At 50.5% G+C, this 119,805-nt stretch overlaps 5 protein-coding genes across 5 annotated transcripts; 2 read left to right on the plus strand and 3 right to left on the minus strand.

The window, feature by feature from the left end:
* Positions 1–6,006: 6,006 nt before the first annotated feature.
* On the plus strand, positions 6,007–18,731 carry SELENON (selenoprotein N; the record flags this gene model as incomplete). Its single annotated transcript, XM_084241524.1, has 12 exons — positions 6,007–6,186; positions 6,761–6,878; positions 10,059–10,195; positions 11,820–12,032; positions 12,194–12,318; positions 12,786–12,923; positions 14,428–14,509; positions 14,948–15,136; positions 15,636–15,741; positions 17,034–17,146; positions 17,234–17,335; positions 18,561–18,731. The coding sequence occupies 12 exons, from the start codon at positions 6,007–6,009 to the stop codon at positions 18,729–18,731; spliced, it is 1,674 nt and encodes a 557-aa protein (XP_084097650.1).
* A 7,276-nt stretch (positions 18,732–26,007) lies between these two features.
* MTFR1L (mitochondrial fission regulator 1 like) lies at positions 26,008–34,078 on the plus strand (the record flags this gene model as incomplete). The annotated part of the gene is made up of 6 exons (XM_084243134.1): positions 26,008–26,031; positions 26,306–26,410; positions 29,327–29,436; positions 29,655–29,866; positions 30,908–31,229; positions 33,973–34,078. The coding sequence occupies 6 exons, from the start codon at positions 26,008–26,010 to the stop codon at positions 34,076–34,078; spliced, it is 879 nt and encodes a 292-aa protein (XP_084099260.1).
* A 1,880-nt stretch (positions 34,079–35,958) lies between these two features.
* AUNIP (aurora kinase A and ninein interacting protein) lies at positions 35,959–50,067 on the minus strand (the record flags this gene model as incomplete). Its single annotated transcript, XM_084243306.1, has 3 exons — positions 35,959–36,794; positions 38,523–38,664; positions 49,987–50,067. 3 exons carry the CDS (start codon positions 50,065–50,067, stop codon positions 35,959–35,961), a joined length of 1,059 nt encoding a protein of 352 aa, XP_084099432.1.
* A 3,776-nt stretch (positions 50,068–53,843) lies between these two features.
* On the minus strand, positions 53,844–54,893 carry PAQR7 (progestin and adipoQ receptor family member 7; the record flags this gene model as incomplete). The annotated part of the gene is made up of 1 exon (XM_084241672.1): positions 53,844–54,893. Exon 1 carries the CDS (start codon positions 54,879–54,881, stop codon positions 53,844–53,846), a length of 1,038 nt encoding a protein of 345 aa, XP_084097798.1. The 5' UTR covers positions 54,882–54,893.
* A 27,656-nt stretch (positions 54,894–82,549) lies between these two features.
* Positions 82,550–85,667, minus strand: STMN1 (stathmin 1; the record flags this gene model as incomplete). Its single annotated transcript, XM_084243719.1, has 4 exons — positions 85,592–85,667; positions 84,937–85,109; positions 82,967–83,158; positions 82,550–82,621 (listed from the first exon to the last, which is right to left on the minus strand). The coding sequence occupies exons 1-4, from the start codon at positions 85,602–85,604 to the stop codon at positions 82,550–82,552; spliced, it is 450 nt and encodes a 149-aa protein (XP_084099845.1). The 5' UTR covers positions 85,605–85,667.
* Positions 85,668–119,805: the final 34,138 nt, after the last annotated feature.

The raw sequence follows: 119,805 nt of genomic DNA on the forward strand, positions 1-119,805 counted from the left end.
GTCATCCCCCTATAATGTTCTCACCACAGGCTCTGCTCAATCAGCGCGTATTCCGCCATGTTACTTTTCTTTTTCCAGGGCTCCAGTGTTTTCAATTAGTCCTTGAGTTTTTTAATGAACCTTTTAAAAACAAAAACAAACTTTTTGATTGGGATATAATATAAACACAGTGCTCGTGTTTTCAAGCGTGTAGCTGAGAAGTGTTGGCCGGCACCTGCCCTGTGGCCACCGCCCGGTCATTCCCAGCACCCAGACAGCTGGGGGGCTGCTCGGGACTCCCCTCCCCGCCCAGGCCCCCTGCTGACCCCGTCCTCCATTCCTCCCCACCCCCCAGACTAAGGGCAGACACAAAACTGTTTCCTCTCTTTGGGTGGTAGCGATTTCACGAAGTTTTCTGTCTCACTTTACAACAGACAACTTGTAACAACGAATGTCCTGTATCATAAGGGACTTTGTGTTTTTTGCCCTTTTCTACCCACTCGTGGCTAAAACCTGCACGTATGCAAGTCGTTATCCCCAGTGCATCTCTCTGCCTGCTGAGTACCCACATCCTCTGGGGCAAATAGGGAGTGGGCCGCCCTACCCTGCCAGCTCTCTCCTTGGCCAAGACCACAGTTCAAAACAGGCAGGTGGATCAGAAGGGGGCTGTTGATTCCGCGCCCCACTAACCCTCGCGGATCCCCAAGTGGCAAAGCCCCTTTCGGTAGCTTGCTAGAGCTCAGCTGTCTTTGCGTCCTAAAATCTTAGCCTCTGATCCTAAACGACCCACAGGATTTGGGGACGGGTGATCTTATAAATAGGAAGAATTCTCCTGGAGTTGGCATTCAGTGCTTAGTGCCCCAAAAATCTACACAGGAAACCAGTGAGTCCTGCTCCAGCCCAGTGATTCTCAACCTGAGCACATGGGGTCACTGGGGGACTTCCCCAGACCAGTGGGGCCTGGGACTGGTCTGCTCCAAGACCCAGGTGACAGGTGGCAGCAGCCTGGATAATCCGGGCCTGGGGTTCAGAGGATAAAGTTGTCCATCTGGGCAGAATCCCAGGGACTTTCCTGACCCCAGGAAACAAATTTCTCTCCCTGCTGGACAACGTGAGGGCCTAGCCAGTGGGCTGTCACAACCCCCAGAATCAATCTATTTTCTGGCTAATCACAGCCCCAGCCTGTGCCGGTGAATCCAGCCAAAGTCACATCTGCGGCCACGTCTCTGCATGGTCACGCAGGCCAAAAGCCGCTTCTCTCTCCTTCAATGATCTCATTGAATCCTGCAGCTTTAAATGTCATTATAAACTGGCAATTTCCAGGCTTACACCCTCAGAGAGCTTGCCCTGGACTCCCACGCACACCGCTCCCTGATACAAGCACAGCCCTCGATGGGCAGACCCCACGGGGGCCCAGCTGGCCTTCCCTAGTGCCTCAGAAATGGCACCACCATCTGCCCCTGCTCAGGACCCTCTCACCACTCCCTCTCACCCATCAGCGCTCCAGTTCTGTCTCCACAACATTCCCCGGGCTTCTAACCTCCCTCCAGCCCACCAGGCATCTGACATTTTGGGGGAGGAGGTAGATGGAACCAGCTTTCTGTCTCCCTCCATCCACTCTTGTTCCTTGCAGTCGATTCCCTACACAAAAATCAGAAAGGCCTTAAAAATTTATTTAAACTTCATTGGGATATAATCTATATGCCATAAAATCCACTCATATAGAGCATGCAATTCATATTTTGTAGTTTATTCACAGACCTCTACAACCCAATGATAGGTCATTCCAAGACAAGCCTGGTTCCCCATCCTCTCTCCACCCCTCTCTCACTCCAGTTCCAGGAACTCACAATCTGTTTCCTGTCTCTAGATTCAACCATTCTGGACTTTTCATAGAAATGGAATTATACAGTATGTCCTCTACAGAGCTGGCTTTTTTTCATTTAGTATGGTGTTTATGAAGGTTATTCATGCTGTCCAACTTCATTCCTTTTTATGCTGAATAATATCCATCGTATGGATATACCACATTTTCTTTATTCATTCATCAATGGAAATTTGGTTATTTCTGCATTTTGGCTATGAAAAGGGGCCTTTTAAAGAGTCTTGATACCCTGGCCCAATCTCTGTCGCCAGTCTTTTCTGCTGTTACTCTCCCCTCAGCTCATTCTGCTGTCTTCGTTTTTCTTGAACACACCAAGCTGGTGTCGACCTCAGGGCCTTTGCACTTGCTGTTTCCACTTCCCCTTCTTTCTGGGATGCACTTTCTTCCACCCCTCATGCATCTGGCCCCGCCTTTCCCCTGGGTTGTGGAGTAAGTGGTACCTCCTGGCTGGGAGTGCCTGCCACCTTGCCTGCTCACTCTGTCCGACCTTGTCTTACCTCTTCATGCTCATCATTATCCAAAATTATCTTCTCTGTGTGTTTATCAACTCTCTATCTTCCTACTCAAATATTTAACTCCCACAGAGGAAGTGCCTTGTCTTCTTTACTGCTATGTTTCTGGGGCCTACATTAGCTCCTGGCAATTGGTAGGCACTTAGGTTGTGGGGGAGGCCCACAAGGTCCTGCAGTGGTACCTGAAGCCTCAGTTTACCCCAGTAACACTATGCCCAAACAGCAGTCCTATTATTGGCTGCCAAGGTATCAGGGGTTGGGTTTGAGGTAGGTCAACCCTCCGCCTCTCTAGGTCCCCGACAACACACACACACACACACACACACACAAAGTCAATGGCTCTCAGTCCCTCAGCCTATTATCCCTGTAGAGCTGAAGTTTTAAAAACCCTAATTTGATCTTACTCCCAGGAGAGCAGAGGCCTTTCCCTGGCGAGTTCACTGGGCAATCAAAGCAGGGACGAGGTGACTCTGGAGGGAGGGAGCCCTGACATGTCTGCAGCAAGGCCAGGTCCTCCCTCCTCTTCTAGCAGGAGGACAGAGACTTGGGGTGCTTGGTGGCTGTGCAGGGAGGTAAGTGTGCACCCCCAGCAGAGGAGGGGCAGCAGGAAGGGAGGGACCCTTCCATGGGAAGGGCGCCTCATGACTGAGTGAGTGTCCCCATCTTCTGATGACTCTGCTTTGTCTCCAGGATGACGTCCCAGTTTTTCACAAGTTAGTCAGACACCCTCCTACCCCCTACTCCCCCTCCCCCCAAACTCTGCTCAAATCCGTTGGACCGCGTCCTCGCACAGCACTGAGCCTTGGACGTCTGCCCCCGACTGGTGACCCTCTGAATTCAGGCCAGGCTGGACTTCCCTCTGTGAAGCCACTTCAGACCCCAGTGATGGTCCTGGGTACCCTCCTCTGGGTGCAGCCCTCTCTGGGAGTGCTTCCTCCAGGATGGGGGTGGGGCGGAGGTCAGAGCACCCTTTGTCTAAAAGGAGTTTTCTTTCCTGATGGACCCCTACCCAAAGCCCAGGACAGACCCCCCCCAATAAATACTTGTGAACAGATGATTTCCCTGCTAACCCACAAGCTATGACTCAACCAAACACTCCAGTATCTCAGCGCAGTTTCCATGGGCCCCTATTACCAGGTACCAAATGCCTGGCCCACTCCGGGCCAGGGACAAGCTGCCAAAGAGCTGCAGGGCCGCCCTGACACAACCGCCCCATCCCCGACCTGGTTCCTGCTTAGGAGGCAAATCTTCCTGGGTGCCTCCAGGACACCCCGCCCAGAGCTGCCATCTCCCCAGAATTGGGTGCCAACCTGGGTCCTTTTCCCAGAGGCTTGCAGACCTGGGTCAGGCCCTAGAAACCCACCGGCTCCCCCAGTGCCCTCCTGACCTTCGAGGAACCTGCCCGGCCCAAGGTCCCCTACAGTGAGGCTCTCCAGCCCTGGGCCACAGAGACCAGTGGCATGTCTGTGTCTTTAAAAAAAAACGAACAACACTTTAATAAATAAAAGTAACTGGCATAGAAAAGCTCCCTCGTTTAATATCCAGGGACCTTGGCTCATCAGTCTTCCCCATAACCTGCTTTGTGCTCTGTTAGCTTTGCCTCCTGATAGAAAGGAATTTGGTTTTCTAAGAACATCTGTCATATGCAGGGTGTCCCCAAACATTAGCAGTAATGAGTTGGAAGTGGCAGAGCTGGCGCCAACACCAGATGTCAGGCCCTGGGTGGGTGGCTCTGAGGAGGTGGGGCCAGAGGGCCCGCCAGAGGCTGGCTCCAGGGCCCACAACTCGTGATCCCTGGGAGTCATTCATCCGGAAGACATTGTGGTGTGCCCCCCATGTGCCGTGTCTGGCGTGGGCGCTGGGAAGACCCTGCCCACCGGGATTGTCATGGCAAGTTACCAGAGAAAGACAGAAGGGGCATAGAGGACAACCCCACCGCCTACCTGGACAGGGGGCAGGGGGAGGAGGGTCCCCTGGGAAGTAAGGGATTTGGATTCGCACAGACATGCTGCCAGAGCTCAGCCTCCTTCATTTACAAACGAGGCAAAGAAGCCTCTCCTCACTAGAGGCCTGAGAACAAAAGGAGAGTGTAAAGCACCCCAACACCAAATCCAGCACATGGTGGGTGCTCCGTGAAGTCCTCGTGTTATAGGGCAGCCCCGATATTGAACAGGTTCATGGCTGTGGGTCCTCACCCGCGCGCTTACAAGGGACTTATGAATACTCCACTGCAGGCACACACAAAAGGTTAATAAAAGGTTTATTTACAAGGGAAAAGGAAATAAGGAAAATGTACAACTCAGGGAGAAAATAGGGAAATAAAGTCTTTAATGCGTCCTACCCGATCCGCCGACCTGGAAACCCAAAGTCACTCTCAGAGCTGACCGGACGCTGCGAGCTGGTGGAGAGCCCAAAATGGGGTCCCCCCAAAGCCCACGTGTCTGCCTTTTATATCCACCTGGCTGCTTAACCCCACCCTCAGGTCCCAGCCACCTTCCCTTGGGTGGTGATGGGATTTGGAGTTCCCAGTGTCTTTGGCTTTGGCCTGGGGTGGGGGTGGAGTCCACAAAGCCTGTATGGAATTAGCTTTAGGACATCCTTTCCCCCTAACACTCCTACACCAATGGCACACAGGCCCGGGGCAGCACCGCTGCTCCCCTGGGCTCACAGAGGTTCCAGCAGCGGCTGCCTTCTCCTGGGGAAGGGCAGACAGAGCTGCCCAAGGCTCCCCGGCTTTGGTGGAAAGGGAACCGCCGGAGGAGCCCAGGCCCTGGGCACTTGGCAGACAGGAAAGCATCCTCCTGCCGCCGCTGCTGCTGTTCCCAAGGCCCTCCTCCAAGCACCCCCAGTGTTGCTCCCCAGAAAAGCCCAGCTCCGCCCTTGTCAGGTCCAGCTGAGGACTCGCCACCACCACATCCCCAGGGAGGCCGCACTCCCTGTAGGTGAGGGAGCTTTGGCCCGCGCAGGCTGCAGGCTCGGGATGCCCAGGTGGGGGTGGCCTTGAAGGGCCGGAGCAGCCCCGAGTCCGCCGCCAGCTGGGCCGCGCGCGCCCGGAGCGCAGGGGCTGGACTGTCTTTGTCGCGTTTCTTCTGGAACGCTGGAGAGTCGTAGACAGCAGGCGGGGGAAGGGTGGGGCGCCCTCCTTTGGCCTCCCTCACATCTGCCAAGAGACACAGACCCCAGACCCGGGGCGCACCGGCCACCCCCGAGCCTGCGCCCCAGGGCTCACGTGCGCCCTCCCCCCACCCGAGGCCCAGCCTCGTCTTTCTCGGGTCCCAGCAAGGGTCCCCGCTCCCCGGCCAGGCGGGACGGAGGCCTGGCTCAGCCTGGGGCGAGGACACGGAGGAGGGAAGGGCCCGGGGGCCCCGTGGTGGGGCGGCCGCGCACCCCGCTGCTGCCCCGTTCAGCACCTAAGAACCCCCGGCGGCTGCGGACCCACCCGGCGCCCGCGGGGGGAGGGGGAGGAGAGGGGCCCGCGGCCTCGCCAGACGTGCGCCCCCTCCCGCGCCCCAGCCCAGAGGCCGCCCCGGCCCGGCCCGCGCCGACCTCCGGGCCCGCCCCCGCCCCGCCCCGCCCGCCCGCCCGCCCGCCCGAGTCCCGGGCCGCCCGGAGCCGCCGCCAGCCGCCGCCATGGGCCGGGCCCCGCCGGGCGAGCGCCGGCCGCCCAGCCCCGGCCCCGCCGCGCCGCCCGCGCCCTCGCCGCGCCGCGCCCGCGCCCTGGCCCTGCTCGGGGCCCTGCTGGCCGCGGCCGCGGCCGCCGCCGCCCGCGCCTACGCCCGCCACGCCGAGGCCCAGGCGGCCGCGCTGCAGGTCGGCCCGCGCCCCCCGCCCAGCCGGCGCCCCAGACCGGCGCCCGCGGGGGTCCCGGGGCGGGAGGGGCGGGCCGGGCGTCCGACCCGAGGGTCCTGCGGCGCGGGGGGGCGCGGGGGGGGCGGTGCCGGGCGGAGGCCGGGCCGGAGGGGCCCGTGGCCGGAGACCGTGTGGAGGCCGGGCCCGGCCGGCTCGGGGAGATCCGGGGGGACGGGGCGGGGACCGCACGCCCAGAGGGTGGCCTGGCGGCGGCCGCAAGGGCGCAGCATCGCCGAGACGGGGCAGGGCTGGCAGGGGCTGGGGGCCCGGGACGTGGGGAGCCGGTAGAAGAGAGGGCGCAGCGGGGTGGGCCAGATGGGGGGACTGGCACGGGGGAGGGGCCGAGGGGACAGTGCGGGCGGCACAGAGGGCAGCAGGGGCCTGGCAGGGCGGAGGGGGCCGGGACTCTGCGGAGGACACGAGGGGTGACATCTGGACAGACGGACGCGGTGCTGAGAGACCTCGGGAGATGTGGCCCGCGCGGCCCCTCCACCTGCTTGGGGTCCCCGACAGCCCAGCCCTCCCTCCCACGCAGGAGTCAGCCCTGAAGGCCCTGGGGACTGAAGGCCTCTTTCTCTTCTCCTCCTTGGATGCCGACCGGGACATGCACCTCAGCCCGGAGGAGTTCAAGCCCATCGCTGAGAAGCTGACAGGTACCGGCGAGGGGTTGGGGAGAAGGGCCCCCCGAGGCACCGCAGCAGCCTCCTGGCCTCCAGGTCCGCACCTGGGAGAGCCCCCCAGAGTGGAGGGTCCAGGCGCTGGCACTTTCTAGCTGGCGCTACCCGAGTGAGTGTGTGTGCGCACGCGTGCCCGCCTGTTTTCCGAGCGTGGTGCTGGTTCACGTGCCCTGACCTCTTAGAGCCAGACTTCACTTTGGGCACCTCATGTGAGCCGTCTTTAATCTCCACAGTGCTTTGTGAGAGGGACACGGTCACGCTCCTCCTGTTTATAGCTGGGGAGACTGCGGCACGGGAAGCCTCACCAGCGTGTCCAGGCGCCAAGGTGCTGTCAGGATGCAGACACTATGCGCAGAGTGACCCGCGTGCAGTAGACAGTCGACGCACAGGAGCTGTTACTATTACACTAAACTCTCTGCTTAGGTGCTGTCAGACTCCTGCATTCTTGCACAGTGGTTTGTTGTGTTGTTTTTTTTTTTTTTAAGATTTATTTATTCGTGTATACAAGAACCAGGGTACAGGCCAGATGTACAGGAGGTGAGAGGATTCACCAGAGACAGAGTGGGGAGCAGAACAGGCAGATTAACCAAAATACACTGCTGAGGGGAGCAGCGGGTGAGACAGGAGAGGTCTGTGGCGCCGGCCAGCTCTCTGGCCAGCCGGGGATCGAACCTGAGCTGCAGAGGCTGCGGACAGGTTCACAGAGCTGCGCTCAACCCACTGCGCCACCAGGGGAGGCCCTGTTTTTTTTTTCTTTCTTTTTTTTTGGGTAAAGATGAGGAGCTAAAACATTCTAATGGATGACGTGCTTCTCTCACCACCCCCACCCCCCACTGCCACCCAGTACACATTTCCCCTCCACTTCTTGTGACAGTTCTTGAACTTATGCTCTTGGGCACCTGCTAGTTACCCAGATTACCCACCTAAGTAGGTCAATAGACACAAAAGGTGAGGAGGCACCACCCCTGCTCCCCGGGAGTGTGGCCAGGCACCGTGATGGGCTCCCGTGTCTCCAGAGGTGATGTGAGGGTCGCCACTCGCTGGCCTGGCGACCTGTGGTCACTGCCAGGAGAGGAGGGTTAGCTGAAAAGTGCTAATTTGCTGGAGCGCGTGCACCAGGGTCTCCCAGCGCAAGTTGGTTTTGTCGCACAGATGGGCCAGTAAACAGGTCACCTGGTGGCTTTGCTCTGGCCTCTTACTCAGCACAGGCTTCTCAGAGTCAGCGCCCTGAGCTTTCCATGGCCAGAGAGCGAGATTTCCCTCATGCTGACATGTCGGCTAAGCTTAGGGACGCCACAATTTTTTTTTTTTTCCACATAAATCTTTTTCTCCATCAGGGGAAAATAATCCCTCCCTCCATCAGCTCCGACGCCACCGTGAGTGCAAAATTTTAGAACAAAACACGAAACAAAACCAACAAACACCAAGTCGAAGCAGACAGTCTCTAGTTGGTACAATTATGAGTGTTTAAAGGTTCTTAGGAATTGTCTCTAATGAGCAAACATTACTTTTAAGTCAGGAAATAAAACATTTTATGAAAAAACTAACAAGACATAAAGTAATATATACTGTAATTATATGCACTATTTAAGTATATAGTATGTACGATAGAATGGTGGGCGCTATTATTAGTAATTATCTGAGATAACAGTAAAATAACCGGATAAGCAAGCGGACTAAAAAGCCGCACACCCCCGGCCTCTGAGCTTCCTGGCTCAGGCGCTGACTTACAAATGCAGAAATGACAGAGACTCTTTAGAACCGGCTTTGCACCCGGAGTCCCTGGGGAGTGCGAATTGAAAGGGCCACTTCCTGATCTGCCCCTTGGGGCTCTGAGCTGGGAACGTGGGTTCCTGAGCCAGGATTTTAAAAGGCCTCCTGGATACCTCTTATGACCCCTGTGAAGACCTGCTTCCTGCGCACCTATTTGGTCTGTCCACCTGTCCATCCGTCCACAAACACATCCGTCTGTAACTAAATGCCAGAGTGGGGAAAGCAGACGTGACAGACCTGCCCCTCTATTCCATGACCCGCGTCTGGGGCACAGTCTCCCATTAGTCACCCCTTTGCAAATTGGCTTCATTATGGCCTCAGCAGATACCTGAGCGGGAAGAGATGGATGGAGAGAGTGTGTTCAGCCACTGCTGGGCCAGCGCCTCCTCAGACGGATGGGGAAACAGCGTCACCCAGAAAATCAGGGAGAAGCAGGCCCCCTCACTCCTGACCCAGCGAGGTCTTGCTTTTGTCCACGGCTCTGAATCTTGTGACGGAACGTTTCTTGGACCCACGTTTGTTTTTCACAAGACGAACCCCACCCCACCCCCCGCCCAACTCCCGTGACGGGACATGCGTGGTGGCACGGTCTCCATTTCTCACATAGGAAACCGAGAGGCCGAGCCATTTTTCCCCAGTTGTCCAGGAAATGGCGCCGACCTCCATCCGGAGCTGGGCAGACAGCGCCTCACCCCACTCTCTCCTCTCCATGCCCGGAAGGCAGTCCTGTCTCTGGTGCTGGCAGAGACGGCCACTTGCCCAGAGGGCGCCTGGGCTCAGGAGAACAGAGGGAAGGAGGTGGTGAGAAGGGCCTGCCTGCAGCCAGCCTGGCCTGGAAGAGAGCCCAGGTTGGAGTCCGAAGGACTAGGTTTGAGCCCCAGCTCTGTGGCTCCACCTCTGGTAACAGGGAGGCAGCTGAAGTGTATTATGGGGTACTCCGTACCAGGCTTGGTGTTAGCCAGGATGATCTCATTGAACCCTCAGAACAAGCTGCCAGGCACAGCTGGTGAGGATGGGGCTGGGATGTGAACCCAGGTCATCTGAGTCTTTGAGGAAATTAAGATCTTAGATTCAAACAAGCCTGGGTTCGAAGCCTGGGTTCGAAGACTCCCCTGCTGCCTAGCTGTGTGTCCTGGGGAAGTGACTTCACCTCTCTGAGCCTCCACTCTCTCCCTCATAGAAGGGCGTTGGTGATAATGGTGTTATCTGCTTCACAGGACTGCTGTGAAGCTACCGTGAGGCACGTGTTGGCGGCCACTCTGGTGCTTAACTTACATCCCTCCAGGCTGGCTCCTGGTCACAGGCCAGCGGCCAGCTCGAAGTCCTGAGCTCAGTGAGGCCCTGCAGCCTGTGGGCAGCCCCGCTCAGCTTTTGGTCTCACAGGGTCCACGCCTGTGGGCAGCTACGAGGAGGAGGAGGAGCTGCCCCCTGACCCCAGCGAGGAGACACTCACCGTAGAAGCCCGATTCCAGCCTCTGCTCCTGGAGTCCATGACCAAGAGCAAAAATGGGTTCCTTGGGGTGAGTTGGGGTAGAGAAGGCAGGGCCCCACCTGCAGGGCCACAGACACGAGGAGCAGCTGTGCTATTTATCTTCCTCGGCCACCCCTGTACACCCAAAATGCTGGCACTGAGGGCCCAGAGGGGGTGCAACAGTGTCCCGATGCCCCTGCACAGTCTGGTGGGGGAGGCAGGAAGATATGTGTGAGCCTCTAACCCAGATAGGGGACCTGGGAGGGCTTCCTGGAGGAAGTGACATCTCACAGTGACTGAGGAAGGAGGGGCTGTGGGCCAGGTGGTGGCAGGGGAGGGAGGATCTGGCTGGAAGTGCACAGGGACGTGTTGATGCCACTGCCTGATTACCACCCTCTGTCCTCTGTGCTTTGTGCCAGTCAGTCTCTCCCACTCAGGCTTCAAGTTTCTTGAGAGCAAGGCTGGTGACTCATGCATCTGTGCATCGTGGGCCCCTGGGCAACCCTGGCACTTGCTAGGTGCTCTGTTGAACTCTGTGAACCAGACTTGAGGTGCACCCTCGCAGGGGCATTAGGTGGAGAGGGCCCCCATCTGAGGCCCAATGGAAAGGTCTTGAGCCCATGGCTGGACCTAGGCCCCTAGCCCGGCCACCTTCCCACCCTCTCCTCCTGGCTTTCTCCACTCCATCCGCGCCTGGTCTCTCCCTGCTGTAACTTTCTCGTCTGCTGTTCCCGCACCCAGAAACAACTCTTCCACCTTGCCCGGCCCATCTCCACTCAGCCTGACGTCTCAGCTGATGCGCGGTGCGCAGAGAGGGAGGGGTGAAGAGCCAGCCAGTCCCCTGGCCAGTCCCGGGAGGACTAGTGGCATGTGTGGCTGGCACAGGGTACCCAGGCAGGGGCTTCCTGTCAGCAGGGCTGGAAGAGAAGACTCCAGAGCCTGAGGGACCTTGGTGTCCTGCAGCAGCAAAACAACAGGACAGATTTGGAACTGGGGGCGCTCCCTTTTCCACTCTGCTTTCCAGCCCGACACAGTGTGGAGAGCTGGGAGGGAAGACCCATTCGGGGGGATGGGCGGCAGGGGTATCCCGAGGATGCCTGAAAAGGAAGAAGGGCGGTGTGGCCGCTGCGGGGAGGGTGGGGAGAGCAGGGGTGACTCAGGCTTCAGGCTGGTGATGGGCGTGTGGTGGGCGATTGCCCCATGGGGACTGGAGGAAGGCAGCTGGGCTGGCGAGGAGGAAGTGAGGTTAGTTTGGATGAAGTTGAGAGAACATTCAGGGCAGAGCTCAGGGAGGGACTGGGAGCTGTGGCTCCAGGTCAGCCCCCTCGAGGCCATCAGCCAAGGTTCCAGAGAAGGACCTGCAGGGCGGGCAATGACCAGAGGTTCTTAGGACCCTCTCCTGGCCCTCACACGTCCCTTCCTCCCTGCCCGCCCTCTCCCCAAGGGGTGCCAGTATGGCGCTGCCCCTCAGGCCGGGTCTGGGAAGGGGAGATAAGCTTTGGCTCTGGCAGAACAGTGCCAGGCCTGGCCAGCACCCGGCAGGGGACTCCCCCGCCTTCTGCCTCCTTGACTTATACACTGGCTCTGGGCTGGAGGCCCCCACCCAGGCATAAGACAAGGGACCCCAAATTCGTGGTCTGTGTGCCCAGAGCTTCCCCTTTCCCCTGCTCCAGGTCTCCCACCTGGCCCTCTCCGGCCTCCATAACTGGACAACCGCAGCCTTGCCAAGTGCAGTGTTTGCCGCCCGCCACTTCCGACCCTTCCTTCCTCCCCGGGGCCAGGTGGAGCTGGGCCGGCCCTGGTGGATCATCCCCAGCGAGCTCAGCATCTTCACCGGCTACCTGTCCAACAACCGCTTCTACCCGCCGCCACCCAAGGGCAAGGAGGTGAGCAGCCGGGCCCCCCAGCTGGCACCTGGACCAAGCGCCAGGCCTGCTCCCCTGCTCCTGTCTCCCTCGGCAGCCCCCCTGCCTGGGCCCTGGGCGTGCAGGCACAGTGATCCTCACCCAGGGGATTCGGCAGCCCGGAATCCCACTTCCTTCCCCAGGTCATCATCCACCGACTCCTGAGTATGTTCCACCCTCGGCCCTTCGTGAAGACGCGCTTTGCCCCTCAAGGGGCCGTTGCCTGCCTGACTGCCATCAGCGACTTCTACTACACTGTGATGTTCCGGTGAGCCTCACAGCCTGGCCCGGGACTCGGCAGCACGGAGGGCACAGCCCCCAGGGGGCAGGGCCTGGCTCCCCACTTACCCCCTGGGTCTGGGGCAAGCAGCTTTGGCCCTCCAGGCCTCAGTTTCCTCATCAATAGGTCCGGTGGCGGTGACCTCCTAGGAGGAAGAGGAAAGGCGTGGGATGTGCTCAGCAGGGGGCTGGTGGCCGTGACTGTGTCATCTGCCCAGAGGGGGTGTGTCAGAGCAGTGACACCAGTCACACACCCCCTCAGCTGTCGGCCGGGCTTCCAGAGGAGGGCCTGAGGGTGGGCAGCGCCTGGAGCGCCTCAGGCCTTCTCCCTGCCCACATGTAATCGCTTCCGCCCTTTCAGCCTCCTTCCCCACACAAGTCTAGCCAAGGGTTCCCAGGCTTTGGGGGCTCTGGGTCAGAGGGGACCTGCTCCCAGACAGACCCTTTCCCCCCAAGGATCCATGCAGAGTTCCAGCTCAGCGAGCCCCCCAACTTCCCCTTCTGGTTCTCACCTGGCCAGTTCACGGGTCACATCATCCTCTCCAAAGACGCCACCCATGTTCGTGACTTCCGGCTCTTCGTGCCCAATCACAGGTGGGAGCCTTGGTCCAGCCCAGCCTGAACCCTACTACAATTTGCCTCTTCTGCCCACGTCCAGGAGCTCTGAAACAAGGGCCCAGAGACCCCCTCAGTCTCTGCCCCTGCCTTTGCCAACTTAGGAGGGGCCAGAACTGACCAGGAGGAGGCAGCTTGAAGTAGGCTGTGGGGGGCGGGGGGAAGCTGTGGGGGTGAGAAGGGAGGCTGTGGGCGGTAGCGGGGAGGCTGTGGCGGGGAGTCATTCCATCACCTGACAGAATTGTCCCAGTGCAGTGTGGGCCTGGCCTGCCAACTCCGCACCCGGGGCCCAGGGCAATAGCCAGCAGATCCTGAAGCTGCAGCCTCCCTGCCCCCACATTGTTGCTCTCCCACAGGCCCTGCTACAGCCTGCTCGGGCCCAGGGGACGGCTAGCAGGTGGGCAGACCCTGGCTGGCCAGGGCCCAGGAAGATTTCCCCAAGGAAGGACTGGCTGAGCTGAGACCCGGGGGTGAGGAGTCCCAGCCAGGCAGCGTGGACAGCACATGGGAAGCCCTGCGGGCAGCTGTGGCCGGGCACTGCGAAGCCTGGGGTGGGGCGGGAGACGGTTCAGGCACAGCTCCGCGCGCTCCAGGTTGCCCCAAGGGCTGGGCCTCGGGTCCTAGGAGAGTCCTCCCTGACAGCAAGTGGCCACTTGGCGGGCCCTGGTGCCTGAGGAACAGGACCTGGGCTGGGAGCCAGGAGGTCTATTTAGGTCTCAGCTGTGGTGCCAGGGGCTGGACAGCCCTGGCCCCCTTGGGGCCTCAGTTTCCTTATCTGCTAAGTGGGAGATTGCTCCTGGGCAGGGAGGAGGTATGGCGGGAGGAGAAGGTTGCCTAGAAGCAGGTGAAGCTTTCTCTGGGAGCGAGGGAGCACCCCTAGCCACTGGGAAAAGGAAGCAGGACTGCGCTGTTCCCCCTCCTCCCCGCAGCAAGCAAGCCTGTGCTGCGCATGCTCAGCTGGGCGCCTGTGCCTCCACCCCGGGGGTAGGGGGTCCTGGACTAGATGGAACAGGAGATGACCAGGACCAGGCCACAGGGCTGCTGACCCCCTGTGAGGACCCCAGCTCGCCCTGCCCCTTCACCTGGTTGGGTGTCAGTCCTGGGGCACCCCCATGTGATGGATCTGCAGGTGGCACCTGATGGGCCCACACTGCCTTCTGGGAGGGAGCAGAGGCTTTTCATTCCTGCCCTCGCGCTCTCCCTGGCAGCCCGACCATCTCTGCCTTGGTGGTGGTGCTCGGTGAGCGAGACAGACTCGAACGCCCTGTTTAAGCTGTACAGGGCAGGGCCAGTAGAGGGGGTGGCTGCAGCGCCTCAGGAAGTAGCAGCCCGGGGAGACAGGGGTTCTGAGACCAGCCGCCCTGAGACCTGGGGTCCACCTTGCCAGTCCTCCTTGTCCACATCCAATGGGGCCAGTTGTGCCCTTTCAGAGAAAGCCTGGTTTCCGGGCCTTGATGATTGTGGTGTCCTGACCCATCCCCAGGTCTCTGAACGTGGACATGGAGTGGCTGTACGGAGCCAGTGAGAGCAGCAACATGGAGGTGGACATTGGCTACGTGCCCCAGGTAAGTGAGCGCACAGGTGCTCCTAGCTGGGCAGAAAGGCGGGACTTAGCTGCAGGCCCGACCACTTACCTGCAGTCTCTCAGCCTGGCTGCAGGGCGAGTCCTGCTGGCATCCAGGGCCAAGGCCAATTCCTGTCAGGCTGAGGCCAGATGTCCCCAAAGCAGGATTCTGGGATGCTCCCTGCTCCTGTACACACTGCTCAGCACCCGTCGTGGGCCCGCAGATGCCCGTGCAGCGGAAGGACTGGGTCTGGATGCTGGGTCTGTCCTGCACAGCCTTGATGATGCCCTGCCTCCTTCTCTGGGTCTCCACCCACCATACACCCCCCCACACACACACACCGATGGGTGTCTCTGAGGCTCCCTCAGGACCCTGGGGGATCTTGCCCTCTCAGAGACTTCCCTCACCAGTGTCATCCTTCACTGACCTCTGGCCCAGATGGAGCTGGAGGCCACGGGCCCCTCAGTGCCCTCTGTGATCCGGGACGAGGACGGCAACACAATCGACAGCCGCCTGCCTTCGGGGGAGCCCCTCCAGTTTGTGTTTGAAGAGATCAAGTGGCAGCAGGAGCTGAGCTGGGAGGAGGCTGCCCGGCGCCTGGAGGTGGCCATGTACCCTTTCAAGAAGGTGAGGCTGGGCAGGGATGAGGGCCAAAGTCAGGCCCTGTGGTGCTGGGGCCGGCAGCTGTGGGAGCAGGTGGCATGGGGACGCTGGGCTCTGTGTGGGGCTTGCTGCCGAGGCTGCTTCCTACAGGACCCAGCCTGCAATACCTACACACATGTGCACGCACACACACACACACACACTCTCTACATGCATGCACACACTACGTAGTTACACAGTGTGCTGCAGACATATGCTCCACGTGCACACAGGTACCATAAACGTGTGCACACTGCACGCATGCACATTACAGTCACATATATAGTATGCCCGTGTGCACCACCCTGCACATACATGCCTGCTGTGCAAACACATGCAGCTGCACCTGCACACACTACATGCATACATGCGCGCACTACACACCCACATACGCTCTGCTGCGTGAACACACAGAGTACACTCAGCTCCAGAAAGCCACCCTGGTCATGTACAGTAGCTTCTTTCTGTCTCTGCTTGGCCCCAGGTCACATACCTGCCGTTTACCGAGGCCTTTGACCAAGCCAAGGCCAAGAACAAGCTGGTACACTCGATTCTGCTGTGGGGGGCCCTGGACGACCAGTCCTGCTGAGGTGAGGGAGACCTTTTGGTCCCTGGGGAGAAGGGGGGAGACTTTATACCTTGTGGGATGCAGGAGGCTCCATGAGCAACCGGACTGTCCTGCCTGGGCAGACCTGGGCAGGGCCGGGTGAGGGCACAGGGATTTGTGCTGAGCCCAGAGGAAGCTGCTAGATATAGCAGGAGCCCCGCCCAGCCCCTTTCAGTGTGGAGACCTCCGCCAAGTGACCCCCAGGTCAGTTTTCTCAGCAGTCATGGAGGGGTAACACCTTGAGGGAGGGGTACCACCTGGACTGTAAAAATGCATGTGAAAGCGCCTCATGCTCTGTAAAGTGTTGCACACAAGTAAGGGAAAAAATAGTGCTCGAGGGTGGGCTGACGTTCACTTATTCAGAAAATTCACTACAGACCGGCCAGGGTAGTACTCTGGGTGCCCAGCAGCAAGTCCAAAGATAAGCAAAACAGTGCCCCTGCCCTCACCGAGTCAATCAACAAACATCCTGCCATGCTGTGCGGCTATGTGCGGCATTTCTGTGATCCATTAGTCAGGGTGGTTCCTGTCCTCTGGGGGGTGCATAATGTGTGCAGAAGTACAAGTGTGAGTGAGTAAGTGTAAGTGTGGAGCATTACACAAGGCACAGGCCAGAGTGGCATGAAGACTTTTGAGAAAGAGTGACATGGGCCTCCCCGGTGGAGCAGCGGATTGAGCATAGCGCTGTGAAGCTTTCTGCAGTCTCTGCAGTGCGGGTTCAATTCCCGGCTGGCCAGGGAGATTCCCACATGGCGTGGCAGACCTCTCCTGTCTCGCCTGCTGCTCCCCTCACCAGTGTGTTTCAGTCCATCTGCCTGTTCTGCTCCCCACTCTGTGTCTGGTGAGTCCTCTCACCCTCCTGCGCCTCTGATCTGTATCCCAGTTCTTGTATTAAAAAAAAAAAAAAAATCTTAAAAAAAAACAAAACAGTGACATTTAAGCTGAGACTTTAAAGGATGAGGAAGAGTTGTGTTAAGAGGAAGAGAGTACCAGATAGAAGAACAATCTGTGCAAAGGCCCTGGGGCATGGTGGATTCAAGAAACTGTCACCATCTGCAAGTCCCTGAGCCAGGTAGACCCTGCAATCCAGTCTCATCCCGGATGCCACCGTGTCCTTGGTGATAGTTACAGCTGCCGTTAGTTCCGCACCTACTCTGGCTGCTTTTGAATCTGGCGCTCAGTTGGGTGCACAGACCTCGTGTTTACTGATGGTTGAAACCTCAGGGAGACATGTGGGGGTGCCTCACTCTTCTGGTCTTGCCTCTCCCTGAACAGGTTCAGGGCGAACTCTCCGGGAGACAGTCCTGGAAAGTTCGCCCATCCTCGCCCTCCTCAACGAGAGCTTCATTAGCACTTGGTCCCTGGTAAAGGAGCTGGAAGACCTGCAGGTGAGTGGCAGGTAGGTGGGAGCAGCCCCCACAGCCCCCTGGGGCGGTGCTGGGGGCCAGAGCGTCAGGTTTGTTCTGTCCCCACAGAACAACCAGGAGAACCCAGCCCACCGGGAGCTGGCCAGCCTGCACCTGGAGAAGTACAGCTTCCCCGTGGAGATGATGATCTGCCTGCCCAATGGCACCGTGGTAGGCAGCCCTAGTGCTGGACAGGGCAGAAGAAGCAGGAGGCGCGGGCCGCAGCCCCCATCAGGCTGCGGGCCTGGCTCTGCCCTTTCTGGCTGCTCTCTCGGCCATGCCAAGCCTCCACTCTCCATCTGTCAAGCAGGACCCTGCCTCATGCAGGTGCCGGATGCTTCCCATGAGAAGGGGGCCTTCTCGTGGGAACCAGGCAGCAGGGGCACGGTCTGGCAGCAGAGTAGAGAGGAACATGGCCTGGAAGGGGGAGGCTCCCCTCAGATATTGTGGCCAGACCTGGGATGGTGGTGGTGGGGGGCAGCTTTATGACAGAGAGGACCAGGCTGAGCCCCATGCTGAGCCAGGCTTCTGGACCCCACCTCTAAGGCCCTGGCCGGCAGCACGCATGCGCTCTCAGTGCACTCTCGCCGCTGCTTTGGGAGATGCTGCTCACGAACGCCCACTTTTCCAAACAAAGACACTCAGGCGCAGAAGGCTTACCACTAAGACGTGTGGCTAGCTCTGAAGCAGGCTGCCTGGGCCCCCAGCATCTCCTGCTCTTTTGATCGAAGCTGCCTCTCGCCCTTTAAGTCCCAAGGGGTGGTTGATTCCATGGGACTTGGGCTGTAGGAGGGTGGGCAGCTTCCCCAGGCTCTTGGGTGGGAGCCGCACAGGAGAAGGGGCTGGCCCAAAAGAGGGGTCTGGGGAGGGCCGGGGCCAAGGATGAAGATACCAGCCAGAGAGGAAAGCCTGGGGGAGAGCCAGCCAACTCGCATACCTCCACTGAGCACCCACCATGGGGGGACCAGGCCCAGCAGGGCCCCAGATTACCGAGCTGGGCAGATGGGACTCTGCTGGGGGCAGGGAGAGGCGCTGAGTCTGGCATGTGGTCTCCCATTCACTGATTTGCTTGTTGGTTTCCTGGGCACCGCCCTGAAGGAGCACCCTAGTTGGAGCAAAGGCCCATCGAGTGCATGGGTGTCTTGACAGAGGGTCAGGGTAGAGGTGAGAGTAGAGCGATGTTTACAGGCATTAGGCGTGGAGGAGCTGATAGTCGGAGGGCCCTGTGTGAGCAGAGGCAGGTGGGGCCTGGCCTGGCCCTGGGCTCGGGTCTGGCGATGCGCCACCTGCCCTGCCTGGCCCACACCTGCTTCGGCCCATCTCCCAGGAGCGGTTGGGAGCAAAGGATGCCCTGAGCTGAGTGTGCCCCACGTTCCTCACCCAACCCTCCTCCCAGGTCCACCACATCAACGCCAACTACTTCTTGGATATCACCTCCATGAAGCCCGAGGACGTCGAGAACAACGTCTTCAGCTTCTCGTCCACCTTTGAAGACCCGTCCACGGCCACCTACCTGCAGTTTCTGAGGGAGGGTCTTCGGCGCGGCCTGCCCCTCCTCCAGCCCTAGAGTCCTCCAGTGAGGATCCAGGCCGGTAGGGAGCCAGAAAGATGGGCCTTCGCCTCAGAGCCAGTGTCCTCACACATTCAGACTTCAGCCCCCGCTGCCCCAGGCTGTCTGTGGGGTCACACCTAGCTTTGCCCAGGTGCTGGGGGGTAGGCCAGGGCCTGCCTGGGCCAACGGGGTGGGTGGCACTCTGGCACTGGCTGCTACCATCCACCTTTTACTTCCCACCTGGCTCCAGAAGCTGCCTAGGATCCCCCAAACAGGGCCTGGGTCATCTCCCTGGACCTCACCCACTCAGGCACATAGTCCAGGTCCTTCTGGGATGACCAGTAGAGAGAAAGGGCACTAGGAAGTCACAGGCACCCCTCTCTCCTTACTGGGCCAAAGAAAACATCAAGAATCTGTCCCTTGGTGCAGAGGTCAAGGGTCAGGGTTATGGGAGGGGGGGCTGCCAGCAAAACACTCGTTTATCTGGAACCTTCCTGGCCACAGTTCTGGCTGCCCTGCTGCACTGGTGTCCCCTGCCGGTCAGTCTCAGCTGAGGGCAGCCTCCTGGAGGCTCTGGGCAGAACCCTCCTTCAGGAGAGTGTGTACCACTACCCCTGGGGCTCCCCAGACCACTCAACCTGACCCACTGATAGGACCCCAGAATCTGTCTCGCGACTGCTGTAGGCCAGCTATCTGGGGAGCTGTGTGGTATAGAAGGGATCTGTCCTTAGTGGAGTCCACTGAGTGACCCCTGAGGCCCAAGGCCAAGGCCCCCTACCACCTATCCCAGCTTGGATGCACAGTAGGACTGCTGAATCCAGGCCCATGACACCTGCCCTGACCTCAGTACCACAGCAGTGTAGCCCAGCTCAGGGTCGGAGCCTCCCAGAGCCAGCACCATCCTGGCCGCCAGGGCAGCCCAGACCAGCTCGTCCACCTCTGGGTGGCCGCTGACTCTCATTGGCCCCTCATGGACCTTGGCCCATGTCCCAGGCATGGACGGTGGTCAGTCTCTTTTTTTATATGTGCAGAAAATTGTTTTTATGTGAACTTTCTCACAGTTTGTAGGTATTTTTGATAATCCCAGTACCGAGGAGAAATAAGGGGCACTGGTTTCCCCCGGCAGCTGCCTCGTGATGGCTGGATCTGAAATCCTAGGTGGGTCCGGCTTGATGTCTTGCAGTTGCACCTGTGGGAAGAAACCGTCCTCTCTTCTTTCTCCTCTTCCAGGTTTTCTAAAAGTCCTCAGAGCAATAGCGTTCCCCATGTCTATCCTTGTCCTCCGCTCAGGCCCACAAGGGCCGTCAGGCTTTCATTAAAGTCTTGATGCCAGGCCTGCCCTCCTGCCCCACACTCACCGATGCCCCCCACACCTCCCAGAAGCTCACTCTTGAACTGGAAAAGGGGGGAAGGCAGACAGATCTTCACATTCCCCGGCCTCCCATGCTGGCCCCTGCCTGCCACCAGGGCCTGCTCACAGCCGACCTTGTTCTCGCCTCTGTGTGAGGTAGAGCAACAGTGGCCAGTGACCACGAGACTGGCCATCAAGGCCCTTCGTAAAAAATGACACTTGTTTTTTCATTTAATCCTTACAACCAAGCTGTGAGGCGACTAGTAACGGTTCCCGTTTTGTAAGTGAGGAAGCTGAGCCTCAGGGAAGTGACGCTGAGGCTTAGCCTGTATCTTGACTTTGAAGTGCTTGATGTTGCACTGCAGCCCGACCCTTCCCCCCTGTCTGTAGCCACAGAGATGAAAAACCTTCAAACCAGAATGTCTCTCGTTGTCCTCCAGCCTTCAGATCAGGTGAGGTGGGAGCCAGCGAGCTAGGCTGCACTTCCATGCCCCTTACGGGGGAGGGCGCCTAAGCCTACTGGGTGCTTCCAGACACGAGCGGGTGGAGGGCAGTAGCAACCAAATGGCCCTGCTGTGCTGGGCCAGGAAGGCTGGCTCCACTTGCATAATCTTGGCCCTATGGAAGGCGCTGGCTGGAGGGGGGTTTCCTGTATCTTCATCCAAGGCCTCTGCCTGACCCCCCCACTGTGCCCCCAGCTGTCCTTGTCACCTCTTTGCCACTTTCCGCCCATCCCCAACATGTTCTATAATAAAACTGGAGGAATGAGGGTGGTTCTAAGTGCCTTGCCTTTGAGCGGGGTGTTGTTCAGTTGTGTCCTCCTTGGCTGGACTGCTGGGATGGGCCTGGTGGATGGTCAAGGAAGCTTGGCTGGAACGCCCCTGGGGACTATCTTACCCATCCCTACAGGGCTGCAGTGATTTACTTAAAGGCGTGACAGACCAGTAGAAGTTACTATTCTTAGAAGGGGGAGGAGAAAAATCTGGCACTCTGTATTGAGAAAGATTTTCTGAAGTTAAATCTGTTGTCTTAGAATCAGAGCCTGAGATAGGCATTAGGTCATTCTAAGGTGTGCACTTCAGGGAAGCCTGTGCAGGAGCTGAGGCAGAACTGAAACGGGAATACTGAGCAGGGATATAGTCTTAAAGCTTAGCCCTGCCCTGGACCCAGGGGAACGACCCGGGGGCCATAAACCACACCCCAGAGCTCAACTGGCCTCTGGCCTCCCCCTTGGTCCTTGCCTTGGGGGTCTGGGGCTGTGGAGTGCATCCCAAGTTGGGGCCTCCATGCTCCCTCCTGCAAGAGCAATTTTCAGGAGAAGGGGATAGCTGCGAGCAGCCAACAGTGGCCAGGGATGGATATACTGGCAGGCCAGAGGGACAGCCTGGGTGCAGGCACAGCATCTAGCAGCCACACAGAGGGAGGAAAGCTAGAGCTGCCTGCAAAGCCCACCCTTGCCAGGAAGGTGCAAGCAACGATTAAAGCCACGCTTTGCCCTCCTGGAAAGGGCTAGACCTGGAAGTCAGCCTTCATCATGTGGAAATAGGGTGGGATCAGGCTGGAAAACTGAGGTCTCCTGCCAGGACCAGCTACATAATTTCCCCCAGCCAGTGCAAAATGAAAATGCAGAGCTCCTGGCTTAAAAAAGATGAATTTCATGAGGGCAAGAGCAGAATATTTAAAACAAGAGCACAGAGTTCTGAATGTGAGGGCCTGTGCATCCGCGTAGGTTGTCGCCCAGGAAGCCAGCCTGCCCCTAGCAGCTACAACTTGAAGGCTTGGAAACCAGCACCCTTCAGCCTGGGAGCCAGGCGCGGCATCCTGAGGGTAGAAGCAGGAATGTGACCCAGGCCTGATGCCATGGAGACCAGGGCCTTGAGGCAGAGCGAGGGTGCGTGTGGAATGATGTGGTCTCCCTCAGTGTCTTTGGGGTCTTGCCCAGTAATCCACCCACCTGACCAACTCAGATACCATGGGGGCTAAAATGAGAGGAAGCCACAGAGTGCGGGAGGAAAACGGACCCATTCTTGCTGGGGAGACTGCTGAGGGGACCAAGGAGCCGCTAGGTGGGGCGGGCCCGGGGCGCGGGGTGAGGATTCTGAGGTCCGCAGTAGGGTGGGTACGGCGGGCGCCGCGCGTTGCCGGGGCCGAGCATCGACACAGCCAGCCCTCGGTTTCCAGATCGTCAGACCCGGCCCAAGACACAAGAGCAGCAAGCCGGGGAGAGCGGCTGCGGGCCAGCAGGACTACGGGGTCTCCAGGCGGAGGCCACGGCGCTCTCCCCTGACCACGCCGGCGGGGCGTGGCCTCGAGGGTGGGCGTGTCCGCTCCCGGCTCGCGGCCCCGCCCTCCCGCCGAGGCCCCGCCCCCGGCCCGGAGCCGGCGGCGCTCCCAGGCGTGCGGGGGCGTGGCCCGGCGCGCAGCGGCAGGAACTGCTTCCGGGGGCGGGGCGGAAGTGAAGGCGGTGGAGGCTGGGCTGCCCGCGGCGGTAGGAGGGGCCGTGAGGTGAGTGAGTCCGGGGCCCGAGTCTGAGGTGAGGCGGGTTCGCGAGCCGACCGGGAGGCTGGGCGCTGCCTCCCAGCCCGAGGAGACGCGTCCCAGCGCCGGGCGCTGCGCGGAGCCCGCGGCTGCTGCGCCGCGCCAGTTCTCGCGGGAGCTGCGGTTGTCCGGGTCGTGTGGCGGGGACGTCCCGAGGGGCCGCGCCGGAGCCCGCCGGAGCCCGCCGGCCGCGGTGACAGGGCTGCCCCGGCGGCTTCTGGGCTCGGCCGCGCGTCTGCCGCCCCTTCGCTCTGTCCGGGGCCCATCCCCGGGCCTGTGGGTCCAAAGGCCGCCCGGGCCGGCGGCGAGAACTCGGCCGACCTTGGCCGGCCGCTCCGGGCCGCGGCGGGGGAGGGGAGGCGTGTCCCGGCCGGGCTCCGGCGCAGCTGCCGGGGCCGCGCGGGCCGACGCCCCCGCCGGTCGGCGAAGTTCCGCTGAGCGCGGCGGCTCCGCGGGGCGCCTGGGGCGATGGGACGGGCCTGCTCTGGAGGAGCCGCCCGCGGGAGACCGTGTGGACGGGTCGTGACAGCAGTTTCGAAAGGGGCGCTGGGAGCGCAGGGGGGTGACCAGCCGGGGTTGCGGGTGACCCTGGGGGGAGGGGAGGAGGCCAAGTCGGTGTTCTCGTGCGTTCATTTAACAGTCGTGTGAGCGCGTTCTGTGTCAGGCGGGCCCTGGCGTGCCCGCGGTGGGCCCGGCACACTGCACCCTCCCCCCTGCGGGGACTCCGACGGAAAGGCAGGCTGCTGGGGGCGAGCAGTAGAGCACCTGACAGTCAGGGGAGTGATGCTTTAGAAAATAGGTTGAGCCTGGTGAGGGTGCTGGCGTTCGGAGCAGAGGAGACGATGTGGAAAGTGCTGAGGGTGTGCTCGGGACTCCAGCGTGGCCGGAAGGCAAGAGGAAAGCAGGGGTGATGGAGGTACACAGGGGCCAAACTGGACAGGCCTTGTGGGCGGCGTGAGTTTGGTCTAGGGGGTAGAGGACAGTTTGGGCCTGATTGTGGAGGGCCTTAGTCCATCTGAGGAGTCTAGATTTGATCCTGTTTGCTCTAGCTGGCAGTGTTCTAAACATGGGGACACTATGACAAGCAGTGTGTTCCAGAAAGAGCCCTCTTTTGAGTGAGGATGAGGCCCAATTGAGTCTTTGGAGGTAAATGCAAAGAGGCAGTGACTGAAGTGACTTGGGAAAGCCCGGTTATGTGCACTCGTGGCACACTGGCATTCAGCAGAGCCTGGCACGGAGGGACTTCAGGAAAGGGTTTGGACTGTGCTGTGGTTGCAGCCCAAGCAGGAGGCAGCAGGATCTGGACCATACTTAGGTACTTTCTCCAAGCATAACCACTGAGTGGCCTCAGACAAGTTCCTTCCTTTCTCCAGCTTCCTTTCCTGGTGTGTATCATAGAGCCGGTGGTACCTCCTCTCCCAGAGGTAGGCGACCCTCCAGGTTATCAGAAGGAACTGCTGTGGCCACTCATGCCCATCCCCTGTCCAAAGCCCGTCCGTGGCTTTCCAGTGACTTCTGAACCCGTGTTCCCAGCCCTCGTGACAAGCAGCCCCAGTCTACCTTTGCCGTTTGTCATACTATGCTCTTCTTTGCCCATCTCGTAGCCTCCTGCCCTGGACTTGTGCTATTGCTGTTTTCCTTACCTTACCCTCTGAACTCACTATGGGACCTTGGAGCCAGTGGACTGAACTCACTTGGCCACCTCCCTAGTATGCTTCTCTAGAGCAGTGATTATCAGCCTCTGCTAGAATTCGATTCAGGTCCTATCTCTTCTAGATTGTGAGTTCTCTGAGTTCATAGCTGTCTCGCTCCTGTAGACCCTGCAGTGCCCAGCTCAGGGCCTGGCACAGAGTGGGTATTGGTTTTTTGTTTTTTAAAGATTAATTTATTTTTATACAAGAGCTGGGGTATAGGCCGGAGACGCAGGAGGGTGAGAGGCTTCACCAGAGGCAGAGCAGGGAGCAGAACAGGCAGACGACAGAGATACACTGCTGAGGGGAGCAGCGGGGGAGACAGGAGAGGTCTGCCTCTCCTGTGGGATTTTCGCCCGCAGGGACTGAACCCGCACAGCGCATGGCTGCAGACAGCTTCAGAGCGCAGCGATCAACCCGCTGCACTCAACCCGCTGCACCACCGGGGAGGCCCCAGACTGGGTATTGTTATGTTTGATGAACAAGGAATGGTGATCTCACCACGCAGGGCAGCTGTGAAAAATCAAGTCAGGAGCAACCCCACCCATCTGTGTCAAGTTTTAACAGTGCATTAAGCACTTTAAAATCCCATTTCACTGATTGACCCTTAAAGTTACCTAGAGAGGCAGCTCTTCACCTTTTTTAGAGAAACCAGCTTTCGGAAAGGTTGGGTGGCTTGCCTTAGGCTACAGAGCCAGTAGGGAGCAAAACTTTGGCTCTTTTCCCGGCACCAGTAGACAGAGACTAAAGCTGGCTGCTCACTGTTCTTGCAGAGGCTCAGCAGTGCCCGACTGGGGAGCATGTGGTAGGGTAGATGAAGATGCTCAGGCTTTTACGCCGCTGGCCACTCTGGCTCTCACCTGCGGCCTGGATTGTGCTAATGTGGGAAGCGCTTGGGTGCGCGGCGGGCCGTGAGGCATGCACGCGTGATGGTGGACCCTGAGTATGGCGTGGGCATGCTTAGGAGAGCACACCTGGGCCTGCAGGGTGAGGCTATACGAGCAGCATCACTCAGGGGCAGCAAGATGACGGCAAAGAATGGCTACGAAAGGCAGCGACCGCGCCAGAGAATGCTCAGGGAGAGCAGAGATGGGGGGGGCAGGGCGCTGGGAGGTCTTGCCAGCCCATGGGCTTGCCCCACAGTTGGTGTAGAAAGAGCAGCAAAGCCACTGAGGGCTCTGGACTCTCCTTTGCCCGTCTGCTCAAACCGATGGAGAACCTGCCCTGTGCTTGCTGGCGCTACACGCATGCTGGGCTTCTGCGTCTCTTCTCCAAGTATGAATCCTGGGCGCAGGGGCGGGTACCTGTGATTCCGCCTTCCTGAGTGCTTTTTAACTATCAAAGGATCCTACTTACATCTTTAGAAGTTTTACCTCAAGAAACCTAAAGTCCCAGGAAGGCTCCAGGGCCCGCCAAGCTCACACAGCAAGCCTGACAGAACCTTAAGGGTCTCAATTTGGGTGAGGGCAGCCTCTTGAGCCGCTTTTCTCACTTTGGAACAGAAAAATCTTGGTATTAGTCATGGTTCAGCAGGGCCTGGTCTGGGAGGGCTTGTGTAGTGGCCACTGAGCCCCCATGTGGGGTTGTTCCACAGGAAGAGAAGTCTGATGCCCCTTGAGATGGCCTGATATGAAGGAGCCACGCCTCCCGCCTCAAGCCCCCAGAGCTGCCCTGTGGCTGCCGTGTCCTTCAAGTGCAGGAGCTGGTTGAGATGTCGGGAATGGAAGCCAATGTGGTGAGAGGCGTACTGGGGCTGCAGGGGGGCGGGGGAGACAAGTGCTGAACCTGCCGAAGTTCTGGGGAAGTTCTGGGGCACGGGCTGTGTGCCCTGAGGCTGCTGGTCAAAGTGCAGGCTGCTGACTGAGAAGGTGCTCTCAGAACTGAGCCTGACTTGCACCGCAGGTGCTTCCTGGGCTGAGGGACTAGGCTCCCTGAGAGAGGGAGAAGGATGGGGGCCAGGAGCTGGACCGCAGTCTCTGAGGTTGCAGCTGTCCCTGTCTCTGCTTTAGACCATCCCAATCTGGCAAAACAAGCCTCATGGGGCTGCTCGAAGTGTAGTGAGGAGAATCGGGACCAACCTACCGCTGAAGCCGTGCCCCCGGGCATCCTTTGAGGTGAGTGTGCTGAAAGAGTGGCGTCGGAATAAGGGAGAACGGTGCCACTTTTTCCTTTTGTCCAGAATTAGTAAATGCTTGTATCGGGTCTGGTCATGCTAGGGGGAAAAGGATGTCCTAAAGCTAATTCCATAGACGCTTCTGACAAACCTGTGACCACACTCCCAGTCTGCCCATAATAATCTTGCATCTTTGATGCTTCTGCGAAGTGGCTCAGATTTCAGCAGGCTCCAGCAATCCAGCTTACTAGAGTAGCCATAGTCCAAAGGCCCTTGATGAACCGGATGCCCTGACTAGCCATCTTCTTTGCTGAGGTGTTTGCCTGCAACCCTGGCCAGCCTTTCAGGTGCAAACGGTGCTGAGCGAGACTGAGTTGAACTCTGCTTTTCCCCACCAGCTCTACAACTTGGTCACTCAGCCACCTATTTTTAGTGTCTGAACATACTTTGGACTACTTCTGTCTCCGGCGTAGGGGCCATCCCTACCTACTGTGCAGTGCAGATTCTTGTCTGACCTTGGTCTCTGAGACCTTCTGCAGTGGGAAGTTAAGTAGCATTTACTAGCCCCAGCTGCCTCCCTCTAAGAATAATGAAGTATCAGTTTTAGTCTAGATACTTGAGGTGTGTTTGGGGAGGAGAGAAAAGAGATACTTCAGCTTTCTGCCTACACAGAGGAGACAAATACATGCCTGAAAAGATGTGGGCCCAGGAAGACAAAGAATGAAGGAGCTGAGTTTGTGTATCAGATGCTGAGTTGTAGAGGAGTTGGATGTATCAAGGTATTAGTTAAAAATGGGACTGGAAGTAAGGAGGGCTGCTGTCCCATGACCCACACTGCCAGTTTTCCAGCATTGCCTAAAGGATCTGTACAGGATGAGGCCCTGCTGCCTCAGGTGCTGGAAATAAAGGACAGCATAGGCGGGGAAGGTAGGGGGTGAGCAGGACTCAGTGGAGGTTGACCCTGCATTTGGCTATAACACTGCCAGTCCTTTGGCCAGACTGCTACTGGCTAGGCAGCCGCGGGCAGAGGGCAGAGGCTTCCATAGAGCGGCACCATGGTGTGACGCGTGTTAGTAATAATTGTTAGTAGGTAGCACATCTTCAGATGTGTTGACTCATTTGATTGACAGGAACACTGGCTAGTGAGGCAAGCCTCATGGAGGCGTCCCTAAACGGCCATCCTAGCAGAAGCTCCTGGGGCAGTGGAGTGTCACTTCATGCCTGTGCCACCCAGGCTCCCCATCCAAAATTCAGAGCTATCAATTCCTGATCTACCCACCGATCTGTGCGGGAACTTCTGATGGTAATTCATGTATAGGTGATTTTGAGAAATTATTCCTGGGTAATTATAAACAAAGCGCCTTTATTTAAAGAGCTCTTAACTGATTTGTTTTTAAAATTTACCCATACAAAAATATTAATGAAAGTAAAAAATAAAGGGAAATAAATTGCTTGTAATCAGTCATAACTGTTAATGTTTTAGTGTAGTTCTTTTCCATCTTTTTCCAGATGCATGTTTTTGTAATTATAACAAATATATGACTGAATCCTAATTTTTCATTTAACAGTGTCACTCAGCCTCTGTTCCTTGGTGGTTCATTTTGGTCAAGGAGCTATTTTAAAGAATCCTATTATGATTCCTTTTGTATAATTATCTTTTTATCTAAATATAAATATTAAAATAGCCAAGTTTATTAAAATGTTGCTTAACAATTTAAATCCCAGTTAACTACAAAGATGTAAGAGCTAGCTAGAAATCTCCTGAGGCTCTAACAGATTCTTGATGTCCTTGCACGTGTATTTTTTTTTTAAGATTTATTTTATTTATACAAGAATTGGGGTACAGGCCAGATGCGCGGGAGGGTGAGAGCATTCACCAGACAGAGCAGGGAACAGAATAGGCAGACTGACGAGATACACTGCTGAGGGGACCAGAGGGCGACAGGAGAGGTCTGCCCGCCATGTGGGTTGCTCTGAGGCCGGCAGGGATCAAACCAGCACTGCAGAGGCTGTGGACAGCTTCACAGCGCTGCACTCAACCGCCCTGCGCCACCAGGGAGGCCCTGCACATGTATTCTTGCAACCAGAGGATGAGAGGCTCTTAGACGGCGGCCACGTCTAATAAAAGGAAACTCTGGCTGTTGCCTCTGGAAACTCCTTTCCTCTAGCCAGTGGTCAGTAAGCTGTTTCTTTAAAGGCCAGATAGTATTTTAGACTGTGGGCTGCCATAGTCCCCACCCTTGCTGCAAGTCCCTGTTTTGCTTGGATATAGCAGCCTCTTAATTGATCTTTTCACCCTCCCATGTTCTACACAGCAGCCAGAGTGTAATCTTTTGAAACTTAAAATCTCCTAGTGACTCAGTACACATCTTAGAATTAAAGCTCCTAATTCATTTTCCAACCTCTCTCAATCCCTGCTCATCCTCTGTTCCACCTATGCTGAACTATTTGTAATCCTACCAACTCTTTTGCTTCTGATCAGTTACTCATGCTGTTTCCAACCAGGACTTTTTTTTGTTTGTTTTTTTTGAAGGTTTATTTTATTTATGCATACAAGAGCTGGAGTGTAGGCCAGAGGTGTGAGAGGTGAGAGGATTCACCAGAGACAGAGTGGGGAGCAGAACAGCAGATTGACTGAAACACACTGCTGAGGGGAGCAGCAGGCGAGACAGGAAAGGTCTACTGCACCATGTAGGTAGCTCCCTGGCCAGGAATCGAACTCATGCTGCGGTGACTGCGGATAGCTTCATAGTGCTGACACCTAATCCCTTGTGCCACCAGGGAGGCCCAAGGACCCTCTTCTCCCTGCTCTGAGAGGCCTTCCTGACACTGTGCTGGACTAGGTGCCCTCTGTAGATATTTTGCAGTCATTGCCTCATGATGTCATCACTTGTTGATAAATTCTGCTTCCCCGTAGACCTTGCCCAACATCTCTGACCTGTGTCTGAGGGATGTGCCCCAAGTCCCTACTCTGGCTGACATCGCCTGGATTGCTGCAGATGAAGAGGAGACATATGCCCGGGTCAGGTAGCTGAGGCAGTACTGGTCTGAGGAATGGAGAACTACTTCCCAGAGCAAGTGGCAAGCAACAGGGAGTGTGCTTGTGAAAGGCTGAAGGCATTATGGGGAGCTTTGGGCTCAGACTGGGAGCAGAACCTGGCTGTGATAACTCTTAGGAGATGAAGGGATTGTAGACGGGATGCAGCAGCCAGCTGTCTGTGACATACATGCTTTCCCTGATCCAGGAGTGATACACGGCCCCTGAGGCAAACGTGGAAGCCCAGCCCTCTGATTGTCATGCAGCGCAATGCCTCGGTGCCCAACCTGCGCGGGTCCGAAGAGAGGCTCCTGGCTTTGAAGAAACCAGCCCTGCCAGCCCTGACCCGTACCACAGAGCTTCAGGATGAGCTGAGCCACCTGAGAAGCCAGATCGCTAAGATAGTGGCAGCTGATACAGGTAGGATCCCGAGCCAGGGCCAGAATACAGCAGGCTGTTCTTTTTCCTCTGGCTCTTACACAGGATAGGGGCAAGGAAAATGATGGTCCCTGGTAATTGAGGTAATTCAGGCCCAAAAGTTTTGGACAGGCGCTGAAGTCTAGCTATCCTATAGCATTCCTTGGATTACTTCCACCAGCCCTTTTGGGCTCACTAGTTTGGTTAGAACAAAATCTTCATGTAGCCTGAAGCCCCAGGCGGATTCCCTACCTAGGCCACAAAAACCAACATCCGCCTTTAAGTGTCTTTAAGATTTTGTCTTCCATTAGCCCTCAGTGGCTTTCCTTTTCAGTGAGAAATAAGCATGCCCCACCACTGAGTCCCCTTTAAGCCCCTTTTCCCATTTCCTTATCCTTTCTACCGCAGACCACCTCTGTCCCTCCACCTTCACTGTCTGCAGTTAAGGCAGAACCACTGGAAATGGGTGGGAGTATGCCTTCACATATTTAATTCCCTTATACGGTAGTTTTATAGAGGAATTGCACAAATTTCTAATTTAAATTCGTCAGTTATCCGACAATTTTGTTGTTATCCAAGAGGCAGCTGTAGTTTATGTGAAATCAGTGTTTCTTAGAAACTGAGGAAAATCCACTAAAGTTTGGGAAACTAAAAGGACTGTTGCCATTCTATTTTTGTTGCAGAGTATTTCTTCCAGTCACCTGTAGGAGCATTCAGAGGAGCATAGTCAGAAGCACTACCCCAGTTAAGAGAAAAGGACATTGTTGCCCACTGAGGAATGGGGGCTTTCAGAAGCCAAAGTCTCAATGGAGTGGGTTTTTCTGTCCTCCTAGACCACCACTAAGAGCCGGGTACTTCTCCACCTCTTTGAGGTCCTGAGGGGAAGGCTAGTGCAAGAGCCTCTACGGGCTTACTGGTACCATCCTGGGCTCTCCCAGGATGTCAGTGTGTCAGCCCAGGAGATAACTGATAGGCGGTAGGGAGAAGATTTTACTGCTGGATTTAGTCCCAATCTCCATCCATGCCTATTGTTTTCTCTTTCAGCTTCGGCTTCATTAACGCCAGATTTCTTATCTCCAGGAAGTTCAAATGTCTCTTCTCCCTTACCTTGTTTTGGATCCTCATTCCACTCTACAACTTCCTTTGTCATTAGTGACATCACCGAGGAGACCGAGGTAGAGGTCCCTGATCTTCCATCAGTCCCCCTGCTTTGTTCTGCCAGCCCTGAATGTTGCAAACCAGAACACAAAGCTACCTGCAGCTCGTCTGAAGAGGATGACTGCGTGTCTCTGTCCAAGGCCAGCAGCTTTGCAGATATGATGGGGATCCTGAAGGACTTTCACCGGATGAAACAGAGCCAAGATCTGTAAGTACCTTGAGAAGGCGCTCTGGTGCTCTATACTCTCTTAAGTTGCCTGTGGCCAGTGATCTAATAGAAGGTACCTAGACCTTAGGAGTAGCCATGTGTTATTTCATTCACAGAGCTTGTTACCTGGCTTGCTACTGCCTGAGGTCCCAGTCTGAGAGAAGAGAGCCTTACATTTGATTGGGGTGATCTAATTGGGAGTGTTAAGCTAGAGCAGGGATTTTATAACTCATCTAATCCAACTCTGAACCACCAGGGGGGACCATCATCATTTCTCATACTGCTAGTTATAATAACCCTGTACCTCACCCTTCAAAATGTGGGGTTACATAACAATTTAGCTCAAATTGGTACTTTCTGGTGAAAGGAGAATTTCATGAAGTTGGAGGTTTCTACTTTAAAATATAGTGGGGTTCGTTATGCACATCACCCTTATAAATTTAGAGATTTGAGAACAAGGCTTTTGAAACTTAGTGGTTCAAAAGCCAGGCTGCCCATCAAAATTACTCATATTCTTAAAAATATACTAAGGGTGTCCGCTGGTGGGCGCAGGTGGTTGAGCGCAGCGCTGTGAAGCTGTCCGCACCCTCTGCGGCTCCGGTTCGATTCTGGCCGGCCAGCGAGGATCCCACATGGCGCAACAGACCTCTCCTGTCACTCCTGCTGCTCCCCTCAGCAGTGTATTTCGTCAGTCTGCCTGTTCTGTTCCCTGCTCTGTCTCTGGTGAATCCTCTGACCCTCCCGCGAATCTGGCCTGTGCCCCAGTTCTTGTATGGATAAACAAATCTTAAATTAAAAAAAAAAATACACACACCCCCACCCCCCTCCCCCACCACAAACAAGGAATGGCATTCTAGGTGTCTCTGATGGCATTCTGAGGGAATTTGGGAAATACTTACCTTGAGAAATTCATGTGTAAGAGGAGCCACAGAGCTCCAGCCAGAGGGGGTCACCCCACCTTGCAGTGTTTCTCCAGGTGGGCTGCAGCAGCCCAGAAGCCTGCCAAACTCAGGTTCCTGAGTAATGAAGCATTTGACACCCAGACTCCAAAGGCCAGGTTATGCAGCTCTGTTAATGCAGATTAATGCTATTTGGGGATCATGGGGATGCGGTCTCTCTCACAAGTGAGGTCTTAGGGAAGGAATCCCGTTGTATTGCAGGCCCCATTCACCTCTGAAAACCAGCCAAGACTAAATGACTCACTGCTTCTTGGTCATATGTTTATTAGGGAAGTCACTTTCACCTTCCTCTCTGCCCCTTGCCAGGTTGGTTCTACTGCCCCTTGTTCAGGGCTGCCCTTAGACCTTTTCTTCAAGTCAGTGTTTTACGGATTAACTCTCAATTTTTTTTTACTTATATTTTGTACCACCTTAAATCTAAGACCCTCTTCCCAGTCTTGCACTAAGATCTCTTCTCCCTTAATAGCAGCTGGGTTGAGCTGAGAATGGAAGCATAGCCCCATTAGTTTCTCTTAGTTTTGCTTCCAAAGTTTAGTAATCATTTTTTAATAAAGATATATTTATTTATGCATACAAGAACTGGGGTGTAGGCCAGAGGTGTGTGTGGGGCGGGTAAGACGATTCACCAGAGACAGAGTGGGGGCAGAACAGGTGGATCTACGAGATACACTGCTGAGGGGAGCAACAGGCGAGGCAGGAGAGGTCTGCTGCGCCATCTGAGTTGCTCCCTGGCTGGAGATAGAACTTCTGCAGTGGCTGGCGATAGCACTGAGACTTTAACTCCTGTGCCACCAGGGAGGCCCCAAAGTTTAGTCATCATTCTTGGACTCATCTAGCCTAATGACCAGTAAAATGCCTTTGTGAAGCTATATGTAAGTTCACAAGAATTTCAAGCAACTGTTTTCCAGATACCTAGGCTGCTCTTCTATGATGCACCAGGTATTTTGGAACCTACCCCAATCTGGATTTGATTTTGTACCCACAGGTACCTTATGACATGAATGTTTAAAGTGTAGATTTCCTATTAAAATCTCATAGCGCCCTGAAGTAGAGGATTTCTTACTAACTTATCTTTTCCCCAGAACTGAAAAAGGTCAGAATAGCCAGGAGTCATTAGTCACTTGCGCTGCTGACCTGGGTAAATGCTACTAAGAGGTCTCAGCAGAAGGTGGACACGGAAGTCTAGTCATCCCAGGCCAGCTCTTAACTGGGTGATGATCTTTACTTTGTTCATTTTTTTCTAACCATTTCAGGAAATAGCAAAACATTCTATCACCAGTTAGATGGGATTTTGACTCTGGAGTCACCACTTACTGGTTGACTAGTGACTTCAGACAAATTGTATAACCTTTCTGTGCTTCAGTTTCCTCATGTGTGAAAAGAGAATTGTAACCACTCACTTTACAGGATTGGTGTTAGGATAAAGTAGTGCATTCAAAGCCACAGAACAGGGCCTCCCTGGTGGCACAAGGGGTTAAGACGCAGCCCTATGAAGCAATCTGCAGCCACTGCAACAAGAGTTTGAGCCCCAGCCAGGGAGCAAACCACATGGCGCAGCAGACCTCTCCTGTCTTGCCCACTGCTCCCCTCAGCAGTGTATTTCAGTCAATCTGCCTGTTCTCCTCCCTACTCTGGTGAATCCTCTCAATCCGCCCACACACATACACCTCTGGCCTGTACCCCAGCTCTTGTATGCACAAATAAAATCTTTTTTTAAAAGACACAGAACACTGCTCAGAACAGAATAAATACGTAATAAACATAAGCTATTATTTTGTCTCCAGGAATCGGAGTTTACTGAAGGAGGAAGACCCTGCCATTCTTATCTCTGAGGTCCTCAGGAAGAAGTTTGCTTTGAAGGAAGAAGATATCAGTAGAAAAGGAAACTGACAACACTCAGCTCTGCAAACTCAAGTCTCATGCTCCTGGAATTCCTTCAATAGCTGCCTTCCTCACCGCAGATGTTTCTGCCTCTCTATTAGAAATCTTCTGCAACAGTCTTGCTGAAAACTAGAGCTTGGACTGAAAAAGATGAGCTGGATTAAGTTTCCCACACGTGAGACTTTAGCAGAAGCTAAGGCCTGTTTTGAGTTGAGACATTTGTTACAGATAAATGTGTTGGTTGGAATGTTTCAGTCTAAAGGGTGAGATAGAAATTTCTGGTTTTTCCTTACCCCTGTGTGAAAATAGGTCCTAAATGAATGACTTCACTGCATTATATCCCGTAACTGGTCTCACCGGACACTTTGTGCTCAGCTATCACTCTCAGTGGCTTCCTTGCAGCAGGGCTGAAGGGAAGGGGCTATAACTGTTTTATGTACTTGTTCATAGGGCAGGGGAAATCTTACGCTGCTCCATCATAAGTTGACACCAATACCCAGCAATCACCCTCTTCCCCATCGACACCTAGGTGTAGAGGTCAGGCCACTGGACCAGCCGACACTAGGGCTGCTGGGAGGCCTGGCTATTTTTTTCTTAAATGTATTTTGTAATACTGTACAACCAAATCTACCCTCCAAGGCCCTGGGGCCTTATCAGTTCCACTCATTGAAAAAACTTTCTCTTTCATGGACTTTAGCTTAAGCCCAGCAGGAAAGAGAAACAGGGAGGGAAAGAGCATACCATCCTCCGGCCCTTGACTGCTGCTTTGGTTTTGGGCCAAGGTTTGTACCGACCACACCATGCATGACTCAGATGCCCTCAGGTCCCTTTCTCTACAGTATGTATCCTGTGTGTGTGGGTTGAAGCACTACCTGACATTAAAGAAAGCATTTGGAGAGATATGCATCTGCTGTGTCCATCTCTGAGTTGTCATCACCCAGTATATTCCGCCCCCAGGTATAAGACTGCTGTTAATTTAAAGTATACTAACTTCTACAAACAAGCTCCTGGTTTCCCTTTTCTTACAAGATCCTACCTTCAGAAGTGAAAACTTACCTAGGGAGCCTCTTGTCCATTTATGTAAAGATTTTGCCCTATGCTCTTAAAGCAGCTCCATCTTGTAACTTGAAAGCTTGTGTAATTACAGCCTCTTCCATACCACACCTGCACATGGGAAACTGCCACCTAGTGGTAGCCTATCCAGTAGAACAGGTCAAATTAGATTCATTTTCAGATTGGGTCCAAGACAATGATAAAGCATAGACTATTAAAATGCTTTTTCAAAAATAAAATTGGTAATGTTTTAATTACCATCAGAGCCAGCTTTGTAAACAGTCATTTATTTGGAGTCAGTTTGACAAAGGGAGTTCTCTCCAGCCTTGTAGAAGAGTGATCTATCTAGTCACACCTGGAGTGTCCATAGTTTTAGAGATGTTTAAACAGTATGACTTTAAAATAAAATCACCACCAAACCTCCCATCATCCTAACCTACCTCTCTGTGCTCTCTGCCCCCATGTATCAGGAGATTTGCTGCCTCACCCACAGCCACCAGGAGTGAGGCCCCCAGTTTACGTTGTGGGACTAAGATTCCAGTGTGAGATTAAAAACACATCCTTAAGAAACAATGCCCCAGTCTTTTTTTTTTTGCCCAATCTAAAGGGCAAAGAGGTGGCTCTGTGGAAACCGAGTAGTGGGCTCATTAGTGGAGAGGTAAGTACCTGTCCTGCCTCATTGCTCACCACCTACTTTGTTTCCGTGAAGAAAACACTCAACAATGACAGCTTCATCCCATGCCTCCCTCACCCACACTCTCCTACCCCAAGATACTTTCTTACGTCTGTCATTCCAAGGTGCTTTTAGAATCAAACCTTCATAAATACATTCCAACTTAGTGCCTAATGACTTGATTACCTTCAGAATCCTGGGTAAAGAGCAAATCCGGATGCAGATTTAACTGAGTGGACATATCCTGGCGTTGAGCCTGAAGTTTGTTAGGAAACTGTCCAAGGCCCTGATTCTGGATGTTAGTTACATCTTGGAAAGGAGCTCTAGAATTGTGAGCAATGACCCGCTGGCCCTGAGAATCCTCGGTGAAAAGCTGGCTCCAGCAGTCCTTATTGGTTTCACCGTCCCAGGTAAACACAGGGATGGGAGAAGGGCTTTGTTTCACCGAGTCTGTGTTTTTTCCACTCCAGGAATCCCTGTATGTTGGAAGAACAGGGGCCTGTCTGTTTTCTTTGATTGACACGTTTTCCAATTTAGTCCTGTCCAGAAGTTGATAGTCCTTGCACCCAAGAGGTTTAATATGTCTCTCCACACCCTGACAGTTCTTATTCTCATATCCATGAAGCCATTCCCTTTTCTGAGAAGAATGCTCTCCCTCATTTTGGTCCAGAGTACAAGAACTTTCCAAATCTTGGGTGATGGAACTAGCCAGTGAATCTTTACTTTCCCCAGCACAGACTGAGGTGTCAGACTGTAACAAAGACAGCACAGTCAAAAATGGGGTTCCCATTCTGTGGTGACCAGAAGCCTGGAGGGACTGAAGAGAAAGCCCAGCTTCCTGGATGTCTGCAGGGGTTGAAGTGGCTAAAGGGGGCGCCATGCAATCATCCCCTGTGCCCTTGATTGGATGAATTAGCGGATTTACAGCTTTCGAGCCTTCGTTGGTCTGACTCTCTATAAGAGATGAAATAGTCCTCTTGTCACCACCATTTGTTTTTCCTAGTAAAATAGACATAAACAAGTTATATTGTGCAGGACGACTGCCCTGAGCAGGATTTAGTTGGCTCTGAATTCAGTATCAGTACTATCACTACCTCCTGCAGGGGTCTCGGACTCTACACTCAGCTTATAGTTGATCTTTCCTGCTTTCAAGTTCTGTTTTTTCCTGAATGACCTTTCTAAAACAGATCTTATATTCCCTCCTCAAATATATGTACACTTTCTGTGATGTACCTAATAAAATCAAACGTGGTGTGCAATCAGACTGAGATCTATTTTCCCAGCTGAATTTTCTTATGTGGGGTTTGTTTTAATAAAGGGCACATAAGTTTTGCTTTTGTTGTTTGTTTATTATGGTTTCTGCTAAACAGTGACCCTGGCCAAATAGATACTCCTGAACATTACCTTTGAGAAACATGCTCAAAACAGTATTTCTGTAAGATCTCAAAGATGACATTAGCCACTCAACTCCAAGAAATCTTCTGGTAACAGTGTTAAGTTCCTACTCCCCAAACATTTCATGGGAAAAGGAGTAATGTCAGTCAGGATGCTATTATCCGACAATAACAGCAATAATAATTGTAATTTTTTTTAATTACTAGTGTTAGCCTGTTCATTTTATCAGGCATGAAATGGGTCCTATTCTGCCTGAAGGACAAACGACATGGAACTCCCACTCCCCTCTCCGTTACCACAAGCACCAATTATAAAGCTGAATGATTTCCTCTTTCCTTCTCCAACAAGAATTACATGACAGAACTGTTTTGTAAGAGTTCTCAACTTCGGATTCAAAGATAACAGCATATCCAGAATTTCTAAATAAAAGATGTGTCCATGTTCCCACAAGCAAAAGTCTTAAGTTTGTGTTTGGGGTGGGGTGGGTGCATTCTGAAGGTGTAAGCAAAGCAATCCTGGATATTGCACCAAGAGTTAAGAACTCTCCTGTCAGCACCCTCTAAGTAGCAGGAACGCTGCTCTGAGCAGGCAAGCCAAGAATTGCCAAAGTATGAGACACAAGCCAACTTTATGCCAACCTTTCAAGAATAAAGCATCTTTGAATCTTGATTAATCTGAGAAGTGTCATGGAGAAATATCAATTGTCAATCTTCATAGACTAGTCACTATAGCCAGGCCAAGACATATACCTAATTAATGGCAGGTCGGCTTCCCTACGCATCTCAATTTCCCAAGAATACCTTTTCTCACTGCTCAGGGAATACAGATAATATTAGACTGAGCAAAACAGACTGAGAAAATTATTGTAAAAGCACACACACACACACACACACACCCCTTGTCAAAAGGAATGATTTCTTGGGGCCCCGCTGGTGGTGCATGCAGTTAAGCAGCAGCACTATGAAGCTATCCACAGCCACCGCAGCAAGGCTTCAATTCCCCAGCCAGCCAGAGAGGTGACCCACATGGCGCAGCAGACCTCTCCTGACTCGCCCGCTGCTCCCCTCAGCAGTGTACTTCGGTGGATCTGCCTGTTCTGTTCCCCAATCTATCTCTGGTGAATCCTCTTACTCCCCACACCTCTGGCCTGTACCCCAGTTCCTGTATGGATAAACAAACCTTTAAAAAGGGAGGGGAATGACTTCTTGTATAATCTCTTCTAATAAGATAGCTAAGTTTAACACAACATACTAGTGTCACTTCTCATGTTCCACATTGAAAAAAAGGGCACTCCTTTTCGCTCCACAGAAGCTCCCAGAATGGTCACCATACCTGACTGCAAGGTGAAGAAGGAAGTAATGTTGGTCTGCCGAATGCCTGCAGATGGAGTTGTTCTTTGAGTAAAAGGAATCTTAGACTTTCTCTCTCCAGGAAACAGTGTTAGCATTTTGGTGCTTGGCTTGATTAAATGTGTCTGAGAGTGGGAGAGAAAAAGAATTAACAGAATCTCTTACTATCCAAACAGCTGCCAAACAGGAGCAATTCAATAAACACCAGTGACCCTCTCGGAGCCGCACTGGATCCTTTGGATTCCACACATACCCTGTTCTCTAGGGAGTGTGCTGTACACCATCTTTCACCATCTCCTTCCATAACAATGGCGCTTATTTTTCTCAGGCATCATGTATTCCAACTATAGCCCAATCTTTCTGCTGCCAGTGGAACGCAGTAAGACTGGCTAAACTACCAGGATTGTTGAGGAGCTTCAGGGATGGTGTTCCCGCACTCATACTGAAAGATAATGATTCTACACTAGCAGCAGTTGATATATTTTCAATAGTTTTCAAATAGCCATGTAGTGGCTAAGAGTAAGGCTCCAGCAGCACAGTCACACAACCTGATTCAAGCCCATCACAATTCTGCCACTGCCACGTATGTTTTAGCTGTGTGACCCTCTGCAAGGTGCTTGATCTGTGTCTCTCACATAGGGGACATTAACAGTATCCCATAGGGCATCTGCTGAAGATTTGGTGAGTTAATTCACATAAAAGGTTTGTTCAGTTCCTGGCACATGGACAGCATCAGTAACAGCTGGCTATTATTAAGAGAAGGAGCGATGAAATAGAACCAGTCTCACCACACTTTCCTTTCAGATCCTGTATACTTCAGACTGCGAACTGAAGACAGAGAAGTGTGGAAAGAGTCAGAGAAGTGTGGAAAGTGATTTTCGTCAACTAACTATAAATATAACCTCCTCCTTATTTAATGTGAATTGTTTTTATTTCCATTTGCTTGACTGGAATGCCTGAGAAGTAGGGAGAATAGGGTCACATTCAGTTCAATTTGGCTGTGAAAGCCAAAGAAATGAGATTTGCCAATATCATGCTGTAAGTTGGATACAGGCCTGACACTGAATCCTGATTACCAATTCTGGCCTAAATATGTGACTTCATTTTTACATTTAAAAGCTAAAATGTACTTTTAAATGGTTAAAAGAAAGAAACTATCTTGAATTCATATCATGACATGTAGCATTGGTATAGATTTTTCCCTTCCGTCATACAAAACTAGAAAACTGGTTAAGATACGTAAGAACTGACTTCAGACAGTAGACAAAGGTATTGCTTGGACTTTGATCCCTGAGAATAGGAAAACAAATGTGGTGACCAGCTGTCAGACCACATTGTATGGAGAGCATGCAGGGAGATCACTGCATTCTTGGTGACTGAGCAGAGGAAGAAGAGAATTTGGGGAAGCTGGGGTGGGCGGGAGTTACAGCACAGAGAACTACATCCAGAAATCTACATAGGGTTTCCTGCAGGATATTAGCGAATACTGGGCTACATATGTGTTAGGAGACACCAGGTGAAATCAGAAAAAGAAATCCCAGGAACTGTAAACAATTTCCAGAGCTCATACAAGAGAGACCTCTCAAATACCAACAGCATTCAGCAGAGTTCTCAGGCAGATCACTCCTGAGCAGTAGCGCTAAATCAGCTCTAGCGGGAAAGTTATTCCAAACCTGTCCTAACAAAGTTTAAAAGGAAGCACAGAAAGCAGCAAGCTGATTAGCAAGTAACTACATGCCAAAGCAAATTTCAATATTTTTTAAAGTTAAGAAAAAAATCCTAATACCCAACAATGTAGCACACATTCTGTTTTGTATGCTGTGAAAAATGACTATGTGAAGAAAGCAAGTAAACAGTCATAACTGGGGGGGCGGGGGCTGTCAGTTAATAGAACAGACCCAAAAGTGTCAGGGAGGACATAAATAGACAAAACTATAAAACTGTTACCATAAATATGCTCAAGGGATTAAAGGAAAATAATGACAGAAATGTGAGGTATGAAAAAATTCACTGGATGAACTTAATGTAAGATTAGACCCAGAAAAAATATATAGCCATAAACCTGAAGACAGAGCAACATAAACTATCCAAAATGATTTGTGGGATATCAAGTATACATATAATCACAATTCCAAAAAATAATGTGGAAGAGGACACAAATTATATTTGAAGAAATAATGACCAAAATTTTTCCAAATTTGATGAAAACTACAAACTAAGTCCTTTTTAAAAATGGTCAGTACAAGGTCTACCATTTCACTTCTTACAGTGTGACAATACCACTCCCCTCCCACTGCCTCCCATCAAGTGATGAGGTCTCTATTCCCTCTCCTTGAACTTGGGACGTGCACTGTGACTGCCTGATCATAAAGTACGAGGGAAGTAATACTACATGATTTCCAAAGCTAGGCCATAAAAATGCCATGCACTTCTGCTCTCCGGTACTCCTGCTAGTTGGTCACCATTGCTAAGAAGCTGTGGGGGCAGGATGGCCACAGTGCAGGTTTTCTGTGATCTGAGCAGACCAGGTAAAGGAGAGTTCTGGAGCCCTCGGTGGCTTTCTCAGGCTTTTATCGCGCTCTTACAGATAGTGCAGAGCAACCAGGTACAGGGCAGGTGGGGCGGGGCGGGGGGGGACACGCATGCAAGTGTTTACTCTGCTTTCTCTGGCATTCTTTCTCCCCTCTCTCTCCTGCCTCTGCTTCCCTTGGCAAATATCTCAATACTGAGCCATGGCCCACAGAAATAAAAACACAACTTATAACAATGTAACAAATGCAAGTGCCCCATCAGGCAGGGCAATCCTAGGCTGAGGGCAGAAAAGCCTGAAAATCACTTACCCTACAAAGCCAAGCAGGAACATGGCTCTCTAAATTTTACAGGAGACACATCCTAGATATGTGATATAATGTGAGCTGGTGTGTCCTGGAGGCAACTTCCAACAGGGATGCGGGTGCTAAGGCTTCCTCACACCAACAAGCAATTCTCAGGCTCTAAAAATTCAACTCAATTCTCACACTACTATCAGATTGCACAGGTTAAGGATTCAGTCTGACATGGCCCTCCACTTCAGAGAGGTCACAACTCCCAGGAAGTCCATGCTGATGACCAACCAGCAATAGATCAAAGGCTGCCTCCACTCCCTCCTCAGACTTCAGATGTTTGTACAAGCCCCAGATTACCATCTGTGCTTCTGACAGACTGGCTAGAAAGTCACTCAGAACTCAGGAAATCCATTTACTCACTAGATCACAATTTTTTTTTTTTTAACAAAGAATACAAATTAACAGCAGGATGGAAGAAATGCATAGAGGAAGGGGTAGGGGGGAGGTGAAGCGAGTCTGTGCCCTTTCCAGGTATGCCAATCTCCCCATATCGCCATGTGTTCAACAGGGTATCTCTCCAAAGTCCCTGCCTCTTGGGCTCTGACCACTGGCAGCTGAACTCCACCTCTTATCCTTTCCCATTCCAGGAACCAGAAGTGAGAATAACAGTCCCCTACTCTATTCCTATTGGTTTCCCTGGTAACCACCAAAAGTTACCTTCACTATCATAACAAAACAAATCTTTATCACTCACAAAGCTTAGGAAACACCAAAGAGAGCTGTGAGCCAAGAACTGTGGATGAAGACCAAACATGTGAGAAATATATTCTGGTCTTCTCGCTGATGACATGTATGTGTATGTTATCATTTCCTATAAATCAAATATGACAGTAGATGTGCTAACAATATTTGAGCAACTATATGCTAGCTAACTAAGAAATACAGTGATAAATAAAATAACTGTTTCTGCCCTGGTAAAGCTTACAGCTAAAGGAAAAAAAAAAAGAAAATTAATAAATAGCATTTAAATAAACACCATTATGCTAAAGTCCTATAAAGGTTTATTGGAAACTACAGATTATTAGTAATAGTAAGACTTTTATTAGCAAACATCTGGGAATAAAGATGAGGTATAGAATGAGGGCTAAGCATCCCAAAGGTCGGAGCTATGTCAAGAATGCTACTGTCCTAATTACAGCTAGCTCTCTTAGAAGAACCATGCTTCAAAATGAGTGTTCATCTCAGTGGAATGCAAAGACTCTACGTGAGAACAGGTCATCATACAAAGTCCTCTAGGTGATTACTGCTACCTCAAAATAAAAGCAGTTTCTGTGAGTACATTACACAGTGTAAGAAAGCTTGTTGAGTAGGCATAGGGGTTCCTACAGGACAAACTCCTTTGTAAGCCACACAGCATAGGTATTAACAATCCTTACCCTGAAATAATATCCCAAAGAATCTAACTTCAAGAACCTTAAAACGACTTTTTTTTTTAAAGATTTATTTATTGGGCCTCCCTGGTGGCGCAGCAGTTGAGCGCTGGGTTGCGAAGCTGCCCTCAGCCGGTTCGAGCCCTGGCTGCTCCCCGGCCACCGGGCGAGGGTCCCACATGATGCGCAGACCTCTCCTGCTGCCCGCTGCTCCCCTCAGCAGTGTACTTCGGTCCTTCTGCTTGCTCTGCTCTCCCCTCTGGCTCGGTGAATTCTCTCACCCTCCCGCGCTTCTGACTGTACCCAGTGCTTGTATAAATAAATAAATAAATCTTTAAAAAAAAAAAAAAAGATGTATTTATTTATACAAGCACTGGGTACAGTCAGAAGCGTGGGAGGGTGAGAGAATTCACCAGAGCCAGAGCGGGGAGCAGAGCAGGCAGAAGGACCGAAGTACACTGCTGAGGGGAGCAGCGGGCAGCAGGAGAGGTCTGCGCGCCATGTGGGACCCTCCTCGGGTGGCCGGGGAGCATGTGGGGATCGAAGCAGCGCTGCAGAGGCTGCGGGCAGCTTCGCAACCCAGCGCTCAACTACAGTGCCACTGGGGAGGTCTGAGAACCTTAAAACGACTTTAAGGTGACAAGTGAAGAAGTCACACTGGCTTCTCAGTTTTGGACTTGCACCAGGGACTTGGGGAACTATGGAACGAGGCACATGGAGTTGAAACATAGAAACACGTGAATAACTGTGGGTGAGAGACCTGTGGGGAGGCTGTCAATGACAGTCTTTACCTTGATTTGTACTTTGACTTTGCTCCTCTTGTCCCAGATTTGCCTCTTCTGCCTCTTCCTATGGTTCACTCCCAGAAGGTGCCTCAGACTTGCAGCAAGCTTTTAGGCCTCAGTGGCCCTGGTTTGAGCCAACCCTATTTGGCTGGGCATCTTCCCATGAATGGGGGATGGGTAACTTTGGGTGCTTAACAGGAAAACTATTATTCACTCTTTTCTTCTCTTTTTATGCACATTATCCTATTAAAGTTCTTTCACACTTAAAAAAAAAAAAAAACAAACCCTAAAAACCCTCAAAACCAAAGAATCTCTAGTCCTTTGCTATACCACATTCATGGTCCCACCACATTTTCTTCTTTCAGAAAGTGGAAGGAGGAATTGGCTTCCTACAACTATGGAGTTCCTACTATTCTTACTATCACTAGGATCCCCTGTGACATGTCCAACTTTTTTTCTGCTGCAAGTTACTCCAAATGTGTAACTCTTTCATATACTCCACAACTCTACCATCAAAGCAGATCTGGGATCATATATGTCACCTGCTTACTACTGGAAAATGTTTTCGTGCTTCCATGGCATTTAAATTCCTCCCTGGTGGTTAAGTCTCAGCACTATGAAGCTATTCACAGCCACTGCAGCACAAGTTAGATCCCCTTTGATCCCCGGCCAGGGAGCTAACCCATATGGCGCAGAAGACCTCTCCTGTCTCACCTGCTGCTCCCCTCAGCAGTGTATTTCAGTAGATCCGCCTGTTCTGCTCCCCACTGTCTCTAGTGAGTCCTCTCACCCTCTCGCACCTCTGGCCTATACCCAAGCTCTTGTATGCATCTATAAATAAATCTTAAAAAAATAAATTCTGCTTAGCCCTCATTCCATACCTCTTCTGATAATTTATCTATAAATTTGTCTTAAACTCCTGCTTTCAAAACAATTTAATTCCCTCTATGATTAGTATGGTCTTCAAGTCTAGTACATAATTTGACCCAACTTCTTTTTTTCATAATGGTCATTCTGGCCTTGTGTATGAAGTTTCATTTTCCATATATACTGGCACAGCACAGAAAAACATGATTGTGAGTATGTAACTATTTTGCCATACTATCTCTTTCTTTATGCTTCCCAGGGCCCATACTCATCAACTCCCATTTCTAGAGTCACTCACAGCATCTTCACCAAGTCACCACTTATTCCTTAGTCTCTCACGGCATCGATAACACTTTGGACAAACACCATTTCTAATCGTCACTATCATGCTTCACTGAGTGAGACTGAAAAGAGGATGATACCTAAAAAAGGAGGCATTTGAGAACAGTTTAAGGAGTCTAACCAAAAGATGTCATCATCATCTCCAACAAGTCAGCTCTGTTGAGCTAGTAACAAAGTATTTTCATTGAAAACTTGCTTCAAACTCTCTAAACCAGCAAAACAAGCAATACACTATCTTAGTTAGTTTAGAATGTCATAAACTCTTGCCTAGTCTTAGATTACTGTAATAGTCTCTTAACTAGTCAAGCACCCTTTGCTACACCCAACATCTAGATTAATCTTAAAGCACAGCTGTGATCACACCATCTTGCACAAAACCTGTCAACAGTTTCTGTTACCTATCGCATAAAGTGTAGACTCTCGATTATATCTCATTGATATAATTCCAGTTTACCTTTTCGTTCATTGCCCAAAAAACCCTTCACATAACATAATACTTAGCTACATGCTGTATTATGGCTACCACCATTCTCTCCTCTGCCTCACACAGAAGGGTCTTTAATCACACCCAATCCTCAAATGCTACATATACTTCAGCTTAGTTCTAAGACCTTCTGATTCCCAGTCAGATGTGACTTTTTTCTAAATTGAATGTTGATTACTCGGCATTTCAAGGCTTAACCTACAAAATCCTGAGATCAACATTTGATTTACATACTTTATTTTCTATCCTCCACAAAACTAGCTTAATACATGTAGTAGATCCTCAATTCAACAAATATTTTAGGAAGGTGGACAGACAGAAAGGATACATTGTTTGTTTTATACTTATTCTGTTTTATACTATACTTAAGAGGCTAGGATCCAACCTGTGCTACAGAGGCTGCAGACAGCTTCACAGCGCTGCACTCAACTGCCTGCGCCACCAGGGAGGCCCAAAATGCAAATAACTTTAAAAGAGGAAAAACTCTAACTAGACCAAAGCCTTGGCTTAAAAAAAGTATTTACTGGGGCCTCCCTGGTGGCACAGGCAGTTGAGCGCAGCGTTGTGAAGCTGTCCACAGCCTCTGCAGTGCCAGTTCAATCCCCATCTGCCTCGGAGCAACCTACATGGTGAGCAGACCTCTCCTGTCTCGCCCGCTGCTCCCCTCAGCAGTGTATTTCATCAGTCCACCTGTTCTGTTCCCCATTCTGTCTCTGGTGAATCCTGTCACCCTCCTGCACATCTGGCCTGTACCCTAGTTCTTGTATAAATAAATCTTTAAAAACGTATTTACTGAGTGCCTACTATGTTTTTTTTTTTTTTTTAAGATTTATTTATTTATTCATACAAGCACTGGGTACAGTCAGAAGCACGGGAGGGTGAGAGAATTCACCAGAGCCAGAGCGGAGAGCAGAACAGGCAGAGTGACGAAATATACTGCTGAGGGGAGCAGCGGGTGGCAGGAGAGGTCTGCGGAGTGCCTACTATGTTTAAGACACTGTTTAAAGGACTGCCTGATGGAACTTTCATGCTAATAGGGGAAGATGATAACAAGTAAATATACAGTATATATAGTATATCACTAAGAATAGGTGGTTAGAGAGTATTGGAAATAGGGGATAAAGGGAAGGTGTTTTAATGTAACTATGCCAAGGACTCAATGACAAGCTGATATTTGACCAAATGAAGGAACAGACCCATGTGGCCATCTAACCACTATGTATTTCAGCACAGAGGTACAAAAGTTCCAAGTAGAAGTGTACTTGGCTTGAAGGCCAGAATGGTGGAGGCAGAGTGGGACAGAGAAAAAAGGAGTAAGTGAAGTCTAAAATGTGTGAGGGTATTCTTGGCCAGATCACACCTTGGGCCTTAATAGGATCTTGTTCTTACCGGAATATAGGAAAACCAGATGGCTTTAAACTTAATACTGAATGAGGGCCCCTCTAGCTCAGGTAGCAGTGATAAAAAATGAGTTCTGAATACATGTGAAGGCAGGGTCCAGAAGATTTGTTGATGGGATGTTAGTAAAAATGCAGAATGTCAGAGCTGACATCCAGTAGTCTGCCAAGGCTGGCTCAGAAACCACCGACGACTCAGTCAGAATTGCTGGTATCTTTGCATTCCCATCTCCCTATCAGTTATTACATCTACTTCTCCTTTTCTCTACATATTTCAAAGTTAAGGGACTAAAGAAAATACTCAGGGAACCACAGTTTTAAACAAGTATCTTTGGGAACAAAAATGAGGAGGAAACTGTGGTTGACTATGGTCACAAGATTCAGGCTTCCAGAAATCAAGAGAAAGGCAAGGATCTGGAGAGAACGCTGGAGGATCCTGGAGAGAGGATTCCTGCCACTCTAGATCAACAGGACAAATGTTTTCATCTTAACCCCATTAAAGAAAATCGTGTCATCTGGGGTGCCAGAGTTACACACACAGAGGCAAGTACTGGCTCTCCTCTTCCCCACAGGACATCATTCCCTTTCTTTCTCCTGAACTCTTCCTAGCTCTCGTTCACTCCTCTTCTTTTTTTAAATTAAGCTGGTACACAGGTTTCCCACCTACCCCCATACCATTCAAGAATGTATACTAAAGGTATAAAAGGGTTATACCCAATTCAGGGAGTAATAAATTAGCCATTGCACATTTTGGTCATTGTTGATAAATACGTATATTTCCCTAAGCCAAATAAATTAACCTTGCTCCGTATATTAAAAGCCACCATTCTGAAAGTGCTACGATAAAATTCATACTTTTTGTACACTAATTCACAAACTAGAGAACAAAGACATCCCAAGGAAGCAAGATAACTTTAAATTGTTGATTTAGCAGTTCACTTAACACAAAATACTAAGGCTGACTCAGATCCTCTCTCAAAATTCCTGCTTTGTAGAAAACAAGTTTGATTCCTCAAGTGCCCCAAATTTTAATTTGCTAAACAATGTTATGTTTCATGGTCTTAATTTTAAAAACAAACACATTCTTTGAACTGATTCCCTGTGGAATCAGATGAATTAGAAATTCATCCCACAGATGATACATTTGCACATGTGCAAAATGATGTGTATAAAATTCTTCATTGTAGAGTGCTTTTTGATAGCAAAAGACTAGGGACAATTGTTCAAGAAAGAACTTCACACACATACATAAACATGTGCACACACACCAAGGAAAGGCCATGTGAGCACACAAGAAGGCATCTCTCTGCAAGCCAGAAAGACAACCTTCATCAGAACCCAACTACACTGGCTCTCTAGTCTTGGACTTCCAGTCTCCAGAACTGTAAGAAAATTAATTCTATTGTTTAAGCCTCTGTTGATGGTACTTTGTTACAGCAGCCCACAGAGTAAAACACTATTTCATGTAGTAGAATACAATATATCTTTTAAAAGAACAAATCAGCTCTATGTGATGCAAGTTGCAGAACAGTGTATCTAGGAATATGCTACTGTTCATAAGAAAGAACAGATATACAAATTTGCTTACAGATGAGTAGAATCTCTCCAAGGATACAGGAGAAAGTTGTGGCCTCTGAAATGGGGAAGGGTGGGGTCAGAAATACCATGGAGATATTTCACTGGGTAGCCTACACATTTAAAATCATGTACCACATGAATGCATTACATACACCAAAATATGTTCACATTAAAAAAAATATTTATTTTAAGGCTAAAACTGTTTAATGTGTACAGGTTTTACTCTAGAGTGATAGAAATATTTTGAAACCAGACAGAGGTAATAGCTCCACAATACTGTAAATGTATTAAATACCACTGAATTGTTCACTTAAAATGGTTAATTTTGTTAACTTCATCTCAAATTAAAAAAAAAAATTTAAAGGAGTGGGTTTTTTTTCCCCCAAAAAAATGACTTTACTTACAAGATGCTTTTTGAGTCAATTGTTCTGTTCAACATCTTGTAGCTTCTACAGAAAAGATTCTCACTCATGGTTTAGATTAGATTAACCATATTATCTTTAGACTATTGTGCTAACTGTTCAAGTTCACCACACCCTTCCAATCTCAAATTCTTTTCTACCTGCTCAGTTAAATCTTCCTTAGTAACCCTGAGTCATAAGCATCTCTCTAGCCTCTCATATCACATTTCCCTTGGGAACTCTCACCTGGTCACATTCTACCTTATAATAGTTAAAAGCATCAGCCTCTAGTTAATGTCTTAATCTAAGGCTCACTTTTATCACCTATAAAAGAGATAATGAAACACTACCTACTTTGCTGCATTTCTGTAAGGACCTGCCATTGATAAGCCATATGATGCCTCAGCAAAGTACCTGACACATGGCAAACACTCAACAAATGTTACTTATTGTCATTATTATCTAGTATACATGTCTTTTTTCTTCCAAAAGATTGTAAGCAACTTGAGAGCAAGAATCTTGCCCTTATATGTTTTGGGCCTCAGTTCTTATTCGGAAATTGTGTATTACCATACCCATTGTGCCCATCTGCCATACAGAGTTGAACCAAAAAACCAATCTGAAACAGCACAATGCATGGCATAAAATGCCCACTGAAACATTAAGGACTATCACCCCATGCTTTTGTTCCCTTGTACTAACTAACAGAGAAGCTTGCATATGGGACACACATGGGTGCGATTTCCAGCCCTTCCTAATTGGGTGAACCTGGGCTACTTCTTAAAATTTCCGCATCCCGCGTGAGGGTGCTGCAGCGAGGCACGCTGCTAAATACTTAATAAAGGATCCGCCTCCCGGCGGGTGCTCCTTTAAGGATTAGGCCAGTTCGCCCTCCCAGCTCTTCTATTTCCCCGCTCAAGTTACAGGCTCCAGGCAGGTCAACAGCCGCAGGCTCAGGATGAGAATTTCCCACAAGACTGCACACGCGCCCCTCTCCTAAAAGCTTCAGCCTCTTCCCCGACGTCTTGCAAGGACGCCGAGCTCCGGAGCGGTCGGCTTGACTGAACTTCTCGGAGCTCATTTTCTCCCACCGTCGCCCCCATACCTGGAAACCCAGGTGTCCCAGTCTCCCCGCGTCCCTCCACAGCCTGCCTGCCGCCCCCGTTTTCTCTCCACCCGTCCCAAGCCTCATTTTTCATCCTTCTTCAGACACCAATTCCCAACGCTGTTGCCTTCTCGGCCCCCGACTTCACCTCCACCACCCCGGGTCCCCTCAAGCTCCTCCCTTCTCCCGCCGCCCGCGCCCTCCCTCGCCCCTCACGCGTTCCAACGCCCCACCTGTACTTTCCGCCTCTTCAGCGCCGCTGCGTCCAGCCACACGCCGCACGCCTCCTCCTCCTCCTGGCCTGTGCGCCTCATGTCCCCCGAGGTGACCGAGCCACCCGGGGCGCGACACCCAGCTCCTCAGAGACGCGCCCCAGTCGCCTTCGCCGACGTTCGAACCGCGCGCCAGCGCTGGGGGCGGAGCTGCGCCTTAGCGCGCAGGCGCAGACCCCGCCCCTAGCGTCACCGCCGCGCCGGCCCAAGCCCCGCCCCTTTCCCTAAGCCCCGCCCGCGGCGTTGGGGACCGGGGTCCGGCTGCCAGGTGCGCGGAGCACCTTTCCCGCGCGTTCTTCCTGATCTCCTGGTTCCAGCGTTGTAGTTCGGAATCGGCGCCGTGTGGACGCGTTCGTGACACGACACAAGGAATGTGCACCTTCTTTCTGAATGTATAATGACTCCGGAGCGTCGGGTTTCCTGGTCCCGTCGCCGAATCCCCACCATCACCCCCAAAGTAGGGCTGGGGCCCCGGCTCCTCTGCGCCGGCGGGCCGGGGGGGTCGTCTGCGCACTAAATAGTTAAAGTGCAGACCCGACTTCATTAGTTTCGTGAATCACTGTGAAATTGCAACAGGGTGGTCCAAAAATAGTTTAAAAGTAGATTTAGTTTGCAAACTTTTGCTATGCTGTTAAAAGTTTGGGATCAAGGTTGAGAAAATTTGTGTTTTACATCAGTTGAACCATTTTAACGTTTTTTCCCTGTGATTTTGATATATTTGCTATCTTGTTTAGCCAATTCTCCAGATTTTTTTTTTTCTTTTGGCTTGGATAATGGACTATTTTTAAGTAATGAAACTGTCATACTGGACATTCATGGACAATGCTGCTGACTAATTGTTGCTTCTCTTACACACATTGTAACCCTAAAAAAAAGACTGTCTCCTAAGACTACACCCTGAGATTGTGCCACCATAGATATGGTGGAATAAAAATTAAAAGAGGGTATTGCAACAGGGTGGTCCCCAGGAAAGGGGGAGGTTCCCTGCCCCACCCAAGGGAGGGTGGAGCTGAGCAGGAAGAGGAGAAGCTGCAGAAGAGACGGAGGAAAGAAGCAGGATGGAGCCAGAAGGAGACCTGAGGAGGCGCATGGAGCCTAGAGACACGTGAAGAAACTGCGCTTGTCTTTTGGTCGTGGACTGGGTGACACAGATGTGGGTGAGACCCATGGGGAGGTGACAATGGCAGCTTTTATCTTGATGTTGATTTTGCTCTTTTCCTTCCAGGCTTGTCCGGTTGTTTGTGACCCTTTTCTGTGGGTCCCCACTGGAAGATGCTTTAGACTTGTGGCAGGCCTTGGGGCCTTGCTCTGGGCCAATCCCATTTGGATGGACTTTTACCCACGAGGGGATGGGTAAATTTGGGTGCTTGATTTAGAAACTAGATCCTTTGCCTTACCTGTATTGTTTCCTAGTTTTATTAAAGTTCCTTTTCATTAAAGTCTCCTATGTTTTGTGTTGATGCAGCGGATGGCAGAACCCATTTAGAATAGGCAGGTTTGCAGGGTTTGGGCTGCCCCTCTCCCTGTCCTATAACAAAACCACATGGGAGAGGATTAAGAAAATGTTTAATAAAAAGAAAGCTAAAAATTTGGAGTCCAGACGCTGGAAGGGATCATGCTCAGCGAAATAAGCCAAAAAGAAAAAGAAAAATACCGGATGGTCTCATTCATAGCAGGAATCTAGAAAACTTAAATAAGGAAAATGAATAACTATGAGAAAGTGAAAATCAAAATCAACAAAAAACTATGAACCAGAGATACTTTTTGGGGGGCGGGGGCGGGAGGGGAGGGATTGGGGTCAGAATGGGGGGGCTGCAATTGTATGGGGAATATAAAAATAAAATTTATTATTTAAAAAAAAAAATTTGGAGTCCAGAACCAGCTTTCAGTCCTGCCTTAACTGCTTATGTGTGAACTTGGATTTTAAAGAGGATCAAGTGAGAAACTTTCGTGAATGTACTTTGCAAATTCTGAAAGCCCCTCAAAAACACACCGACCATCCATTCCTAATCAAAATCTCCATAGATGGTAACTTTACATACACACACACACACACACACACACAGAGTATACTTTAAAATTTTTAAACTACATTAAAAAAAAAGTTTAAAAGAAATTTAAAAAATCTTATACAGTATAGGAGTAAAGTGTTATTTCTTATTTGGAGTTTTTTCTTATTTGTACTTCTTAATTTCCCTTCACTGTACATATATTCTCACGTGTACTGTGGGAAAGCAATCTTATAAAAGGGGCAGATCTTGTCCTTCAAGATCAACAGTCTGTTCTATGCAGATGTCTCTTTTTCCCTTTTTTTCTTAACAAACTTGCAGTAAAAATAAAAGCTAACATAACAATTTGATAAAAGTTAACATAAAATCCTCCTTAATTGAAGGAAAGACCAAAATACAAAATCTTTGTCAAATTAGGTGGAATTGAGCATATTTTAAACATTCTTTTAACTTCTAAAACTTAGTAATAAAACTGTTCCCCTGCTCCCCTACCCCCCACAAGAGTTCACATACATAGTGTATATATATAGTATATGTGTATATATATATATATATATATATATATATATATATATATAGCCCCAGCCCCCCCAAAATTAGGCACTATCTCCCTTCTCCCTGTGCCCAACCCCAGGGACTCCAGCTTCCCCCAGAGGACTTCCTCCTGTCTGCCAACATCTGAGCAATCCCTGGGGGAGCCAGCACCACCTCCCTGGGACTGGAGACAAAAAGCAAAGAGCAGCTGTTATCACAGTCACTTTATTGCATCCAGGACTTATCAGTGTCCAGATCATCCCTGGCTCCAGCCCCAGACAACTTCTATCTCTGGGCCTTTGCATAGGCTTGTTTCCTCTGCCTGGAATGCTCTTTCTCCTCTCATCTGCACACTCCATTGTTCCCAGCCCAAGACCCTGAGGGTCCCAGGCAGCATTGATTATTCCCTCCTCAGTGCTTCTCTCCCAACAGTCCATTTCTATACAAAAACCTTTATGGTCCTGCATTGATCCACATGGCTCACCCAGTGGCCCGCCTCCGAGCAGAGACCCAGGATACAGCATGGACAACTGAATCCTGAACAAGGGGCAAGGAGACAGGTTGGGAACAGGTGGGAAGACAGAAACCACAGCTGGGAACACAGAAACCAGAACTGGGAGGCTTGGGGCTCACTATCTGGGACCGTGACTGAAGAGGTACGGTGTGGGGTACTGGATGAGAGCCATCCCCACCTGGCACAATCTTCTACCTTTGGGGACTCTCTGGAGCTCCAAAATTCCAGACTGGGGTTCAAGGTAAGATCCTACACACATTCGGGGCCTGTCCTTATCCTATCCACCAGTGAAATCTGGATAGAGGAAAGTTGCTGAGGTCTCCCCTCTGACTCTTCAAATCTGACTCTGGGCCTACCTTCACTTTCTGGGCCTACCTTCACAGTCCAAGTCCTACCTGCTCTTTCACCCCCTTTCAGATAACCTGGAAACCCCAAACCAGGTTCCTGGTCCAAGCTGATCCCACATCCTCACCCCAAGTGAGTGGCAATGGGAGGAGGCAAACCAGGGTGGCCCACATCTTGATCTCTGTCCCTCTCCCAGGGCAGGGAATCAAGGCAGGCCCAGAAGTGGACTCCAGCAGCTCCTTTGGGGCCAATCCCCAAATCCTAGGTCTGACCAGCGCCAACCTTGGCAGCTGAGGCGTGCGCAGAGAGTCACCGCGGCCAGACACAAACAACTTTACCAGGCCTTGTTCCCATCTGGAGCCAAGCCCGGACCCTGGGCCCCCACTAAACCTCCCTCCCTGCCACTGCCACCCTCTTCACTGGGTCTTCTGGTCAAGTTTACGTCGTACCAGCTGGCTCAGGAGGAAAGCGGTGAGGACACTGCTGCCCACAGTGAGGAGGAAGAGGCCAGAGAAGTTTTGAGGCCAGCGGGTGTGCAGAGGCTCGTAGATGGGCCGGCGGGTCTCATAGTCCAGTGCAACAGCCTCCAGCTGAGCCAATGTGCACAGCACCAAAAAGACATGGAAGATTTGGTGGCCCTGCCCGAAGACGTGGCAGCTGCCAGGGAACCAGCGCTCAGGCATGAAAGCTGAGAAAAAAGCAGCAGCCAGCAGGAAGAAGACCACCTGGCACTTGTGGTAGAGAAGAGCCGGGTCGTCCGTGGCAGGGGACACCAGGATGCGGTGGGCCACGGGGCTGATGTCCAGTGCGTAGGCCAGTGCCGAGGGCACCTCCTGGCAAGTGCGGCCCAGTAGGCCGGGCTTCTGGATGTACTTGTTGTAGCAGGATCCAGTGCAGGAGAGCCAGGCAAGAAAGGCGGCCATGGGCAGGAAGATGGCATGCACCTGAGCGTGCCAGGCGGGCTCAATGGCATAGTAGAAGTGCGCCAGGGCACTGCCAAACTGGTACACAGCCACCCCCACATAGTCCAGGAAGAAGAAGCTATAATGCCAGAACTCAGACTTGGCCTGCAGGAGGTGAGCCAAGGCACTGAGGGAGAGGTAGGTGAAGGAGGCGAAGACAATGATGAAGAGGGGCAGAGCATGTGGATCTCCCAAGTCCACGGTCCCCAAGAAGATGACCAGCCGCAGCAGCAGCACCAGGGCCGCCAGCAGGTGGGTCCAGACATTCACAGCCTCGTTGTGCTGCTGGAACAGCGTGCGGAAGTAGAAGCGCCAGGTCTGATGCAACGGCCGGTAGCCCACATAGATGTAGGGCTTCCAGAAAAGCGGGGGCACCTTGGCTCGGTCCACTGTGAAGACAGGCTCTGGCTGCACAGATGGCTGAGGAGATTGGTGAAGCTGCCGCAAACTGGGCAGGAAGTGGCTGAGTTTCTGGGCCACCATGGTGGCCATAGCTGTGGGCCTGGCAGGGAGCTGGGAGAGAAGCCAGAGCAAAGTCAGGGGGCTGGTTCTCTCAACCCTTTAACCCCCCACGAGCAGCAACTGGGAGGCTGGGAATGCCCAGTGCTTCCTCTCCCCTCCCTCTTTCTCCCCTCTCTCCCCCCTTAATCCTACACCGAGTTTAGGAGGAGAGCAGTCAAACTAAGGCAGACTTCACGATCTACTCCCTGATGTATCCAGTGCCTAGAACAGTGCCTGACACACAGGAGGCACTGGAATGTTTGAGGACTGCGTTAATGAATGAGGATCACCAGCTCTGCTATTTCCTCTCTGGGTCAGACACCTCATAGCAGCCCCCATGGTTTCTTCCTGTGTTTGTGTCACCATTAGTGTTTACCTGTTGGCGACAATGACCTTGCCAACAGGCCCACTCCCTCTACCTGTAGACCCTGCAGAGGGTTTTAGACCCTGCAGACTGACCCACCATCACCCTACATGATCTGGTCCCTGCTACCTTTTCCAGCCTTCCTGATCAACCACAACACACTTCAAAAACAGCCACAGCCTCACCAAACCCCTGCCCTGTTGTTTCATGTGAGTATAGCTTTGCACAAGCTATTTCCTCCACCTGAGATGTTTTTCCCTATCTTGCCCACTTAGGAAACTCTTATTCATCTCTCAAAGCCCATTTTTCTGTGATACTTTCCCTGGCCCCCTTAATTTCCAATGATGACCCTTCTACTTGAGTACCTGCCCATACTTTGACCATCAACACTTCTCATGAGCATTAAAACTGTTAATGTGGCCTCGAGTAGGCAAACAGTCTCATTATTTTGTGATCCCCTGGTGCCTAGCAGGTAGCTGGTTCTCAAGTACAATCCTTTCCCAGTAATACTTTCATCACATAACCAGCTGAAATTTAATGTTAAGAATAGGGAAATTCAGAGAGATTAGAGGTATTTACCCAAGGGGTGTGTGTGTGTTTGAGAGAGAGAGAGAGAGAGAGAGAGAGAGAGAGAGAGAGAGAGAGTGAGAGAGAGAGAGAGCAAGCATATATGTGCCAGGATTTGGACCCAGTTCACCGAGACTGTTCGCCACCAATCTGCACGCCACAGAAAACACTGATCTAAAGCAGGCAACAAAGCCCCTTCTTGTAAATTATGTCCTTAGGTTTCTAGTCATTGACTTGCATTCAGGGACTCAGTCTCCCCCCAGTATCAAATACCCATTTGCTCTACACCAGTGAAGCCCTGACTCACAGTTACCTTCTCAGGTGGTAACTCATTCCCAATCAACTCTCTCCCCAACACAGTGCGCCCTAAATATGGAAACCAGGGATATCACACAGAGGTCCTGCGACCCTATTTCCTTTAAACCTCAGCCAGAAGCCCCATTCCACCTGAACAGATCTATTTTCAAATTAGTTCCTATCTTCTGATCCCACAGGAAGGGGGAAGGGGCCTGAATCCAGAAGAAAGGAGCAGGGCCAGGAGCCAAGCATGAAGTGGAAGGATGAGATGGCACCAGAGGGCACCTTCAGGACATCCCCCAAGAAGTCTGGCCATCTGGCTGCCAGGACCCACACCCCACCCCAGGTCTATGACCCCCTCTAGGTCTCCCAAATTGCACTCGTTACCTAGGGGTTTCTCTTGAGCCGGGAGGAGGGCTGATGACTTCTGCTGTGGGACTGGACAAATTCTCCAGATGCCAAGCACTGGGGGACACTTCCACCAGGAGAGGGTCACTAGGGGCGGGGCTTCCAGGGACTGGAGGTGTCTTGTGTGATGTCACTGGAGGGTGGGGCTAAAGACTACAGCTATACCTCTCCCCTCCCCCATCAATTCAAGCTAAACTGTCCTCCTGGCCAGGCCTCAGCAGCAGAAAGAAGCTCACTAAGCTGGACATGAAACATCTGGGGAAAAGGAGGAAGAAGTGGGTGGCTGGCTGAAAAATCATGACTTACCCAAGATCACACAGCCGGCCGGCAAAGCTGGCCTGAACCAGGTATCCAGGCTGATGGATATCAGGCAAACTTGAATGGCTTCTGTTCCCTGGTCAGTGGGAAGCAGAAGGAAGTTAGGAGTTGGGGAGAAAGCAGGCACTATAAAGGCTGGTGAAGGAGATGGACTGCAGATTCAGACAAACAAGGTTTGCCTCCCAATTACATGTCCTAAGACATGTGACTTGCCTTCGCTAATCCTTAGCTCCGAGGGAATAAATAATAGCATCTACCTTATGGATTGATGCAAAGATTACATTTATTAGAATAAAGTTTGGGCACCGTTTAGGACCTCAATAAATGACCGCTACTCTAACAAGAGTGGTAATATTCGAAATCCCCTCAGTCTGAGAGATTTGCTCAGTGTTCTCTAAAAACCTCATCCGCCTTTAGCCCTCATTAGCTAGTTCCCCTGGATTTGGGGGGGCCTTAGCTTGCTAACTCTGTCTCTTTAAACATTCACCCTTCTCTGAAGGTACATTTGGGGACCAGAGGAATTTGGCTTGAATTTGGATTTTTGGGATCAATGACCTTATTTAATAATCAAATTGTTCTCAGCAAAGACCACGCAGAGTAACCGTCTGGATTCACAGAACCCAGAAGACCTGTACTTGCTCACAGACCCAGAAGAGGGGTTGAGAGTGAAATCCCCAGGGAAAGGGGCCTCAATCCCAGCGCCCCAGTGAACCAAAGTTACTCTAGACAGCACGTCACAGCCAGACATGTCATGCAGGTTCAGGAGGTTTGGCTGAGACACAGACTTGAGATCCCCAGTTCCCCAGTGGGACTCCTCCATCAGTCTGAGCCGCTCCGTCCTTGTCCCCAGGCCTCCACATTCACATTCCCCTTTTCCTAAACTCAGGGTCAACCTTGTTACCTCACTCCTCCGCATCCAAGGCCTGTCATCCCTAGTTCCTCCTGGTCCTATGTGAAGTACACTGTCAGAGCCCCTCCAAACTCCTAGGGACAAAACAGAAGACCAGGTTGTAGGGAAGGGGCAGAGAATGTGCTTTGGAGAGGGAAAGCCCTGGGTGGCACCCATTCCCCGGGTTTTACTCCGCCTGACCATGTGCCAGGCACAGTTATAAGGCTGGTGCAGGTGAATGAAACAAACAGGCTTGCTGCCCTGCCAGGACTCACCCACACAAAACCCACCCCAGAGGGAAGCCACCCAGGTGGTGTCAGCACAGAGTGGAGAGAGCTGCTGCCCCTGGGAAGGGCATTTGCCACTCTCTCAAGAGAAGCCAGGATCCCCCCTTTTTTTTAAGATTTATTTAACTTTATACAAGAACTGGGGTACAGGCCAGAGGTGCGGGAGGGTGAGAGGATTCACCAGAGACAGAGCTGGGAACAGAATAGGCCAACAGACTGAAAGCACTGCCGAGGGGAGAAGTGGGTGCAACAGGAGAGGTCTGTCGCCCCATGTGGGAATCTCGCTGGCCAGCCGGGTATGGAACCTGCGCTGCAGAGGCTGCGGACAGCTTCATGGTGCTGTGCTCAACCTGCTACACCGCAGGGGAAGCCCCAGAACCCCATTTTTCTATGATAGAATTTCAGGTCTGGAATTTTAACAGCTGTGTGACTGCTCAAGTCCCTTAACTTTCTGAGCCTGTTACACATTTAAATAATATTATTGTTTATTATTATTATTATTGTAACAATAATAACCCTGAGATTGTCTCAATCTCCCGCCACTGCTGGGCTGGTCCGCGGCAATAATACTGTTACCTCTTAGACTCTCGTGAAAGCAAATGCTGGGTGTTGGCTCTGGCACAGCACTGGCTCCACTATTTCTTTTTGTTCCAGTCCTGGCTCAGCCACTTAATCCCTGCATGACCTTGGACAAGTCCCTTCCCCTCTTGGCCCCTGTTTCTCCAAATGTCCAAGGAGAGTGAATTCACCAATGATTTCAAAGGGCCTCTCCAGCTCTGTGACATTCCAACAACATTCTTTTTAGACCTACTATGTGCAGGGCACTAGAGCTCAAACCAGTGAAAACACCACCCTCACAGAACTGAAAGCCCCACTGACGCTAAAGATAACACCAAGGGGATTTAATAACCTGCATTCTTGGAAGTTAATTAACTAATACTTAACTATTGTATTACTTGCTTATAATTCTACTTCCTCTTTTGCCTCCTTCCTGTCATGCAAAATATTCATTGTTGCTTTTCTGGGCTTGGATTGTTCAGCATACTCCCTTAACAACAACTTTATCTTCCAGGGAAGGCAACTAACCTCTTCAGATAAAAAGAATAAGCCCAGTGAAGTGTTAACACTGGGGCTGTCAGAGATAAACCCTCCTGAGGGGTCTTGACAAGGATGACACAACAGGACAGAGCCTGAAATATTATTAATAAGACTAGGCATTGACATTAATAATTTACAGTAAGATACTGTTCACAAACAACTTCCTCACACATTTTATTTCTCCCTCACAGCAGCACTAAGCCTGGTCTCAACTGGAGTCATTGCCCCTTTGACATCATCTCAGCTGGGGTCACAGCTCCAGCCAGGATGGCAGAGTAAGTCTGTCTGACTCTCAAACCCGTGCTCTTGTCATTCATCTGCTGAGGTCAGCTTCCAGGCACCCTGCGCGTTGCCAAAGGTTATGCAAGCAAAGTTTTCATCCTTGGCTGGCCTCCTGATCTCCTGGCAACTGGGTAACCCACCTCAATGCAAACCACCCCCCTCAAACACACACACACTGCCCAGTGTGTTTTCAAAAAAGTCCCTCCAAGTCTTTCAACACTGAACAGGAATTGTTCTTTTGTTTTTGTAACTGCACGTATACTGAAAAGTGTGATCGGCATGAACTAAATAACTCTTAAAGGAATTTTTCCCTGTTGCTCAGATTCACAACTGCTCCGAGGACAGAGAAGAACATGGAGGACGGCAGGCCCAGCGAGGCTCAGTGAGCTGGCTACAGTCGCCCAGCACAGGGAGCAGAAAAGCAAGGGGAAGACAAGGGTTCCTCCAGACAGGGGAAATGAGGCTGGAGAGGGGCAGCCTCTCCCCAGCCCCCCCCCCCCCCAGGTGCACAGGCCCCTGTGCCATGGCAGCTAAAACCTGAGGTTCTGGCCCATCTTCCTGGCAAGGCTTTAAGAATACATGAAATTCTCAATTTCCCTGGCTCCTCCCTTCTACCAGGCCTGCGGAGCCTGCCCTAAGGAAACTGCCCTCCTGGGGTCCTCAAAGCCTGCAGCCTCCACCCCTTCCCTTTTCTAACACCAAGGGGACTTCCCCACCCCTGCGGCCTGTTCTTCTTGGGAGTCCAAGCTCCCTCTGTCCAGCAGGGCTGCTTCCAGCTCTGTTTTCCAACTCCGACCCTCTCCAGGCGGTCGCCCAGTTCCAGCGCTCACACCCCTTTTTGCCTTCTGAGTCCCCCTAGAATCCGCCTCCAGTGGCTCCTGGGAGCTGCCGGCCTGTCCCCCGGGGTCAGCTCTGCCCGCTGCCCACTCCCTCCCGGCCGGCTCCCCTCTGGCTCTGCTTCTCCAACTCTTCGCGAGACGCGCCCCTCCCGCCCGACTCCCGTTCGCGGCTCCTGCTCCCTCCAGAGCGGCGCCCCCTCCAGGGATTCCCAGACGCCCCCCGCTCCGAGCAGGAGGTGCTCCCCGCGACCTTCGTCACCCCCTCCCACGGAACCCCCCGCCCCAACACACGCAGCCCCGAGCCTGCCGCGGCACCGGCACCCGCGCCCCGCGGCGTCCCGCCAGGGCACCCCGCCCGCCCCCCGCGCCCCTCTAGGCGCTCGCTCCCGCCCGGGTACCTGCGGCCCAGCTCTGCGGGGCGCGGCGGCGGCGGGCGGCGGGCGCGCGGGGGCTGATAAAGGGGCTTCCGCGCGAGGCCCCGCCCCGAGCCGGGGGAGGACCCGCGGCGGGCGGGAGCGGCGCTCCGGGGCCCCGCGCGCGGGCGAGCCCCAGCGCCCCGCCACGCCCACGGGGCGCTGCCCGCCGCGCTGCCCCGCGTGTGGCCGGCGGAGCCGGGGCGGTCGCCGCGGGGGCGACCACGGAGCCCGGGGGGGCCTGCGGTCGCGGCGCGGGTGGGGACGCGAGCGCGCAGAGCCCCGCGGGGGCCCCGGACCCGTGGCTGGGCGGGGGCGCTGCCGAGGCCCGGCGGGGCCGCACCCACCTCCAGGGACTGGAGCCCCGTCTCCCCAGCCCCGCGGGGCCTGGCTGGCCCGCAAGGGTGGGCGCAAGTGGGGAGCCGCGCGCGGACCCGATTCCCAGCTAGAGCCTGAGCCCCAATCCCAGGCCACTTACACCCACACACCCCACCCCTCACGAGCTGCTTCTGGGTGCCTGAGCTTCCCAGCCGCCATCGGTGGGCCTGGAAGCCCCACCCCAGCGTTGCCTCTGACACACTGAGTTCCCGCCCAAAGGCCGCTGCTTGGGCAACTGTCCCTCACCTGTCTGGCCCAAGGTATGACGTTTGAACCTCTATTAAAACACTCCTTTTCCACAAGGCCGGGAGGGAGTGCACTATGGTCGTGGGCTACGGGTGCTTCGGTGGTGGGGACACTGTGGTAACACCACCTGAAGGAGGGGGAGCCTACCCTTCTAAAATATGAATAACAATGTAAACCAACATTACCTCAATAAAAAAAATAATTTAAAAAAAGTAAATAAAACACCTGTTTTCTATTCCTTGGGGTAACATCTCCACCGCAGGAGTGGGAGCACCTGAAGAAGAAGGAATACCTGCACACAGTAGGTCTGCTGTAATGACAATGATACCGGTTGACTGCTCCCCCTGTGTGCAAAGGCCTGCACAGGTAGAGTGGGGTGGGCCAGGCAAAGTGGGGAGACCCCCTTGGGAGGGAGCACACAGCCTAGTGGATAGAGCGCTAAGGGGAGTAGTTCTAGGAAGGAGATTCTGCTGTGCCCTCCAGGAGCTTAGAGGTCTTTAAGAGAAACAGTTGTGGGCTTGGCCTAAAGACAGGACCCAAGTCCTGGCACTACCACTACCCCTAACACACCTTGTGACCTTGGGTGGGTCTCCTTGTTCTCTCTGGGCCTCAGTTTTATTGCCTATAAAATGGCCGTAATGAAACCAACCTGACTTGGTTATTAGGAGAAGTAAATAACACAACAGAGATGAAGGCTCTTTGTGAAATGCAAGGTACTAGAAAACACATTTCTTTATTATAACAAATCTACGTAACCATGATGTGACAGGACGAAACAGGCCTACCTCCACGGTTCAGACAAACCTATTTAGGAAGGACAGGAAGAGTGGTACAAAAACTCCAACCATTTCAGAAATGGGCAAATGAAGGCATTGTGGAAATTATTTTCTCTATGCTGGGATACCATCTATCACAGGGAAGAAAATTTAAAACTTGGAAAGTGACTTGGATTCAGTTTCTGTTTATGGAATGCCTGCTCTGTGTGGGCTTGTCTTTACTTTTTTTTTTCTTTCTTTTTCCCTCTGGGCTTGCTTTTAAAGCTACAGTTTATGAACTGCCATATGCAGAACCAGACACTAAACAGCTGACAACCTCTTTTGATCCAAAAAACCCTATTAACCCATTTCACAAATTGGGGAACTGAGGTTCAGAAAGGGAACTGTTACATTAATCTCATTCAGGCCTATGCATTCCTGTGAGGCAACTGTGATGGCCCCCATTTTATGGCTAGAAAAACTGAGGCCCAGAGCGGAGAAGTGATGTGGCCCAGGTCACACAGGCGCTAGGGAACAAACTGGGATATATGCTTAGGGGAGAAAACTCATAATCATGAAAGCTGGCTGTGGATATTTGAGAGCTGAATGATAAAAATAAGCCTAATGGTTGGTTCTGGAGCACCAGCCATATGCCAGTCTCCATGCAAAGCTCCTTATATGCCCCGCAGGCCCATGAGCTGGTTGAGTGGATGAGAAAACAGGCCCAGGAGGGTGCTGCTTAACCAGGACCACCCACTGGTGGTAGGCCTGGATCCCTGCCCAGCTCTTATCTGTTCCACGGTACTGGCAACAAAGAGTGAAGCTGTAGGGCCAGGAAGTGTCTTGCCCTGTCCTGCTCTGCCTTGGCTCTTTTACCAGCCTATGCAAAATGAGAGCAACCCCAAGGGGCAGCTGAGGCAACCTGCCTTATCTGCCCAGCCCTATCCCGGGCCATCTGGGTGAGGTCCAGTAACTCCACAGCTCCAAAGCCTACAACCCTGGAAACCTTTGAACCTGGAACCCTGGCAGTGGACCTATCCATCATCCAGCTGCCCTCCTGGGTGACAGGCTCAGCCCTTAGAGGAACAAGGTCTCCACGGAGACAGGATCCTTGGCAGCCCTCAGTCAATTATCTGAAGTCGGAAGGCCTCAGAAGTTAGCCTCTGACCTGGGAGACCATCAGGAAGGGTTTCTTTTTTTTTTTTTTTAATTTTTTTTTAATTTTTTTTTTAATAGAGGCATGCTTTTTTTATTTATTTATTTGTTTGTTTGTTTTTTTGTTTATACATGCACTGGGTACAGTCAGAAGCACGGGAGGGTGGGAGAAGTCACCAGAGCCAGAGCGGGGAGCAGAGCAGGCAGAAGGACCGAAGTACACTGCTGAGGGGAGCAGGGGGCGGCAGGAGAGGTCTGCACGCCATGTGGGACCCTCCTCTGGTGGCCGGGGAGCAGCCGGGGATCGAACCGGCGCTGCAGAGGCCGCGGGCAGCTTCGCAACCCAGCGCTCAACCGCTGCGCCACCGGGGAGGCCCAGGAAGGGTTTCAATGGACCCAAAGAAAGAGGAAGAAAGCACATGTGGTGCCCTGAGCTGTCCTGAACACCTTCTACTCTTTTCCCCAAAGCAAGGATATATATATTGGAGGCAGCAAGGCAGGAAAGCACACAGAAATATTCCACTGGAGCTTACATCTTAGTTCTACTCCTCACCAGCTGTGTTCCCCAGGCCAAGTTATGTAACCTCTCTGGGCATCTATCTCCCCAATTCCAAAACAGGTTAATTATACCTTCTATACGGGGTTGGTGAGAGGGGTAAATGAAATAATACATGGGAGGTGCTCACAGTGCCTGGCATATAGTAACTGCTCAGCACCTCCGCACTGTTGCTCCATTTCAATGCTGGTCTCTCTTCCTCTGCCAATAAATGGAAAAATAAAGGCTTGTTGCAATTTCCAACGTATTCACATAGCAGAGCCAGGATTCAAACCCAGGGTGCCTGTGCCAAGACCACTATTCCAAGCAGGCATGGTGCAGGGATAGCCCATGTGGAGGCTGGAGTTAGAGGCCGGGGTGGGGGGGTTTCTTTGGCGAGTTGGACGGGATGAGATGGCTTTCCTCTAGCTTTAAGCCTAGTGAAGGGGTTTCAAGGAGACCTGTCAGAGAGGTGTTGGGTGGCTGTACCCACGTATCTGACTCTTGCCCAAGAACCCCAAAGGGGGAGGGCTGTCTGAAGCAGCAGAGTCCAGGGCAACAGCAAGAGGAACTGCCCGTTCAGGCAGGTCAGGTGTGTGCTGCCCCCAGACCCAAATTGGGCCACAGGAGCAGGTCAGCCTGAGGCACCCTTAGATCCAGATGCGGAGAGTTCCCTGAAGGGGCCACAAAGCCTCAGTGAAAAGAGGCTGGAGTGTCCTGGGATGTCTTGGGAATGGGGGTGGGAGGAAGGCAAAAGCAACTGGATAGTGGAAACTTCTGCCTTCTCAAAGGATCTGCAGATGGGGGACCCTGCAGCCACTTTCCCCAGTGCAGCAAACTCAAGAGTGGTCCAGGTCACACCTTCTTGGTCCACCTCAGCAGTGGTGGATGGTTCCATGCCTGGTGACCCAGCTCACCCCAAATGCCCACCAGGCAGGCAGTTAACACCTGGAACAGCCCTCCCCTGATGATGTCTACAAAACAACTCTGCGGGCATTCTGTCCACATTCGGGCCAGAACTCAGGCTGCGCTACCTAAAACAGCAACCTGGAAGACAACCGCTTACCCCCCCCCACCTTTGTGCTTTGCCTTCCTCCTTTTCTCACTCTCCCCACCCCTTCACCCCCTCTTCTGCCTTCTGGGATCACCTCCTACACAAACTACTTGCACCTAAGTCTGTCTCAGTCTCCTCTTTGTGGGGAAACCAGAGGAAAATTTCCAGGAAAGTGTCCCCCCAACAAGAAAAAGAGTCAGCCCCCCCTCTCCCTCTGGTGGTTTAGTAGTTAAGTCTCAGCACTATCAAGCTACCACTGCTGAGACCTGAGTTCGATCCCCAGCCAGGGAGATGACCCACATGACTCACCCACTGCTCCCCTCAGCAGCATATTTCAGTAGATCCGCCTGTTCTGCTCCCCACTCTGTCTCTGGTGAATCCTCTCACTCTCTGCACCTCTGGCCTACACCCCATATATATGCATAAATAAATAAATCTTAAAAAAAAAAAGTCTGCTTTAAAGCCCTGCCAAGCAGGAAAAGCACTTTCTAAGTCAAGAACTTGTGAGGCTGTCCCTGACCCAGGACCAGGGCAGCCCCTCCCTGAAGGGGTAAGAACCACAGTGAGCAGTGGGCATGAGGGCAGAGGCTCAAAGGGCAGAAATAGGGGTGCCCACCATGAGACCCTGTCCCACTCCAGGCTCCAGCCGCCAACACAGTCCCACCTTTTGACCTCTGCCCCTAATGTTCCTCTGTCTCCAACTTCATGTCTCCTCTGTCTCCAACTTCAGGCAGGACTGGCCACAATATTCCTGGGGTCCTTCACAAAATGAAAATGCTGGTCTTTGCTGGAAAATTAAGATTTTTGAGATAGTGACAGCAGAACATGAGCCCAGTGCAGGACCCTTCTATGCACAGGGCCTCTGGGACTGCACCTGCCACAAGGCATGAAGCTGGGCCTGGCACAAAGGGCCCAAGGGCTGGCAGTCCTGCTTCCTTCAGATCCCTCCTTAAATGTCCCCTCATCAGAGACGCTTTCCCTGATCAGCTGTCTAAACAGGGCCCCCTACCCCTACCCATTCCCATCCTAGAGTTACCTCTAATCATCCTTCCCGCCTTCCAGCCTCCCGCTCAGCACCCCCGCCATATTGACTGTTTCTTCCTTCCAGCACATCTGCCTGGAGGATGGAGCAGTGCCCATCCTGCCTGTGTCCTGCTGCATCCCCAGATCTAGAATGGCTCCTGACACACAGCACATGAGCACCAAAGACTAAGGCAGGAAGGGACAGAGGGAGGAGGAAGGAAAGAAGTCTCCCCAGGTGGAGCAGGCTGGGCTGGGGGAGAAGAAATCTTTGAATAGTCTGAAGTTGTGACTCTCACTGTCTTCCATTACCGAACTGAAACTGTTTCAGGATTTACAGTGATTGGAAACTTTCTTTTAACCAGTGTGTCCCGTGAAGTCACACTAGCTGCTGTAGGTTTCAAGCAAGTGACAAGGAGACCCTGTAAGCAGAAAGTCCAAAAAGGCAGGGGGGACAGAAGGCAGCTGTTTTCTTTGCTACAATGATCACGAGGCCCACCTAATTCCAGGTGCTACCCTCAGATGCGCCCCCGCCTCCTTTATACAGATGTATACCCTTCAGTTTTGCTACCTTTATTTTCCACAAACAGTCCTTTGAGCTCATTCCTTGTGTGCACATAAAAGGCTTCCTTGTTCCTATTTATGACTGAAGTTTCCGCTGTGGGTCTGGGCCATAATTTACTTAACTTACTGAAGGACATTTAAGTTGTTTCCAGTCTTTTGCTTATAAACAGTGCTGGAATGAATGACCTTTTCACCTATGTGCAAGGCTATTTGCAAAACGAAGTCCGATCCTTATTGCTAAATCGCTCGTCTGCACTGGGCTAATGTACACACATCCCTGAGTGATGTATACAAGTGTCTCTTTCCCCTCGATCACTGACTAGTATTAACATTTTGGTCTTTGCTAATCTGCCAGGTGAAAAATGGAATCTCAGTTTTCTTTTACTTCACATTTCTCCTATTATGTTGTGAGATAATAACAGTGCCACGAGGTAAACTAGTCATTTGTATGAAAAACTAGTGATCAGGAAAAGCTCTTTAATTTACTGACATGGAAAGAAAACACACAAATCAAGGTGTGTTATACTGATTTTTTAATTCTGTAAATAGATTATGAATGAACATCAAGTTCATGTTTCAATGTAATCATGTCCAAGTGCCCTACTGTCACAGCAAGAGCTTCCCAGACCTGTTTCTACTTTAAATTAGGGATATATATGAAGCTAAGTGTTTTTTTTTTTTTTTTTTAAGATTTATGTATTTTATTTATACCAGCACTGGGTATAGTCAGAAGCGCAGGAGGGTGAGAGAATTCACCAGAGCCAGAGCGGGGAACAGAACAGGCAGACCTATGAAATACACTGTTGAGGGGAGCAGCAGGTGGCAGGAGAGGTCTGCACGCCATGTGGGACCCTCGCCCAGCGGCCGGGGATCGAACTGGCGCTGCAGAAGCTGCGGGCAGCTTTGCAACCCAGCGCTCAACCGCTGCACCACCAGGGAGGCCCTGAAGCTAAGTGTTTTTAATGGAGAATTTTGGTTTTCTTTTAACCAGCCTTATAATCAAATTGTTCTGAATAAATCTTTTCCCATTGAAAAAAATAGATCAATATAAGATCAAAAATCAAAAATAGATCAAAATAATATCAAAATAGGATAAAAAGTAAGATCAATTGCATATAAACATATCAAAAAGCAGTAAAAACTGAGGAATAGAAATAATGCAATATCAATACAAGGAAATATAAAAATATTGCTAAAATTAAAAATATATACAATAAATACATGCAGAGACAGACTATGTTCATAGATTGGATGACTCAATTTGTTAAAACAGCAATTTTCTCCAAATTGATCTCTATAGTCAACTCAATCCCCATCCCACTCCTGCAGATATTTATGCAGAAATTGACAAGCTGATCCTAAAATTTCTGTGGAAATGCAAGGAACCCAAAATAGGCAAAACAACTCTGAGAAAGGAGAACAAAGTGGAGGGCTTATACTTCCTGATGTCAAAATACACATAGCTAAAGCAGTGTGGTAACTGACGTACAAATTGACATACATCTTCTCCTCTGAGTGTCAGGGAGGAGAAGCTTTAGATGCAATAGAAGATGAAATTTTTAATAGCAAACAGGACTGGACTTTTTAATACCAAGAAGATGACATGATGTTTGAAGAGGGAAAAGCTACAGGAAGAGGAACACTTCAAGAGGGACCAAGAGTCTTCAGAAAAGCTGAAGAGGCTCTGCAAGAAACAAGGAAGGGGCTCTGGGTCATGCACAGTCCCACGTGGTCAATGATTGCTCCCCTGGTGTTTCTATTATGAAACCAGCCCATGCTAGGCGTTAATGGAACTGGAGCTCAATGCCCTTGCAGCCTTGGGGAAGCCCTTCATTCCTCTGTGCCTCAGTTTCTCTAGTGCTGAAGTACCTCTATCTTGAAAGGGCCCTACCAGACTTTGCCAGTCTGTAAAAAGACCTGAGATCTCTCAGCTCCAAGCAGGAAAATTCAAATGTGTCTGAAACAAACTTTGATAGACTTCAGAAAGTCAGGGAGCAGGTCTGAAATCAGGCAGCAACCTAAAAAATGATCTCCTGGGCATAGTAAAGAGACAAAAAAATTTTAAATTTGTTGTTTAAAAGATGTTAACGCCAATGTTATTTTAACATCATTAGTAAGCCGTTACTTACATACCATAAAATTCACATCTTTTATGTGTATGAGTCAGTGACTTTTAGTAAGTTTACAGAGTTGTGCAATCACAACCGCAATCGAACTTTAGAACACGCATCCGTCACAAATAGATTCCTCGTGCCTATTCCCATCCCTGCCCCCACAACTGCTAGTCTCTTTTCTGCCTTAAGATTTTGACTTTTCTAGACATTTTTAATAAGTGGAATCATGCAGAATGTTTTGCTTCTGCCTTCTTTCACTTGCAGCTCTGAGTCCAAAGTCATCAGCCATCCAGAGCCAGACTGGACTCAACATGGAGGATCCCAAGGTCAAACAGCTGGCTGGACTCACACTTCGGGCCTTGCCGCTCCAAGTGGGAAGTTGGCCAGCCAGCCACACTGATCCTAGACTCAGACAGTCTGTTTCTGACATTCATCCCTGTTGTAGCATATATCAGGACCACATTCCTTTTTTTTTTTTAAGATTTATTTTATTTATATATTCATACAAGAACTGGGGTATAGGGCAAGGTGCAATGGGAGGTGAGAGGATTTACCAGAGACAGAGTGGGGAGCAGAACAGGTAGGTCTACTGAAATACACTGCTGAGGGGAGCAGCAGTCAAGGCAGGAGAGGTCTGTTTCTCCCTATGTGGGTCAGCTCCCTGGCTGGGGATTGAACTCATGCTGCAGTGACTGCTTACAGCTTCATAGTGCTGAGACTTAACCCCTTGCACCACCAGGGAGGCCCAGGACCACATTCTTTTTAATGGCCAAACAATATTCCACTGTATGGATAGATCACATTTTATTTACCTAATTAACCATTAGTAGACATTTGGGTTGTTTCCACTTAGGTGAAAAGATCATCTTTGACTGGAGTGGTTGTAATAGGAATTGGTGCCTGTAGGCATAGTGGGTACCCAAATACCAATTCTGTCCTCGGGTGACCAAAAAAGGGAGTGTCTTGCCCAGGTCCCTCTAAACATGAGTGCTGAGTGAGGAGTGTCACCTGCTGGGAGTCCAGGAGACCTGGTCTGGGTTGAATGTCCAGAGGCACCTGGACAAACTGCTGCTCTGTTCCCCAAAAGAAGCCCGAGCCTTTGAGTACCTTGAGACTAAGATTAGAATGAAGAACTCGAGACACTGGTGAAAGGAAAGATTTATTGAAATATGACAGAGCAAGAAACAGAACTCCAGGGAGACCCCTTAAACAAAGTCTCCTTCAACAAAGGCTGGTTTCAACTTATATAACATTAAGATAGTGACAGGAAATGGGGGGCTGCTGCATCCCATCAAGAGGCGGAGGCCATTCAGGACGGCACATGCGTAGCTGCAGATCATGCTTCATCATAAGCCAAGTGTTGAGAAAATGGAGGGCAAATCCCACACAGAGGCAGAGATCTTCTCATTATGAGTAGGGGGACCCTACTCAGCTCCCTCTGCACATGTTCCATGGCCTGGTTTATGCGTAGTCAAAGTCGAGCTTCCTTGCTTCTTCAGGTCACAGGAATTCAGTGGGTTGTAAATATAAATATAACTTGGCATATAGTGTCACAGGCACTTTATGGCATGGGACACCTTGAAACTTCTATATGTGCCTTAATGAGGGCTACTTGAATTAATTATTTTGGGATTCCAATGGTCAGCTCCTTGTTCCCATTCTCCCTCAGCTAAGTTGTGGGTTTCCAAGAAAATGCCCATGTGAGACAGCACCCTGACCCCAGGCTGGGAGGTGGCACTCTCTGGCTGATCCCTTATGAGCCCCACCCCCCGCTTGTGCACCCCCATTCAACTCTCTGCTGTGGTTGCCCCTGGAGCAGAGTGCTTTTCTTTTCTTTCTTTTTTTTTAAGATTTATTTATTTATATAAGAACTGGGGTACAGACCAGAGGTGCTGGATGGTGAGAGAATTCACCAGAGACAGAGCGGGGAGCAGAACAGGCAGACTGACTGAAGTACACTGCTGAGGGGAGCAGTGGGTGAGTCAGGAGAGGTCTGCCGCACCATGTGGGTTGCTCCCTGGCCGGTTGGGAATTGAACCTGTGCTGCAGACACTGCGGACAGCTTCTAGTGCTGCGCTCAACCCGCTACGCCACCGGGGAGGTCCCAGAGTGCTTTTCAAAAAGCTCACAGCCACCTTCCTTCCCACCAAAGGAAACAGTCACCATTCCCCTCCATCAGGGGGAGAGTAGCCTGTGCCCACAGCAACCGGCTGGTGAGGGGCTGGGCCCTCCACATGTGTCTTAGCATCTTTGAATCTTAGTATCAAGGTAGTAACTTTGATCTTTCCGACAAACCACAAAGCAGGCATTTTCACATACACACACACACACACACACACACACACGTGCACACACGCACACACATGCACATTCTCCTTCACAGAGCAATAAACTAAGGCCCAGACACAAAAAACAAGTGACCGGGATTAGAATCCAAGTTTGTCTGACCCCAAAACCATTTTCTTTCTTCCACGTCAAGGGCCCTCTGGACCAGACTGAAATTGTGTTATCATTAACAGTAAATATTTGGAGAGCACCTGTGATGACTAGGTGGGTCAGGCTGCGCAATCTGGGCAGACAGGAGCCCAGGACTGAGCAAAGAGCAGGAAAAGGAGGGAGACAGGATTGCTCAGCTGTGGTCTGTTCTGTCCAAGTAGCCAGAAAACACAACTCAGGTGGGGTGGAGGGAAAGCATCAGGTGATCTGGAGCTAAGGGACCAAGGACAGGAAGTGGAGGCACCATAAATCCAGGCTGAAATGGTAGTTTCCAAATTTACAGCAAATGCAATCCCTCACTGGGATGCACTGGTGCCTGGACTACACCCCTGACATCTGATCTAATTGGTACGGGGAGCAGCTGGGTGTTTTAAAAAGTGTAACAGGCCCTGGAGGTCTGACAGGAAGAAGTGGCCATGACCTGGCTTCAGGAAGCCTGAGGTTCCAGGGAAAGGAGCCCAAGGCCGAGGGCTTTGGGCTGGCCCAAAATGGCACTGGGGGGTGGGGAAGATTAGTTGAAGGACTGTGAGAGGGGAGGCCAGGAGGGAAGGAGGGAATGAAAAAGCAGAGAAGCAAAAACCCAGGCAGTGCAGTGAGTTTGAGATCAATTCCTATCACTAATTTTCTGTATGACCTGGGACAAACTGCTTCCCCCCTCTGGGGCTCAGTTTCTCCTTCTGGAGAAAGGGATTGGCCTTGATGACAGCTGAAGATCCTTCTGGCTCCAGGGCTGGAGGTTGCCCTGGGCCCCAGCAGGCCAGGCCTCCTACTGCGTGAGACAGGCCCAGATGGAGGTCTGGATCTGCAATCAGGGCAGGGGGCAGGCACAGAGAGAGCACCCCGGCCCCACCCTGGATTTCCCAGACACACAGTCACTGCCAGACACGGTTTGTGGAAATTTCCTCTCGGCCCCTCCAGGCCAACGTGCCTGTCCTTCCAACTTCCGAGTGGAAATTTCCACTCTCCCCTGACAGCCTGTAGGAGTTGTGCCTCAGAGCTGGAGTCTGGGAGGGATGGGGTAGGGAAACCATCCAGGGTAAGGCCACGAGGGTCCAGGCATCTCCCTTCAACAAGCATCTATGGATCACCTCACCTGCTGGGGCTGGGCATCCGGGATGCTGGGCAGGACAGGTCAGGGCAGTCTCCAGCCTCAGGAAGCATACCCCTTCCTGGAGGGAGAGAAGAGACACAAATGCTGAGAATAAAACGAGTGAGGAAATAGGAGTGGGGCTGCAGGCGGGAGTCCATACTTCGGAGAGAGGATAAGCATCTGTGTGATTATGTCAGGGAAGCCCTGCAGCAGGGTCCTGGGAGGAGTTGAGGTGATGACATCAGTTTCCTGTGGGCTCTTCCTGTGGTCAGGACTTCGGATGTTATTCTCAGTGTTCCAGGGAGCCCACAGGAGGTTGGTGAGTAGTTGAGGACAGGGTCTGACTTATACTTTATTCACTTGCTTACTTATTTTGTAAGGCAGGGCCGATACAGTCACCTGCCTCCGCCTCTCTGCAGGGCATGCGTTCCAAGCCCCAGTCAGTGCCTGAAGCTGATCCCTAGATACAGTTTTCCCCTGACATACACACTTATGATACATTTTAATTTCTAAATTAAGCACCATAAGAGATGAACAACAATGACTAACAATCATGCTAATGATAAAATAGAGGTCCTCCCTAGTGGCCTAAGAACCCCCCAGTCTCAGAATTATCACCACTACAGCATGAGTTCCATCCCCAGCCAGGGAGAAACCCACATGGCGCAGCAGACCTCTCCTGCCTCGACCGCTGCTCCCCTCAGTAGTGTATTTCAATAGATCCTCCTGTTCTGCTCCCCACTCTGTCTCTGATGAATCCTCTCACTCACACCCCCACACACACCTCTGGCCTACACCCCAGCTCTTCCATGCAAAAAAAAAAAATCTTTAAACTAATAATAATAATAACAATATAGAACAATGATACCAACACTGTCATAAAAGTTATGTGAATGTGGTCTCTCGTTCCCTCTCAAAATATCTGATATTTTCAGATCTTGGCTGACCATGAGTAGCTGAAACCACAGAAAGTGAAGCACTAAGGGCGGAACTTGGATTTGTCTCAGTATCAGGGACAGGCGCTTCCCCAGGCTTGCTCTAGTTCCGTGAAGCTGGCCTATATGCACCTATTTTACTGCAGAATGAGCTTCCACAACAAATACTACACAGTTGTATAATTTAGAGGCATCTGCAGTGGAAGGTGGGGGGCCGGGGAGGGAGAGAGGGGAGAGGGAGGCAGGGATGGGGAGGGTAGGCCCCACTCCTCCTCCTGCGGCTCCCTGATGGACTTCTGCTGGAGGGAAGGGACGCGAGCATGGAAGCCACCAGCCTGGGTGGAAACTGAAGAGCCCACAGGAAATTGATGTCACCTAGAGTTCTAACCCTCTAGGGGCATCACCCCCACAAAGCCAGCATTGCACATGCCAGACCGAGGTGGGTGAGGGCACCAGGATCTCTTCTCCTGCTTTCAAGTAGTTGACATGGCAAAAGCACTAGGCAGGGCAGTGGGGTGGAGAAGCTGACGTTAGAAGGTCTCTGGGGCTGCTGTGGAGTGGCCAGAAGAGTGTAGAGGGGCCAGGACAGGAGTAGGTGGGCTAGAGCTGAGGCTCCTATAAACATCCCAGCAAGTGATGCTGGTGGCCCAGGAAGAGAGTAGTGGAGGAGGTGGTGCAAGCATCCAGGAGTCTGCCTGCTTGTCCCTCCACTGTCAGATCATTTAGTAACCCCCTCCCTGCAGGACACATACATGGAACCCCACACTGACCATTCTTGCATTTCTTCCATCAACAAACATTAATGGAGTGCTCAGACATATCTGACCAGGACCCACCCTGCTCAGCAGCCATCAGGGGCGCCTCAGCATACCCCATCAAGTCCAAAAGCCTAGTCCTGGCTGACAAAAACTTACATGACCTCCCAGACTCCTGCCTTTCTATACCCCCTCCCATTCATAGACCAGCCACCCCCACATGCTGCCACCTCACCTCTCTCAGCCCTCCACATGCTGCTCCCTTTCTTTAAAACATCTGCTGCTGCTTTTTCAGTTGTTCAACCCCTGTTTACTCAGCTCAGGTGCTGACTCCTCCAGGGAGCCTTCGCTGACTATCTTCCCATCCTGTTCCTACTTGATTGTCCTCTGTGCTTCTGTTGGCTCCTCAGATACCTAACTAGCACCCATCACACTGTGATAGCTTGTCAATGCCCCTTCCTCATGCCTGCTGTTTCTTTGGACCTTTGCAGCTGTTCCCTTTGCCAAGAACACACAGCCCCTGCCTACCTTATTATGGACATCCTCATCTGCTGAAACAGTCACTATTACATCCCCTCTTTCATTTTCTCCATAGCACTCTTCATAATCTTTTTTGCTGTCTGACTTCTATACTGGAATCAAGTTCATAAGGGCAGGGACCGTATTGTCTGTCTTGTGCAAAGCAGATCCAGGGCCCAAAACTGTGCCTGGCATATAGGAGGACTCAGGATGCATTTGCTCAGTGAATGAATGGAGAGGCTGATTTTGAGTAGTGCCTTATGGGACCTTCCAGTTCTTAGACATCTAAAGAGAAAGGGGAGGAAGGAGAGTGGGGGTAAGGGACGTGATGCCTGATCCAAATCAGAAACGGAGCCAATGGGTGATCATCTTCCCACCAATATCCAAACCCTCCTCCCTTACTGCTCAGTGAGTCAGCCAGCAGGAATGTCTTTGAGCCTATTTGGGAAAACAAGAGCGAGGAGGTTATTGCAGGCCCCTATCTTATTGAACGCCTGGAATTCCAACCAGAATGGGATCTGACCTACTGGGAGCTGGTGTTGAGAGCGCCTCCTGCTGGCTCTGCCATGGGTGAGCTACGGGTCAGTGACAACCTCTCAGAACCTGTTTTCTCCTCTGAAAATGGGCTAAGAATCGTAAAGACACTTGGAAGATTCAAGATGGGATATGTAAAGTGCTTATAAAGTGTATCAAGTAGTAAGACTCGCTGTAAAACAAAGACAAGACATGCAGAAAGGAACAAGAAAGAACAGAGAGGCAACATCAGAGAGAGGCAGGCGGTGAGTAACCCAGTGGGAGAGCCCAGTCTGACTGGTGGGAGTTTGTTTCTCCCAGAAGAGAAAGAGAAATTTAAAACATCCAAACTTTAGTGCCCACTCCCTATTCAAAATGAACTTCTGAGTTCTGAGTCCAGAACGGGCAAACATTTCTCTGCGATGTCCAGAGAGTCGACAGAAGTCGAGCACAGAGCGGGGGGGCACTCAGATGGGCAGGTGTGGTAGATTATGATCCCCTTTCTCAGCGGTCTGCTGGGAGAGGGTCTGCTTTCTCTATCCCTTAGTCGCAGGGAGGGAAAACAGCAGACTGGAAAGACTGCTGTCAGAAGGGGGTGCTGGGAGGGACAGCGAGCAGTGGTGGGAGATTGACTTGTCCTGCTCTCCCCCAAGCGCCAGGCCCAGTACTAGGTGCTTCATTAAACCCAGGACAGAGTAGATCCCTTTCTGGGAGGGATTATTCCCATTCTACAGATGAAAGTGTGGAAGCCCAAGGCCAGTAAAAGTTATGAGAATTAGAAACTGAATCCCATTCAAAGTGACTCCAGAAAGTTCTGCGCTGCTTTTGCCTGGGAATTGAAAGGCCTGCACTTGGGAGCACAACGGGCTGTGATCCTAGACCAAGTCCTTTCTCTCTGGTCCAGGTTCTTCCTCTAGACAAGGAGGGTGGACCCTGAGCTGCTGACGCTGACATTCTCAGAATTCTGGACAAATGCCTCCCCCAGCTGAGTCAGGAGGGAAGCTGCCAGATCACCCTGCTGCCTCTCATCCACCTCCTTGCCCCAGGCCATGGGTCAGCGGCCCAGGGAGAGCACCTCTCCCACCCCAGCCCCAGACTGTGTGGTGCCTCATCACTGTGTGGAGGGGGGGTGTCCACCCCTCCACTCCTCTAGCCCAGGGATCCTGCAGCTTAGCCCAAGCCACTCAGTCTGGAGCAAATCTCAACAGTTTTGGGAAAAGAAACCAAGTAGCAGGTCCTTAGGCACCTAAGCCCCCTCCCCCAAACAAAACAAAACAACAACAACAACGTTGAGCCTTCTGGAAGCCCCACAGGTCAGATTCAGGCTAGTGTTTCTCAAACTAAATTAAAAAAAATAATTACTTCAGCCTCCCAAGAACTTAAACTTTTGTAAAATTAAAGAGAGATGCTTGACAGTGGTGATGGCTACAGAACACTGAGTCTACTTAATGTCGCTGGTCTATATACTTAAAAATGGTAAAGTGGTATGTTTTATTTTGCAATAACAACTTTTAATGGATACCATTTTTTTTAAATGATGCACATACTAGCCTCAACTTTTAATAGTATGCAACAGGCTTTGTAAGATTGTTATAAAAGTTTCTAAATGCTTACTTTCCATTTCTGTGCTTATCTCCTTGCAGACTAGTAACCATCTGTGGCCTGGCAGTGATCCCAGAAATGCCCTTGATGGCAGGTATCCAGGCTGAGAGGTGGGCACTGGCTTTGCAGAGCCTCTCAAGAGATTTGCCAGAAGGAAGAAGACTCCTGCACCCCTGCCCCCTAGCAGGCCTTTCTGGTTCCCAGCCAGTCAATCCCCAGCAGTTCCCACCAGGCACACGGGTCTGATTTGTGATTGGACCCCACCTTCCACCCCATCTGCCTCCCCAGGCCTTCTTGATGGACACTTTTATTGAAGTGTCCCAGTCAGTGGCCGTGGTAAGCATCAGGGGCTGTGGGATGGGAGATGGAGTGGCTTGAGTTGGGGAGGGAAGTTCAGGGTAGAGACACGCTTTCTTTGCTCTAGTCACTATATCAAACTTGGTCCAAGCATCAGCTCCTATAGGAAGTCACCCCGGGCCGGCAGCCAAACCAAGAGCCTCCATCTGTGCCTCCACATCATAGAACAGTCCCCCCACACTTGCATAGAATGGCTGACATGGTAAGTTCAAAAGCGGTGCCTATTCCTGGGGCCAGGGTCAGGGCGCAGGGCTGGCCTTGGTGGAAGGTGTGGGCAGGGTTCAGGCCTTGCTGGATGTCCCAGTGCAGGGTACTGTATGCACAACTCTGAGCAGCAGCCTGGTGCTTGGAGCCCCAGACTCATCTCTGCCAGACTGTGTGTGGGTGGGGTGGGGGGTCATTAGAGTATGGCAACTGTGTCTGGGATGTCACACCTGGAGCACAGTGGCTTCTGTCTCTCTGAGCAATGGTCATCATCAAGGGTTTTGAAAAAATCTAGACACCTGGCCTCCAGTTTTAGGAATTCTACCACCAAAGATCTGATGAGGGTGCTGGGTCTCTGTATTCTCTGTAATTTGAAAAAGTGCCATGTGACTCTGATGTCCAGCTGGTGTCTGACCCATGAGGCTCGAATGTTTGGTGACCATGGCTGTAGAGGTGCAGCGTGCTTCTGGGGAGAGATATAGGGTCTCCTGTGGCCTCTGGGGAGGGGACCTGAGGGACATCAGAGCAGGGAGAGTCACTTTTTATTATATACCTTTTGTACTGGACTTTGGCGCTCAGACAGTGGGACTGACTGTAGTTGCTGTCATCTGTCAGGGACTGCAGGTCTGGGCCTGCGGTTGGAGGGGCAGTGGGTGAAGGGCAGAAGTGGGTGGACAGAGGAATGGGGAACTGCAGAGCACATGTCCCAACTCAAGGGGGCAGCAGCTACCAGAGCCTGCAGATTCTGTTTGTCTGGGTGGAATGAAAGCCGAGTTAACCAGATCAGGTTTTTTCAAGATAAGCTTGAAATCAGATTTTCAAGTGGAATTAATTGTCGACTAATTTAAAAATTTCAAACACAGCATGGGCCAAAGACAACATGCAGACGAACTCTGGCTACAGGCCACCAGTTTGTACCTTGGGATCGAGCAAGATGGACCCAGCCTGAAAAGCCAAGGGAGAGCTATCCTTTCTTCTAGAAAATTTGGTTCATGCCCCTTGGGGGTGAAGACAAAGACGGTGCCCCCAGCAGACCACGGGAGTCACCTGCCCAGAAATAATGATTTAATTCAACCTTTCACTGTGTGCCAAGCTCTGTGCTGATACTGGGATCCTGTGGTTAATGTGACAGGTGCAGTCTCTGCTTTGGGGGCCCTTTATTCTAGCTGGGGAGACATATTTGAAAATAACTTCTTATGAATAGAGCTGTGATACATGAGGAACTACAGCATTTAAAGCATTTAGACTCCTGACTCTACCACTCCTAGTATGTCACTAATCGAAGCCTCAGTTGCCTCATTTCTTGCCTATGAAATGGGCATAATGTTATGGGGTTGTTCTGGGGATTGAGATAATTCAAATTATTAGCTCCTGCTGTGGAGTCGAGATCTGTGAAAACACTCGCGAGCCTGAGCAGAAGACCCCTACTGACACCCTCCCCCACCCTAGGCCATATCGGGCTTCTTGCCAGAGAGGGGAGCCAGCGGCCTGTACCACCGTTCTGCTGGGGTGGGGCAGCAGTGGGCATCTGGCTAGCCTTGCCTTTTTCTTCTTCCCTTGGGCCCCTTTCACAGCCCACTTGTCTTCAAAAGGACTTGTCCAAGGGCAGGGAAGGTACTTCTCTTGACCACACAGGGTGAGAACCCCTCCACTGAGACTGCTGCATCTCGGAACTCATCAAACCCTACAACTAAGTTTTTTTAAATCCGGGTGCCTGTATAAAACAAGTCAACAAAACTTCCTGGGAGCCCTTATGTGCAGAACACCAACTTCCACTGCCAGAGGCCTCCGACACTGGGACACTTTGGACCTTTTATTTGACGTGGACAAAGAGGGAGGAGGAAAACAGCCAGACTTAAGTGCTGACACTGTTTCTGGGGCCTGGAAGTTCAGCTCAGTGGGGGAAACATCAGTGGCCAAGACTACTCCCTGGTTCCAGGGGTCCACAATCTGATCAGGTAGAGAAGACCCAGAACCACAGCTTTAGATTTGGAAGGGAACTCCAGGGCATGTGATCCAACCTCCGGCACAAGGGGGAAGCTTCTCTAAGGGAGCAGGGCCTTCATCTTCCAATTGTTCCTGAATTAAATGTTCAGAGAACTGAATTAACAGTAAAGCCACCAAACCCTGCTCTGGAGGACAGATTTGCCCAGGGTGCTGAGACACCCACCACTGGAAATCAGAACTCTCCACTGGGGGAATAACACTGATGGTAGAAAGGAGTATCTTTCTGAAGGGCTGGTGGGTGGGGATGAGACCTCGTCCCCAGAAATAACAAGAGAAGGTCAGTCTTTTTAAGGAGGGTGGCATTGGATGGATCTGGGCAGAGTTGAGTTTTTCAGCAAGAGAGGGGGCCCCCAAGCTGCCAGAGCAGCCCCCCACCCCTCCGCTCTTGCAGGGCTGAAGTCAGTGGGCCTAGATTATACTCTTACCAGCTGACGATCTGGGGCAAGTTACATAACCTTCCCTCCCAGCTTACATCTACCTCACAGGGCTGGGATTGAGAATTTACATAACAGTGACTGAAAGTAACTGCTCATTAAGTAGGTTTGTTTGTTAAGGTCTCACCATTTCCCTGTCAACAGTGGAATTTGCCCACCTCCGGTTCCCAGGTTCCTCAGTGTGGTGCAGGTCACATCTAGGGCTCCAGGGGAACCCTCCTCCCCAGCTCAGACCCTCACCACCTCATCTCTGCCCTGCCTCCACAGCCTCTGGCTGAGGTCTCCATGGCATCCTCCTGCCAATTCATCCTGCCCCATTCTCTCGCCCTCAAAATGACCTTTCAGTGCACACCACCAACCTGTGATCTACAGCCTTCAAAGGGTCACCGCCGCTTAGGATAAAAGAAATGGAGTCGGGCCCCTTCTCTGAGGTCCTGTGGTAACTACGGCGGGTTCTGAGCATGCTGCAAGTACCAGCTTGCCAAGGCTTTAATAATTGCTTGGGTCCATATTTGACTTCTCTAAGGACTTGCTCAACTTTTTCCTCCTTTAAGCATCTCTGACCACTGAAGCCCGTGGTTATTCCCTCCATCAAACCACTATAGTACAGACATCTGGTTGAGAACAACATTCTCACATGTCCTGCAGCTCTCCTCCTCCCCTCGTGCCAAGCACACAGCAGCTGGAATACCATTGCATCTTTTCATCTTTAGTGTACAGGTATAGCCCAATGGGTAGAACACTCTAGAGGTTTGTTAAATATGGGGCTGGGGCCTTCTTTACATCCTTCAGACCTCTTTTGTACTGAGGCCAATCGCCATGTCCAAGTACAAAAGCCTCAGGAAGAAGGGATGGCCTCTTTTCTCCCTCAAGCCAAAGGAAACAGAGCATGCGTCGCAGCGATAGCCCCAGGCTGCTGTCACAAGACCAGGGCCTTACGAGACTAGCTGATGACAGAAGTGCTGCCAGGAGAGGCCGGAGATGCCCACTGGGGTCAGGACTGAGGACACCCAGGCCAGGGGAGTCACAGACTGACACTTCAGAAGCTATACCTGCCCCCGCCCCCCAAAACCCTTTTCCTCCAAGTTATAGGCAAAGAGCTTTGGAGTGGTGGGTACTTAATTAAACCTAGCTCAGCCATCTTGTTTTATCTAGGAGAAAATTGAGGGCTAGGACTAAACGCTTCTGTAAAGGGCAGAGGTGAAACAGAAAAGCCAGGGGTTCTGATTTTGCCGATAAGATGTACTGCCTTCAGTTCCCTGCTACACTGCTGTCACGAGGTGGGCACTCAGGACCACCGTCTGACACCAAGCCGCAGCCACCGTGGCGTTGTAACTGGGGAATCCTCTCCACTCATCTTGATCCTTTGCCTTTCCCTGAGCTGTTCCCATGCCCACATCCTTTATGAACAAATCTGCTGCCATCTGTAGGACACCTAGTATCATTACTCCTAATTTCTATCTTCAGATATTTACATGCCCAATTCTAAGGACGATTTCCGAGGCACCACCTCACCCACGCAAACAAACACCTACCATGTGCCAGAAACCAAGGAACTCAGGATGGACGATGCCAAGTCCCTGCACACAAGCCTCACTGTGTCCTCTTTGTTGTCTGAACCTATTACACTCAACTACACTTGAGCTTGCTCTTGTGTGCCCTGCAAAGTCCTAACTTTCAATTCAGATTTTTTTCCCCAGAATTCTAACAAGTGATCATTTAGTCTAATTTGTAAATGAATTCAAGGCACATAAAAGCTGCATAATCACTCCCAATTCAAGAGTATAACTTGGCTCACTCCCTGGTCTCTAACTGAAATTCTAAATACGTATTTGAAAGAGTTCTAAGTACTCTCAACTTAATCCTAACTTAGGAGGTTAAGGGTAGGAGTCTATCATCCTTATAAATTTGGTAAAACCCAAATCAAGAGGAAGCCAGAGCTGTGGGGCACACGCACGGTGACACCAGAGCCCTGAGCCGGCCGCAGGACCAGCTTCGCTGTCCAAGCTCTCATCAGAGGTGGGAGCTTCCAAGAGGTTTGATACAGATGCCGGAAAGCAAATAATCCTATGTAATTAAGGCTATTTCACACAGGAAAGTTGCCAAAGGCTTTCCCTGAATTGAGAGGTAATGCTCTAACGACAGTGATGGCTTCTGGGTACAAGATGATGTAATTGCCAACCTGAACCACACAAGTCAAACGCTACTCTGGAAAATAAAAGTTCCCTTTATCAACTCAAGGAGTTGCTACAGTGGCACAGAAAGTTTTAATCTTCCAATTCCTGAATCATAGCTTCTACCACAGAAAATACTAGGGCACAGCCGCACCCCCCCCCCAATTGAAACGTGAAGCTAGCGAACTGTCGAATATCTAATTTATCTTATGATTTCCATTAAAATGTCCTCTAAAAACACAATTTGTATTTAATCTGCCTTTTTAGTAGGGACTCAGGCACAAAAAAATTGCTTGTTTGCAAATAAACATCTGAAAGACTATCATAACAGCTGATCTGGGCCCAGGCTTCACAACAAAGTGACGATTGTGGAAGAAGACAATGAGAACGCCTGCAGAGCTAGAAACTCAAAGGGCAGAGAACTTGCAGGGATGTGTGTGCTGGGTGATTTCTACCAGCCAGAGCCCCCGCTGGAACACACAGAAACCGGGAGGGTCGCTGTCACGTCACAGTTTATTACCTGGACAGAAGGAAGCCACTACCACCAACAGCACTGTGCAGTTTTATTAACCATTCAAGTACAGTAGCATCTGGTAAGATTGGGACAGAATTGGGATTTAAAAGTGAACAGATATTCAGCATCTAACAGTTTGAAAGAAGCCACTACATACTCTTTTCACAAACATGTTTTCACAGAGCCAATACAGTACTAGCCATTAACCCAGTGCACCAAGTGCACTGAAGTAGAAAAGATGCAACAAGAAAAATAGCTACATTAGAAAGACCTCAACACTTTAGAAAAAGAGTAAAACACTTTTAGTTTCTCCCCTTTAGCCCCTAAAACAACATCATACAGTCTGGATCTACCTATACAGTCCTACATCAGCTTCTAGAGTATTTGTCAGGAGGGCAAAAATAAAATGACACTGGCCAGTACAGTCTTTGGATATTTAGGAAGGGGAGGGGGAGAAAGTCAGTTCTCAGAACAAATTAGTCAGCTTCAGTCTCATCAGCAGGATCTTTGGATTCTTTGTTCTTCCGCACTTCCTCAACATGCTTGTCCTATAAAGAAATAGTATATATCATCAGTCAAATAAAAAAGTCTGCCAAGTTGCGGTCCCAAAAGAGGCCTGACGTAGCCTCAGGTCATGTACCAGAGCCATGGAAATCACATAATCATCTTTCTGGTCCATTCACAGAACCTAAAGATGGAGTCTCCCACTACTCTTCTAAAGAAAATGCAATTATGCTGGAAATCATTGAATATTGTTTAAAATGAGATACCTCTCATTTAGCATGTTAAGCCCCCAAATTGCCTTCTAGTCAAGGCAATTCGTTTAAGCCACTTCACTGGTGCATCAAACTTCAAGCTCGTAGCCTATCTTAGAGTAAGGCTGCGACACCAACCTTCTCTCGCAAACGCTCCAGTTTGGCAGCCATTTGTGCCTCTCGGTTCTCTTTGTTGGCTTCCATTTTGTGGGTCAGTTTCTCTTCCGCCATTTTACTGAAGTTGTTGTTCTCTTCTATTGCTTTCTGGAGCACTTCTTTCTCGTGCTCTCGTTTCTCAGCAAGCTGCTTTAAGACCTCAGCTTCATGGGACTGGAAAAAAGTTGAACAGGCTAGGCTCTCTGAATGTATTTAGCATTGTTAAAATACCAACAGAAATTCTTAATTGGGGAGATTGAAAAGAGGCAGAAAAATCAGATCTCTGTATACTGAAGTCAGGACCTGAATTATCTCTATCATAAAATAATATGAAAAAGCATAACTTTTCTAGTGTTTGTATTAAATTCGGTAAACTGTCCAGGTCTGTTCAAAGACTACTGCCCAATTATTCCTTAAGGAAATCTTTGTAAGATTTACTGCATAGTGGTGTCTCGATGACTTGTGTGATAAGCACTTAGGAATGGAACTTCATTGTAAGGAATTTTGGTTATTTAACATCAAAGGCTTTCTTTCCAAAGAAAATATGTCCATCATTTAAAATGTAATTATATTGACATAAAAGAAATGCATAAATGACACAACATTTAAGACTAAGTCTCCAGATTTAAGCCAGAAGGATTTGTTTCAAGGAAAAAGCCTATTAGCTCTTCCGCATTAACTTCCATATACCACCAGAGCTGTTACCAGTGTACCGCCCTCCACACTCACAAGAGCTTGTTACCAAACAGATTTAGATGTTTTTGGTAGAACTGACTTGCAGGAAAGATGTAGGGCATCTGCCACTGGTTCTGTTAACTCTCTTCTGCAATATGCCAGTCATGATAAGTGTCTCACTGTGTTTATCCAGTTACTACATAAAGCACAGGCAAGTCCATAAGGCTGAGATTGACTCCTAAAAATTTTTTCTGTCCAGCCTTTGCTTGCTTCCCTTCCATAATATCAAATCAACTCCGTCAACTCCATGAATTCAAAATATACAGAAGAGCAAATTACAACGCAGCAGTGCAAACACTGCCACTCTTTGGGGACAATACACAGCATCAACAAGGATACATAGCACTAAGTGGGGCAGCAGCTTTAAAAAATAGGGGCCTATGACATGAGGTAAAATGTACTAGACTTCAAGCTGCACAGGCTGTGCTGGTCACCAGCAGGTTACTACTTCACCTTATTGTCCTTTTAATTCTAAAATTAGAATCAGGGTTGTTGGAAAAGGGAACTAAATGGGAATTCATATAAAGTTCTTAACGAGTAATGAAAGAAAGGAAATATATGAAAATGTAATAGTAGTTAATTCTGGGAGGTAAGATAATGAATATTTTTAATTTCCTACTTCTAAACTTCTGTGGTTCCCAATTTTTCTGTAATCAGCATATTAATATTTGTTCTTTTTTCTGATTAGTTCTCTTTAAGGATTACTTTTCATAACAGAATTGCTTACATAAAAGCTACAATACCACTATGCCAGTAGAGCAATTAAAAATATTTTAATTATAGCTCTCAAAACAAACAAAATCCTAAAACAAAACAAAACAAAATCACCCACCAACAAATCTAATTTTCAAAAACAAAGCATGATGCATGAACTTGGTTTCAGACAGACCTGGGCTTGAATCCTGGCTCCAACACCTATTGGCTATATGACTTTGGGAAAACTCCTTCACTTTTCCTGAGACCATTTTCTTATCTCCGTATCTCAGTAATACCTACCCTTCTTTAGGCCGCCCTATGAAAGGAGCAAAATAAACGAGTTGTCATGTAATAGAAGCTCAGTAAATGATGGCTGGTATTTTCTTCCAGCAACTGGCATGTATAATTTTCACACAGCTTGAACAATGGTCTAGATACAATTCTGTTTTCCTCTTGTAATAGAAATAAAACGGATTTGCCACATTAATAAAAATCCTGTTTGTATGAATTGTGATGTTTACCTTGCGTCTTTCTTCTGCAGCTTCTAATTTCTTCTGAATTTCCTCCAGGGAAAGATCCTTCTTCTTTGGAGGGGAAAGGGGGAATTCTGGGACAGACTCTTTTGATCGAGGGCTGAGAATCAGCTCAAAAGCCTGGCCTGAGGCACGCTTCTCCAGTTCTTTCACCTGGATATCTGGAGTTGATCATATTTATAATGGATTCAGAAAAAAGGGGTTTTTCTAGTCTAAGAAATTGTTCTTTAATTTTCTAAAAACCAAGTTAATATACTGAATAAAGGCTGCTGGAAGAAGTTGTAGTTGTTGCAGGCAAGAATTACTATCTAAATGCTACCTCCCAGAAAAACAAAGCTCAACATGTTTGGAATAATAAATACCATTCTGAGGTATCAGTATTTGACAATTCCTTTCATGAACAAAAGAAAGACTTGTGCAAAACTCCAGATTTTTGCTTTAGACCAAGCTATATTTTCTAGTAAGAAAACAATTAATTATGAGTGCATTCAACGGATAATCATTTTTACTTCATTCTTCTATTCATAAATAAGAGTTTTGGATGACAAAAACACAAAATGTCAAAATGAAGGTTTAGGACCTAAGACACCTCCTCAAATTGTAATCCTATTACAATTCCAGCTTTTCCAAATAAATTACCTACCAGAAGAAGCCATGGCGAACAGAAGACAAGAGACGGGCAGTGTACTCTAGACAATCCACTGGCAAGGAAAACCCTGAAAACGATTTTCAAAAGCATGCAATCAATTTCTTTGCATTTCTACATGCCACCCATACAAAGGGACCTCCAATCACATTCACATAAATCACTGTCAGAAAAATCACTACCGAGGAATTAAAAAAGACGTCACACACTCGGAAAGGAAAATCAAAACCTATTAAAATACTGAAATATTGGGGAATTCCTATTGAAAAGAACTTTGGTTGCACTAAATCATGGTCACCGGGATTGGCCCTTCAAAAAACAACTCTTGGGATTTCTTTAATGAGCCCAGGTTAAGTCACAAGATTTTCCTTCCCCCCAATAGTAGACCGGAGCCATCTTAACACTGCTTACAACTCATTGTGCAAATGAAACACCCACCCCTGCTTTGTCTGCGTCTGCCTGGGTGGAAAACAGACCGCCCAGCCCGCCCCGGCCCGCCGCGCCCGGCCCCCATTGTTCTGGGGGCGCTCCCCGCAGCGGCGGGCAGAAGCGCTACATGCACCTCTAGGTTTTAGACCCTCTATGTGTGGCCTATGTCATGAAAAATCATACATCCCTTTTTGATCTCTGTAGGGTCATGCGTCTTCCACTACAAAAGACGGGGGACTACAGGCTCCCAACAGCTGGAAATGACCATTTGCACGGGGAGCTCAGGGTCGCAGCCCCGAGCGCCCCGGACGCGCCTCCGCAGCCGGGATGGGCGTGGCCCGGGCAGACGACGGCCCCCCCCCCCGGCCAATCAGAGCACGCCCTGCGCTCCGGCCCCTGGCCCCGCCCCTTCCTCCCCGCGCCTTTTCGAATCTGCCCGAGCGCTCCACACCCCGGAGCCCGCGCGCGTGGGAAGGGGAGGGCTGGGCGGGGCTAACGGTCCTATCCGGGTAACTCCGCCCTTCGCGGGCTCGCCCCGCGCGGGCCCCCCCCCAACTCCCGCCAAAAACACCTCGCTGGCGCCCCCATCCCCGCCGCGGCTCGGAGGGTGGGGCGGGTCCCCGCGAGGGGACGTGAGGGAGCCCGGCCTCGGGCTCGCCCCCTCCGCCCGTCGCCCCCACCCGGCCTGCCGCCCCCCAAGCCGTCGGCGCAGCCCCCCGCGAGGGCAGGAGCGCGCAGGTGGGATGCCGGCCCCTCGGGGCGGCGGCGCTGGCGGGGCGGGGGCCCGGCCGCGGCCGCGGGGCGCCGACCCGCCCCTTCAGACAATGGAGACCCCGGCCGGCCGCGCCCGCGAGGGAGGGAGGCGGGCGGGCGGGGGCCCACGCCCCCTATTGTCTCCAGGAGGCACCCCGGGGTTGGCGTCCAGGCCGGTCCCGCTGGCCGCGCCCCCTCCCCGCGGCGGCCGCGCCCCCAGGGAGCGGGGACAAAGCCAGGCTCCGCCCGAGCCTCACACAAAGCGAGCGACCCCCGCCCGCCTCTCGGGGGCCCGCGGCCCCGCCCGCCGCCCCGCAGCAGGGGGCCCGCCGCGCCCGCCCCTGCGCCGGCCGCGTCCTCCCGCGGAGCCCGTCCGCCGCGCCGGGCCCCGCACCCACCTGCTCGGTCCGAGCCGCCTGGCCGCACTCTGAGCACCAACAGACCCGGGCGCGCACAAAAGCGCCAAACAGCGGCACGTGACCGCCCCGCGGCGCCCCGCATTGGCTGAGAGCGGCGGCACGTGCCGCCCCTGCCCCCCACCGTCGAAGGGGGGCCCCGCCCCTGGGGACCCCGGAGCACCTCGGGAAGTGTAGTTCAGCCCGCGGAGTCCGAGGACAATGCCAGGGGTGGGGGAACACTTGGGGGTCTCCCCGGGTGTCAGCCGGACGGGGGGCGACTGTCTGACCGTGGCGGAGGGCCTGACCAGCTCCCCCAAGTCTAGCGAAAGTGGGGGGCTGGGACGGGTCCCTCCCTCCCCTCCCTACCTCTCAGTCGGAGTCCGCCCGGACTCCTCCTCTGTTGAGCCACGCGCCCCGCATCACCCCCAGGGCAGCACTCGGACAGCGCAGTGCCTCCTTGGCCACTCGTGCTTCACCCAAGACGCCCAAGCCCTAGGGACAAGACAACGCCCCTGTAAGTTCCCCTGCACCGGGGCCCTCCCTGCCTGTCACCCACCTGTCACTTGAACTGTGACATCACACCCTAACCCACCCAACCCTAACAGGTCACAGGCGTGGCCCTTTCCTCGCTGGGTGCATTCTCAGGGCCAACGTGTGTCTCCGGAGACCTGTCCTAGTGATGGAGGAGACCGGTGGTCCTAGTGGTGACCGGAGATCCACCGGGAATAAGCATGTGGTTCTGGAATTTGAGCTCCCTTGGTCTCCCAAAGTCACATAACTTAAATGCAGAGGCCATCTGTTCTGCCAAGGCTTCGCCTGAGTTTGGGGAAGGAAGGCGCAGTGGCGTTCTAGACTACACAGACTGCAGTGAAGTGTTGCTTTTGTTCTTGGAGCACGTGCTCCCCAGGGGGGCTGGCCTTTTTTTAGGAATCAAAACAAAAGGAGTCACAAGGTCAAGGTCTCTCTGATCTGAATAGATTGGAAGCACAGCAGCAGCACAAAGGAAAGTGGGTCTGACCCTAGCTGTCTTAGAATAACTGGCCTCCTTTCCCCCAAAAAAGACCAAAGGAAAAATAAATAAAATGAGCATGATTCCAGAACCCGCTCCCATCTCCCCTTCCCCAGGCCATGTCCTCAAGTGGTGATTTCACCAAAACACCTGCTTTGGGATCCGGACTAGGCAGAAGGACATCTTCATTTTATTAATCAATAGACTCAGCCCCAAGCCAAGAAACAAATATGGCCAATTCTGCTGAAACAATAGTCCTAATTTAAAAAGACTTCTGTGCCCAGCTAGTCACTAGGGAGGTGCTAGAGACAAAATAATATTAGGTGCCTGGGACAATGAAAACTGGATCATACAGCAGCAAACCACAAAAAGCAAACAATTAGCAATGCGTTGTTCCCTAAAATATGCTTGTTGTGGCATTTTCTCCAACAATCACCCTTGTGTGGGGTCGGCTTCTCCCCCGCCCCCAATCCAAGTGGTTTCCTCTTAGCATGTGAGCAGATCCAAGAATAATTCAGATTCTGAGCCCTGAAAGGCTTCTCCCTCTCAGACCAAACTTAGCCACCAAACAGCCAGGTGTTTCCATCTGTCACTTTTCTAAGGGAAATCTCTGAAATCGTTAGAAAGGCTGGACTGGGTGGGGGTGGGAGGGCGATAAGACCTAACTGAAAAGTGACAAATCGGCAGGCAACACAAATGAGCAAGAACCCGAGGCCAAAGGGGTCTATTATCCCCTGAACCAGCCTTTATCTTGAAGTCTTTGTATTTGATCTGGAGGTTTGAAGAGGAAGGTCCCACCCATTTGATACTTTTTTTTTAAATACAAAAAATTGCCACACAGAAATCTCACATTTCTGACAATTAATGTTGTGACAGGGAAAAAAATAAATCCTTCAAAACACTGATTATTTTAAAGCACTTACACTGCTTCCCCCCACCTTTTCTTTCTCCCTACAGCAGATGTCTATTTCCATGGAAACCACAGCTAAGGAAGGAAGATGTTAGAACTCATGGAGATTTTTAATCTTTTTTAATGATGCCACTTGGCTTCTGGGTTCATTGTTAGATGCCTGGTCGCCCCATTCTCTGCGACAAGGGTTGCCTGAGATCCTCACTGCTGCTTGGGGATCGGGGGGCTGGGAAGGAGTGCTGGAATAAGGTCACCCTAGAATGATCCCGTGAATAAAAACATGCTTGTGCAGTAGTAAGATCCCTGTTGTTTAGGGTGGGGCTGCCTTTCTAAGAGCAAGACTGCAGCTATTTATCATCAATTCATGGATGCTCCTCACAAGCCTGGGAATAGGAAGCGTTTGCAACTGTAAGGAGAGAAACAGCGGTGACTTCATTGGGAGGGGGCAGAAGCTCCTTTCCAGGAAGCTTCGTAAAACTAACTTCAAAATCTACTCCCTACAGAAGCGCCAGCAAGGAGTTAATGTTCACATCTTGGAAGTGTCTATCTTTGCCCATGAGAATTATTTTTGCTTCTGCTCAGATGGCTCGGTCGTATTGCCGTGGAGCTGGCTGTGACTATGGATTAGCACAAAGTGAGGTCGAGATATGGCAGTCATCCAGCTTATTTGATCTATGTAGACAGCTAAAGAAGAACACTTCAGGCTTCAAAGTCCAGAAGGGATGTCTGCACCCATCAAACGGGCCAGGCTGTTGTCAGATCGCCCCTGTTCCCAGAGAGCACCCGCAGCCTTTGTTCATTGTTGGTTCGGGGCTGCAGGGGTTTTCTCCCACGTAGGCGCTGAGTTCCACTGCTGCTCACAGGGCTTGTCCTTGGCAAGAGGGTGTCGTGGGAGAGGTTTTCTCCTTGTCTCGGCTGCTCTGTTCCCTTTATCCCCTAATCTTTGGGCATGGTGCTCAGACACTCCCTTCCTTATTCAAAACCTGTGAATCTGTCTCCCTCACCATAGACTATTAAGTCCAGGAGGACGGGGGCTGTGTCTTTGTCTTGGTACTTCTGAGGCCCAGGATGTGGGACCTGGATGCTGGCAGCTGACTTCCTTTTCTGTGATATTGGCTGCCTACACCACATAGAGGTAGTCAGGATTAAATGAGGTAATGCAGGTGCTTAACACAATGCCTGGCACTTATCAACTGTCATTGCTAGAAAACATTTTTGTCTTGCTTTCTATGAGTAGGTAATGGGGTTTGTTGGTGGGCAGCTCTGAGCCTTTCTTTCATGAGTACCATTTGTGCAGGGGGCCAAGATTAGGGCTGTATTTGACCCCATAGCCATCTGGGATGAGCCACTTTTCAGTCACCATGTCATCAAATTTATCTGCATTAAACTTGGTAAAATCCCATTTTGTGGAGATGTGGATCTTCTCGTGGCCAGAGAACTTGAATTTGACTCTGTTTAAGGCCTCCATCACATGTTCCTTGCTCTGCAGCTTGGCAGGATGGCCATGATGACTTGGCCAATGTGGACACTGGCTACAGAGCCTGGGGGCTTTCCATAGGCAACTGGAATACCAATCCGGCGCCTGCCAACTCCAACTCAGGACAACTTCTTGTTGATGTGGGTGACTTGGAAGGGGTGGAGCCATACACAGATAGGAAGCCCGTCCTTGCCGCAGCTCTGCACCATGTACTTGTTCGCACAGATACAGCAGCCTCCAGGATTACGGAGGCGAGCTTCTGGTAGTCATATGACATTATATGGTCATCACAGAGTTAAAATTCACCCACTTTCCCCTTCTGCCCCAGGTCAAGAGTATAGCTCTTGGCATTGCTGAGTGGGGCAGGGGCATGGCAACACCAGGGTGTTCAGTGGCATGCAAAAGGGAAAGAACACTAGAGACATGCCTTGATTACTACTGGTTATAGAATGAATGAATAAACAAATTATAGACGTTCACCCTTTGGTGGAATTCACAGTCACTGTGTTAACTCTTCCCATTGGGTATTTTTAAAATTCAATTAACAATCTATCCTCATCTGCCAAATTCACTACCCACCTCTCCCCCACCATAACCAGTTATTAGTTTTCTAGAGTTTTTTAATGTAAGCAGATTTGTACATATGGATTCTTATTGCCCCCTTTTAACATAAATCTACTGTTCAAGGCCAATACAAGTCTATGTACCGGTTTTGCACTTAGCACTTCTTCAGTTCAGAAGGCACGTCAGGGATCCTTTCTCTGGTCCTACATCAAGCATTTCCTTGATCTGGGATCCACTGTATGGATCTTCCATAATCTAGTTAACCAGTGCCCAGCCCATGGCTCCTAAGTTTATCCCCAATATTTGGTCTTTCAAACAATGTTCTAATGACTCTAACTCATCCCTGTGAGTGACTTCATTTGTAAGATAGATTGCTAGAGTAGTACTGTAAGGCCATGGCAAACTCACATGTGATTTGGGTAGTGCCGAGTTGCCTTCCAGAGGAGTTCAACACTCACTACGTGGTGCTTTAATTCATTCTATCACTTCATTCAAAGTGGTTTGAAAGGCTTTGTCCCTAGAAAGTTCAGGCATGAGGGAAAAGGAGGGGGAGGACTAGAAATCCCAAGAAAGATGTGACTGTCAATTCTGTCTATATTAATAACTCCTATAAAGCCTTGACAAGCAGCAGCTGATCTCAGAACAGCCTGGATGCTGCCACTGTGGCATTTGTCTCAGTCAGTCTTGCAGCAGAAGTGTCTGCAGGTGTCTCTTTGAGATTGGGATCTTTTAAAGGCAGAGTCTTTTCCTACGCTGTATCCCACCGCCCTCTTCATAATGCCCGACACAGTGCCTGGGTACAGTCAGAAGCACGGAGGGTGAGAGGATTCACCAGAGCCAGAGTGGGGAACAGACCAGGCAGACCGATGAAATACACTGCTGAGGGGAGCAGTGGGTGCAGCAGGAGAGGTCTGCGCGCCATGTGGGACCTTTGCCAGTGATCGAACCGGCGCTGTAGAGGCTGCGGGCAGCTTCGCGGCCCCACACTCAACCATTGCACCACCAGGGGAGGCCCTCTTCTAATTATTCTTTTTGTGGGAATAACTTCCATTTGTCTCCTGGGCTCCAAGCTCTCTTCTGAACTCTTAACATTTCCAACTGTCTAAAGAACTTGACCCACATTGAACCAACATCTTCCCATTAACCACATCTGGGTTTCTCCATTCAGCTGGTGACTTTGCTAGTCACTTAGTTGCCTTCCAGTTTAAAATTTCAGGCAGGGCCTCCCCAGTGGCGCAGCAGTTGAGCTCTGGGCTGCAAAGCTGCCCGTAGCCTCTGCAGCGCTGGTTCGATCCCCTGCAGCGGGCAAGGGTCCCACATGGCACGACAGGCCTCTCCTGCCGCACCCACTGCTCCCCTCAGCAGTGTATTTCGTCAGTCTGCCTGTTCTGTTCTCCGCTCTGTCTCTGGTGAATCCTCTCACCCTCCCGTGCATCTGACTGTACCTAGTGCTTGTATAAATAAATAAATAAATCTTAAAAAAAAAACAAACTTCAGGCAGACTCAACTCTACCCTCCTTCTCACTCAAACCTTCAATGATAGACATGCAACATTTTTTAGTAGAATGTATCTTTAAAATGATAATAGTTAAAAGAATAAAGCTGGAGGGCCTTCCTGGTGGAGCAAGGGGTTAAGATGCAACCTATGAGGCTGTCCACAGCCACTGCAACATGAGTTCGATCCCCAGCCAGGGAGCTACCCACATGGTGCAGCAGACCTCTCCTGGCTTGCCGGCTGCTCCTCAGCAGTGTATTTCAGTCAATCTGCCTGTTCCCCACTCTGTCTCTGGTGAATCCTCTCACCGCCCCCCACCCCACCTCTGGCCTGTACCCAGCTCCTGTATGCATAAATAAATCTTTTTTTAAAAAAAGAATAAAGCTGGAGGTCTCACACACCTTACTATAGAGATGTAGAAATCAAAACAGCATGGTATTGGTATCAAGACATATATACAGGCTAATGGATTAGAATAGAGAGCCCAGAAATAAATCCTTGCATATATGTTCAAAAGATTTCTGACAAGGGATCCAAAACCCTTCAACAAATGGTTGGGCAAACTGAATGTCCACTGGCAAAAATATGAAGTAAAATGAGGGATTAATATCCATAATATATAAAGAACTCCTAAAACTCAATAACAAAAACAACTCAATTTGAAAATGGGCAAAGGACTTATATAGATACTTCTCCAAAAAAAAAAAAATATATATATATACAAATGACCAATAATAAGATGAAAAGGGGCCTTCCTGGTGGTGCAAGGGGTTAGGCACAGCACTATGAAGCTGTCCGCGGCCTCTGCAGCACGAGTTAAATCCCTGGTGGGTCAGAGAGCTACCCACATGGCGCAGCAGACCTCTCCTGTCTTGCCCGCTGCTCCCCTCAGGAGTGTATTCAGTCAGTCTGCCTGTTGTGTTCCCCGCTCTGTCTCTAGTAAATCCTCACAGCCCACCTGCACCCCCGCCCCACCCCACACCTCTGGTCTATACCCCAGTTCTTGTATGCATTAAAAAAAAAAGAATATGAGGTCACCTTTGTGGTTACAAAATGGGTGGGTGCAGTGTGGAACTGAATGAAGGTCGTCAGAAGGCCACTTCATGACAAGACGAATGAGCACCAAGGATGTGCTATGCAATGTGGTCACAGCAGGTAACGCTGCTGGTGGTTCATCTCAAAATCATTAAAAGAGTTGATCCTCAGAGTTATCATCACAGGGGAAAGAATTTCTTTTCTTTTTTAAATCTCTCTAAGATGATGGCCATTCATGAGACTTACTGTGGTAACCACTCCATGACACACGTGGGTCAGAACATAGTGCCTGATGTCCTGAGCTCACATGGGGTGGCGTGTCGATTACATCTCAATAAAACTAGGGGTGAAGCATTATCCCTGGGACAGTTAAAAACCTGTGTATTTCACTTGTTTTTAAACTTTAAATCTTGAAGTCATGTTAGATTTCCAGAGAACTGTAAAGGCAGCCCGGAGTTCCCACCTCCAGTCAGCTACCTGTCACAGCAACATCTTGCACAGTCATGATGCATTTATCCAAACTCAGACACAAACATTGATACAAGACAGTTAACTAAATAGCCGGCCTTAACTGGATGCCCTATTTTGCCACTGGGGTTCCTTTGTGTTCCGGGATCCACTGCAGGACTCAATGTGACCTGTCTCCTTAGCCAGTGACATTTCTTTAATGTGGAGGCTGGGAGTGATTGGTTTCTAATGTTTCTTCCAACTTTCCACATCATCAAAATGTGAGCAAGGAAGATGGGGTGGGGGTGGTGAGGGCACGGCCCGCATCCTCTGCTGGGCCTCTGGGGCTTCAAACAGGCAAAGCACTGGGTGGACTGTTCCTCCCACCTGGGGCTAGGGGCACTTCTCTTTCTTCTGAGATCTAGTCTTTTTCTTGAATGTATGCTTGAGGGCAGAAAAGCAGGGGGGACTTACTAGTTTCTTTTCATTCATTTCTGAGCGATTTCATAGCCCACTTTGCTGGAGCCTGGCACGGGACCCCATTCCCAGCTACTCACTAAACTCCTAAGCAGTTGGCATTCATCAGCAATCTTAGTAATTCAGTGAGAACAGAGGTGACAGCTGTCACAGGAAGTTGAAGCCAAGGCTGCTGAAATCACAGCCATCCCGAGGAGGGTGAAAGTATACACCGAGGAGAAGTTGAGCCTAGAAGGTGGGGTGGCTGGGGTGTCAGGTGGAGAAGGGTGGAATGCTGTGCAAGACAAAACACACGAGGGGATGAAAAGCAGACATGTTGCTGGAACATGGGGTTGGTTTATGGACCTTTGGGGGCTTATGGCTAAGCCCTCGCATCAATTAGCAGGCGGCAGCCCTGCAGGGCTCTCCAGCACCCACCACTCACTGGATTATCACAGCAGCCTCCTAATTGGTCTCCGGTCCACCCCTTCCCTCAGATCCATTCCCCACATATGCACCTGCCAACTCCAATCACTGCAGGGCGAGGCGCCCAGCTCAGTGGGGTCAGTGGGTGCTTCACTTTCCTGGGGCTGCCTTGACAACACACCACACACTGTGGCTTAAACAACAGATATGCTTGGTCTGGGCCGGAAGTCTGGAACCCAGGTGACAGCAGGGCTGGTCCCTCCTGAGGGCAGCGAGGGAGAATCTGACATGCTGCTCTGCTGGTTCCTGGTGCCCTCAGCCAGCCCTGGCATGTAGATGGCATTTCACATCATCATCCCACTATGTGTCTGTCTCTGTGTCCAAAGATGCCCTTTTTACAAGGACACTCGTCATACTGGATTAAAGCCCAGCCTGATGACCTCATCTTGATCATCTACAAAGACCCAATTTACAAGTAAGTTCACATCCAGGGTACAAGCAAGGTCACATCAACCATACAGGGGGGTAGAACTTCACATCTACTCTTTTTTTGAGCAGGGAGAGACACAATTTAATCCATCAGAGGGGGCTTCCTCTTGGCTTTGGCTGATGTCTATCAACAATGTGTGGCTATAGAAGCCAGAATTTAGGATTTCTTATGAGATTGCCTGATTTTTTGATATTGGCATCTAATTAAATATAAGTAAAGGTTTTCTAAGACCATGACTGCCAACAGTAAGCCAACCTTGGCTCCACCGTCACCACACGCTCTTTCTAAAAATCTGAGCTCTTTCTTCTACCATACCCACCACCTATGGGGTAAAAGGCCAAGTCCTCAGCATGGCATGTGAGCCCCTCCACAATCCAACTCTTCCCCATCTCTCCAGGATCCATCTCCACCATCCCTGCCACATCCCCAACCAGTGTACGGTCACCTCAATAGATGTCCTTTTCCGAACACCCCTGGCTTTCCTACACCTCCGTGACTGTGCACTCTCCCACTGCCTGTATGCCCTCTCCCCTCCAGATTGGGAAACTCCTGGCCATCTTTTGAGCATCTCTCATTACCCGCCACTTTGAGAATTCTTCCCTGACTATCCCTCTGCCCCCAACCCCTCACAGTTAACCTCTCCCTTCATTAAGTCTCCACGGCACCTACATCTCTAGCAGAGCACTCCACTGTTCACTTGCTGTCATTTGGTTATATGTCTGCTTTCTGTTTGGACCATGTGTTTGAATAGTAGGGGTTGTTGATCTGGGGCACCTAACACAGACCTGTCACACAGGACCCACGCAATGCATGTTAATTAAGTGAATACTCTTTGTACCCAAGTAAGTATCAGGAGGAACCCAAAGAAGTATCACGTGAGTCCTTAAGCTCAAAGTGCTTACGGTTCTGCTGCGATCACAAGATACACACCTAAGAGCAGGTGAGCCACAGGGGTGGGGGTGAGGACGACAGGCAGGAGCTAGGGGGTCTGTAGTGCTCAGTGTATGCCCAGAAAGATCCAGTCTGGGTGGCCTGATGAGAGCACTGCTTTTGCATGAAGAAACGTCAAGCTCTGGCAAATCTTCCCTGGAGTAGGGACGCTGCACCACAGGCCTGCGGAGATGAGGCAGATGAGCGTGGCTCAGGACAGGCAGAGAAAGCGGCACGAGGAGCAGAGAACAGGAATACAAGGGTGATAAAGATGGAGAGAGAGGAGGGACGCAAGCATGTAAGGAGCCTGTCCTTATCACAAAGCCCTCTCCTGCCTCAGTTTCCCCTTTGCCCATCAGCATACATACCTGCCGCACCCCATTCCACCTTAAAACCTTTGCAGGACTCCTTCCAAAATCCCCTAGTTCTCTGCTCTCCAACATAGCAGCACTCAGAAAAGTTGTCTTTCTTGCCGCTCCCAGCTCCTCTCTTTTCTCTTTGCCCCCTCTTCATGCAAACATGTGCCCCACACCCACAGATCACCCATGGCGGCTACGCTATCTCCAACGGCCAAGCCCACATCTTATCAGCCTTGTCCCAACTGACCCTGAACCACTTTATCCTCCTGGTCTTGGGGTTCCCCTCTCTGCTCTTCCTTGTCCCTCACCTCTGCTCCCTTCAGTCTCTCTCCTTTGCTCTCCCTCTTCATTCCTTTCATCTCCAAGGATGGCAGGACTCAGTCCTGACCTCTTCTCTGTACCCAATCACTCCCCTGGTCGCTCCGCCAGGCCTCTGGCTTTAAATATCATCATGATGCTTGTTGCGTTGGGCAACACCACACTGACAAACACACAGGAGTCGTGGAGCAGGCTACATAATGCAGGATGCTGCTTGAGAGCAAGATTCTGGCCATTTTTATTGCTAGAATAATCATAGAGCATCAGCTATGTGCGTTAGGAGGACAAGGATCAAACGATGGTGAAACTCAGGAATGTCATCTAGGGTTTGGGGAACATGAGTCTGCTGACCATGTTATCAGCTTGATGACGAAGTGTTGTTGTTGAAACGAGACCCCAGCCCCCCGGCCATGGTCCTAATCTTACCCTTGTCATCCATTGGTCCTCGGTCCCCTGGGGAACGCCCGGTCATACCTCATGACGTATGAGTAGGGAGTAAGTTTATGCATCCGTCCTCAGCCCCCCGGGCGTTCCTGGTCATACTTCTTGATGCACACCCTTCCCAGAGTGATCAAGCTTTCTGCTCTTGATTGATTTGAAAGGCACCATGTAAGTTATGGCTCCTATGCTGATTGACTGGTTCTGAAGGGCAGTTCTGACTTTGTACAGGAATGCAGAACTGCAGGTAACAATAATGGTGGCCAAACAGGCTGCTTAAGTTTAGTAGACCCACAGATACTGACTTCAAACGTATGTATTTAGCCTAGACTTGGGCTCTGGGCTCCTGACTTATGTATCCAACTCCCTTACTGCCTCTCCACTTGGCTGTGGCACAGACATTTCAATGTATATAAACTAAACTCTCTTATCCCCCAACTGCTCCTCCTATTGTCCTGTATATTTCACCTCTCGCATTACAAGTAGGTAAATTATATATTTATTTACTTTGTGACCCCTGACCCCTAGGCCTGGCTTGACAGGAGACCCCTGGAAATAGGCCATTTCTTTATGATGACAGAGCAGTGCCTGGCGCATAGTATGTTCCCAGTGTTTGGTTCATGAGCAAAATGGGTACATGAGGGCTTAGAGCACAGTGGTTAAGAGCATAGTCTCTGGGTAAAAGATCTCTGAGTTCCAATCCCGGTGGGACATCCAGTGGTTCAGAGTCTCTAGAAAGAGCTCCAGGAGACTTCGCCAAGGGAAGAAGTTGCTGCATTTCATCCTGACTGTCTGTTCATTTAACAGAAGAGGGATTCTCTCTGTGTGTGTGTGTGTGTGTGTGTGTGTATGAGAGAGAGAGAGAGAGCGAGAGAAAGATCAGCTGGCGAAAGAGGAGGGAAGGCCTCCCAGGAGAAGGGAGAGCTGAGCGGTGGAGCCCTGGAGGAATCTGCAGGCTGAGAGGGGTAAAGGGCACCTGGAAGAGGGAACAGCACAACTAGATCCCCAGGGGAGCAAGTCTGGCTGTAAGTGGTGACTAGAGGCCTGGCTAGAGGCCTCAGGGTTCAACTGTCAGACTGGCTCAGGATGGGGAGCAAGCTGAGGCAGGATCACCAAGGCCCTTGCAAGCCAGAAGGGTGGGGCTAGGGCTTTTGGGGTACAGATCTAGAATCACAAGATCCCAGTCTCTTTGAGCTGAGGGACTTGATGTGTCATAGTCACTTTTAAATTGCTTCCTGCTTCCCTGCATTAAAAAAAAAGGAACCCCAAAAAATACAAAGAAGAAAATAACAATTACTCATATTTCTTACCACCAGAAATTAACTATTGTTTACACTTTGATATATTTGTTTGCAGCGTTCTCTTTATGAACATAAAGTTCAAAATTTCTTAAGTAATACATGAATGCCCTATTATTTTTTTAAAGATTTATTTATTTATGCATACAAGAACTGGGATACAGGCCAGAGGTGTGGGCAGTGAGAGGATTCACCAAAGACAGAGTGGGGACCAGAACAGGCAGATCAACTGAAGTACACTGCTAAAGGGAGCAGCAGGTGAGTCAGGAGAGGTCTGCTGTGCCATGTGGGTAGCTCCCTGGCTGGGGATCGAACTCGGTGCTTCAGTGGCTGCCACAAGCTTCATAGGTTGCGTCTTAACCCCTTGCCCCACAGGGAGGCCCCCCTGTTATTTTTTTTTAAACACAAAATTAGAATAGTATACAAAGAAAGCTGAAGTTCCCTATCACCTCTACTCACTAGCCCACTGCCTTCCCCTCTCCCCACGGAAGCCTCTCTCATGAGCTAGAAGAGCATCTTTTCAGTACTTTAAAAAAAAAGAGTGCTTTTACATGTATTTGAATATATCATAGAAAACCTAAGGCTCTGTTCGCTATGTTGTAAAACCTGCAGTATGTTGTGTGCATTCTGATTGTGCTTACTAGATGAGCTCTATGCATGCCCCTGCCTAATCAGTCTAATTTATTTCTTCTAACAGCAATATCGTGACCCATTTTGAATACAGACCCCATTTTAGTTATACTTTCCCTGTGGACAGCCACTGAGCTGCTTTCAGTGGCTTGTTAGGAGAGAGGGACCCGCAGCGGACACTTCCTTGCATACAGGGGAAGAATTTCTCCAGGGTAGAAACGCAGAAATGGCACTGCAGGGCATGGGGTATGGATAATTTCCGTTGACCAGATAAGGGCAAATTGAGAACATCCACTTCACAACCTCACCAGTACCTGCCACGGTCTGATTTATTCCTTCCTGCCTTTGTATAGATAAGACCCTGGGCTGCACGGCCTGCTCAGGGCCGCACCCCAGGGGAGGTCCGGGGCCACCCCCCGGGCGCCCTGGCTCCCGTGACAGTCCCTGTCAGATGTCCTGGAAAACCCAGGCGGTGGCGGGAGGGAGCGGCGAGCATCTTCCACATGGCGCTTTCACCCTGGGTGGAAACGACTCCAAATCCTCCCAGAAAATGGCTTCGCCACGCTCCGCGGCTCCCTCTGCCTTCCCAGGCAGCTCCCACCTGCGGCTGTCGCGCTGCAGCTGAGCCCGGCGATTGGCTCTTCCTCCCCGAGACTAGGGTGGGGACAGCAATGGCGACTCCAGCCCTGATTTTTCCAGTGCGCCAGCTCTGATCTGGGAGAAGGGGCGGGGGGCAGGCCTCCCCGCACTTGTGGGGGTGCGGAGCCACCGGGCCGACCGGACTGACACAGGCTCACCAAGCCCCCCAGCCCCGCGGCGCCCCGACACCGCCCTCCGCTGAGCGCCCCCGGGAGGGCCGGGCTGGGGGACCCGGGCCAGCGCCGGCCGCCGGGAAGGGAGGGGTCCCCCCGGGGAGCAGCCCTGAGAGGGTCTCAGGAGACACGCGGCTGCGCCACCCGCGCGCCGCGAGGCACCTGCAGCAGGTGCTGCCCTTGGCTTGGAAGAGCCAGGGGAGGCGGAGCGGCGCCTCCCACGCCGGGTCTCCAGCACCTGCGGCCGGGTCTGCGCAGGGGGCAGTGAGGAGGACTCGGCTCCCCCGGGGCCCCTCCAAGGTGCCCAAGGTGCCAGCCCCGCCACCCCCTGAGGGTCAGTCCTGGGTGGGGTCAGTCCTGGGTGGGGTGCTCTCCCCAGAAGCTCGTGGCCAGACTCTTTTTTCCTCCTCGTGCAGGAATGGCATTCTCCAGCGGGAGAACTTGGAGGAAAGAACAAAGCTGGTCACCGCCCACCCTACTCTTCAGTGCCTGGAGGTCCCTCCCCCTCACACTTGGGGTGACTTGGGGGGCCGTGATTTTCCCCTTAATAAACTTATCTCCTTAGCTGCCACCTTTAGCGTCCTTGCTGTGTGCCACGCACAGCACTAGGCGCATTTTCTCCCTCCCCTCAGGACAGCCTGCACCACAGCTCAGGGGAGCAGCAGTTTCCCAAGGTCACACAAAAGCAGCGGCAACACTGGGATTAGGAAATTCTGCCCGGGCCTGTGTTTTTTACTTTTGTTATTTAAAAAGTTTTAAAATTAACAATTTGTTCACATGTGCTAATCTTTCACAGATCCCTTTTTTAAAAATGACAACTGAGAACAAACATGGCAAACACCATACTATTTTTTCCTCAGTGGGAGGAGTGAACAGACACTGGATTATTGCTGCTGAGAGTGTAAATAGCTAACCCTTTTCTGGAAAGCAGTTTGGCCACTTGTGCTAAAAGCTTTACTAATTATCCATACCCTTTAATGAGGGAATGGTCGCCCCTGCAGAGAGAGCGGCAGCTATCAGCGTGGAAAAGGCACATTGCCTGAGACCTGCAATCCCTCTTAAAGGAATGAGTTCTGCAGTTGGATGAACTAGCACTTGGCCAGAAGGAGATTTATTAAGGCAAGGCTCAAAAGCAAAAGATTGGAAACAAACTAACCATGTATCAATAGAATTGATTAGCTCAATGATAGCACATCCATTAGAGAAATTCTGTGCAATATTTCTAGGAAATGAGGGAGTTTTCTATTTTATAAGTGGAAGAATTATTAAAAATTATTAGATGAGATAAGTGCAAAAGTATATATCTGGGGGCCTCCCTGGTGGCACAAGAGGTTAAGATACAGCCTATGAAGCTATCGGCAGCCACTGAAACATGAGTTCGATCCCTGGCCAGGGAGGTGACCCACATGGCACAGCAGACCTCTCCTGACTTGCCTGCTGCTCCCCTCAACAGTGTATTTCAGTCATTCTACCTGTTCTGTTCCCCATTCTGTCTCTGGTGAATCCCCTCACACCACCACAGCTCTGACCTGTACCCCAGTTCTGGTATGCATAAATAATCTTTTTTTAAAAAAAGTATGTATCTGATATGCTACTATTTACCTATGGAAAAAATACACAGCTATTACACAAAAAATATAATAGTACCGCCTCTAAGGAGAAAAATCAGCACTGAAGAACCAAGTAGGAGATAGGCATTTTTTTCTTTGCATAATTTTTTGGAGTTCTGCACCAAGTGTACATATTAGCAATTCAAAATTCAACTTATATAAAAGTTGAGTCTTAAAATCTTAGTAATTCTCCTTTCAGGAATCTAGTTTTTTTTTTTTTATTTTTTTTTAAAGATTTATTTATTTATACAATCACTGGGTACAGTCAGAAGCACGGGAGGGTGAGAGAATTCACCAGAGCCAGAGCGGGGAACAGAACAGGCAGACTGAAGAAATGCACTGCTGGGGGAAGCAGCGGGCACGGAAGGAGAGGTCTGCTGCGCCATGTGGGACCCTCGCCGGAGGCGGGGGTTCGAACCGGCGTTGCAGAGGCCGCGGGCACTTCGCAGCCCCATGCTCAACCACTGCGCCACCAGGGGAGGCCCTCTGGAATCTAGTTTAAGGAAATTACTGGATTTTAGACAAATATTTATGCAAAAAAATTCACTGAAGTGTAATCATAGTTTAAAAAAAAAGTAGGCAATTCAAAAACCCAACAAAAGAGGAACAGCAAAGAAAATAAAGCTGTGTACTTATAACACCTATTGTGAAATTACAAAAAAGATGCTTACAAAAACATTTTAGTGACATAGGAACATGTTTATAATGTTAAGTAAAAAAAAAAAAGCTGGACGGATAATTACATAGTAGTATCATCTGATCACTGTAACAATAGCAGAGAAAATAATTAGAAGGAAAAATGTCCAAAAAACAGTTGTGGCCACTGGGTTGAGGGATTGTGAGTGATTTTTTTTTCCCTCCCTGTACAGTTTTCTGTATTTTCCCACTCTTTCACACTGGGCTTCATGTCTTGGGTAATTAAAAAAAAAATCAACAAAAAGTTAAAAAATAAAACCCTCATGTTTTTAAAAAAATTACAGAGATACAAACATGCTAACCTAGCAATTCCACTTCTAGAAATAAGCCCTACAGAATGCACAATTGCTCAAAGCATTCAAGGGGCTGTGAAAGGAGACCACTTAAATAAGTACAGAACACCCCTAACGGAGAATATTGAGAAGCCGTTGTGGAGAATGGGGTAGGTATACCAACATGGAGAACTCCTCAGAGTCTCATTTCTGCAGCAGGAAAAGCAGCTTGCAGAGCAATCTAAATGCAGAGCAATGTATGATCGTAATGTCAAAGCTATGGTTGCTCCAGAAAGAAAAGCTGCGACTGTGTTGTACGTAAATGTACACAGGACATTCAGGATTAGACTTAAAGGAGACTTGGCATTGTTTCTGTTTCTCTGGTTTGCATCTTTTATAAAAATGTGTTCTTATATCATTTGTGTGATTTAAACATGATGATGATAGAAAGCATACACAGAGAAGAATCTAAAAATCTAAAAAGATACACAACAAAATTATCAGTGGTTTCCTGCAGGGATGAGAGACTGGGACTTGATGGGAGGGGTGGTTTCTCAACACACTTTCTATATTTTGGCATTGCCTTTTTTTCTTTAATTATACCCACACAAGAACTGCCTTCATAATTAAAACAGCAACATCGAAAGCCCAGCTGGCTGGCTGGTCCGGAGAAGCCTCTGCTTCCCTCACACTCATGCTCTGTTCCTTTCTATGTCCAGGAGCGCAGAGCCCGAGATAATGCCAACCTCGTTCCTCCTCTTACCAAAGAGGAGAGTGAGATGCTAAGCCATGACCTACTGACAGCCTGGCCTGAAAAGTGGACTCAGGTGCCCTGGCTCCCAGGCCTCTTCTCTCCACCTTCAGCTCCAGAGATAACCCACAGGCAGGGCAAGTCCAGGACTCTGCACCAGGCTAGGGAGGACAGAGTGGCATCAAATGAGGGGATGAGAACCCCCATCACTTGCTGAGTTCCTTCTGGGCTCGGCATCAAGCTCCTTTCCCAGACAATGGCTGGTCACGTCCCACACAGCCTCCGCCAGGTTTTCCGGAGAGTGACGGAGCACAGGGCCAAATTGGCCTCCTGTGGCCAACATTCTGGGATTCACCTCTAATGACTTATCCCCTCCAAGGACAGAGCTGGGAAACCTCCCAGGACTGGGAGCTCAGCTCTGGAAGATGTTTGTTCCAAAGGCTGAGCAGGAGGCAACTGTGATCAGCAGAGGGGCACTGGCCTGGAAGCAGGAAACTGAGTTTGAGGATCCAGAGCTGCCATATCTCCTTTTGTGACCCTGGCAACTCACAGGATCCTGTGAGTCTGGACATTGGGATACAGACAGGAGCCTCTGCCTCTGGGGAAGAAGGGGTGGTGTCAAGCCCCCTCCCCCCATGGATGTCTCTGAATCCTAGATGTCGGTGAAACTGCTGCTCCTCTTCCTGCGCAGCTGCTGCCTGTCTGTCTCCATGGCAACCAGGCCAAAAGACTAATTTGCCAAGGTCCGGGCTCTGGAGCTTACCTTGGAACTAGGTTTTAACTGGTCTTTCTGTAAGCCCAGTCATTGCCACTCCCAGGCGCCTCTGCCAGCATCCTCAAGCATGCCATGGTGGGGAGAGTGGCCATCAGAAAAAACTCACCACTTACTCTTGAGAACCTACTAGCAGAGAGGAGAGATAAACAGCTACACACCAATGGTCTGTAATCGCTGGTGATTTGTGTTTCAAGGACCCCTTCCTCTCTCTGGTTGCCCTGGGTTGCCAGTAGGGATTTACAAAAACAGGTGGCTTAGGGGACAGGTCCCCTGTGACCAGGTGCCCAATCTCAGCCCTTTTCCTTTCTCTTAGTGTCCCCACTGCTCTCTGCTGGCCTGGCGCTGGGTCCAGAAGTCCTGCAATGGCCTGTCCAGCATTAAGACAGACTGAAAGATGGACATCTCGATGGTCACCTTGCTCAGCAGGCCTCAGGGGGTCAAGCAGGTACTTGGGCTTAAGTCAATGGGTGCTATTCAGAGCCCCACCCTTCCCACGTACACCTAGTGTTGGAACTTCTTTTTCTTTTTTTTTAATAAAGATTTATTTTTATTTATTTATGCATACAGAAACTGGGGTCTAGGCCAGAGGTGGGGGGTGGGTGAGAAGATTCACCGAGACAGAGTGGGGAGCAGAACAGGCAGACTGACTGAAACACACTGCTGAGGGGAGCAGTGGACGAGACAGGAGAGGTCTGCTGCGCCATGTGGGTCACCTCCCTGGCTGGGGGTTGAACTCATGCTGCAGTGGCTGGTGATACCTTGAGAGCACTGAGACTTCAACGCCTGCGCTACCAGGGAGGCCCCTGTTGGTGCTTCTTGAGAGAAACAGTCCAGTTGCGTTTGTCTGCTGCTGACTGGCATCACCTGCCCCATCAGGTAGGGCGTTCAGCCAAGCCACCCTGGTGGGAACTGGCTTCTCCTGGGTCCAGCCTCATCAGGCCACCTCAGCCCAGGTCCAGCAGGAACCAGCACAAGCTCAGACAGAGAGAACTCCTCGGACACCTTCCTCAGCAGGGCTGAGTGCTGCAGGCACTTAGCTTCCTACAATTCATCTCTTGGGCGGCATTAATCTGATAGACTGATTTATATCTGAGCCCTTTTCAGTTGGGATGTGAGGGGCCCAAGTTGTCACTTCATTTTTTTCCCCTTTATCCTCATCTTGACTTAGTTTCCCTGTGGAGAGCTCCGTGAATTCCTCCCTGGGACAGAGAGCATCGGAGTTGGGGAGACCACAGTGCAACTTACTTCACAGTTGGGGAGGGTGTCACCCTCCCCCAAAAGACAACAAACGTGCTCTGAGCTGCACAGGACTTAGCTGCAGGACTAGAAACACCTGTTGCGAGCCAGGTTTTTGGTCCCTCCCTAAAGGTGTTCACAAGCCCACCTGTGGTGTACAAGGCCTTAGGCGGGGAAGAGGCAGCTGCATAAGCCCTGCCCCAGGACGCTTAGAGCCAGGGTTTGAACACAAAGACAGAACAGGTTGCTGGCTCACCTAAAGCCAATACAGGCAGGCAAATTTTACCCTGTCCAAGCGGGAGATGAGCAAAGCTGTTTCCTCTGGCCCCCACCACCCTCTTACTCATCCTGCTGTGGGGCCTTGTCTGGATCCAGTTGCTGCTCACCGCCCCTTCCTCCATCCCACAGTGCTTCTGCACACCTCTACCTGCAAGCCATCATTATTTGCTTAGATGTGTCTCTCCTCCCTTTGAATTCCTCAAAATCTGGCACTTCCTTGGAACTCCACTATTCAACACAGTGTCTGTCATGGGGAAAGTATTCAAACATTTTCCCAGCACTGAGGGAATGAATGAGTGACAGAAACAACCCCAGGGCCGCAGCCCGCACTGGTGTTTGAAGGTGTCCGAGTGGCGCTGTACATCTGTTACTGTACTTTTAACACCCTCAGGGGTTTCTGTCACCGCCTGTCGCCTTTGATCCTCGTCATCCCAAGAGGCAGGCGGGAGGAGGAACATGACAACTTCGAGTAGACAAGGATCCCAAGATGTTGCAAGGCACAGCGACCTGCTCCAGGTCACAGAAGAGCTGGCAGAGCTGGGGAGGGCTCTGCCCTCCAGACAGGGCCTTGCGCACCCCACCTGTGACCTTCCGAGTCCCAGGGCCTCCCACAGGAAAGGCGGCATCAGCAGGAGGAAGAGTGCACGTCACAAAGGGGCCTTTGGTCCTTCGGGGGAACCTCTCCTTATTAGCAAAGCACCCAGTCCCCGACCCCAGTGGGGGGAAGCCCTGGACTTGGACCAGCAGAGCCAGGCTCCCAAGTGATCTGGGCTTTGATGTTGCTTATTTTCTCTAAGCCTCAGCTTCCTGAGGGATGACAGGTACCTGCTTCACAAGGGTATCACAGAAGCACGGTCAGCCAGGGCTGAGAAGAGTGTATACCCTGAAAAGCGCCTTGCATGTGAGGGGAAGACAGCAGTGACGTGGCCAACACAGAGCAAGTGGCCCAGGCCTCGGGTCTGAGCTGGGGCCAGGACGTGGCCTCAAGTGCAGCAAACTGTCCTCTGTCTTCTTTCTGCCTCTCCTGCTGTTGTCCTCCATCCAGCTGGGAGAAGGCAGCGCAGAGGGCCTCGCTTCCACTGACACCTGGCCGAAAAGGGCACTTCCTTAGTTATCTTGCCCTCGTAAAAGTGATCTGCTTACTGGCAGGTGACAGTCACCAGTTCTAGCTGGCAGCCTCTTCCCAAACTGCCCTTTGGTCATTCTGTTACTTATCTCCCTCTCGAATCCAAGGGGTGGGTGAGGGCCATAAAAGACCAGCATGAATGCAGCTGACCTTTACCAGGGTTGGGGTGGGGGTGCACAGGTCTTACGGCCATTACTTTTACTGGGGTCCCAAATCCTAACAGGCCTTGCAGAGGATAAAATTAAATCTCTGGCTCCTGTGACATTTTATACCCTCTCCTAGAAATGACTAATTGCTATATGCTATTATTATTTTTAATGTTCCCATTATTAAGGCCACGGATTTGACTTCTGTCCTCACACAAGTGACTTCACGAGAGATAGGAATCTATTCCTGAGCTCGAGACAGCCCCGCTCCCGGTGACTGGTGAGGCCGGTGCTTAATTACTGGATCTGCCTACCATGGCAGTAACTCCTACAAGGTGAGAATCTGCCATTTTATAGAGGTATCTCCAGTGACCGGCCCAGAGCCTGCAGCATGGTGCAAGCATTTAAGAACTGGCTGCCGTTTACCGCATACTGTGCTGTGCCTTTTTCTGTATCCCGCTTGTAACACTTACTACCAGCTAGAACTACTGTAATATTATCCCTCTTTTACAGATGAGGAAACTGAGGCTCAGAAGAGCAAAGTGACTTGTCCAGGGTAACATGGTTAGTAAACAGCTGGCACTGGAGAGAGGCTGCTGAGCTCCTGAGCCTGTTTCCTTGTCCTTCTTGCTGTTGGCTCGCTGGCCTCCACCACCCCCCACCAGCCCTCCACTCCCTAGGGCTGGAGCAGAACAGCTCCAGGGGAAGGGCAGGGGCTGGCTCTCATGCTTTATTTAGTCTGTGTTCTAGAAGCTCTCTGAGGCTCTTGCCCTTTGCTCCCCTGGTCCCCCCGAGTTTTCCTGACAGCAGCATGGGGCACCTATTCTTCCTGAGTGCCTTTCCTTATACCTGAGGGAGGTGGGGGGGGGCAAGGATTTCTTGCCACAAGTGTGTGGGATGCGGAGGGCTAACTGAAAAGGAAAGATTCATCATGATTAAAATAATGAGGCAGTTGAGGGACACCTTGAGCTCCAGGCTGTCCTCAGCAGAGCCTCGTGTCCTGATCTGGACAAAGTCACCGCCTCCCTCTCCAGCGCGGCTCATCTGATTATCATTATTAAAATGATAATAATAATGCTGACCCTTCTCTGGGGAAGGAGATCATAGAAGGTCCAGGGAGGAGTTAAGGCTGGAACAGAAGATTAGAGATGGAAAGCACGAGTTTCGGGCTGAATTTAGAGAATGACATCATTCTTTTTAGGAGTCCTGTTTATGAAACTGCTTTTAATTCATGTTTATGAAACTGCTCTTTGGAGTTCCTTGAATCCCATTTTGATAATTTTCTACCTCCTATAATAAGGGTCAAAAAAAAAAGGGGGTGCTTAGCTACAAGCCTCAGCAGGAGAAACTGGAGACTCACAGTCTCCCCAAGCCCCCACCCAACCAAGGAATGAAGGCCGGGGGAAACTGAAGAGCTGGGAAGGTGGCTCTGGCGAGCTCCAGGTGTGGGAGAATTTTCAGTGGGAGAGAAACAGGTCACAGGGAGGGAGGCTGGCTCTGAGCCAGGGGGGCCCTTCGACACCTGTCTGTTCCTTCAGGCCCACGTGCACTGCTGAAGCAGACACTGCCCTCTGAGCACTTGAGGGTTCAGCAAAGATAAAAATGGTATTTAGCAGGAGAGAGAAAAAATGTATTCAACTCCCAGCCCAGTTATGATTTCGACACAGCCGTGGGCAGAATAGCAATGAGCTCCTTATTTTAAGCAAGTGGTAGAGAGATGAAAATAGATAGTATGTGTTGAATAAATCTAGGTTTTTGGCAATCAGTGAACTGGCTCCAAGACCACACCTTTATCAGCCCAGGGGAAGAAAAACAGGAGTCTTTCTTAAAAATCCTCGGCTTTTTTTTTAACCTTGTAGTAAATGTTATGTGCAGTGATAGGTAAAAAGGTACAGTGCACCAGGTGCAGAGTGACTGTTGAAATCATCCCCAAAGATCTATATCGTCACTGGGGGAGGTTTAGCCCTCACCTTGCTGCCGGACTTGGGAAAGGGGAGGAGACTCCAGTCCCCTTGGGCTCCTGGACCCAAGCAAGTTTGTCCAAAAAAGAGGAAGGCCTGGGCTGAGGAGCCCTCAAGATCAGCCAGCAGAAGCTATGACCATGGTTCCCACTTATGCATTTGGTGCCAGACACTTTGTAAATATCATTTCGCTCCAACCATGCAACATCCCACGAGGCAGATGCTTTATCTATGTGCGGTGCATGAAGAAACTAAAGCTCAGGTTAAGGCCCTAGCCCAAGGCCACACAATTAAAAGCATGAGCCTGGGCTGGAACTTTGGCCTGATGCCCAAATCCACGTCTTCTCCAAAGGGCCTTCTCAGCTGTCATTCCCTGGTGAAGTCTTCCCTGGTCACTTGAAGTGAGCGTGCAGCACCTCACCACCACAGTCTCCACTCCCACCCCTACTTTATTTCTCCTCTCAGCAGGTCAGAGCATCTGACCTACTATCTATGGACTGCATGACTCTTTCAGCATCTGTTCTCTTCCCCTAAAGCCCAGGTTCCATGAGGGCAAAGAGAACAGAGTCTGTGACTATTCGGAGTGACTAATCAGTGACTATTCGGAGAGACGAACCACTTGACATATCTCTTTCTCAAGAGAATGGGGACAAGACTCAAAGCACCTCAACAATCTACTGGGAAACCTGAAGGTCCCGGACTGATGAAGGTTCTCGATGATGGAGTAAAAGGGAGAGGAAACAGACGCGGCCTGCCTTTGGGGAAGAAAGAGCATTGATGGGGGGTGGCATCCGAGCTGTCCAAGTGGGTGGATGCAGACGTGAGTGCTCGTTCACAAGTTCATCTGAGCGCACACCAGGACCTGGGCATGACCTGGACAATGCAGGTAGCTCGAGATGCCGGATGCTGGAGCACAGACTCCAGGAAGGGTCAAGGAGCCACCCCCGGGGTCATGTGGCACGGCTGTCTGTGCCTGTAGCCAACAGCTTTTTCTCCATTTAGGAAAACAAAAGGGCAGGTGGTGGGTAGAAAGGCGTCCCCCCAGCACAGGCGCTGACAGAGATTCACAGTCACTGTAAAGCAGTGGCTCTTTCACTTGCCTGGTCTGCTAACCTGGCGCAAGTGTTCTGACCTCAGTGGGAATTAAGTGAGATAACACATGTAAACTCTCAGCACAAGGCCTGGGTCACGGTGACCACGTGATGGTCACTAGGCAATTAATATCCTGTCCTGAGAATCTGTAAACATTACACACTCACTCTTGGAAAGAATGCACATTGGACCATATGCTCAAAATTCTGTGTACAACTTTGGGGGTCTAGGAGTCGTCCAGAGAGTCACTAAATCAGGGGTTAAGAACAAGTGGCTCCGTGAGACAGGTGGGGTCCCGGGTCAACAAGATTTGGCTGAAACTCACTAGCATATTTTCACACACCTAAAGGTAGTACAGAAATGGAGAGTCACAGAGGCAAATACTTGGTCCCCCCTCATCCCCAGAGCCCACGCACCCACCCTGGGTATTAGCTCCACCGTGGCAATATGTGTGGTGCCTTTAACATTTGGATCACCACCTCACTTAACTCTCCTTGTTCTGACGGCATTCATGTCACCAAACAACCCTGGATTATAACTTGACTCCACCAGTGTAAGCCTACAGGGGCGAAAGCTCTAGCCAATGGCTGGGGGTTCTGCCTCCCTCCGCCCCCAGTCCTCAGTGTGATTAGTGACCTAATGGGTCAACAGTCTGTGTGTGTGGCTAACCTCTTCCTCTGAGGCACACCAGCCTTCTATGCCCACAGGCTTCCTGGAAGACAGTCACTAGGCCCCCCTCTGCTGAGACTGAGAATTCCTATTTCTTACTGAATTTCCTTATGAGTAACTCCTCAGCAATCTACCTGTGGTGGAAAAACCCAGTGTTCCCTTCCGAGTGTCTCCTTTAGTGCCCACACAGAACACTTCACATCTGACACTCCTACTCACCAACTGTGTGGGGATTTTCTCCCAAGCTGAGCGATTTCCTACAACACCAACTGGGTATCCTACAATTTGACTCCATTCTGACAATATCTACCTGGAGATCATGTCAGATCCTACAGGTTAAGGGTCAGTCGCGCCCCACTGCTGACACCCATCACTAGGGGTAGGCCCCCAGGTTACCCATGGGCCCTCCCTTGGTCTCACTGATTTGCTAGAGTTGCTAACAGTACTCAGGGAAATGCCTGTTTCCCAGGTTACTAAAGGACATGATGGAAGATACAGGTGAGCAGCCGATGGAGGCACAGGGCCAGGTATGGGAAGAGGCTGGCTTCTGTGCCCCCTTAGGGGCTCCACCCCACATACTCACCAACCTTGAAGAGCCCACACTTTGGAGATTTTCATGGCGACTTCCCCAGGCTGCCATGATCAATCATTAAGGCCATTTTCAACCCTTCACCTTTCTCAAGAGAATGGGGGATAAGACTGAAAATCCCAAACTTCTAATCATGGTTGGTCTTTCAGGTGACCAGCCTCTACCCAGGGGCCACTATGGAGCGCACCCAGAGTCGACTCGTTAGAACGCTCCTATCACCCGGAAAATTCCAAGGGGATTAGTACCCCGATCAGAAACCAGAGTGAAAGGTCAAATATCAGCACAAAATAAGCCCCTGTGCTCTCACTTAGGAAACCAGGGTTTCAGGTGCTCTCTGCCAAGAACTGGGGATAAGGCCAAATACATATTTATTATAAATCACAATATTACATGACCCAAAGGAAATAATTAGAAGTTGAAGTGAGTGAACAAAAGTATGTACAAAAGATGCCCATGATGGTGGAGTTTAAAAAAACTTTTTACTTTGAGTCAACTTTTAGATTAAGGGCCTCTTTGGTGGCACAAGGGGTTAAGCCTCAGCACTATGAAGCTATCGGCGACTACTGCAGCATGAGTTCGATCCCTGGCCAGGGAGCTGACCCACATGGCGCAGCAGACCTCTCCTGTCTCGCCCGCTGCTCTCCTCAGCAGTGTATTTCATTAGATCTGCCTGTTCTGCTCCCCAATCTGTCTCTGGTGAATCCTCTCACCCTCTGCCCTTCTGGCCTACACCCCAGCTCTTGCACGCATAAATAAATAAATCTTTTAAAAAAAAAAAGATGCAATTATAAAAAATAACATTGAGAGATCTCACATATGCTTCACCCAGTTTTCCCCAGTGGTAACTGTCTCAGTCCATTTGGGCTGTCCTTCCCAAAATACCATAAGCTGGATGGTTTAACATTTATTCCTCACAGTTCTGGAGGCCAGGAAGTCCAAGATCAAGGTGCTGACAGATTGTTTGTCCAGTGAGGGCCCCTTCCTGGTTCATAGATGTTACCTTTTCACTATGCCCTGGGGGGTTGGGAGGGACAGTGGGGAAGGAATCCACTGGCCTTTCTTTAACAAGGGCACTAATCCCAATAATGAAGGCTCCATCCTTGTGACCTCATCACCACCCAAAAGTTCCTCGTCCAAAGACTGCCACATTGGTAGGTTAGGTTTTTGAGGGGACACAGGCGTTTAGTGAGAGCTGCAGCAGTAGCAGCTTGTATATGAACTATATCTTATATAATTTGAGTTGCTATCCATACAACTTAACCCATTTACTTAAATGTCACCATTTTACACGCATTCATTTGTGTGTATGTATTTAGTTCTAAGCAATGTTACCCAGTGTAGGTTTGTGGGACTGATACTGCAGTCAAGACACAGAACAGTTTCAAAACAAGGAAATATTATCTTTAGAATAAAAAAGTAAAAATCACATCAGTGTCCAACAATATGACAACTGCTTACATAAATTATAGGCCCATTATAGGGTAAAATGTTAGTCATTTAAAATGATGAAACCAAAAACATTGTTTATAAAGATTGCTCGCTATGGGAAAATTCCATAAAATGCTATAAGAGATAGCTTTATTATGATATATATTTTTTAAAAGTATTGAGAAATACTAGAAGGAAATATGTGAGGAGCTTCTAATATTACCTTAAGATGGTAAGATAGGTTGCACTTTTTTTTATGTTTTTTAACAGTAAGCATCTATTATGGACTGAATGTTTTCCCCATTCATAAGTTAAAGACCCAGATATTTGGAGGTGAGAGCTTTGGAGGTAATAAGAGTTAGATGAGGTCACGAGTAGGGCCTACTAATGGGATCAGGCCCTGTGAGAAGAGAAAGAGGAGCTGGAGTGCAGAAGGTTCTCCACCATGCGAGGACACAGCGGGGAGACAGTGGTCTGCACACCAGGAAGAGCCTCACAGGAGCCCAGTCAGCCAGCTCCCAGTCTCCAGAGCTGTGAGAAACAAATGCTGTTGTTTAAGCCCCAGCTCCGGCCCCCATTTATGGTATTTTGTTATGGTAGGCCAAGCTGACAGCATATTTTACTCAAAGAATGGGGGGTCATTGGACCTCCCTGGTGGCAAAAGGGGTTAAACACAGCACTGTGAAGCCATCCACAGCCTCTGCAGCATGAGTTCGAACCCCGGCTGGCCAGGGAGCTACCCACACAGCACAGCAGACCTCTCCAGACTCGCCCACTGCTCCCCTAAGCAGTGTACTTGGGTCAATCTGCCTGTTCTGTTTCCCACTCTGTCTCTGGTGAATCCTCTCACCTTCCACACCTCTGGACTGTACCCCAGTTCTTGTCTGCATAAATAAATAAATCTTAAAAAAGAATGGGGGTCGTGGAGGTGTGGGTAAAACACAAGGGGGAAAATGGAGATCAAAACAAAAAAAATCAAGAGTCTCTGAATGCTGCGAATCTGCAGTGAGAGGGACTGACCCTGGAAGGCAACTGTCCTGTTCACAGCAGAGGCCCAGGAACCGGGGGCCACGGCCTATCTCTTTTCACAAAGCAGTTTAAAGGAAGCTTCACAGGCTCTGCAGCTCCTGAGTTCTGAACTGGGTGGAGCAGGATGATAAGGGTGTCCCTTGGGCCCCAGCTTTATTTATCAAGGACAAGAAGACTGCAGAGACTGAGTGCAGGTACTGGGCCTGCCGGCTGGGGAGGGAGGCAGCCAGCCAGCTCCCCCTGGCCAGTTCCTGATCTGCAGCCCAGGAGGGAGAGGAAGGGGGTGTGGGGAATGAGACAAAGGATGGGTGGAGCATCTGCTCAGGCCAACTGCTCAGGCAGTACCCATGGGAGACAAGGGGGGTAGAGTCTGGGCCTGGAATCAGCCCTGCCCGGGCCACTCTGCCCTATCTGATAAGAGTTTGGCCGGGGAGTCAGCCATCTGAGTCTCAGGCCAACTGTGTCTCAAAGCAGGGCAGTTTGGCAAAGCCAATTTGATAGGGGGGGAATTTTGACACAGAAGATATTCTGATAGAACTAAGTGAAAATATACAACTGTTAAAAAAATTATCAAGTAGCTTATGAAACACTTACTTTCTCATGCTCACCCGACCCGACTTTTCATTCCTCACTGACCTTGAAGCCACTCCTGATTTCCACCTTGTCTGACCCCCTCTCCATGGCAAGTCACTCCTGATTTCCAGAGGGGAGAGTGCTGTGTGAGGCTCAGAGTGGAAGCAAGGATGTCTGTTTGTTGTATGCCACTTGATGGTAAAAAATATATATAAGTCTGCAACATAGGGTAAAAATCCTCATAGAAATAGTGCTGGATCAAGTCTACTTCCTGTCAGTTGCAACAAACAGCCCCCTAATGCACATCCACTCCTTATTCTAGCACTTATGGGGATCCCAAAACTGTATACAGGGAAACTTGTACTGAGGGGCACTGCCCCCTTATGAGAGTTTACAACAGACCTCCCCTCAGGAAGGAGATCTCCAGCTACCTAGTAAAGTAACCAACAAAGGTCGATTCGTCAAAGTCTCTCAATCAATAAGAGAGACATATGTAGGCGCATACCACGTCCTTTGCGGATAAAGGTTGGCTCCGATGTTTCCAGACATAAAGGACATAAAGGACCAAGACTTGACTGGCACCTTTCAGACAGTACCCCACGCCGCACGACCAGGGAGTGAGCTCTGCAAAGTTCTGAGGCAAAAAATGAACGTGTACCTTGAATTCTCTCCCAAGTAAGCATTCACATCTAGGTCTTCCAAGGACTCCAAGCTTCTTTCTCACACGTGTTTAAAAATAAAAAGTACGTGCACTCTGGGGCCTCCCCTGGTGGCGCAGCGGTTGAGCACTGGGTTGTGAAGCTGTCTGCAGCCTCTGCAGCACTGGTTCGATCCCTGGCTGCCAGCAAGGGTCCCACATGGGGGGAAAAACCTCTCCTGTGGCACCTGCTGCTCCCCTCAGCAGTGCACTTCTTCGTCAGTCTGCCTGTTCTGTTGCCTGCTCTGGCTCTGGTGAATTCTCTCACCCTCCTGCACTTCTGACTGTACCCAGTGCTTGTATAAATAAATAAATAAATCTTTAAAAAAAAAAAAAAAAGTACGTGTGCTCTAGCAAATGAAAAAGGACTCTAAGGAAGACAAGGGCCTACTTCAGTTACAGGAGACAGAGGACCCGCCTAAGAGACCTCTGAAGGGGACATTTTATTAAGTGTGTGAATCTGAGCCTCCAAATTACTGAATTGAGGTGGTAGGTATGCAGGTATTCTTTGTACCATTATTTTAGCTTTTCTCTATGTCTAAAAAGTTTCATGGTAAAAAGTTGGAAAAAAATAGAAGCACAAGGATCAGAAAGGGGAAAAATAATGGTGCATATCTTTTATGTCAACAAGGAAAAGGGTGTGGTTAAATACTAGGGTGAATGAAAACACTGGTTATTGACACACAGGCATATTCTAAATGACTTGGTAAAACTATCTTAGGCATTTGAACTTATGCTCGTTAAAAAACATGTGACAACGTGAATGGACTTAGTACCACAGAACTGTCTGCGTTTCATGGTTAAGATGGTACATTTTATGCTATGTCTTTTATGGCAATAAACAAAATTTTAATGAGACATGGTTTTTAAAAACTCATTATTTTCATTCTTTTTAAAAATTAGAATTAAGGGGCCTCCCTTGTGGTGCAAAGGATTAAGTCTCAGCACTATGAAGCTATCCGCAGCCACTGCAGCATGAGTTCAAGCCCCGGCCAGGGAGCTACCCACATGGCGCAGCAGACCTCTCCTGACTCACCTGCTGCTCCCCTCAGCATTGTATTTCAGTAGATCCACCTGTTCTACTCCCCACTCTATCTCTGGTGAATCCTCTCACCCCCTGTAACTCCACCCTAAACCCCAGTTCCTGTATGCATAAACAAATAAATCTTTTTTAAAAATCTTAAAAATTAGAATTGGAGCTTTTTTTTTTTTTTTTTTTTTTTTCAGAAATCAGTAATTCGCTAGGAAGAAACATTTCTATGCTGCAGGCATCATGGTGCACATGTCCTGGCATGCAGGAGGCGCTGCTCCTGGTGGTGCCCAGGAGCACACCTGCCCCACACAGTGCCCATATGGCCTTGGCTCCTGAGGACAGCACAGTCTTGTCACCAGCCCACCAGCAGCGTATAACTATTGCTCATGGCCCACATTTTTGTCAACACTATATCTTCAGACTTACACACTTTGGGTGTGAAATCTCAGTTCATTTTTATGGGGCAGGAAGAGGGGCATGTGACTTGTCGGCACGGTATCCACCCTGGTCCAGCTACTCAAGCAGGTACATGATGAACTGACCCGGTCAGGGAGACTGTCCATCACGACGCCCTTTGTGTTGAGGGGGAAAGTGGAGTGTCTGAAGAAAGCCTGGAGAGAAGACACATACCAAGAGAAGTAAAACGAACACATCTGGGAATAGATTTGGGAGCTGATAGTGGGCAGAAAGAGAAGGTGCTGGAGCAGGGGTCTTGCAGGGTGGGTTTCTCAGAGGAGGGCCAGCAGGACCTCTGGAAGAGGGAGGAAATGATGAGAAGTAAGCAGATATTGAAGAGACTATGGCCTATGCCAAAGTTCAAAACCAAGAGGAAGTTCTTCAGCCTGAGGGAGAAACACGTAAATCTTTGAAAAAAAAAAAAAAAAGATTGGGAGTGTTTGGCAGAAAAGAATTCAAACTAGAGAACTGGTAGGGGTGGAAATGGGGTGGTTAGATAAAATTACCAAGGCAGCCAAGCCCCAATACCTAAAACCAGGATCCTGACAGTGTCTATCTCAAAAAGTTGTTGGGAAAGTTACATGGAATAGGAGCTCTAAAACACTGGCTTAGTGTCTGAGTAATGCAACAAGTATTAGCTCTCATTAATAAGTTGTCCAAGGGGCCTCCCTGGTGGTGCAGGGATTAAGTCTCAGAACTACCAAGTGATCACCAGCCACTGTGGCCTGAGTTGGATCCCCAGCCAGGGAGATACCCACATGGCACAGCAGACCTCTCCTGTCTCACCCGCTGCTCCCCCCACTAATGTATTTCAGTTGATCCTCCTGTTCTGCTCCCCACTGTCTCTGGTGAATCCTCTCACCTCCCACACCTCTGGCTACACCCCAGTTCTTATATGCATAAATAAATCTTTTATAAAGTCGTCTAAGATCACACAGCTCGTAAGTGGATGTCCAGAATTTGAATCATTTCTCTGATTCCTCTGACTTCAAGGCCCAGGTTTTTAAGCACTGTGCTCTGATGAATAATACCTACCACTTATTGAGCACAGTGCTCCATCGCCCACACTAGTTTTTCTCATTTAATCCCTACAACATCCCTGAGCTGGGTATCGACACTCACTAGAGCACCTTTCAACTTCCTTGTCCAATTCTTGCTGTTGGGGTTCTCACCCAGGCCAGCCTGGCTCCAATGTCCGCTCCTCAACACCACACTGGGTGTCAGGCAGCTTGGGCTCCGTGCCAGATTTGCCACTGATGAACCTGTATCACTGAGCCTCAGTTTCCTCATTTTTTTAAAATAATGGGCTAGGTTAGAGAAAGGGTTCCTTTTGGCTCTACTATCTGGAAAGGTGTATTTGATGAAAAGACAGAGTTCCAGGTAGGAGGGAGGGGTACGTTTGAGACATACAGGAGCCCCATCCCCATTTGACTGCACAACATCAGCCAACAGAGATCCAGCGGCGCCAAGAGATGAGTCCAGGTCTCCAAAGCATTAGTCATCGTCTGCTCCCACATCCCAGGGGGCAGAGGGGCTGATGCTCCAATTACGCTGGATTGATGAGGGAGCTCCAGGATGATGAAAGGGCGGGAGAGGAGATGTCACAGGACACATGGGAGATCTGAATCACCGGCTTGGAGAAGGCAGGAAGGGCCAGTCTTCACATCTCTGGTGAGGATGGGAGCCCAGTGGCAGGGTCGAAAGACTCAGGACATCTGCAACCGGGGCCCCGGTCCTGGCTCTGCCACTGACAAGCAATATGACCTTTGTTTGACAAATTACTTCCCCTCTTCAATCTTCAGTTTCCACATTTAAAATATCAGGGAGGGCCTCCCCAGTGGCACAGCGGGTTGAGCACCGCACTATGAAGCTGTCCTCAGCCTCTGCAGCGCCGGTTCGACTCCCAGCTGGCCAGGGAGATTCCCGCATGGCAGGGCAGACCTCTCCTGTCTTGCCTGCTGCTCCCCTCAGCAGTGCTTTCGTTCTGTCTGCCTGTTCTGCTCCCCACTCTGTCTCTGGTGGATCCTCTCACCCTCCCGTGCCTATGGCCTGTACCCCAGCTATTGTATAAATCAAAAAAAAAAAATCTTAAAAAAAAGTTTGTTTTTTTTAAAAATCAGGGAAATGACTTTTTAAAAAACATTGCACCAATTTATACAAGAAATATATATGATTGCTAACACCAACTAGAAATGGTTCAAATAGCCTGACAATTGCTAAGCAGATGGTGGGGAGGGAGAACGGGTTGATATACATCAAAATATTAAACACCGTTTAGAATGCTGAATAGTAACTAACATTTATTGAGCGCTAATTATGTGCCAGGCACTGGGCAGAGGCCTTCCTGTGCATGACATCATTTAATATCCTCGAGCATCTTCTGAGATGGGTATTACCATTTTTGGATGAGTTAGTTGAGGCCCTGAGAAGTTACGTCACCCAATGAGCTAATTAGTGATGGTGTCAGAACCCAAGTCCAGAGGTTGATCCGAGTGGGAGGGAGACACTCCTAACCCCCGCACACCTGTGCCTCACTCAGACTGTGGCATGTGAGGAGCACGTAGAAATAGAGAAATGCATATATGAGGCATGTGAAGGGGGAGAAACTTCCAGAGTGATTATGTTAATATAAAAATGTTGGCATCCACATAAGGCTTGGGAGTTTAAAAATAGGCAATGCTGGCAACTTACTTGGGGCTGCTGCTAAAGTGAAGACATTTCTGCTTCGTTTTTGTAGTAGAGATGATGAAACATTTAGTACCTGAGTCAGAGAGTAGCATACCTGATCGGGACTCTCTAGTTCTGATTCTTAAGTTTTCAGGTGAGCAGAGAAGGGAGGTACAGCAGTGCTTCCTCCTCCCTAAGATGCAGGAAACCAGACCACATGATGCTGCCTCCGGCTTCCCAGCTACTACAAGTTGCCTGCACTGGTTCTGTGGCACATACTGGAGTCACCTGAAAAACTTAAAGCTATTGATGTCTTGCTTAACTCCAGGGTTTTGACATGGAAGTTTAAAAGTATCTCAAGTGATTCCCACATGCAGAAACATTTGAAGACCACCCCTCCATCGCCTTCACTCACATAGAAGGCCCTCTCTGATTTCTTTTTCTTTTTTAAA

This window comes from Talpa europaea, assembly GCF_964194135.1.
Source record: "Talpa europaea genome assembly, chromosome: 9".
In the NCBI taxonomy this organism is placed as follows: domain Eukaryota; kingdom Metazoa; phylum Chordata; class Mammalia; order Eulipotyphla; family Talpidae; genus Talpa; species Talpa europaea.